Source organism: Dermacentor andersoni, chromosome 3, assembly GCF_023375885.2.
Source record: "Dermacentor andersoni chromosome 3, qqDerAnde1_hic_scaffold, whole genome shotgun sequence".
Lineage (NCBI taxonomy): Eukaryota > Metazoa > Arthropoda > Arachnida > Ixodida > Ixodidae > Dermacentor > Dermacentor andersoni.
In genome coordinates this window covers 71,105,708-71,233,372 of record NC_092816.1, presented here as the reverse complement: position 1 = coordinate 71,233,372, position 127,665 = coordinate 71,105,708, and the positions used below count along the sequence as shown (strand labels likewise).

General features: G+C 46.5%; 4 long non-coding RNA genes across 5 annotated transcripts; 2 read left to right on the top strand and 2 right to left on the bottom strand.

Annotated features, from left to right (window-relative positions):
- Positions 1–52,702: 52,702 nt before the first annotated feature.
- LOC129380604 (uncharacterized) lies at positions 52,703–66,144 on the bottom strand. The gene is made up of 3 exons (XR_008608771.2): positions 66,092–66,144; positions 54,079–54,161; positions 52,703–52,860 (listed from the first exon to the last, which is right to left on the bottom strand). It is a non-coding gene; the product is annotated as an uncharacterized lncRNA (long non-coding RNA).
- On the top strand, positions 55,877–88,155 carry LOC140216728 (uncharacterized). Its single transcript, XR_011893397.1, has 3 exons — positions 55,877–55,958; positions 73,655–74,035; positions 87,602–88,155. It is a non-coding gene; the product is annotated as an uncharacterized lncRNA (long non-coding RNA).
- Positions 71,458–87,011, bottom strand: LOC129380608 (uncharacterized). Of its 2 annotated transcripts, none has more exons than XR_011893396.1 (3): positions 85,887–87,011; positions 84,586–84,669; positions 71,458–72,022 (listed from the first exon to the last, which is right to left on the bottom strand). It is a non-coding gene; the product is annotated as an uncharacterized lncRNA (long non-coding RNA). The 2 variants fall into 2 exon arrangements; XR_008608776.1 differs by lacking the exon at positions 71,458–72,022 and adding an exon at positions 83,864–84,051.
- A 32,587-nt stretch (positions 88,156–120,742) lies between the features above and the next one.
- Positions 120,743–122,131, top strand: LOC126545587 (uncharacterized). Its single transcript, XR_007602396.3, has 2 exons — positions 120,743–121,082; positions 122,005–122,131. It is a non-coding gene; the product is annotated as an uncharacterized lncRNA (long non-coding RNA).
- The last annotated feature ends 5,534 nt before the right edge of the window (positions 122,132–127,665 follow it).

The window sequence follows — 127,665 nt, the reverse complement described above, 5'->3', positions numbered from 1 at the left end:
GACGGACGAGTTTCTTCGTTGAGGAGGCATAGGAATGCCTACGCACTTAGAAGAACCAGAATGCTCACCTTCGTGCATGTGCGGCTGCACGGTGATGAGGAAATAAAAGCTTATTGCGGATATTATGAATTCGAACTGGTCTACGTACGCATGAACATGCTACCTCCCTGTGTGTGCGTTTTGATGCTTTATGCACTCATACAAAACTTCGGTTTGTATAGGTTCCAACTCGTTGGATCTGCTATTATTTTCTTTTTAGTAATGAACTACCTACCTATTGGAAAGAGAGATGACTGAGGCACGCAGCTGCTCAGGAACGCTCCCGTGCGTGATCGAAAGCTCGTGCCAGCCGTGGAAGCCACAACGCTGCCTGACACCGGTGGAGCAGTCAGCGGGTGGAAAGTGGGGCTAATTTCGGTATAGGCAATGAAGCGTCGCCATGACACTGGTAGCGAAAGGAAAATCCAATAACTTTTGCATATGTGGCTCTATCTTTTCAACCTACATAAGAATGAAGTGATGCGTTTATGTGTAGAAACAAAAGACATGCTTCTGGCTATTTTCTTTTTCGACATTTTATATGTTTATTTGGTCGCTTCACTTGTTGCGCCCAGCGGGCGTCGCTCTCGCTCTCATCGATTCGGCTGCAATTCTCTCCGTCTGCTCCTGCAGCTTAACTATGCACGTGCGCGTTTTTTCGTATGCTCTGCAGTTTAAGACTTTCTTTCTGTGCCTCGAGCCTTTCTGTCATCGAGCTTTCCGCTGACCCCCAGGTGCGTCCACATTTTTCTACTAGTTGCCGCTCCGTCACGGACAATTCCGTCAACTACTGCACCAACGTTTTAGAGCATGACAATCGCTTGAAGAACCAACTGGCTTAGTACTGTCGCTCTAGTCGCTCCCTTTGATGCAAATACACCAATCGGTTGCGCATAACTGTCCCCGAAAGGACAAAACATGGAGACTAGAGCATGATTTGCCAGCTCTGAGCATTGCTTATATCCCTCACCGTAGTCCACGAGACCCATGTGCGTTAGCATTTTGGAGTTGACAGTCTTCCGCTCGCTCACCAGGATTTCGTCAAATAGGAGCATGCTATGTCTCTTAAACTCAGTTTTGGAATCTACTTTTGCTTTTAACGCTTAAAAAGAATTGGCATCAGAACTACATTGCATTCCTACCTTGACAAGATACTTTCTGATCGTTTTCACACTAGGCAGAGGCAGAATGTTATTTTCGCACAGAAATCTGTAACCAGATGACGTCCGAATGTGTAGAAGAAGGCACAGCAGCAACCAATCTTGATGGCAACGCATTCCTCGCTTCGACACAGTTTTTGTAGCTTTCTCCCATTCCTTCAGGAGCCTACAGTGCGCCTATGGAAAAAGCATGCATTTGGATCAAGTCGTCCAAGCTTTTCCCGTTCACTTCCTTCTGCTGTTCTTTGCATTTGACTAGGTCAGCTTCGAGTGCTTAGTTTCTTGCCAAAAGTCATTTCCTAGAGCGATAACAGGCAGTATACCGTCTTCGCAAGGCTTCAGCGTGTTTTTGTTTTTTAACGTAGTCAAGGGAAGTCGCACTCGTGTCTGCTGCCTGAGCTTTCCCTTTTGAACCCGTGGTGTGTTGGACAACGTGTGGCACGCGCTGCACTGATTTCCTATTCCACCAACGAGAATAGAACATCTTCTCTGCCTCCAAAGTTCGGTTGCGTCGACGGAGCCGCATTATAATTTGATGCCGGCAAACTTGTCCTGTGTCGGACCACCGCGCCATACAGGTTTCTTGTGGAAAACTTCAAACATTTGCGTAACGTCATTAGAATGTTGGGTACCTGTAGGAACGTTCACTGCCACGCGGCTGACTTCACGCTGTAGGACGCACTCCGTCACGTTTATGCCCTCTTTGCGCACTGTGAGCTCGAGGCTTTTGTTTACAAAAACCGGTGTTGTCGGTGATGACTTTTTTCAGCTCGACAAAGCAGATGCTGATTGCTCCTTCTACGACGTCTTGTCGGCTCCAAGCAGCGCTGTGCATGACGAGTTCTTGTTCTCCTACTAACTTATCTAACAGACACATCTCAGGTGAATTAAATTCCGAAGTCTCGATTCGCGTATGCACGTCAGCGACACCAGAAATACCGGCGCAGAGTCTGTTATCATAGCTTTCAACTCCGCAGATGCCGGTTCTTGTTTCCTCAAAGTTCGAAGCATTGGTACTAGTACTAGCACTACTGACCGTGGACTCACGGCAAACGTAGGATGCGACAGGACACACCACTTCGTTTTTCTCACCGTCGCAAGTAGCATGCGTGTTCGTATCTTCAACAACCTTAGTCTCCGTTTTGACATGCGTCGCACGCATCACGACAGATCCAGTTGGATGTCTCTTTTTTTCGAACAGAAGACATGTAGTTAGGACAGTGCGAAAATATTGACGGCACGGCTTCTGGTAACAGGACAGGCCGCTTAGGTTTGTCTGAAAGGACTTCGTCACCAAGCTCACCGCCATAATACCGCCACCTCTCTATGTCGCTCTCCGAGAAGTACTTCTTGCCATAATAGTAACGAAACGTGAGTTCTCGATCCTTCCTTAGAATTGCACGAGCCCACAATTTCAGTCGTACCGGGTCACTCGGAACTTTGAAGGTAATCAGCCTTTCCCTGCAGGATGCGTAGCCACTGCTGCAATTTGGAACGACACACTTCCGCCCCCTCCTAAAAAAAGCACGGATTGAAAGCGCTAGCCTTTGTTGCAACGTGGAAAGCGCGCGAAAAGTCTGAGAAGCCAGCGCCGCCTGCGCATTGCGGAAGCGTGCGAGAACTCTAATAGAGACGGAAAGCGTGCGAACCAAAACGACAGCTTGGATGTCCAATTTTGGGAGCTTTTCCTCCCAAGGGGACCTACGCATGCGCTCACACCACGTGTGGGCGAGTTAACTTCGGCGACGTCTGCTCCGGGATTACTAGTAGTAGCTCGTTTTAAATGCAGTACGGCATGCAATAAGGGCAGTATCCATTAATAGAGGCATGTAAAATGTCCGCCACTTCTATTTATTACCGTTACAGAATGAAATCTGGGTAAATTTACAATATATGAGACGATATCGCGATTTTGTACGTCGCGTCCATAGAAGAGCCTGTAAACGATGACAACGCGCCTAACACGTCATCTGTCGTGCTGCGGCGAAAACTGCATTTCCTCCTCGACCGACCGTTACCTTATCGCGCCGCCTGAGCGCGCTGCGAGGCCCAGGATATTCCTCTCCTCAAGTACTTCTTTCTCTGTGGATTTCAGATAGATGCGTTGCACATATGTTATAAGAAAATTGGAAGCTGAAGGATGTTGAAGAGAAAATCTGAAAGAGGAAACCAATCTGAAAAAAAAAGAAAAACTTATGCAAGCGGTGTTGGTTTCCGTTGGCGCCTGCAGAGAAAGTCGTGTACTCATCGAGCGCATAGGCAGGCAAGCAAGATGGCGTTTCCCCCTAACACATCAACAAAACCATTGAAATGGAAGCCGCCTCCGTTATTTTTTTCTTTTTCCGATAGGAGTTTGGCTAGCAAGCACCAGGGGAGAAATTGGCACTCGTGAGGCAGTTCACGTTCACCTGGAGGGTATACCAGCTGACCGAGCCACGGAGCATTTTTCAGTGAAGCGTGACCTTGCGCCCGCTTCGCGTCGTCCTTTTTGCAGCCACAGGCACTGCACGTCTGTAGAGGCTTTCTAAAGGACGCCCCGCATTCACTATTTCAACGCGAGAGCGTTGAGGGCTAGTGCCACAAAATATCCGACGACGGTGTGGGACGTCGCTGGCCGAAAAATCATTCCGAACCACAACAACGCAAGCCCTGAGCGGGGCGCAGGTGCGTTACAGAACTAATTGAATTCCTCAAATTAAAATACGTCAAGAAATCCTAAAGTAAGACCAAACCACAACCTACAGACATGATAGCGTCGGAGTATAATTTGAATATACCAGAAAACATAAATCTGTTATGGCGGGGACTCCCGCTAGGGGGCTAAGCAGTGCTGACGCACTTCGCATGGGCTCCTGGATTTTTCGGCAATTTTCCGGACACCTGCTTTTATTCATCGAAACTGTGGCATCGACGGAAGCGGCACGGGAAGAGGTACCGGAGGATATCAAGTTTATGAGCGGTACGTGGAATTCTCGTCATTTTTTGCCGTTTGAAGGTTTCACGCTACGCTAACGTAGCTAACCCTACAAGGCTAAGCGACCAGCCGAACGCGCGTGGCCCGTGACCCGCGGAGCGTATCCCGTGGCTCGTGAGCGCTCGTGAGCCGCCGCTCGCTCTCTTCGAGAGCGACTCGGCGCTGCCGCTGTGTACCAATGACTGACGCATCCGACGCAGCAAGTGCACGAGAACTGAGCCAGAAAAACAACAGCATTGAAATGCAGGTGGAGACGATACAAGAGCAGCAACAACTGGAAGCGGAGTGGACGTATGACGTGAACAGCGGAAAGGCGATAAACATCCAGGAAAAATGGCACACATGGGAGAGGAGAGGCAAGAAGATTCAGGTTCATAAAACACCCACAGCCGAGGAAGCAGACCAACTACGAACGCAGCAAGCCGGAGCAACAACACCTATTGCGGGAAACGTGCCACATTATAGAAAACCGAGACTTCCGCCTTTGCCAGTGGACGACACGAAGATCATCTACAGACCTAAGGCGGGATTACAACTCTCCAAATGGACATTGGTGGCAGTGACACATGCCATCGGCCGAGCTAGCAAGTTGTCCCAGAAAGACTTCTACGACAACATCCGGATTCAAGTGCAACATGCCGAGAATATAATAATCGCAAGTACACCAAACAAAGACATAGCGTACGACATGCTCCTCAAGATAACCAACATCCAGCTTGGAGGGTCCATTTACGAAGTCAAAGCACATGTCAGGACCCCAGAGGGCATCAGCAAAGGCGTAATCTACAACATCCCGCCAGGCACGAGCGAAGAAGAACTACTGCAGGGGCTACGAGTATCCGCAAGATACACGGTTCTCGCAGCACGCATGCTGGGAAGATCGTCAACAGCACTCATCTACTTCGACGGACCGCACATCCCATACAACATCATATATAAATGCTGTGACTACCGCTGCAAACCATACAGGAAATCTGTGCAATACTGCAGAACCTGCGGAGAACTAGGGCACCGGCAAGATATCTGCCCGAAACCCCTTATCAACTTCTGCTACATGTGCGGGATGGAGAATCAACCGGAAGAACATGACTGCCAACCCAGTTGTAAAATCTGTCAACAACCCCATGAGACAGCAGGGAAGGGGTGCCGACATAAACTGAAGCCAAATCCACCACCGCACAAGATCAGACTGCAATGGGAAAACAAGATCCAAGAGCAGCAACGCAGATGGAACTCAAATTCAGACTCAGACTTTCCGGCACTATCCGAATCAAGCAGTACCTCACTACAGAGTCCACGCAGATCCAGAAGTGACTCCAAATCAACAAGTGGTCAAGCAAACGATGGACCCCGGTCAAGATCACGATCTGGATCCCGTACACGCAACCCACAAAAGCGAGTCACGTATGCGGACGCTGCAGGAGGAAACACACGAACACGAGAACCCACGGAAACCGAACGAGACCTGCGAGCACAACTCCAAAATCAGCAAGCCCTCATTGACAAGCTCATACAAAGGTGCAAAGAACAAAACACCGCCAATCAAGCCTCGGAACCTCAAGGAATGCCAAACATCCCACCGCCCCTTACGGATGAAAGAATCAAGGAAATCGTAACAATGGAGGTGCGGAAGCAGATACAGGAGGCCATGGCCACTTTTGCAAAGGAGATAACACAACAGCTCCTGCAACACATCACCGCTCAGCTGGCCCCTATCCATGCTACCCTCCAAGACCTCAGCAACTTCATGTCCTATGCCAAGCAGAGCCACGTAACGAAAGCCACAGTAGAAAAGCTACTCAACAACACCGACACGCCTCGCAAGAAAGCACGTAAAGACCTCCACAATGCAGCCAGACCGGAATCCATGGCCCGGGGCGAAGAGAACGATATCGAACAAGATGGCGAGTAATACCAAGAAGAGATTACCACAACTCCCAATGAAGCTGTGGCAATGGAACTGTCGCTCTATCCGAAGCAAAAGAACAAACCTCCAAGAACTGACCAAACTGGAACAACCAGATATCATCGCTATCCAAGAAACTTATTACACCAATCGGCGCATACAAGGATATGATACACACACCGGATCTCACAGAACAGCCATCCTGACGAAGAAAAATCTCACCACGCAGGATCACACAATTCAGGGAACAACCGTGGAGCACACCCTAGTCGAAGTGCTACCTGAGAAGAAGACACACCAAAGACTATACGTACTATGCTTATATAGCCCACCCAAGGATCCGTTATCCGACTTTGTAAACTTCATCACGCAAGCCAGAAAACTAACTAAAGGACATAAACTCGTAATAATGGGGGATTTTAATGCCCCCCACACAGCATGGGGTTACCAGCACACGACCAAGAAAGGAGCGCGAGTGCACGATTCGGCGCAACAAAATCACCTCACCCTCTGGAATGATCCTAAACTACCGACCCGAATAGGCAACAGTGTGTCCAGGGATACAAATCCCGACCTCACCTTTACAGTAGGAATATCCAAGGCGGAATGGACCCGACTGGAAGAAAATCTCGGCAGCGACCACCACATCCTCCAGCTTGAAATCCTGCACCATAAGAAGCCGAGTAGAACAGGAACGGCAAAGCTGACGGATTGGAAGGCCTTCCGAGAACATGACATGGAAGAAAACATCGAAAACATTGAAGAGTGGCTCACCGAAGTGGTCAAGACGGCGGAGAAGCACACTAAAGTCATCCAACTCACGATGGACACGCCAGCCGTAGATTCTCACCTCCTACATCTTTGGGATGCTAGAAGAGGACTGCTGAGGCGGTGGAAAAAGATGAAACTTAACCGCAAACTGCAGAGACGCATCGCTCACATAACAAAGCAAGCAGAAGAATACGGAGATCAGCTCAGCAGGCAGAATTGGCATAAACTGTGCGACCAACTTCAAGGCACACTCAGCACGAAGAAGACCTGGCATATACTGCGAGCCCTTCTAGCTACCACCAGAACCAAGACCCAGCAAGGACATGACCTCAAGAAAATCATTAACTCCCATCCAGGAACAGACAAACAAATTCTGGAAGAAATCAAGCGTAAGCTTGTCGGAGACAATGCCCCCAAGGTTACCGATCCCCGACCGTACAAAGGCGAACCAAATCTCACCCTCGATAGCCCTTTCACGCTTCCTGAACTCCATGCCGCCCTTGCCAAATTGACCCGTAACACATCGCCAGGAAATGACAAGGTGACCAACAAGATCCTACGAAACCTCCCAGACAAGGCCCTAAATGGACTCCTCGAGTACATGAATAACTGCTGGGAAAAAGGTGTGCTCCCAGCAGAATGGAAGCACGCAAAAGTAATTATGATCCCAAAACACAACAAGCCACTACAAATCAGCAACCTACGGCCAATCTCCCTTACTTCCTGCGCTGGAAAGCTGCTCGAACACATGGTTCACGATCGCCTCACCACATACCTCGAAGACTCAGGACTCATGCCCGACACAATGTTTGGCTTCCGACAGCTCCTCTCAGCACAAGATATACTACTACAGCTCAAGGAAGACCTCTTGGACCACCTAGAACGCCACAAGAAATTCTCCATTTTAACAATAGATGTAAAAGGAGCCTTCGATAATGTGAAGCATGAAGCAATCCTTCAAAACCTCCAAGATACAAACTGCGGAATCCGGACCTACCAATACGTACACGACTTTCTCAAAGATCGCACGGCTACGGTGGGTATAGGCAACATACGAAGCGACAAGTTCGAAATGCCCAACAAAGGAACTCCACAAGGGTCAGTCATTTCACCTTTGCTGTTCAATCTCGCAATGATTAAGCTCCCACAACGACTCGATGGCATCGAAGATTTAAGCCATGCAATATACGCCGACGATATGACGTTATGGACAAAAGCGTCCACAACCGGCCAACAGCAAACTACTCTCCAAGAGGCAATCGATCAGATAGAACAGTACCTCTCAAAATGCGGTCTCCAGTGCGCCCCCGAAAAATCAGAGCTACTTATACTCAAGGCAAGGACCCGGGGAAGACCACCAGCCTACGTCGCTCCAGATCCCAACGTCAGACTCAATGGAATCGATGTCCCTCAAGTTGGCTCCCTCCGCGTCCTTGGCCTCACAATACATAAAGACGGTTCTGGGGCAGCTACACTTCCGAAGCTTCAGAAGACCCTAACACAAGTAACCCATCTCATTCGGCGTATAACCACCCAAAGAAGAGGACTGAAAGAACAAGAAACCGTCCAATTAATCCAAGCACTCCTTATAAGCCGGATCACACATGGCACCCCGTATCTACTCCTCAAGAAAGCTGAAATTGAAAAACTCAACATCATCATCAGAAAAGCAATCAAGAGCGCACTAGGACTCCCCAGTACGACCTCAACCACGGCACTCCTCAAACTTGGCCTCCATAACACCTGGGAAGAAATGAGCGAAGCGCACAGAGCCAGCCAGCTGGAACGCCTTAAGCTGACTCAAACAGGCAGAGCAGTACTTCGCAAGCTCGCATACTGCGAAAGCTTCATAGCAGACTCAGACGCGAAAGCCCGATTGCCGCCACTTCTTCGTGACTCTATCTCAGTCGCTCCAATACCTCGCAACATGCATGCAACATACCACAAAGACAGAAGACAAGCAAGAGTTAGAGCGCTTAGCGAGAAATACTCAAAGAACCCCAACACGAGATATACAGATGCGGCAAAATACCCAGGTAGAAGAGCATACGCAATTACCGTGACCAACAACCAAGGGAAGGAGCCAATCGCTGCCACCATACCGGCCAGAAATCCAGAAACGGCGGAGGAAGTGGCCATCGTCCTCGGCATCGCCACATGCAAAGACACAGCAATCATGTTGAGCGACTCGCAAACGGCATGTAGAAACTTACGAAAAGGCCGAATTTCTGCCACAGCAGTAAAGATTCTCAAAGAAATAACAAGACGCCAAGAACTACCCGACACCTACGTCGCATGGACCCCAGGCCACGAACACCTGACAGGAAACGATGCAGCACATGCTGTCGCCCGAGAGCATACCAGCCGGGATTTCCTGCCGCACGGTCTCCGGAAAGCCACGAGGGTGGAGGACATTCCCATCAACTACGCCGTAATATTGCAACATTACCGACTGGAAAGAAGACAATATCCTCCACCTCATCCAAAATTAAGCAAGGAAGAAGCCACCGCCCTCCGCAGACTACAAACAAATACGTATGTACATGGAATTATCATGCACCGAACGCACCCCACCAAATTCTCATACCTATGCCGGTATTGTGACGTACCAGACACGCTCCCACACATGGTGTTGGTGTGCCCGCACCGCGAGAAAAAAACAGTGAAGATGATGCCTCAGAACCGCTACAAGCGATCGAAGAAACGTGGGAGGCAATGTTAAAGGCACAGAGCCTGGAAGATCAGCAAAGTCTGGTGGACCGGGCCCGGGCTGCAGCATTAGCCAACGGCTTTCTGGACTAAGAGAGCCGCCCACCTAGGGCGAAGAAAGGACACTTTCTCGCTGTTTCTTACAATAAACGTTCATTCCTCCTCCTCCTCTGTTATGGCGGCACTCAAAAACACACCCCTTTTCCGAGCGGCGCGGCGGTCCTATCGGTTCCTTGCAACACCACCAACGCGCTCGCCTCCGCGAAACTGCAAGAAACCTGCGGTTGCCGGGAAGCGTGACAAGCAGTCAGGGATCTTTGAAATCTATCGAGTTGCACTGTTAAAGGTATATTGAATAAAAATATGTCGCCCAAATTTGTCGCTCCAATGACAGCTATCGCACCGAGAGTGACCAAAACAACACTCTTTTTGAGCAAAAATGGGCGGTAAGTAATTATTTTAATGAAAATATTTCTCAAGTTGCCACACCTAGGCGCCCTCTGAAGGCTCCGGAAAAACCGAGTATGGCGTCACACTTACCTGCCACACTGCTCCCCGCCCATGGCGAGCGATCGCAAAGCGTCAGGGTGTCAGTGAAAAGGCAGCGCCTCAAGCCTGACGCTGTGCGGGCTGTTTTCACAAGGAAGCGGAAACAAAAAGACTTCAGACGCGCGTTTGAAGAGAGAAGGCGAATATGCATGGCTCTGCTATCGGAAACACCAGAGACCAGTGCAGCTGGGGGAAGGTCAGTAAAGTGTAGTGCCAAACCGCACACAGGACACACGAGCGCCGGCAACGCGTCCTTACGGCGTCTGCGATTCGCGTGGCCAACACCGTAGTGGACGCCGTGGTTGTCTCCACTCTGTATGGAGCAGCGAACACGGAGGACATCGAGGCACCATAGCAGCCGCAGGAGAAGAACGCCGTTTGGCAGTAATTTATTATTTGTACGACGTTCTGAGGCAGATATTTGGCCAATTCTGCCCGAATATATCGCAATTCGCATTGCCTGCAGCGACGCCGAAAAAAAGAATTGTGCAGATCCCATGCACTGTAGGAATCGGTGTAAGCGAAGCTTTCTGTGCTGTTTGCTTCGATTGACGTTAATTAGCGGTGCTGTTCACGGCGAATGTTTAATTTGTTCAACGTTTTATCCAACACAAGAGTGGTGTTGCTGAAACATTGTTTTCGAGAAGGGTCCGGAAAGACAGCTGACTGTTCGTCAAGGTGTAGTGGGCTTCCCACGTCGCGACGGCGAGCCCTAGGTTCTCCGCCGCTTCGCGGGCCTTCTGGAATGCCCAGACTTGGTCTTGTAGGTCGCTGCTCCTAAGAGCGTCGTCCCACTTGTTCTTGTCCTCTAGATTGGAAGCCTGCGTCGCGCATCCCTACAACATGTGTCCGTAGTTCACATGTCCTCCGCACTGCGCACAAGTGAATGATCCGTTGTAGTCGGGGTCGATTCGGCTGATACGCCAAGGACTGGGCTACGAGTTCGGCTGCAGCAAGCGGAGAGGGACTGACTGCGCCCTGTTAAGTTCCTTGTTTGGAAGCGGGAATTAACTACGTCCTAAATAGAAGTGCTTGGTGAGCTCATTATATGCCTGAAGTTGATCTTTAAACGCCTCAGGAGGAGACGAGGGGGTCTGCAGGGAAGCGTGGCTGGAAAGTCCTCGCGCGTCCCTATGAGCGGATTTGTTAAGGTTCCACTGTCCTCCCACGAAATCGCCCATATGGGCTGGGAACTTAACTATAGAGTGGAGACTGATGGATCTACCTTCGAGTAACTTGGAAACCTTCGCATCTACCATTACCGTAGCAAAGGCGCCAGTGGCTGCCGTAGAATCACTATATATTACCGAGCGCTGTGGATCTAGCAGAGCGATTGCAATGGCCATTTCTTCGGCCACATCCGGATCCTTGGTGTAAACTGAGAGTGCATTGCAGGCTTGTTCGTGGATGTATATTACGGCTACCGAAAAAGCTTCGCGACTGACCACATGGGCTGCGTCTACGAAGACAGCATCCGTAGCGGCCTCGGCAAGAAGAGCTTTCGCGCGGGCGAGCCTTCTCTCTTGGTTAAAGACGGGGTGGACGTTCCAGAGAAAAGGAGAAACCACAATCACGTCTGAGATTTCTTTGCTAAGATGTGTGACGTTATCCTTTTCGCGTTCAGTGAAAATTCCCAGAGTGACCAGGGTGTCCCTGCCCACTCTGGTGCCTGACAACCGGACGACTTGCGCTGTGCGTTGGGCCTCAGCCATTTCAGCAAGAGTATTGTGTACTCCTCGTTTAGAAAAGAACTCGGTAGATGCGTTGAACGGTAGCCCCAGGGCTACCTTGAAGACTCGACGGATGGTGGTATTAGGACGTTTTTCTTCTCTTTTCTTGCAATCGAGCATAGCCGCAACATAAGTAATATGACAAAAGACGAAAGCGTGAATGAGCCTAATGGCGCATTCCTCGCTCATGCCTCTATTTCTATTGACAATGCGTCGAAACATTCAATTCAATTCAATTCTTTATTCAACATCATCATCATGAGGATGTTGGGTGCGTCGACAAAAAGCCAGGAGAGAGGCTTGACAGAGGTCGACGCACCCTACAATGACTTGGTAACAGTATCACAGTGTATCATATAGCATGTGTAAAGCATTCGCAATAGTAAAATGGACACAAATGAAACGGTATTTGAACATTACAGGCAAAACGAAAGCAAGCGCAAAGCACTATGACAAAAGTTTCAGCTGTACATAAATTTACATAAGTTCACAGCGCGTTATTTAACGTCTGTGGAAGAATGTAGCTAAGCATTTGGCGAGCATAATTCGTTTGCCTTTTAGGCACAAACCACGTGAAGTCGGTGCGGGTAGCATACTTAAGTTCCTTGCATTTCAAAATTCCTAGGTCTAACATAAATGTATTATTCTGTCTTATACTTGTTTTATACCACCTTAACAGTAAATTTTCATGCAGTTGGGGAAGGGGGGTGATGCCAAGTGACGCAAAGATCGGTGCGGTATGTTCAAATCTCGAAGCATTAACAATATTTCGAACAATTCTCTTCTGAAGCATGTGCAGCCGTCTGATATTGGTAAATGACGTTGCGCCCCAGACCAAGATACAGTAATTAACGACTGAAGAAAACAGTGCATTGTACAGCATTTGCTTAACACGCTTCGGTAGGAAATATCTCAATCGGGACACGATACCAACAACAACTTGCCCCTGACCATTTCAACGTGCTCGTCCCACAATAAATTTTCGTTAAAGAAAACACCCAGACTTTTGACCACGGGAACTATTTGAATGGATGACGAAGCCATCTTTAAGCAGATCTGCAGAGTAGAAGCAATCTTGTTACGAGGCCTAAATAATACAGCTTTACTTTTTTTTCATGTTTATGATAAGCGAGTTCGATTCAGACCATTCATGAAGTAGGCGCAGACACTCTGTAGCTTGCTGTTCAAGATCTCGTACATGTGCTGCTCGGAAGAACAGAGCGGTATCATCTGCGTAGATCACAAATGTTGGGATCTTACTTAAGCAGACTATGTCGTTGACATAAAGGAGGAAAAGAAGAGGTCCCAGAACACTTCCCTGCGGAGCACCAGAAGAAATATGTTTAACATATGATAGTTCGTTGTTTACTGTTACTTGTTGGACGCGAGAACTGAGGTAGGATCTAATTATGTCAAGACATTTTCCGCGAAAACCGTAGTGTTCGAGTTTGGCGAACATTGTTTGGTGATTGATGCGGTGAAACGCTTTCGAGAAATCGATGAAAATACCAAGAGTGAAAAGCTTTTGCTCAAAGGACTCTAAGATTAGTTCTTTTTGGGTTAGAAGTGCAGTCTCTGTCGAAAAGTTCTTCCTAAAACCATCCTGGCTTGGCCTTAGTATATTAAATTTCCCACAGAAACTAGACATTCGCGTATACAGTACCTTTTCAAAACACTTTGAGAAAATCGGAAGAATAGAAATTGGGCGATAATTTGATAGGTCGTTTTTGTCTCCACCCTTATGAACAACGGTTACTTTAGCAATCTGCATTCGTTTAGGGAACACTGCATGTTCGAGGCAACAATTAAAAATATGTTCTAGGACTGTGCTTATTATATCGGCTACATATTTTAGTGGCTGAATCTTAAGACCATCTATGTCCCGTGAGCTACTGTTGCAGAGGGTCAAGAGGCAAGCTTCGAGTTCGCTGGTGTCTGTTGGCATCAAGAATGCAGTGGAAGGAACTCGTGAGTCAAGGCATTTGACATTCGGGGGGCACTATTGCTATCTGCCAGAGACAAGAAAAAAATCATTAAATTTTTCGGCTAATAATTTTCCATCCAGTGGTTTGTTGTCTAGTAAGACATCAAGCATGGCGCTGGCATGTGCACCTCGATTCAAAATTTCATTTATTGTTTTCTATACAAGGTCACTCCTTTTTAACACGTCTGGATTGAATAACTTTTCCATATACTCTTGTTTTGCTCGGCGAAGAAAAGACGTGACTTTGTTTCGATACTTCTTAAAACGCGCCAGGTCATCCTGTGATCTGCTTTTGATGAAGCGGTTATAAAGATCGTTTTTTTTGTTTTATCGTTTGAAGACATTCGGCGCTTATCCAGGGTGTACGAGTCTTACGAGGTTTTTTAAGCGTCTCAAGTGGAAAACTTTGCTCATAAACAGACTTAAATGTGATAATGAAGACATTATAAGCGTCCTCTGGATCGCTTTCACGGAGCGCAGTACTCCAGTTCACACCTGCATGTGCTGACCGAAGAGAATTCATTGTGTTTTGGTTTATGTGCCGGTATAGTACCGCAGGAAGCATGCGTTGTTGTTGAGGAGTTAAAGATCTACAAACAAAAATATGGGCACATGATCACTAATTTGGACATTAATGACTCCTGAGTGAAGACACTCAACTCGACAGTTACTAAAGGCTGTTTTACATGCTGCGACTGCAACGACGAAAATCGGTGCTGTCGCAATGCGATTTTTAGAGGGCTCATTTCACATGATTGCGATTTCAACAATGCGACTGGTGCGACGCCCAGGGTTGCTTACTGCCAGGTTTCTTAGCACACGCTGCATAATTCTTTTATTGTAATGAATAAAATGTTTAGACTATAATATTATTGACTTCTCTTGATTAGAAGCAAGTAATATGTACGTGTACTAATTTAAATACGTTAGTTAAGATTTGTCTCGGAGTGCGCGACGGCGGTTTCTGTAGTTCAGTGCGACATCGCGCACGTAAACAGCTGTTCGCAGGTGGTTCAGCGGCTCTTTATTCTATGGTTCAGCGCTGTGTGTTGTCCTATCTACCTTCTATGACCGTTTCGTTCTGCCTGCGCTACAACAATCTACAAGATGACCTATCGACAAGTTCATATAGCTACCCTCACCGCATATGCAGTATTCGGAATTCGGCTGCCACGAAGTTGTCGTGTCAGCCCAACAAGATCCTCGCGCTACCCGTGCTCGGCGTCAGCTTCTGGACAAATTATGCGTGTATATTGCCCGTAATTGCGCATATGTGGTACCTGCTCCGAGCCATATTCTTACGCCAAACGCAACAAGAAGCACCAACCCGAACGCCCGCGTGTACCCCTGAACGAAGCCTCAAACGATGTGTGATTACGACGTGGAATGAAAATTGTGTTGTGAAATTCAACCTTAGCGCTAGCCTGGTTCGTCCATCGCCGTGCTTGCGCTGCGAATATATATATGGGGGTCCTCTCTAAATATTTCTAAAGGCGCAAAAGCCGACGCATCAAATGTTTCGAGCAGTTACCGTCACATTTGTAGAAACCTGTACGTTGTAACATAGCATTCTAAAAGACACGCTTCTCGTCCACTTTGTTGTCCCGTGTCTCGCGCCGGTAGTATACTCGGAACTTCTAACAAGAAGACCATATCAATACGCGCTATTCATATTGCAGGATCGTAGGCCCACGGCAGGCGCACTTGCCGTAGAATTTTTCAGCTTTCTGCTCAGCCTCGCACACCTCTCACGGTTAGCCTGTTTTGTGGAAATAAATATTATTATTATATTATTAATGTTATTAGATATTATAGTTTCTTCACTGTAATTTATAGCAATCATCCAGATTTCTTAAGCTAGTCATGCATTTAACCTGTATTATATCAACATTGTTACGACATGCTTATGGGAGTCATTTCAAACTAGATTGCTCAGCAAGAGAAAGTACAAATGCAAGTCTCAATGTTTATTCCAATTTGGTATTCCTAAACAGATTATATTGGCAGAATTTTATGCCTGCTAGCATTTCCTGCAGTTCAATGTTCAGAGCTGGAAAAACTGATTCCTATTCTTGCTGTCGAAAGGCTGCTTCAATGTCGATAGCAAGCTATAATTATTCATTTCGAAAGTGTTAAGCAATAACTATATGTCTAAGCTTATCAATGCGTTTTTGTTCCACGAACACAATTAAGTTTTCTCTCTCCCTCTCATTGACAGCCATGGAATGAAACCGTTCACTTTCATAAGTATCAGGATGCAAACATTCTGGAGTTTGTCCTGAGCATTTGTCTGCATCCTATACTGTGCATGTTTGTATCAAGTTCTGGTGTTACAATCGCAGTGATCTACACATATTGTTATATTGCAACAAGCAAATTTATTTAACTTTGTTTTCAAATGTACTATGTGGCCATGCAGTAACGACTACATTAATAAGCAAAAAAAGAACTGCAGATTCAGCGTAGGTGTTGAAATCTATGCGAAGTAAAGTTTTTGTCAAGTGGTCAATTAAATCTGTTAAAGTAACTGCGATATATACAATTTGTCTTATTTTCAACAATCCAACATGTGATCTTTTGCAAGGTTTGCTTGTGCACCGCATAGGTCACAACCTTAATGTCATGTAATCTTTATGCATTACACTGTTCACAAACCGTACCGAAACGCAAATGGCCGCTAATGTAGATGCACGCTGCGAGACATCAACACAGTGACGTTTGTTGAGCAAGGAATGGTGCGAGGTGTATGCAGATGAATGAATGACGTGCTTATGTACTTATTTATTTACATATCTCGCAGGCTGCAAGGTTGGAGTATTATGCAAGAGGGAATAAAAAAGTTGTTACAAAAGGAAGAAGGGCACAACATTAAGAAAGAAACCAGCAAAAAAAGCAGTACCAATACATTGCACCAACTAGCCCAACGTGTTTTACGGGCACAACATTATACAATACTTAACAAACAATAACAGAAAAAGTTGCTGCCCATGCACCCTGTACAGACGGTAAACCAGCGAAGCAGTAATGTGCGGCTCCGGTGTTTATCACTGGGTTAATTCCAATGGTTTATTCACGTCTTTCTATATTATTGGTTATGTCTATGTTTCTTAATGAGGTTATGCACATGTTTGGCTTGGGTTTATCACATTGTTTGTTTGAAATGCCACACATCGCACTTTGCAAGATCACCATCATGGAAAGTGCAATGAGTGGTTCATTGTGTTAATCCAGCGGGTCCATCAAAGTCTTTCTGAATTATGCTACGCACTTGTGTTTTCTAATGCGTTATACATAATGTTTATGACTCAGTTATGCACTGTAGTTACCAAGTGACACACCGGGGCTGCACATTTCATTTAATTAAATACAGGGACACATTTTTTAACCTATCGGGAAGTCGGAGAGAGACTGCTGCATGCGCGCTCTGCTGCTAGAGAGAAACGGCGTCACTATCGGTCTAGTGAATGGCCCACCACACCTTTGCTGCGAGATAATAATGACATCATGATCTTGTCTTAACCCCGTCCCCCTCTGTGTCCCTTCCCTGCAATAATACGTAGATAAATGTATGTTTGAAATGCATAAGCATTTCTATGTCTACCCAACAAGAAATTTCTCCGTCCATCATGCAAGACGAATGCAATGGCTCACACCCCCTTAAACAATGGCTCACACCCCCACACTAGGGTTTTTGTGATCGGACCACGAGTGTTTTGCCTAGGCATATACAGCTTCATTGTAAAAAGAATGAACACCTTTCTGCTAGAGACCAGGACAATCATGAAGTGTATTAACAAATGAAAGTTTATTGAACATGCCGAGTAAATGCTGGTCGACAAGCAATAAATCAAATTTACCCAAAAAGCAGAAGCAAGATCTGATGTGTGTCCATACAGATCCCAACAAGAAACGCATCCATCTCTGAAAGTGTACAGGGGCCATGCTGACACAAGATTCTCCCAGTGTCTTTGCATCTACAGCTTCCATAATTTCTCTAGGTAGCCGATCTCCACAGAATTCTAGCTTCCTCTACAATGCACTCTCCAAATCTGAGCGTACATGTAGAGGAAGAAGCTAGCATTCTGTGCAGATCGGCTGCCTAGAGAAATTACGGAAGCTGTAGATCTAAAAATGCTGGGTTAATCTTGTCAGCACGGCCTCCGTTAGAAATGGTTGCATTTCCTGTCAGGAAACGCACATGAATTTTTGCCTCTCCTTTTTGTGTATGTTCAGTCTATTGCTTGTCAACGAGCATTTACTCGGTGTGTACATTAAACTTTTGGTAGTTAGATCATCTCGGTTTTCTTGTTCGTCCTATGTGTTCTCTGGTGCCATTTGCAGCCAGGCTATTCATTTTTTTAGACTGCAACAAGTCACTTTAATAGCCCTTATGATGCTTCTGTGTACCTTATAAAATCTTTTATTTGGCCAATGTAGCAAGAATGTATAGTGTGAAGCAGTAAGAACAGGGTACGCTAACTTCTAATTAAAAGATTTATTGTAAAAATGCAGTGATTTATAAAGGTTACCAGAAAGTAGTACAGCAATAAAACCTGATAAAGAGTAGTGCTTGACGAAACCAAACATAAAAGCAGGAAAGGGAGAATATATATATCTATATATATATTGTCACGTGGTCGTGACGGCAAAGAACACAGTAGCAATACTGTGAAAGGCAAAACTAGCTTTTATTGGGCGAACCTGTGCCCACAAAACAGGCTACACTTAAAGCACAACGAGAGCGGCGAACACAGTCGGCGATCGTCGAAAATCTGATCAGCGGGTCAAGCGCGTCGGCTTTTATAGAGCACTCGTCGAATGTTCCAGACTAATCGTTAGGACCCGCGTGCCTTCCACAAAGTTCTACACCATTCGTGTCACGCGATGAAATCAGATAACACAAGGTTCGGCGACAACAGACAGCCGAGTAGAAGTATCGATAACTTTCCAGAAACTTCGGATACATGCAGGCGCGTCCCGCGCTGTGCGACTACATTTGTTAGGGGGCGAAACGTGGTCGCCCGATAAAGATAAGTACACGTGTCAATACATACAAAGTACACGTGTCAATATATGTCAAAGATAAGTACACGTGTCCAGGGAAAACAACATTGTGAATACCAAGTGTGCATGTGGCTACCTTCCAGGGAACTCATTTTTTTCCCAATGGAATGGAACTGGAAGAATGTGCTTGCATAAGAAAGCTGTCAGTCTGTCTATTGGAATAATAACAGTGTTTCTTGAAAGGTGCTGGCATGCAGGATTGGCAATTGTAATGATTTTTTCCTGCACTTGAAATTTTTCTGTATTTTCTTTCTGTAGCATTTTTATTTCTGTTTGGCTGCATCAAGCACCAATTTTTATCTATCATTCAAAGATGTCTTTCTTTTTCTGGGGAAAACACGGGGAAGGTGGGAGATGGAAATTCAAGACGATGAGCAACACGAGAACAAGGTGAAAGTAGGAGCCAACGTTTCCACAAGTGGCCCTTGAAGAAGACAAGTCCACTTGTCGAAACGTTGGCTCCTGCTTTCACCTTGTTCTCGTTTTGCTCATCATCCTTTTTTTTCTGGTAATTTGTATAACTCGCCACATTTTTACAAATGAACCTCAGTTGAAAGTTAGTCCTCATCCATATCTAGTGCCATCCTGTTGATACTGCTTCATGCTATGCACTCTTGCAACATTTGTGTGTGTGTGTGTGTGTGTGTGCGTGCGTGCGTGTGTGTGTGTGTGTGTGTGCGTGTGTGTGTGTGTGCGTGTGTGTGTGTGTGTGCGTGTGTGTGTGTGTGTGTGTGTGTGTGTGTGTGTGTGTGTGTGTGTGTGTGTGTGTGTGTGTGTGTGTGTGTGTGTGTGTGTGTGTGTGTGTGTGTGTGTGTGTGTGTGTGTGTGTGTGTGTGTGTGTGTGTGTGTGTGTGTGTGTGTGTGTGTGTGTGTGTGTGTGTGTGTGTGTGTGTGTGTGCGCGCGCACACGCGTGGATTTGGATGTGAAATCGGGCCCTTGGGCAGAGGTATCATTCTTCTCCTGTGCAGCCTCGTGAATTCATTAACTATATTGCAACAGAAATACGATGGACAAGAACGAAGTGAACACACAGAGCGCTTCGTTCTTGTCTGTTGTCTGAGTTGAGTTGAGTGGAGTTGTTGTAGGCTACTGGTGGGATTAGCCTTGCAGTTGCTGCCGGCAATTGCTCCACCGTAGCGACACTTAAAATAAATAAATCACATAATCAAACATAGACCTCACAATTACAAAAGGTCACTCCTCAGTTCACCATGTGGAGGCCAAATCCGTGTCCTGTAGGTAAATTAAAAGAAGGCGAGAGACCTCCTTCCTACACAACCGGTTGCCGCGCGGGAAAACAATGTCCTGAACAGAACTGTGAGCAACTCCTGTCTTCTTGAGGGACCCGAATAACACCCTCCTTTCCGCGTTATACACAGTACAGCACATTAGGTAATGTTCTATGTCACCGCACACACCACACGTCGAACATAATGGTGATAACGCCCGGCCAGTCTTATACATCCACGCAGGGGTACGAGCAGAGCCCGTGCGAATGCGGAGCAGTAAGGTGGCTTGCTTTCTTTTGAGACCCTTGATCACACATGGCTTGTGAGGTGAGCTCCACAAAGAACTGACGTGGCACAACACCGCTTCTCTGAAGAGTCTGTTGTCCTCTTGAGGCACTCTTCTCAATGGATTCCCGGACAGCGCTCTATGGGCGAGGCTGTCGGCCATCTCGTTGCCTATGATACCTATGTGCGAGGGCACCCATTGGAAACGTATGGAGAAGCCTTTGATATGGAGATTGTGCACCGAGCGTAGGGAGCTAAGACATAAGGCATCAGTAGGGAACCCGTGCTCTAACCTTTGAAGGGCAGATTTTGAATCTGTAAGAATGACAACAGGTTGAGGCGTACAAAACCGTAGTTTCTTTAGAGCTGCCTCAATGGCAACGCTTTCGGCCGTTGTGGAGGACACGACTGCAGTGAAGCGAACAGACCAATCATAGTTAAAAGAGGGAATGTGAAAAGCAGCTGCACTAGATCTTTTGACCTTGTCCACAGAGCCATCAGTAAAGATTTGAAGATGACGTGCATATTCAGTCTCAAGATTTTCCAGTACCAGCGAACGCGTTGCCGCCAGAGGAGAACTCCGCTTAGGGCGTACGTGAGGAATTGTCAATGAACAATCGAGGCTCGCGAATGACCAAGGTGGTTTCAACCTCTTAGTTCGACCTCTAGCGTCAAGACCCAGTCGAATAATGTATCAGCTCCCTTTAATTTCCCCCTCGATATCACAGCTGGAACGACTTGAGGTTCTGCACAGGAAGGGCCTAAGAAGGGCTCTTGGCGTTCCGCAGACTGCTCCCAGCAATGCAGTACTTTATGAATCTCTATCAAGACCTCTTAGCCTAGTCGCTTCACAAAGGTTATTTATGCAAATTGGCCGCCTCAAACAGACGGCAGCCGGCCGAGCCCTTCTACAGCGCCTTCGAAAGAGATCTGAGTCCCGAGCGTACTTGGCACTAAATACTCTTGCCTGTTGTCTATCTGTTGCACTTCCGTTAATAATGAATACACACAAACTCATCTAGTTTTCAGTTATTATGTCGGGCTTATAAGCTCGCTTGTGTCCTGGAATATCTGCATGGCTATGTATCCTGTAATTTAATTTCTGGCCATGTGCTCACAAGTCGCGTGTCAATCTCCTGATTTTCCTGACAATCTTGTGTGATGTGCAAGCCCAGACAGTTTCTGGTGAATCCAAGCAGGGTGTTGTGCAGGGTGTAATCTGCACTACAAGTGCTGCTTTGATTGCTTTCAGTTCAGCTTTTCTAGGTGTAGGATGACCTGGAATGGTACTCACTTATATGGGGTTTAGTTTTATGTAGTGTCATACTACTGTTACACTGCTATTGCCAGATCAGTGTACTATATGTGCCTTATGTTTGCTTGCATCTTCATGATTTGCAACCTCCTCTGTGTGTTTGGCAGTTGCATATAGTATCCTAGCCTAATTGTTTGCCCCCCATATTTCACGGTATGGGCCTGTTGTGTTTCAAGTTCAGGTACTCCTGAGGTTGTGTTTCCATAGGGAGGGCGAGTCGTCTTTGCATCTCATATGCTAGCTGGCATAGTATCTTGGGACGAGGTTCTGAGCTCTTGAGACAAAGAATTTGTGCTGCAGGCTGCAACTCTACTCTGTCTAGGTGCTGGCTTGTTTGCTCTTTCTCATAGAGATCTTCAAGCATGGTAAAGTTGGAAAGACCTGTTATTACTACCCGATGCCTGTATTCGATGAGTTGTCTTCTTTGTGGGCTGCTGGTAATTCATACCGTACCATACCTTGGACACAAGCACAGCATCTGCGATTTTCCATAGTATCCACTCGTCCACCTCCATGATTTCGAGATTATTCTTTCACCAGGTGTGGAAGTTGCGTCCAGGCATTGCATAATTGTTTCACCCACGTGCTGGCTCTGCCGTCATGGTCTTACAATTGCTGAGGATTTCTGGATGTTGACTTGCAGGTATGTTTGTCCAGCTATTGGGAGCACAATGTGCAATCTGGAGTAGTTCTTGATTCTAGTCTTTTTTTCCGACGTCGATGTAAGCCGACTTATCAGAAAGCGAGAGGCCAGACTGGCCAAGAAAGTCTGGAATGTTCTCGAGGGTTTGTTGCATCATTCTTGATTTCTGTATAAGATAGCTTTCCTATAGACTGTAATACACCATAGGCTGTAGTGTTTCTTGTAGTATGCCCGTGTTGTTGGTGTCTGTGGGCCAAATGTACCTCCAACTCTCACCTGGAATTTTCTGTCTTTCAGAAAGTTACTGTTTAAGTGCTCTGCCAGAAATGTTTCTGCTCATCGTTCCTCTTATTAGAGTAGCATGAGGTACTGCTGTTAAAAGGCTCTTCACTCTCTTCATTCTTTCATAAGCGGTATTACACAATGTCCTGCAATAAAGTTTCTGCTGCTTATGGCCCACTCATATCTGCCAGAAGGGACAACCCTTAAAAAGGTTTTCTTTGTGCTATGTGTGCGACGTAGTATGAGCATTCATGCCTTGACATTTATACATCTGTAGAACCAGCTTCCTGACAGAGTACTTGCTATACCTGATCATGCTTATTTGTGCAGTGCTGTTGAACAATACATATTGATGCAATGAATATTTACACGCTCAAATTAGCACGAAAGATGGTTGTTTTACAATTCTGCCATTTGCTTTCTATTGGTGTTAGCTTTTGCATAAGCACGCCCCCCTATGCAATAGTATTTTGAAGTTTAAGGGTTCAATAAAAGGTGATGAACTAAATCTAAGTGCAAGAGCTCTTTTTTTTACCTATGACTCCCATCGAAATGCAACTTCCATGGCTGGCAAATCAACCCCTCACCTTGTGTTAGCAGCAGAATGCTATAGCCACAGTGGCAGGTGAATAAAGTGAGGAACAATATTTTTGTCTATAGATTTTTTTTCTTGCCTGCATGTAAGTAAAATTTGGAATAAGTGTGTCATTGCAAAAAAGCCTAGTTTGTGGTCCTTTATTGAATAAACCACATATTGTGTATAGTTGAAATGCAGAAATTTGTTCTAAAATCCTCGGGTGATATATGTTATTGCAAGTAGCATGGCATTTCATTACTTATAAAGATAGTAATCGCAGCGGATATTGTTATATGGGTTTACACACTAATATATGTGATCACAAACTTATTAGAAACTTACTAAAAACATGTACGGCATGAATGTTTCTGCACACTTGATCAGCTATGAACGTGCAAGAACTGCTTGTACTGGCTGACTTCACTGCACAGTTTTGATTTACTTTTTTTCAGCGTGTCGTTTTATACTGTTTTATCCCCACAAGAACAGGCCGTTTGCCTGCTTTTCGCAATGTTGCACGAGTTCTACATGATTGTGCAGGAGGGTACGTTGTCACTGTGCCACTATAGCAAGCAATTTACTTAATCTACTAGCTCTAGAGTTAATTACCTTTCAAAGCAAGTGTTAATACAGATGCAGTAAGGATACAAAGTCCGCAACATAGTCAATGTTTATTGGTTTCTGTGCAAGAAAAAAAAATTATCCAGAGAAGAGAACTTAACGTGCATGTAATATTTTATTCAAGCCACGGATTTAATGCTATCGTAGCAAATTCATTACGATAGCCTACACTTTTGCTCTGTCAAATTTATTAAGAGGTAAGATAAGCTTTCAAGATGCATCGGGTAATTCACGCTTGAAAACCGACAAGAAAAGGCAACTGAACGGTACCGCGTTCAGCGCAACGTTGAAACTTCGGGTACTTTGCTGTCTTGTCATATGTCCTTGCCGAGTTTGAAATAATTCAAGCTGCTCCGTAAGCGCGATTATTGCATGCTACTCAACAAAAGAAAATTGTGACGACCTCGTCGTCTGCTGGGGATCGAACACCTCCTAGCACTGACAACTCGCAAAGGCGTACGAAGCAAACGTGAAAATGTACTTTAGTTGCTGCGTAACGTGTCAACAAACGTACGTAAATGGGAGAATCAAATATGCGGTACAAGTTTTTATTCTCCCTTCGCGTACGTACCGAATTCGACGATCCACGTCTCCGGGCATTGCACTTGTCGTGCGAGACGCCATTTTCCGAAACAAATCGGCGAAATAGCTCCATTGACAGCTCTCCGCGCAATTTCGACGAAAAATCGCAGCGATCGGTGCGACAGTGCGACTGTGCGACCAACCGGTTGGTCGCAGCCGAAAATCGGGGGGTCGGCACTGCGACTGCGATTTTCATCACAAACGACGGAAATCGCACTTCCGGTGCGACGAAAATCGCATCATGTGAAACAGGCTTAATGAAGACATCTATTGCCGTCGCTGTCTCTAGCCGTGTCGGTTTATTTATGACATTAGTGAATCCATTGCTGTGTAATATGCAGTCGACTTCACATTTACGCGCCGAAGAAGATAAGAAATCAATATTAATATCACCACCCAGAGCTAGATTAAGGTTGTTTTCTGTGATCCACTGCAGATATCCATCAAGAAAGCGACCAAAATTCGAAACGCTACCTCTGGGTGGTCTGTATATAACAGAAAACACATTTCTTTCTCTTTGTATTGACAGAATTTCGTAGTCCTCGTGGGTTATAGTGAAGTCGACAAGAATGTTGCATTTGAAAGTCTTTTCGGTTGCTATCATGACGCCACCACCTCGTTTATCAGTACGATTCTGCACAAATGTATTGTAGCCGGGTAGGTGCATAACATCGCTACTGCTTTGATACAAGTTTCAGTAATCATTATTATGTTGAAACGGAAGCTCAGTGTACAGAAAAATGCTTCTAGCTCATCACCTTTATTGCGCAAGGATTGCGCATTAATATGAAAAAAGGACAGAGCTCTGTTTTTCTGAGTAAACGTAGCACAAAGGTCAGAAGGCGACACGATTGAGCACATGTTAAAGCGCAGTTTGTCAGTTAGTTGTTAGGAAAAAAAAATACTTTGCATCTACGCTACCTTATCTAGGTCTTGTACGCAAGTGATGCGCGCAATCACTGACGACTCAGTTTTCCTAGCCAGAATGTACCCATTTTGCGTCCACTGTTAGATATGGGGCCGTTTCCTGAGGCTTCTTCGAGTTCCCCAGACCACATCAAATCGCGCCACTGCTAAGTGAGGAGCGAAGAAACACGGATGCCATATTCCTGAGAAAGCGAGGGGATAGCCCGGCACTGCTGGAAGTAAAGTGGGTCCCGAACCAAGATGGCTGTAATGCGCCGTGACAACCTGACGGCTGTAATGCGCCGTGACAACCGGACGGCTGTGATGTACCGGGAAGGCCAGGCAGCGTCTCACCCGCCGCCTTTGAAGAGAGCATTGCACCACAGCAAGGCAAGACCGCGGGGAGCCGCCGGGTGTGACACCATCGCACAGGCGCCTTCCATTGGCTGAAAATGGCGTCATATGAGCGGGCTCTCCCATTGGCCGAATATGACGCGCCTTCCAGAGATCGAAGGGCTTAAAAGACGGAGACCGAGAGCATCCCAGAGATACCAGAGCATTCCCGGATTCAACTCTCTCGAACTTCTTGCCGCGGGCCGCAGCGTCCGAGTTGCTGCCGGCCCGTAATGACTGTAGCACTGTTCATTGACGTCTCACTGTAAATAATGTAAAATAAACCCTCCCAAATTTTTTCATCCCGAAGTCCGTCCTCAACTCCTACAACTGGCGCCAGCGGTGGGATTTCCTCCAACTCCTACACCACCCACCCAACTTTCGACCCAACTTCAGGGGTGCGGTTACCATTCATATCAAAGAGCACAGTATGACGCCTACTATCGTGCTCCTAGTGCTTAGGTTTTCGTCCTGGCCTGGAAGGACGGTAAAAGAGCAATTCCGATTTTCTCGACGAGCATTTGAGGCCCGCTGGAGAGAGGCAGAGCTCCGTGACCCTAATAGCCTCGTGCATTCGAGCCTCCAATTCTCCGTCGCTGCCCATCATCGGTATGAATGGTGTGTTCAACCCGATTAACGTCCAACAAACATTTTGGCCAGCTTAACCATGACCAGATTTAATAGGAAGGGAGACAATACCGAGCCCTGTGGAGTGCCCCTGTCACCTAGCACATAAAGTTGTGATTTTAAGTCGCCAATGTGCAAGGAAGTGGTTCTGTCTCTCAGAAAAGATTGAATATAGCGGAAAAAGCGTTCACCATAATTAAGATCCGAAATGGGGGAAGAATTGCCGTGTGGTGTACAGTGTCGAACGCCTCCTCTACATCAAGACCGAGTATGACCCTTGTATAGCGAGTCACCCTTTCTATGAGCCTCTTCCTATTTCTAAGCATAGTATCCTGGGTCGGAACTCCTGGCCTGAATCCGATCATGGTGTACGGTAAAAGTTCATTCTCCTCCGCATGGTTCGAGAGCCGGTTGAGCACAACATGTGCCGAGACTTTACCTAGTCATGACGTCAGAGCGGTCAGTCTGAATTTTGCAAGCCCAAGAAGTTTGCCTGTCTAGGGAATGCGTACCGTACGTGCGTGTTTCCATTCTTTCGGAATAGCGCCCTCTTTCCAGATTCCGCTGATTTTCCTGGTTAGGTAACTGACAGAATTATCTTCGAGGTTGCGCAGAACTCTGTTGGAGATTCCATCAAGGCCAGCGGCAGATCTACCGTTAAGTTCCTGAATCACAAGGCGAATTTCACCCTCCGAGAAATTTCCGTCGAAGGCGTGTTGGGAGACCCCGAGTATTCGACCGAAAGGGGGCTGAACCATCGCGTACTCTTGAGCGGGAGGTACTGACTATCTAGCTCATGCAACAGCTTGTCATCCGCCATTTCTTTTCTCGCCTTGTGAATAATCTTGTATAGTAGCGAATGTTGAGCAGGTTTGGACTTGGAGCCGCTCTCATCCAAGAGATGTTTCAGGAGGCCCCAGCCACAGCCTTTGCGGAGTCTGCCATCCAGGGACAGACACACCTCGTTCCACTGCTGTCTGCAGAGAACTCTACAGTGTTCCTGGATTTTCTTACTAAATATCGCTATTCTCTTCCTAAGTCTCTTGTTCAACAGTTGACCTTTCCACCGTGCTATTATGATAAAAAGCACTTTACCATTTCAAGAAGAGCCTGAGATAGCTAACCATGAAAGTGCTTGGTGCACAATTCAGTTTGATAATACGTCATTGTTAATAAGTGCTATTTACAGACACCCTGGAGCGCCTCAGGAATACCTTTTGAAAGTGCATGATTACCTACAACGCAAAATTAATAACCGTACAAAGCTGTTATTAACTGGGGATATTAATCTAGCTGGGATAGATTGGAATAAGTTAACTATCGGCGACAGAGATGCAAAAAAAAAAAAAAAAACTGTGAGCGCCTGTTTGATATAATGTTTAGTTTTTCTTTATCGCAGATTGTTAAAGAATCTACGCGTGTTCAAGGAAATGCCTGTTCAGTACTTGATCTTGCTTTAGTATCGCAGTCGATAACAGCACATATATGCGTTGAAGAAGGGATTTCAGATCATAAGATGCTGGTTCTAACATTTTTTACTCTGCGTATGAGTGCTGGGTGTTAGGCCGAACCATCTCGAATAGCTTTCAAGGACTATAGCCAAGCTAATGATGAGAGTGTTATTGGCGACTTGGAGGAAACCTTGGATAGTTTCTCAGCTAAATCCTGCGGAGGCACTAATGGCCTTTGGATAAAACTAAAAGAAGCTATCATGCATTGCGAAAATAATTTCATACCTACAAAATTTAAAAGAACTGAGCGGAAAACACCGTGGATCACGCGGAGCATAATTCACCTAAAACGAAAACTAAAAAGTCGTCGAAGAAAAGGGATGAATTCTACGGAGATAAGAGAGCTCACATGCAAATTGAAATTAAAAATAAAACATGCAAAAGACGATTTCTTTTCAAATAAGTTAACAAATTTCATAAGGAATCAACCGCAAAAGCTTTGGCGCTACTTGTCGAAGCCAGAAGGCGTGAGCAGTAAAATAGAAGTGGCAGGTTTGGTCATAGAAGACATGCGCGTTGTAGCAAATAAATTTAATACCTATTTCCAATCCGTTTTCACGCGCTGGCCAACCTCGAGTGCGCCCGTGGCAGTCGCTGAAGCCCGGATGGGCGGAGTTGGGATAACAGAGTCGTGCATTTTAAACTTACTTTTGCAAATAGACACAAGGAAGGCGCCGGGCCCCGATAATCTATCAAATGTATTTTTGAAACGATACGAGGAGCAGCTTTCTCCCTTTTTGCAGATTATATTTTCCGAATCGCTGAGTACAGCCTCTCTTCACAAGGAATGGCTAGGTGCCAAAGTAATCCCCATTAATAAAGAAGGCAACAAATTAAACGTGGGAACATGTAGACCAATATCACTAACAAGTTACTGCTGTAAATTAATGGAACACATAGTAAATAAAGCGTCATGACACACTTAGAAGAAAATAACATATTATATCCTAAGCAACACGGCTTTAGAAACGGCTTGTCAACTATAACAGAATTATTAGAGATGACACATGACTTCGCATAAATAATTAACTTCAAATTCCAAGCTGATGCTATTTTTATTGATTTTTCGAAGGCTTATGATCGCGTCGTGCACTGTAAACTAATCGAGAAAAATAAAGCCTCCACCAGACGAGAAGCGCACATGCGGCCCCCTGGAGCGGGAGTGACTCCTGCGTCTGCTTGATCCTCGTTGTCTTGATGACGCACGTTGCCGGGAGCGGGAGCGGCTGCGCGACCGGGTGCGCTCCCTGGATGTGGTGCGACCGCTCGCCACCTGCGGCTCCTCCTCAGCCACCTGTGTCTTCGTGCGCTCTTCTCTCGCGCGCTCCTGACGTCTCACGCGTACCACGTGTGGAATTAAGTACCGCCTTTGGCCCACCTAGTCAGCTGTTTTATGCAAGCCACCGCACAACTTGCATTTCGGCTCGCACACATGCGATTCATTCGGGTTACATTCCGTAGTTCCAGGCGCCGGGCAGACGTCCGCTCGATGACCAATCCTGCCACAGGCGTAGCATACATCAACTTGTTTTCGGTATAGAAAACAGCCCACCAAGGTAAGTCTGTATCTCACTAAGTTCGGTACACGAAGTCCGTCGAAGACGACGATAACTGATCCAGAATCCTTGATTCTCTTGACGCCGAGCGCTAGTGAGTTGTGGTCATTCAAAATGTTTCTCTCAATGGCTGCCGGCCCATTGGCAATGTCTACAATTCAAACAACCCCCTCGCACATAACGCTAGGAGCAGTTTCATAGGCATTGACCTCATAGGCTTTACCAGCCATGGTAATAGATTCGACGTGCACATATCCTCCTGCGTTTTCTCTGATGGGGGGTGCTGGCCACCAAAATGTTGTTAAAGACGTTTGGACAAATCAAATCATCCATCGTTTGCTACGACCTGCCGCCTCGGTGATTGCTTCGCCCACTAAAGTGGGACCAATTTTCTCCAAATTCAAGCCACCTCTGGGGCGCAGGACAATTTCGATATGCTCTTGGGCCTTGGGAGGCATGCGCGAAGCCTTTTTACTACCCGATTCATAATGTTAGAAAATGGGCAACGTGCGCTCACCTGCCCCGCGCCAGCGTGGCCTCCTTGCTTAGAGGCTGGGTTGTAAGGGGGAGACCCGGCGAGTCTTTTTCGCTCTTGTGCCGGAGACCGTCTTCAAGCCCACTTCCTCGTCGAAATCTTCTACTTGCATAGTAGCCGCCGCCATAGTAGCCGTCGAAGGGCGTTTGGAGCCACCGGCGAAACAGTCGTCGCGGAGCAGCCGACAACGTGTCGCGCAGACAAAAACAGGGAAATGTCGGCGAAAAGTCCACCCGCCGACAAAAGTTTGGTATCCACAAAAGCGTGAAGCGTCATAACTTCCCACGTCCATTGAGATCAAAATCATAGCCATACGAGAAGACTGTCCAGCCGAAAACATTAAAGAAGTGGAAGCGGGGGCCGAGCGTTCCACGGCCCAAAACTTCTTCCACACAAGAGTGTTGAGTTGATGTTAAACGTTGCCTTGCGGGCACCACTGCTGTTTGTCTGCGTAGTACACAAAACACAACGGAAGAGGTGTTTTCTTGAGGCGTTGATGTGCGCCATATTTCATAACCTCTAAGAGGGTTGAGCATTGTCGTTTCTTCACATAGCACATCGCATCATGGCAGAAGCATTGAACTTGAATCGGATTACTGGGCTGGGGACGTGCCAAAACCACAATGGAAATATGAGGCAGGCCGTAGTGGCACCCTCCGGATTAATTTTGGCACCATGGTGTTCTTTAACGTGTCTCTAAATCAAAGTGCATAAGCATTTTTTTTATTTCAGCCCCGTCTCAGATGGGGCTGCCTCGGTCAAATCCGCAACCTCGAGCAATGCCATAGCCACAAAGCTATCGCGGCGTGCACAGAAGGGTTGAATTGACGTGCGACTGCTTCAGTTGCGTCGCCGAGAACCTCCGGTGCGCTTTAATTATTGCGGCTCTGCTTCTGCACGCCCTGTGTTTTCAGAAATAGCAGAAACGCACCGTACCGTACCTTGAGCTTAAGTTTATCGAGCGTTTCCTTGCCTTCTGACGTCACCTTTTCCCTATAACCCCCCCTCCCACCTCCTTTGTATTTGAATGGGAACTGTGAGCGAAGAGTGGCAAGGCTGTTATTCACTTGCTTCGCGACTGCGTCGGTTCTACGCATTCTCCTCTGCCTCCTCTCTGCCTCCTCTCTTCCTTTCTCTCTAGCTTCCCTCCGGACTTGCACGTTGGTAGAAAGGTAAGCGTTGCAGGGAGTCACGGATAATTACAGCTGTCAAGAGGCTTATGTGGCGACTCTCCGGGAGCTCCAGAGGGCATTGTGCACATTTGACGCGGTGCGGTCCAAACGAGCTTCTCGCGTTTGTTTTCTTCTCTGACACGCTCTTTTCATGTACATACACGTTCTGAATCACCCCCCGACACGATGTGCCGGACAGCAGCAAACACAGGAGCAGCAGCAGTGCGAAAGGCGAAGGAAAAGGCAAAGAAAGCTTCGCTTTAAAAAGAGATATCGCCTACATGATACTGGTGGTGCCATCTCGTTCCCACCGAAAGAAGGTGCGCCGTGCTGCGATGAAACAACGGGGGAGCGGGCGCAGAAGGAATGTGCTGAGCTGAGGTATATGTTACCTCTGGCCAGTAATGTTCCTTGTCGCTGCTAGTTCTGCAAGCTCTGCCTAAAAACTTCATTCCTCTGTGTTTAGATTGATCAACTTCTTGGTGAAAGTACGGAGGAACCAGGACACGCACTTCCAGTACTAGTTGCTACCTCTGATGGACTTCGAATAGCGCGCGTAATGCGAAGGTTGTGGGATCGTTCCCCACTTCAGCAAGTTGTTTTTTCATCCACTTTCATTTCCATTAATTTATCGTTTCTTTATTTCATTTATTAAGTACAAGTAATTTACCCTATGTTGCCCTTGGTGTCAGTGTTTGTTGCCTTCTTATGATATGACCAATAAAAATCGGGCACCTCGGTTAACCCCCTTTTTTCTCGTTCACCTCTGATGGAGTGTCACCGAAACGCCGTTCATTCCGATCGTTTAGTAGGCCGCTAAACCAAGTTGGAGTCATAATCTCCACTCATGCCATAACTCTCACTAGAACTTAGCATTGTGCACGTAGCAACGCGAGGAGAATAAAACAGCGCGCAGCCGGTCAGTTCGCGCCGTCACTGCTCAAGGAAGACGTGACGTCAGATCCGCCGGCTTGTTGTCAGGAACGCGTTGCATGTGACCCGGTGGCCGCTCACGGAGCGTCAAAAATGAAGCCATCAGCTCAAAAATAACACGAATAATGACTATATAGGAGAGCAGTCGTGTCTTAGGAATGCAATTGTGTGTGCTTTCACAATATTGTATTTTTATTCTGTATCTCTTTAAAGGCGAAGCTTGAGCGTACTCAAAATTTTTACCGGTGTTTACTGGCGTTGCGTTTCTCGGCGTCGTCTCATGAACGCCGCCGGAGAGACCGTCCAGCCATGCAAGCGGCACGTGTCCCAGCGCTGATTGGTCCGCACTCATAGATCCGCTTCCGGCGGCGGCGGCGTGATCTTGTGTGTCTTGAGGGTCAAGGTGTTGCTTGAGCGCGCCACTTTCAGCGTCTATGCCGAGTGATGCCGGGTAACGAAACGCCAGAAAACTCTGGGAGAACGCTTGCGCCATCGATATCGAGGCCGAACGATGGAGGTTTCGCCGCGACCGCGCCTAGAGAGTCGCTATAATTACTTTCGCAGTAGAATTCTGAATAACCTTTGAACATCGGCGTTGCGTATTTGTCATCTCTTTCCGGCGACGTGCGAGGACCTCTTCCTAACACCTTTTGTTATCGCGGTTCAGCGTTTGTGGACTCAATCCTGTGCACGCAAATGTCTTAACCCTCTTAAATTATGGGGTTTTATGGGTCAAAACCACGATCTCATTATGATGCACGCCATAGTGGCGAAGTTCGGAAATTCGGACCACCTGTGATTACGTAACGCGCACCTAAATATAAGTACACTGGTGTTTTCGTATTTCGCCGCCGTCGAAATGTGGCCGCCGGGGCCGGGGTTCGATCCCCCGACCTCGTGCTTAGCAGTCCGACACCATAGCTACTAAGCAACTGCGGCGGGTTTTTTCTTTGACCTAGAGCTGTCACCGCATTTTACAGAAACCCATACAATAATAACGGTAATGTTTATTTCTGGAAGGAAAATTGTGCTACATTGAGGTAGAAAATTTCAAAATATAATGGAGACACCTAAGGCGGCTTACGTGTGGAAATGCAAAAGCATTATAATCGCTTACTTGAAATGTTTCCGATTGATGTTTTCAACATGCATTATAGTTCTTTATGCTGAATCGGCATGTCTGTTTGCCTATACGTTGGTCACACACAGGCTGGAAATATTCGGAACATTTTGCTGCGGAATGATGAATATTGTTTTATGTCTAGAGGTAGGTCTCCCTTGATTATGTCGCCTTCTTTTGTGTTCCGTTGAATCGTCTTCTGAGGCGTGCTTCCGTGAGCGGCCACGTTTTACAGCTGCCGCTGAGGTAGACGCTTCGGAGTGTACCGCAGTAGAGACAGCATCGACGAAATCCGAAAGGCAAGCGACGCGTGCGAGGCAGCAACGTGACGTGTTCAATGAAGCATGCACTAGGCACATCTCATTCTATACGCGTAGTGCGCGCCGAAGGACGCGCCACTGGTGGCAGCCTTGCGCAGAACACGCGGGAGAGGGGCCAGGCGCGCGCCGTGGTTTGTTGTGTCGTTGATAATGATTCTCTATCTTATTCACGTTTTCAGAGCAAAATAGGCAACACCCTTCGCATGTGTGGGGTGGCCAAAGCTTCAAGGAATGTCGAAGGAGAATTGTTGCACGGTGGGGGGCTCAAATACCGGCGAAAACATGCCGGCGATATGGTTCTAATCATTCCCCGCAAAGCCTCATCAGCGGGAGCAGCGGGAGCAAAAATGGAATGTCGCTTCGGCGGGAAATTTCTTGTTTTCATCCTTGCCTTTGTCTCGTCGGTGTTTTTTTCCACTCGATCATAGTTAGACGCGTGAGCGACGAAGTTCGTCTGCAGTGCAGCATGCGGCTTAAAGGCATTTCGCTAAAGTTCGGAATGCCATTTGCCGCTTATATTGTTTTCCGCTTCTTTACCACGCTGCGCTAGCTAGGCAGCACGACTGCACGTGTGCATTGTGTTGTATGTTAAAGCTACTGAAGTTTGCAAGAACTGAAATTGTTGGTTTAATGTGAATAGGTATGTCTGTTTGCCTATACGTTGGCCACACACAGGCTGGAAATATTCGGAACATTTTGCTGCGGAATGATGAATATTGTTTTATGTCTACAGGTAGGTCTCCCTTGATTATGTCGCCTTCTTTTGTGTTCCGTTGAATCGTCTTCTGAGGCGTGCTTCCGTGAGCGGCCACGTTTTACAGCTGCTGCTGAGGTAGACGCTCCGGAGTGTACCGCAGTAGAGACAGCACCGACGAAATCCGAAGGGCAAGCGACGCGTGCGAGGCAGCAACGTGACGTGTTCAATGACGCATGCACTGGGCACATCTCATGATTTGGCGTCGCGAGCGCATCGCAGGAAAAAGAGCACCGATGAAATCCGAAGAGTAAATGACACGTGTGAGGCAGTGACGGAGGCAGTGACGTGACGTGTGCAATGACGCACGCACTAGGCACAACTCTATTCAACCCTGGCCATGGGGCCACTGTGGCCTCAGGGAAGCGTGCTCCTCTCGCATCCCCGGAGGCAAGAATTCGTTTCCCACCCAGGCCGGAATGCACCAAACTTTCCTTTCCGTTCCATTAGTGGAGTTTCTTTACAGAAACCTGCCTGAGAAATTTGACTTGAATCCGAGGATTTTTCGACGTTCTTTTACTCTTCGCGCCGTCGGAAATTTGGTACCATCTTTCGGTCACGCCACCGACGACAACGCCGGAATTTCGCGTAATGAGGCATATAGCGCTTTCGCATTAGTTAGATTGCTCATCGGGGAGGAGCTTGTATTGATTTCACGGCCCGGCTTTTTTACAGATACCTTAACGCTTTGGTGAACGTACAACGAAAATACGTGTAAACTGACAATGAAATAGGAAAGAGCGAAGCCGGTGTCTCGCTTTCTCCACTCGAAAGGACCCTGTTGACCTTTAGTGCGACCCGGACTGCTGCATGACAAGGCAAACATCTATGCGTGCACTTTTTGTGCAGCACATTTTTAAGTATTCAAAATGGAGACCGAAGGAAGGGACGGAAAAATATATTATTATCAGATTTCATCTGAAATCAGGCAAGAATGGTGCGGAAATTCACCTAATGTAGCAAAAGGCCTAAGAAACGGTGTCCTCAATTGAAAAAAAAAACAAACTGTGTTCAAGTGGGTCCAACGTTATTCGGAAGGCCGTGAAGACCCAGAGGTCATGAAGACCGTCCACCAGCTTTGAGTATGAAACATAAATCGTGTGGACGGGTTCTGTAGCGCTCAGTGACTGCCGAAAAAGAGTTATAAAGAACGTAGAAGCATATGGTTAGGAAACGTTGTCGCTTCACTGGATTTTAAGAGAAAATTTGAAAATGAAAAAGGTTTTCGCAGCGACGGCGTCTAGACTGTTCACTCGTGAGCAAAAGTTGCAACAAGATTGCAGCATAGCTAAGAAAGCTTTGGACGACAGCGATGAATTCAATGCAAAAGGCCGTCACCGGTAATGAAACTTGGATGTACGAACAGTCCCTCGGCGAAATGTATTTTCCGCGCGTTTCTCGCTCGCGCAAGCTCTCGCCTGCTTTCTAAATGCGTCTCGGTAAGGCCAAATCAAAACGCGCCAAGCGACTCAACGCATGGTATGGACTCGGCAATGCTATCATGCTGATAACGCGCGTACCATTCGTTACTGGAAAGTACCGGGCTCGCAGCGTTAAAGGAAGGAAACGGATCAAGGCAGATGACGATTATCGTTGTGTGGCAGAAGGGGCACTTACAGTGTACCGGCGCGCAAGCTGCCGCGGCGACGGCAGCTTGACTGTTGCATACGAAGCAGGGAGGGACGTAACTACACTCTCGTACGTGAAAGAAGAACCCGCCTAGCAAATGTCTTGTGTTGTGACACGCACGTATAATGACGTCTCCTGAAGAGCAGCGCGCATACGAGCCGCGGCGAATTTCTCCTCTCTCTGGCCGGCTCTTTGTAGGTGCACGAAGTAGCGGCGCAAGGCAAGTCGCAGGCCGTCGAAACGTAATAATTAGGTAAGGCTCATGTGAATGTCACCACGTAAATAATTTTTACCTACGTAGCAATGGTTAATCGTTCTAGTTGTCGTTTACAGCTTCGCTGTCCTACCACATTTACAACATGGATAGGAGTCCATTTGTTATGTCTAGATAAAGTGCTCTCTGCAGAACTAAACTTGTGTGTGTGCTGAACGTTTTTTCAATGCAGACTCCGATAAGGCAATATTGCCACCGGCGCGTGCTTGGACTCGCATGTACCAATGAAATTTTTTTAACTTCTGTCCTCGCAAGACAAAAACGAAGAAAAAACGAAGCACTTCTGTTTCTGTCCCCACTTTCTCTCTCTTTGGCATGTTAGAGAACGTGGTGGAGAGTATTGAAACGCGGTTTTCAGCCAGGCGAGGGGGCGTCCGACGCGTGCGCATGCAAGAAGGGCCCAGGTGAAAGGCGCAGCAGCGCCACCTGTGCGTTTCTGGGAAAACTGCTTCACCGCGGAGCCTTCCCATGGTTCACTAGCCCTAATCTAGTGCACTATAGCTGAAGCGCGCGTTCCTCACAGGCCTCATGTTCACAGCGATCTCGGATGTTTGCATAGTGCGCGTAGTGCCGGTAGCTTCGTATGCGCTGTGCTTTCGACGTTTCGTACACGTTGAAGCGACAGATGCACGGAAGCCAATTGGCTCGCGGCTCATGCCGCGATTGCTAACTACAGCGTTTTCACAGACAGTTTCCGCTGTCATTGAGCGATGTGTGTTCATATTTACCGGTGCGCGCGTGACACCGGGCTGTTTAATTTAGTTCAAACACGTTGACGGGCTAGCTGGTTTGAATCCATGATAGAATGCGTAAGCGCGACTGAAAAAGGACGTAGAAACAAGCAGACACACAAAGACAGCGCTGTCTCCGTGTGTCTGTTTCTTTCTAGATTCTCGTTATGTCACGCTTACGCCTTCTATACTTGTTAATTTAGTTAGTAAGCGAATGTTTAGAAGTTTATACGGCCGATAAAACTACTATCCTTACTTGGTACAGCTATCTACTTATTTGCTATTGCAATCGGTGCTTCGGCTTTCCGGCGGAATTGATAATTCTTTATTTTATACACTAATTTTGTACATTCATGACGTGGCACCCATCCTCCCCATTGGCTCCTCCCAGTCGACGAGAACCGTAGTTCCAGGCTTGTGTGGCTCGGCTAGAAGAATACGGCGTTCCAAACGGTCGCGCTTTGATGTCCTCCACTAAAGAGCATCAATCGGCCTCTGGCCGAGGTGCTGCCCAGGCTGAAGGAAGCAGTAATGACTATCGTATCGTCGTGCCTGGTCTCCCAACTGCTAAGCTCGTCACCGACTCCGTTTTCCTGCATGCTGACCTAGCCGGACGCCCTTACCGTCTTTAGAGATGCTCTTCCGGAAGATTTGAGAGAAATAAATTCTGTCGGACAATTCAAGATGTCCCTTGTCTGGATGATGACTTGCAAATCCATGACTGTGAAGGCCAGATTGGTCGCCTGCAGTGAATTTCTGGTTAAGTTTAAGCGATGCGTTGTGATTGATCCGATGCCGGTAGAAGTAAAGATGAAGGTGCTGTGGCTTCATGAACATTCAGAGGATGCTTACAAACGCGAGGCACTCCAGACTTTCGGAAAGGTGCTGTCAGTACCTAAGTAAAGCTGGAAGGTATCAAATATGGAAGAAATGCGAACTCTTAATCGAGATGTTGTTGTGTCACTTGCTGGTGGAGTCAGTGTCGCTGATACCCCACCCCTAGAGACAGTCTGCGGCATCTACTCATTCCTGGAAGGCCACCACTGTGGCTTTGTTGCCATAAAGTTGGTCAGATTCGCCGTCACTGTCGTACCTCAAGGTGCGACGATTACCGACGCTTTGGGCACACGGATGCAGACTTTGTATGCTGACAAGCTGACAACGTATGCTGACAACCTGCGGCATCGCGTACGACCTTCCCATGACGCAATGCTGGAGCACGTCATCGATGTTGCTGATGTCCTACCAGCTGACACAAGCGAAGAACTGCCACTGGACGGCGCAAAGGTTAGCGGGACAGTATCAACTGAGGAGATCACAACGGCGCAGTCGGGGTCGGAGGAAGAGGCGGCAAAGGAGGGTGAGAAGATAGAGGTCGTTGTGGCAGTTAGCAGCGAGCATGTCAAAGAAGACATTCCAGTTGCGAAAACCACCACTTCTCCGCTACCGAACCGATGCCTTACCTTATGACTGACACTCTCTCCAACAACAGTTTGCTGAAGCGTTGTGCCTCGACAACTTCAATGTAGAGTGAGGAGGAAAGCACGCAAAGTGCTTCCAGGCAATGCGTTGCCGACTATCACCCAAACGGAAGGAGAGGCACCGATGGTCAAGATCTGGGAGGCGTGGTGTTGGTCGAGAAGAGGAATTTCCTTCGCCCTCCATACCCGGTCCTATGGGGCAATGACAAGAAACGGTGTGCAGTCAACACAGCGCTCTCGCAGCAACTATCTTTAGCAACAATTATTGTACGAGTGTTGTACGACTTACAGACAAGCTGCAGATGAATCGGGCAGAGCGCCCACGCATCAAGGAGAGACACGTTGTGTGCCCACGCACATCACGCGCGCAAGCACCTGTGAGGGAGTGCAGCATACATCCCCATTATCTTAGGCCCTCAGCCAAGCGTAGTGGCGTTATTGAGCTAATTGAATTCCTCAAAATAAATTGCATCAGAAAATTCGTAAGGTGTATTTACACACAAGCTGCACACTTGATATCTTCCGATTTTACTTTGAATATACGAGAATAACGGCGGCGTCACGTGACGGTATTGTTTGGTGACGTAATATGATGGCGTCATCACGTCGAACGTGACGTAACGCGATGACGTGTTAGTGAGGTGATGATGTCACCTGACAAAGCCATGTGATGCCTCTTAGAGAAGCAGCACACTGCGCGCTTCCCGCTTCTTTGCACAGTCTCCGGGATCGGCCCATATTTTTGCGTGAGCACCAAACCCGCCGATACGAAAAGATCCGAACAACTAGAGGATAACAGTATCACTGTAAAATTCTGCGCACGAGTAGTTGTTGGTACTTCAGCCAGTAATATTTCTGCGCATGAAGTGATGCTTTAAAGGTCCCACTTTATCAGGCCATAAACAAAAAAATTGTCGACAGCTGCGACAGAAGACAGATTGTAGCAGCGGTCGATGACATTTGTTAAAGAATTTAGTCTCACCTTCAAACACAGCTGCGTTCGTGCATTGCTCTTCGGGGTTGCTGAAGTTTCTGCAGCAAGCTTAATGACGTGGAATGCAAATGCTTCGTTTGTTTCTCGAGTGAAATGCCACGTTCGACGATACTACGGCTCCATGAAATACCGGTAAGTCTTCTTGGAATCCTAAAGCTGAATGTGGAAGTCGAATTCAGCGTTACATATTTTAGAAGACATATTCAGGGACACATGCGTGCACCGTATACGCCTCGTGCACCGCCTATAGAGGCGCCACTGAAAGCCACCTAGCGGACGCTTCCAACAGTACACGTGGGAGCAGTAGCAGACGACAACCCTTTGCAGCAAGGATGGCTGAAGTTCGCGGCTGCGATTTCTCCTTTGTTCGGGAGCCAGGCTGCTTCTTCTGCGGTGACAGCTGTAGGGGAGATGCTTACCTCTGCGCGAGCGGGTATGAACACGATGTTACCGGTGTTGGGGACAGCATGGTCCACATACGTGCAAGGTGTGTCCCGCAGACAAACGCCATGAACCCCATTTACATGACGTGGAGCTCATGTTCACTAGCCGATAAATTTTGTTCAGTGATGCGATCTCTCGATGTTTTTTTTTTATTCTAGCCTTACCGCAATGCTGCTTTTGTACCTGAATAAAATAATAAGCACCCGTCATTAGTGCAGACTTATATCAAACAAATCCGCGCGGTGCAATCTCTGCATATGCCGTTGTAATTTTTCTGCCGATGAATACATGTGACATCGCCGAATAAGTGCAGTCGAAGTCGCCTCAAGAAAAGTAATTGCCAATTTATTGATGGAAACGCGTACACTAGCGAACGAAGTCATCAAACACACGGGTTAATACAAGCGCGTGTTAGTGCTGTACCGCCGATGCAATTCTGCTGCTACGCCGATGAACTACCGTTCACGCTGCAGTTTGTGCAATTTTAAATTCCCCAAGGAAGCTGCTTGGAAACGTACAGAGCTAAAGACTGACTAACATTTCAATACTTTTTTATATTACTTGAGAGAGGTGCCACATGATATATATAAAGGCAGAGCAGCGCCAGTCAAAGTAGATGAGCGCTGGCGGCAAAGCCCGGTTTAGTCGTCTGCAACGTAAGTATAAGAAAGAATTCAGTTGAGTACAATACTCACATGCAAGAAGGGACTACGTTGTGAAACAAACAAATCACTCGGCGTGTCAAGTTTGCTCAGGCAGCATCGAGGTGTGATGACTTCCCAAACGGGACGTGAACTTTTCAGCGAGAAATGGAACAAAAATACCATATGCAGCAGCTATTAGCAATTCTCGCCCTGAACTACCTATTTTCTAAACACATTTCCAAAAACGCAAACAATATATAAGATGCCCTCGGGCGAAAAGAATAAAGCTGTTAAAGAAGCACTTCCTTGGTATCATTCTGATAAGACATAGCGTGATTGATACCCTTTACAAACAAGGCAGGGTGAAAACTTCGCAGCACAAAAGAATCGACAAGAGTTATGCATGGAGCAACTAGCAACAGTTAAACATGTGCAAAGCCACGCATAAAATAGATGTAAAAACATGAAGTGCGAGACAGCTGGTGCGAGGATTTACCGCGTCACATGAAACCAACAATTTCAGTTCTTGCAAACTTCAGTAGCTTTAACATACAATGCAATGCGCTCGTGCAGTCGTGCTGCCTAGCTAGCGCAACGCGGTAATGAAGCGGAAAACAATATAAGCGGCAAACAGCATTCCGAACTTTAGCGAAATGCCTTTAAACCTCATGCTGCACTGCAGACGAACTTCGTTGCTAACGCGTCTAACTATGATCGAGTGGAAAAAACACCGACGAGACAAAGGAAAGGATGAGAACAAGAAATTTCCCTTCGAAGCGACGATCCATTTTTGCTACTGTTGCTCCGGCTGATGAGGCTTTGCCGGGAATGATTAGAACCGTATCGCCGGCACGTTTTCACCGGTATTTGAGCCCCCCACCCTGCAACAATTCTTCTTCGACATTCCCTGTAGCTTTGGCCACCCCACACGTGCAAATGGTGCTGCCTATCTTGCTCTGAAAACGTGAATAAGACAGAGAAACACGATCAACGACACAACAAACTACGGCGTGCGCCAGGCTCCTCTCCCGCGTGTTCTGCGCAAGGCCGCCACCAGTGGCGCGTCCGTCGGCTTCCACGGCGCGTATACCCAAACCTCGTTGCGGTAGACATCTCAGGAGCTAATCTGTACGTTGCCCCTTACTACACTCGCATTTTACGGTCAGTTATACTTGAGGTTTCTTTTCTTTGCTTCTTTGTAGTTCTTGTGTTCAATGTAGCAGTAGCGCTTCCGCTTGTGTCTGATGTATATGTTATCATAAGTAATTATAATAATAAATAGTCGTTTATTGGTATCTTTAGGGGTCCTACCTAACAATATGGGCCTTTCAAAGCCAACTAGCGTGACTTGCGTGACTACGCCTAGCATCAAACCGCGACAGGAAAAAAAAAGCACTTCAGGTGTTAGAGAACTTTGAACTTTTAGGGCATGTCTGAAATCGACAAATACGCAAAACAATATCATCCGGATTTACGATATCTGCCGAGTATTGTTGAAGCTGCACATTGAATGTACAATGAAAACCTCTTCTGGAAGCTCATTTCCCATTCTGCGTACGTACACACATCTTCTGGCCGCAGTAAAGAGGAGTACTAGGCAGCGAGGTAGCTTATCTAGTGATACAAGAGCTACATAATTATCTGTAAAATTACCATTCCAAAAATTGCGTGTTACGACTGTTTCCGAAAACAACGCTTTAACAGTGTGAAGTCATCGGAACTGGATCCAGCTGATACTGTTAGCAATAGTAGCATTTTACTCACTGCACTTCGACAAAATAATGGGATTACTTATGTTTGGGAACTTCACGACCTTTCAGGGGCTATCTGTATGTCTACATAGTCGTTTTCCCACCAAATTGGGTCACCGTGTAGTCAATTGACAGCCCTGAGTACAGTATTTGGAGGCAGTACAGAGGAAGTAAGGTTCAAAACCAACCGTCCGACAAACTTGGGTCACTGTGTATGTGCAACCGGAATGACAAGGCATCATTGAATGACGCTCAGGAATGACAAAGACATCATTAAAAAAAATCTTCTTATAAACAAGAAGATGTTTTATAAAATTTACGCACTCTGCAGGGATGGTGCAGTTGAGTGGCACCCACAAGGGTGACAGTCCTTGCAAAGCAAGAACACGGTTGTCTTAAATGAATTTCTCATTTTATGCTTGTGAAACGATAAGGAATGGTTTAGATACGAACGCAGTAGAACACAGACATTATCGTTTTGTAAAACTGTAGTTTTCGTGTAGCAAGTATGCTTAGGGTCGTACGCGTAATTACCGGGGAGGGGAGGCAGGAGGAGCACTTGCCGACTCACTCTCGGAATTGGAGCAAAAGTATGCCATTTGCCCCCTCCCCTACATTTGAAAGCCGGGAATATGGCGCCTGGATTCTCGACCAAGGTCACTCGAGTCTACGGCAAGCCGCTTGAAGCCCTGATAACTACTGCTTTCTGGCCTCTCCACCAGCTGCAATAGGGGTTTCGGCGACATCGGTTCTTCAGGACACTTATCAACCGCTATGCGTATAACACACATGGTCTACTCGATTCGAGCTGGCAAATTTCACCCCCTCCCCGAGCCTGCAGTTGTATTTCAAGACTTGATGTAGGCACTCATTCGGGCTACTTGGTCTGTCGCATGCTAGAAACCTCTATAGTGCAATTGATGTTCCCTGTAGTCTCAGGACTGCTTTAATTTATTTGGCCATGAATGGTTTTCTCGTGGTGAAACTAGAGGCAGCACGAAGGGTTCGCTTCTCGTTGCGACTGTTCTTCATCACGCCAGCGCTTTGACCGCGAGTGCTCGTGGTCATCGAATGAGATGTGTTTATACTTTTGCCTGTGCGTGCGTGACACCATGCTTGTCATAGACGTCTATGCCCGTGAAGGGCGGGGGGAGTCATGCTTCTCCCCCCTCCTACATTCAGAAGCGAGAAGGGAACAGAAGGTAATTTGCGCCCCCCCCCCCCCCTTCCCGTCCCTGCACACAGACTTCTGTGAAAGCGGACAAACGGGCAATGTCGGCTGCACACCGACAAATCGAACAAACCAATAGCTGACCCCAAGCTTTCGCTCAGAATCGCGGCTTCATAGGTATGATTCCTTTATTACGTACACCCTTCTTGGAGAAGTAGAATTGTCTTCCGGTCGTCGCCGCCACGTGCTGTAGCAGATGGCGCTCAGCCGACCGAACTAAGCAGTTAGGGGTTGCCGTACTTTGCGGTGCGAAAAGCCTGCGGGGTGCCTTGCAAGCCAGCGTTGCTGAGAAAGCTGTGGCTAGGTTGTCCAAAACAAGTTTAATCCACAATTCCTTGCGTCACCCCGTGTTTGTTGGGGCCGTCTCACCTAACTGTCTTTGAACACACAAAATCGGATTTGGTTCAGTTATTTTGCCGGCATTATACCAGTGGTTGCATTTTAGCGATCTTATCGCTAGATTTAGTTAACTTTTTTGCCTGTTTATGGCAAAGCTTTCTATGAAGAATAGGCGATATTTTAACGACTTATACGTTAGAAAGGTTGACTGAAAAATGACCTTCTAGAACGCATTTCAACAATAAAAAGGTACGTGTAAGTGACCGGAACTCGCTGTACGATGCGTAGCCTCTGTGACCGCGATGAACAAACGGTTGACTTCACATTGGTATCCTTCACATTGTGATTTTGCTTCACAGCAGCGTGGTTTCATAGCCATCATAGTGCTCGCAAAGTTTAAATTTCTTTATTATTACGAAAAACCCAATTTGAATGCGTTTAAACGCTGCGGGTTCAGTGGTGTCACTAGATCTATTAAATTAGTAGGCGTACGAAAGCGTCTCAGTGAGCTAATTTACCAAAACCAAATGGAATAAATTTTGTCTTCATATTTAGAGCACAGCAGATGGATAAAGCACATCGACGGCGTGAAAAAGGCTTAAATATAGAAATGGCTGAGCACTTTCACGTGGGTCTTAAGAAATCGCGCCCGTTTCTCACGGCTTTCGGACCAATCAGTGCTTAACGGCGGCTTTCTGCTGGGTCACGGGCGAAAATGTGGTATTTGACCTCTACAAAGCTCGGGTGAAGGTCGTCGCCATATTGACAACATGTGGCCACGTGCGTTCCGCAGAATATAGTTCTGCTATACAACGAACGTCGAGAAGCAGAAAACATTTATGGTTAATATGTAGAATCATCATCATCATCATCATCAGCCTAGTTACGCCCACTAAAGGGCAAAGGCCTCTCCCATACTTCTCCAACTACCCCGGTCATGTACTAATTGTGGCCATGTTGTCCCTGCAAACGTCTTAATGTCATCCGCCCACCTAACTTTCTGCCGCCCCCTGCTACGCTTCCCTTCCCTTGGAATCCAGTCCGTAACTCTTAGTGACCATCGGTTATCTTCCCTACTCATTACATGTCCGGCCCATGCCCATTTCTTTTTCTTGATTTCAACTAAGATGTCGTTCACCCGCGTTTGTTGCCTCACCCAATCTGCTCTTTTCTTATCCCTTAACGTTACACCCATCATTCTTCTTTCCATAGCTCGTTGCGTCGTCCTCAATTTCAGAAGAACCCTTTTCGTAAGCCTCCAGGTTTCTGCCCCATATGTGAGTACTGGTAACACACAGCTGTTGTACACTTTCCTTTTGAGGGATAGTGGCAACCTGCTGTTCATGATTTGAGAATGCCTGCCAAACGCACCCCAACCCATTCTTATTCTTCTGGTTATTTCAGTCTCATGATCCGGATCCGTGGTCACTACCTGCCCTAAGTAGATGTATTCCCTTACCACTTCCAGTGCTTCGCTACCTATCGTAAACTGCTGTTCTCTTCCGAGACTGTTAAAAAATACTTTAGTTTTCTGCAGATTAATTTTCAGACCCACCCTTCTGCTTTGCCTCTCCAGGTCAGTGAGCATGCATTGCAATTGGTCTCCTGAGTTACTAAGCAAGGCAATATCATCAGCGAATCGCAAGTTGCTAAGGTATTCTCCATCAACTTTTATCCCCAATTCTTCCCACTCCAGGCCTCTGAATACCTCCTGTAAACATTCTGTGAATAGCATTGGAGATATCGTATCTCCCTGTCTGACGCCTTTCTTTATAGGGATTTTGTTGCTTTCTTTGTGGAGGACTACGGTGGCTGTGGAGCCGCTATAGATATCTTCCAGTATTTTTACATATGGCTCATCTACACCCTGATTCCGTAATGCCTCCATGACTGCTGAGGTTTCGACTGAATCAAACGCTTTCTCGTAATCAATGAAAGCTATATATAAGGGTTGGTTATATTCTGCACATTTCTCTATCACTTGATTGATAGTGTGAATATGGTCTATTGTTGAGTAGCCTTTACGGAATCCTGCCTGGTCCTTTGGTTGACAGAAGTCTAAGGTGTTCCTGATTCTATTTGCGATTACCTTAGTAAATACTTTGTAGGCAACGGACAGTAAGCTGATCGGTCTATAATTTTTCAAGTCTTTGGCGTCCCCTTTCTTATGGATTAGGATTATGTTAGCGTTCTTCCAAGATTCCGGTACGCTCGAGGTTATGAGGCATTGCGTATACAGGGTGGCCAGTTTCTCTAGAACAATCTGACCACCATCCTTCAACAAATCTGCTGTTACCTGATCCTCCCCAGCTGCCTTCCCCCTTTGCATAGCTCCTAAGGCTTTCTTTACTTCTTCTGGCGTTACCTGTGGGATTTCGAATTCCTCTAGGCTATTCTCTCTTCCACTATCGTCGTGGGTGCCACTGGTACTGTATAAATCTCTATAGAACTCCTCAGCCACTTGAACTATCTCATCCATATTAGTAACGATATTGCCGGCTTTGTCTCTTAACGCACACATCTGATTCTTGCCTATTCCTAGTTTCTTCTTCACTGTTTTTAGGCTTCCTCCGTTCCTGAGAGCCTGTTCAATTCTATCCATATTATAGCTCCTGATGTCCGCTGTCTTACGCTTGTTGATTAACTTAGAAAGTTCTGCCAGTTCTATTCTAGCTGTAGGATTAGAGGCTTTCATACATTGGCGTTTCTTGATCAGATCTTTCGTCTCCTGCGATAGCTTACTGGTTTCCTGTCTAACGGCGTTACCACCGACTTCTATTGCGCACTCCTTAATGATGCCCATGAGATTGTCGTTCATTGCTTCAACACTAAGGTCCTCTTCCTGAGTTAAAGCCGAATACCTGTTCTGTAGTTTGATCCGGAATTCCTCTAGTTTCCCTCTTACCGCTAACTCATTGATTGGCTTCTTGTGTACCAGTTTCTTTCGTTCCCTCCTCAAGTCTAGGCTAATTCGAGTTCTTACCATCCTGTGGTCACTGCAGCGTACCTTGCCGAGCACGTCTACATCTTGAATGATGCCAGGGTTCGCGCAGAGTATGAAGTCGATTTCATTTCTAGTCTCGCAATTCGGGCTCCTCCACGTCCACTTTCGACTAACCGGCTTGCGGAAAAAGGTATTCATTATCCGCATATTATTCTGTTCTGCAAACTCTACTAATAATTCTCCTCTGCTATTCCTAGAGCCTATGCCATATTCCCCCACTGACTTGTCTCCAGCCTGCTTCTTGCCTACCCTGGCATTGAAGTCGCCCATCAGTATAGTGTATTTTGTTTTGACTTTACCCATCGCCGATTCTACGTCTTCATAAAAGCTTTCGACTTCCTGGTCATCATGACTAGATGTAGGAGCGTAGACCTGTACAACCTTCATTTTGTACCTCTTATTAAGTTTCACAACAAGACATGCCACCCTCTCGTTAATGCTATAGAATTCCTGTATGTTACCAGCTATTTCCTTATTAATCAGGAATCCGACTCCTAGTTCTCGTCTCTCCGCTAAGCCCCGGTAACACAGTACATGCCCGCTTTTTAGCACTGTATATGCTTCTTTTGTCCTCCTAACCTCACTGAGCCCTTTTACATCCCATTTACTACCCTCTAATTCCTCCAATAACACTGCTAGACTCGCCTCACTAGATAGCGTTCTAACGTTAAACGTTGGCAGGTTCAGATTCCAATGGCGGCCTGTCCGGAGCCAGGTATTCTTAGCACCCTCTGCAGCGTCACAGATCTGACCGCCGCCGTGGTCAGTTGCTTCGCGGCTGCTGGGGACTGAGGGCCGGGGTTCGATTGTTGTATTCATATAGGAGGTTGTGGCCAAGTACTGCACCAGGGTGGCCAATCCTGCTCTGGTGAGAGAGTGCGTTACCGGTTCTAGTCACCGGGATCAGGCCGCACTCCAGGCCTGTTTGTGCAATTTTCTCAACACACGGTTTTTTTTTTGTATTTTCCGGTGGAGAATTGCGCGGCACCGGGATTTGAATCACGGTCCTCTTGCACTGGAGACGGATACTCTACCGTCCCCGTAGGAGTTAAATTAAAAATTAATTTATGGGGTTTTACGTGACAAAACCACTTTCTGATTATGCACGCCGTAGTGGAGGACTCCGAAAATTTCGACCACCTGGGGTTCTTTAACGTGCACCTAATTCTAAGTACACGGGTGTTTTCGCATTTCGCCCCCATCGAAATGCGGCCGCCGTGGTCGGGGTCCGATCCCGCGACCTCGTGCTCAGCAGTCTAACACCATAACCACTGAGCAACCACGGCGGGTCCCGCAGGAGTTGTACGCCTCATTTAACCTACAGTGGTGTCCTATTTGATCAGTCAAGGTGGACCAATCTGAGCTCGGTTATACCGCATGGATGGCACTCGGCTAGAGAACCTGGTATTTATGACCTGCACATGTGAGGCCATACATATTTGAAGATACATATGTTGTCCGCGATAGTCGGTTGGAAGGCATACTTTCTAGGAAAAATGGCCGCTCGAGGAGAAGAGCGAACTCGAGCGGCTTTAGAGGCTAGGAAAACTGCCTTAAAATATTTAGACTTGAGGGAAAGCTTCGTTAACAAACTATAACACGGCAATCAGCACTCGAATACGACGAGAGAAATTACTGAGACGTGGAAAATTCCCTTGAAAAAAATCTGGTTTGCGAGACAAATGCTTGTATGTATTGAACCTCTTAAAAGATGAGGGGGGAAATATGCGCTCACCGAGAGGGCATCGTCAGCACGAGACCACCACAAGGCACCTTACAGAGATGTGGAGGGCTTCGCGGCCGGAACGAAGCCTCCCCTCTCCGCCGGCCAAGAGCGGAAAACGCGCTTTCCGATCGCTCAAGGTTGCGCGGACAAAGCATAACTCTAGCGTCTAGGAAAAGCTTAACCAGGTGCGATGGCGGCACACATAGCGTGGGAAGCTAGCCGCCAGAATAACTATACCAAGGACTGCTGCTGACGAGGGCGAAATACCTTCGTGTAATTATAATAACCCTAATAGGACTACTTTCAAAAGAAAAAAAAAAGGAAACGGCCCAGAGGGCTATACTACGAGAGCTATGACTGATAGATTTCTATATATATATATTCATCTCATCTATGGGATCGCATGCGCGCGCTGTTGCTTTGTCTCTGCGTGTAGTAGTCAAGAGAGCCAGTTTAAGGGCGGAGAAGAAGAAAGGAAAGGAAAGCAAAAAACTGCAGCGCCGTGGTTTTAAAGCGCACCCGTGGTAGAGAAACGGAGTGCGATATAAGCGTGCGTAGCCATGATACGCACACGACAAACTGCCTTAAAATATTTAGACTTGAGGGAAAGCTTCGGTAACAAACGATAGCACAGCAATCAGCACTCGAATATAATTATAACCCTAATACTAATTGTAAATATTCATCTCATCTATGGGATCTAATACGCGCGCTGTTGCTTTGTTCTGTGTGTAGTAGTTAAGAGAGCCAGTTTAAGGGCGGAGAAGAAGGAAGGAAAGGAAAGTCTCTGAAGCAAAATTACAGCGCCGTGGTTTTAAAGCGCACCCGTGGTAGAGAAACGGAAGGCGATATAAGCGTGCGTGGCCATGATACGCACACGACAAACTGCCTTAAAATATTTAGACTTGAGGGAAAGCTTCGTTAGCAAACGATAGCACGGCAATCAGCACTCGAATATAATTATAACCCCAATAATAATTGTAAATATTCATCTCATCTATGGGATCTAATGCGCGCGCTGTTGCTTTGTCTCTGCGTGTAGTAGTTGAGAGAGCCAGTTTAAGGGCGGAGAAGTGGGAAGGAGAGGAAAGTCTCTGAAGCAAACTTGCAGCGCCGTGGTTTTAAAGCGCAACCGTGGTAGAGAAACGGAAGGCGATATAAGCGTGCGTGGCCATGATACGCACACGACAAACTGCCTTAAAATATTTAGACTTGAGGGAAAGCTTCGTAAACAAACTATAACACGGCAATCAGCACTCGAATACGACGAGAGAAATTACACTAGCAGAAATTACTCAGACGTGGAAAATTCCCTTGAAAAAAATCTGGTTTGCGAGACAAATGCTTGTATGTATTGAACCTCTTAAAAGATGAGGGGGGAAATATGCGCTCACCGAGAGGGCATCGTCAGCACGAGACCACCACAAGGCACCTTACAGAGATGTCTATAAGTGTATTTTAATGCTAGGAAAGCTATGTTGCTTGTGTTCTTTTGAATCGTGCTGCATTTGTAACTTTCCAATATGAAGGTAATGAAAAAGTTAAGCTGTCATGATCCGTTATGTAAACATAGAGGAAGCAGTTCGCATATCGACATTTTCGATTACAAATCGAACACGAACAGAAAAGTATTGAATATTGGATCGAATATCAAATAGACAAACGGACACGCTCATATTTACAGCAGGAATGCTTATATCAGTATATTTAGGAGCACGCTTCTACTAAATAGACAGTCAGCTATTTATTTATTTATTTACTTATTTATTTATTTATTTCAAACTACCTTACAGGCCCCAAAGGGAGCATTGAGTAAGGGGGGCACGTTGAACAAATCATAACCTAACACAGCCTAATTTTCGTTTTGACACCTACTCCATATTAACGTGATATTTCTCATTTTAGAATGAATATGGGACGCGCGACAGTAAAACTCAAATATCAGAGAAGTTCACATGAAAATGGAAGCTAGAAATTATAAACACTTGTCGAACAAGGAATGTCGGCTGCAGTGAACGTTTCTAAAAAAAAAAAAAATCTTCGTGAGGGGGGCTACTGCCCTCATGAGGAGAAACGTCCTTTCAGAGCGTTCGCTTCAGTGATATTTCCTGCTTCGCCCGTTATTCATCACAATAGAAAATTGCCTTTGCCACGTCACACTTCTGTTCAGTGGAATAGAAAAAAAAGTGAAGTAACAGAAAAATATAAACAGAAGACAGAACTTTTTCTGTGCCTTAAAATGAATAATTGTTTAACACATACATTTTCTGTGAAATACAACTGAAGATATTATTAAAATAACAGAAACATTTTTAACACAAAACAGAACTTTCCCTGTAATAAAAACAAGATCAGTGTCTTTAAACACAAAATTCCTCCTAATGTTAAACAGAAAGAACTTGTTAAATACCAGAAAAAGGAAAAATGGACATGAGAGCCCTGCAGAATCTTTCTGGCAAGGCAGCTGCCAGAAAAATTCTGTTTCTTTAAGGAAAGCTTTCTTACACTATTGTGTGTGGGTGTCATCGCACACGTGACAGAGCTTCTAGTGGGGAGGAGATGACGCCAGGTTATGGGTGTATGAAACGAATGCATAAAATAAAAAGCAATAACTAATGAGGGCAAAATGAGAAGTCCACCCAATCGTAGCAATTGCTACAGAGAAAAATCAGATGGGTTCTCAAAAGAAAAACCTCACAGTTGAAGAAACATTAGTCTTGGTTCGGGACCCGAACCCGGGACCAGCTTCTCTGCGGGGCAGCAGCCTTAACATATGAGCTAACCGGACGTCCAGCAGATGGCAGGGTGAAGTCGAACTTATCGACACCTCGAAGCAAAGGCAAGAGTTTGATGAAATAGTTCTGCGGATATATATGTTACCTTGCGTTTGCTGCCCGCTCAGGCCACAGCATGCACTACGGTGCCGATGCACGTAAGGGCTCAGGAACGCTGATGTGCGTGATCGAATGCTCGTGCCAGCAGTGAAATCTACAACGCTAACCTAGCACCGGTAGGGTAGTGTTAAAGCGATGGCTTTAACGGCCCCGTTGCGAACAAAATCCGGCGTTGACCGTGCATTGACCGTGAGCGAAAATTTTCTACCTACCACAGCAAGGCCCTCGAGGCGATTCTACCAATGACAGAGCGGTGCGCGGTCGGTGTTTGGTTTCTTGGAGTACCACGAGATGGTGCTTGCCTCCGCGCATCCTAAGGTCCATAGACAAAAAAAAATATGCAACGTAGCGACACTTGTTCTTTGCTCCATCGCCCTCACTCTCGCACTTCCTCTCTTTTCTACTTCATTCCAATGTGTGGCTGGTGTATTGCTTGCACATGATGTTCTAAGTGGCTAGTGGTGATGTTTAATATTTTGTACAAGGTTCAAAACTAGTGCGAATGTGTCAATGATCTGGCCGGATTTTTGCCTGAGGAAAAGGCGTAGTCGTAATCAAGACATACGATGAAGTTTGAGAGTGTACCACGGAAGCTGGCGTAGAAAGGCACACTGCACTAAAATAATGTACACGAGAAGCTCTTTGCCACCACGACGCTCGGCTGTGCTCCCTCAGGGGTTGCAGAATCATGCTTTATTTCTTTCCTTTACATCACTATCTATCTTGCAGCTCTGGGAGCCTCGGACAATGAGGGAGGAGAATACACCAAAATGAAATAGTCCGCCTTTTGTTGCCTGCTACCGACGCCTGTAGCTTCCTTGGTCCGCAGCGTCCGTCGTTGCTCAACACTGCTGAAATGTGGCGTGCAAGCAGAAATGGGAATACTATCCACCTTACGCAAGCATCTGCGTTCACATACCTCCACAGCTATCACTCTGCTAAACGCCGCGTATGAGGCAAGCATTTTTTTTTCTTATAGCGAAAAGCAGCCTGCGTAGAAGCCCCGAAACGGCAGTATCTTAGGGAAAGTTTTCCACAAGACTGTACACTCCCATCGAGCCCAGTGGCCGAATTGGCTGCAGGGCACCAAGCCGCCGACATTAATACCTGAGCTACACTTCAGATTTCGGTTTTGGGTTCGCGCGTTTTGAACGCTAGCTGGAACGCATTACGACGGCTGCGCTGATCGGCACGGCATATTTTTTTTTATTCTACTGCTCACCCGCGCGCTGTTCTGGTTGAGAATTGCCTAATTATTAAGTAAAAAGGATTGCCAACGATGTTTCCAAGCCTCCATAGAATATGTGCCACGTGCAATTTTACAAAGGTGCAAGACGCCTTATGAAATGAGGAAATGTTTATTTTACTCTATACAAATGCTCCTACCGGGCTTTTTGTGCATTCATTCAACGTTGTGGCACCAGATAAGCAGCAGTAATTCCCGTACGAAGCTCCACCGGACGACGCCAGCTGAAAAAGTAAATTACAAGCATGTGTAATTTTGGTATTAACACCTTATAGTAGTAATGCGTGTAATGGCGAAACGTGTGAAAGTGGTGAATTGGTGGCATTACAAACAAAAGTGTGTCGCTCTTCCATAGATGGCGTAGAAAATACCCGACTGCATATCATACTATACATAAAATATGACGAAAGCATCCGATTTTCAAGCGTTCGCCCAGTCCCGCAGGTCTTATTTGCTGCACTTTTAGAGCGACTGCACGTTTCCAAAAGAACTTGGCTTGAACCGACGGCATAGTACGCTACGTACACACAGAGGTAGCCACAACGCAGGCTCGCAACCAGACCATGCTAGACGCTCGCAGAATTTCTTCTCGCACTCAACACAAATGCTTGGTTGCAAATCCTGTTTTCAGCAGTTCAGAAGAGAAAATTTTGAGTGAGAAGTCCCTGGGGTTTGAGCTCCTTGGCGTTACCTCTTGCGCGTTCTGCCGGCGCAAGCGACACACTCCCGTGTTATCACTCTTGGCAACCACTCGTCGCGCTTTCGACAAGCGTGAGTACCTAAAGGTATACGTTGTTGCGGGGCCATAAAAACCATCACGAACTTGTCCCACTAAGATTCAGCACACGCCGAACTTTGTCGCTGCGGCCGAGCTGTCTTTCGCTGCGTAATGACAGGCGCGGCAAGCGTACCTCACAAGTATCCCAAAAGTAACAAAATTAATTACAATAATGCTCGGGCTCAAAGAAAGCGTCACAAACTTGTCTCAGTAAGGATCTGTACACGCCAAACAAATATTGTCACCACGGTAGAGCTGCTTTTCCATGCGCCACGGCAGGTGTGGCGATTGCGTCTCAAAAGTATCCCAAAAAGTAACGAAGTCGATTGCAATAATACTTGGGGGTCAGAGAATACGCCACGAACTTGTTACAGTAAGGTACTGTACACGCGAAACTAACTGCATCACACGGCCGAGCTGCTTTTCGCTAACTGCGTCACAACACTAGGCGCGGCATGCGCGCCCATAAAATAACTACCGAAATTAGAATAACATGGAGCTCGCAGAAAGCGGCGCAAATGTTTGCCAGTACGAGTCATTAACTCAAATTAACTGCGCCAGGACGGCTGAGATGTTTCTCGCTAACTTCATCTAAAGTCTACGTTCCGTGCCGTATGCCTAGTTGCTTGAAATGCGTCGCAGAGTGTCAGTCAAGATTTGTCACCTTGGCGTCGTCCAATAGTGCAGTAGTCCCGTGCCGAAGTGCAGAAAGAACGCACGAACACGTGGGGAGCCCAACAAACCAGCCTAAATCCAAGAAAAGAAAGAACATGTAGAAAGGTCGCCGAACAGGCCAACGCTCCCATGCGCAGCCGGCGTCGCTCGCTCCGGTGTCTGACGCATGGCGCGTGCATTTGACGTGCATTGAGACATTCTAGACCTTTAGCAAGATCTTCCATTAATTCGGCGAATTCACACAGTCGACGTTTATTTGTGCCGGCGGAAGGACCTCATTTCTCAGAAATTGAAAGACTGCTTGTATTTCTCAGAAATGGGAAGAGAGCTTCTATTTCTCAGAAATCGAAAATCGCAGCGCTTACAATCAAATTTGTCTTTCGCAACTGGAACTGGTTTTTTAAATGCTGCTGCCGCGAACTTATAGCATCTCCAATTGCAAGGACCCATATCGATTGGCAGAGGGATATACATCGTCTTTTCTGTTTTCTATTTCTGGCTTCTGCCATTCTTTTCTGCACTTTTAATGGTACGCTGGAGGCTAATGGCTTAATATGTTCACCTAGTTCGCGTCGTCTGCTGGGGGTCAAGTCGGTGTTTCCGACACCGCCATCGCGTAGCGTACAACAGCGAAGGACAAAATAATGATGGAGTGAACGATTAGGCTTTTAAAGCATTGCGCATCGTCAACGCATCATCAGCGCTAAGGCAGTGGTGCCACCTGCAGGGTTAAAATCAAACCCCCCTTATACCTCGTGATCATCTGTGTAGGCCTAACGGCGTCAAAACAGAGCTGATTTTAACAGCAATGACGAAACATACCTAATATCCTGCCCTTAGCGTGGGATGAGACTTACTAATGTCGTGGTAATGGGTGACCTTGGTTCTCTCACAGCCACCACAGGGGACGAGGGAGGCGGGAGAAGGGGCGCGCTATCCATTTAGAGTGCTCCGCTCCAGCATATGAACAATCAGACGCCCCAAAGCTCTCGCACGACGCCATAGTAGCGCTAAATATATGAGTTGGTGACGTAGTAGTTCTGCGGAAACCCGCAAGGTGGAGAGAAGTAATGAATAAAGGGAAAATCTTTCGAGGAACCCGTATGGGTTTCCTTTGTAGCAATTGCTACGAACGGGTGGATGTCTGATTTTCCCTTTATTCATTACTTCTCTCCACCTTGTTCACGTAGTAGTTCTCTCCACCTTTTGACGTAGTAGTTCTGCGAAAACCTTGCAGGTTTTCGCAGAACTACTACGTCAAAACACTTGTCATAGCTTCGTGTTGTCGACAAATTTGACTTCCCCTGCCATCTGCTAGCCACCTGGTTAGCTCAGATGGTAGTGCGGCTGCCCCGGAAAGGCGGTGGTCCCGGATTCGAGCCCCGGACCAGGACGAATTTTTCTTCAACTATGAGGCTTTTCTTTCGAGGAACCCGTATGGGTTTCCTTTGTAGCAATTGCTACGAACGGGTGGAAGTCTGATTTTCCTTTTATTCATATCAGTTGGTGTCCACCGACGCAAGCGCCTCGCGACTCTGTTGCACGACAGCATTCGCCTTTTGTATCGGCGCCTTCGCATCGGCGGTGAATATCCGACCACCACCGACGCCCAGTCATCCACCACGAACAGGGACAAAAGAGCCAAGGAAAACTACTCGAAAAAAAATAAAAGAAATAAATAAAAGAAATAAATAAAAGCACCTTTTCAACTTATGAAAAGGTGCTTTAAAGGTCACACTTAGACTCTCATTATAAGTAGTCTTTTAACGCACAAGTGCAACAGAACAAACAGGACGGGGCAGGCGATTGTTTCCTTTGTGCCGCGAGTGAAACGCTACATTCGACGGCCCGACGCTTCCAGAAATTCCGGTAAGCCTTCTTGAAACCATAACGCTGAGTGGTCTGGTCGAATTTAACGCTAGCTATTTTAGAAGCTATATTGAGAGATGCGTGCGTACGCCGTTCGCTCAAAACTCGATAAGGTGAAAGATATGCACGTCGTGCCTTATAGTATGACCTAATCGGCACGTCGCTGCTTACTCTATTCGCATCCCACAGTTAGTTCAACTTAAGGTTTTATTTATTGTTTGATTTTTTGTGGTTCTTGTGTACAATGTAGCTGTAACACTTTCTCTTGTGGGTAATGTTATGTGTTTTCATGAGGTAATATTATTCATAAAGATAATGATATTTATTGCCATATTTATGGTTAATGCATAACCATACGGACCTGCCAACGCCAACGAGGTGTCTTGCGTGACTAGGCCTAGCAGCAACCGCGACAGGAAAAAGCCCTTCAGGTTAAAAGAAATTCATAGTAATATGTATAAACACCGTTTAAAGAACCTTGCACTGTTAGGGACTGCCTGAAATAGATGAATATGAAAAACAATATTATTCAGATTTACAAAATCTGCCCAGCATCTTTTAGGCTGCACATTGAATTTACAATGAAAACCTCTTCTGGAAGCACGTTGTACATTCTGTATACGTAACACATCTTCTAGTCGTAGTAAACCGGGGTACTACGCAGCGAGATAGCTTACACAGTGCTAGAAGAGCTACATAATTGTGCGTAAATTACCACTTCAAAAACTACGTATTACGACTGTTTCCAAAAACAAAGCATTAACAGTGTGAAGTCATCAGCACCGAATCCAGCTCATGCAGCTAGTGGTAGTAATATTGTACTCAATGCACTTCGATATAATTATGTGATTAGCTATTTGTTGGAACATCACGACCATTCAGGAGCTATCTGCCCATCTGCCTAGTCATTTTCCCGCCAAACTGGATCAGTGGATCAATGGTCAGCACTGAGTACAGCATTGGGATGCTGTGCTCAGGGAACAGGGTTCAAAATTGACCGTCGGACCAAATTGGGTACGTGCAACCGGGTATGTGCAGCTCTGCAATGAAAAAGAAATAATAGGAAAAATTATCCGGTGCTGCGCGGAACTATGTGTACTCGGCGCTACATATGTACTGGACAATCTTGTCAGCACATATATTCACACGCTCGAAGCGATGAACTCCAAGATTAGCAAGTTTATTAGCTGCACAAATGGGGCTGTACGCAAGTTGTTCGGATCATTTTGGCGGCAAAAACGGCCACAGGAGGGAGCCAAGACTTTCAAGTTCGCGCCACACTACCCGCGTCAGGTCATCGGATGATGGCGGTCGCTGCATTCCTAGCCTGTCGTCACAAGAGGATGACGCAGCTGCGTACAGCATACGTGCGAAGGGCGTTGCAGTGCGGCGACTCTTGGACTGCTCAAAGCGTTGACACTCTTTTATGACGTCCTGTACTGTTTCACAATTTTTGCACATGACGAGGTTGAAAGCATCGCCCGCCTGCCCTTCAGTGCGCGCCCAGCCTTGCCTGACTCGCCCATATTGCTGTCGGCCTTACGGCACAGAGCCAGCACGTTCTGTATGTAAGAGACGTACGATTCTGCGGACGTTTGGGCACGGGTAGCTAGTTCTTTCTTAGCCGTGCTCTTCCAGCCGGCGGGACCCCCGAACAAGTTCGTCTGCTTCTGTTTGCACGTCCCAGTCGTTAAGCTCTTCCTCGTGGTTGTCATACCAAACCTTCGCCGTGCCTTGTAGGTAGAAGACGAAGTTAGCGAACATAACCTTCGCATCCCGTTTGTTGTGTGCACTCACCGCTCATACGTGGCGATCCAGTCTCCACCGTCGAGGTTGTCGGTGCCGCAAAAAGTTCCTGGGTCCCGCGGGCGAGCCAACACAACCGTCTGGATTGCAGGTGTTCATGTGGGCCGCGCCATTTTGAGTCCTGTTTCGTCCGTGATGTTTTACAGCCCGAGGTGACGACCACTGCGGAGCTGCGTTGTTTCTCTTGTGTACCCCGCACCTCCACCAATTTTTTACGTTGCAGAAGCCACATATAAACATGTATTTACAATATTTACAAGAGAGGCAACGATGCTCAAATAAGATGTCTGTCGAGACCGATTCCACCTCCACACCTCAAATCGTCTTTTTCGGACTGGCGCCGCTCTTGGTCTCGCAGTAACAATATGTTTACCTGTACAACAACTGGGGAGGCCCCCGGGACTGGTTGCTTGTTTCATCTTTGTCCTTAGTTTGTGATGTACGAAAATGTCCTTGAAGTTAGTGTTGCGTCTGTAGGTTACTGTGGGCGTGTCAGGAAATATCTTATTAAGTTTCTGGTTGCTGACGAGAATTGGATAGCATCTTCTGAGGATGTTGTTCACGTTTCGGATTACGTTTGAGAATTTAGTAGTAAGAAAAGGCTTGTTCTTGTGGTCCTAGGTCAGGGTTTGAAGACCTCGGCTTGGTCAAGTTTCGTTACATCGGTGCAGGTGTGTTGAAGGGCAGTGTTCGAGAGGTTAGTGTTTAATAGGGTTTGAATTTGAATCTGAATTTTATTTGCCAAAAAAGGATCAAAAATGATGAAAATACACAAAACACATCTGGATCCTTAGCATCAAGCTAGTTTGGATCAAGGTAGTTTGAATTTTCTGGCAGCTGCCTTGCCAGAAGAATTCTGTAAAGCTCGGTTCTCTAATTTTCCTTTTTCTGTTATTTACCAAGTTCTTTCTGTTTTACATAAAGAGGAATTTTGTGTTTAAAGAAAGTTATATGTTCTGTATTACAGGAAAAGTTTTGTTTTCTGTTTATTAAAAAGTTAATAATTTTTTATTTATATTTTCAGTCTTATTTTACAGAAGATGTATGTTTATAATAATTATCCATTTTGAGGCATAGAAAAGGTTCTGTTTTCTTTTTATATTCTTCTGCTACTTCACATCTTTGTTCTGTTCCACTGTACAGAAGTGCGATGTCTAAAGACAATTTTCTATTGTGATTAATAGCGGGCGAACCAGGAATGTCGCTTCAGCCAACGCTTTGAAAGGGCGTTTCGCTTCGTGATGGCAGCGGCCGTCTTCACGAAGAGAATTCTTTTTTTTTTTTTGTAGAAACGTTGACTGCAGCTGATATTCCTTGTTCGACCACTTTTTATCACTTATAGCCTCCATTTTCATGTGACATTTTCTCATGTTTGAGTTTATGTTTATGTGACGCGCGATCGTAAAGATCGCGCGTCACATAATTAATATAAAATAAAGAAATGTAAATATGCAGCTGTTCTCAAAACGAAAATTAGGCTCTGCTCAAAGCTCAAAATGTTCAACTGCAGCGCAACAAGGCAAAGGCCCCACGTATCCCTCGTGTGTGTCTCCGCTCTTACTTTACTAAGTTTTCTTGAGCTGTTGTTAAACGTGGTCAACACCTTTTCTCTCAGTGGCTGTAAGATTGTCAAGAATTGATGGTGGGGTAATTGCACTCTCCGAACCGGAGGGGATGGGGCGACAACAAACCCACCCCGCGTGCGTTTAGTGAGGGTTCGACTGCTGACCGGCGATAAGGTCCACGCCTGATCGACCGTGAACCAGAGGCATGAGACGGGAGGCGACGTAAAACACACACACTCAATTTAATACAATAAAATCATGTCCGAGACATAATGGGAAAAAAAACATGCAAACTTCCAGTAGTGGGTCCTAGCTCGCGGAAGGCGTGCGGGTCACACAACACACGCCCTGACGCCACTCGCGCGACACTAAGCCCACCACGTGCGAACCATTAACACTCGCGAAATAACAAAAAATCCGCGACACAAATGAAAAATATACGCGACAATAAATACGGCAAACACTACACTAACAGAACATACAAAAATTAACACGCGATGGATAAACAAATGAAAGATTAAACGCGATTAGAAAAGAGAGTCCGGCGGAAAGTTCTGAGAGCGGCCTGGAACACGAGGCTTATCTGGGGCGTGCTTGCCGAGATCCCGATCTGAAGAGCGTCGGGCTGCTGGTACCTCGCTGCCGAAGATCCTGACGGACTTGCACCGTCTGTCGGTCGAACGGCGAAGACTTCGGCCTGGAGGTTTCAGCCTGCCGACCACATCTTCAGCTGTCTCCCGGTGCACGACCCCGCTCCTTCGTCCTCCAAGCTGCTCTGCCGCTCCCCGAGCTGCCTCGTCCCTCCGTCGCGCTCAGGCGACCCACGTGACCAAACAGGTCGTGCGAGCTCGGGACAATGGGGAGCGCTCTCTCCCCATCGCCGTGCAAGCGGCGCTGTAGCTGGCGCGACACTGGCGGCCATCCCGAGAGGGACGCGGGCATGCACTCTGTGACACCACCCCGACGACAAGAATGTTATTCTAATAACATTCAAACTAACACATAGTCATGCACGCGCACCTTAAGGAGACCGCACTCCCCACGCACTCGAAGGTCACGCGCACAATTACGTCGTCGTGTGGGTCACGGCTCGTGAAGTCCTCCGCACAAGGCACTTGTCCGCGCATATCGCCGCCTCGCTCTCAGCCAGTCAGTGCACTCCGCAACACAACTACAATGCCGGATAAAACATGACTGAAAATCAGCTGCTAAAAATTGATATGATACTGTATTGTTCCCCTTGGGTCGTGTGACTGACGCAAACCATGGCAGAGCCGGTACGCGCAGTCTACACGCAACACGTATCACACACACACAAAACATACAAAAATAACAGAGATCGGTGAATTGAAGGGCCGAAAAGTTAATCGCTAATAAATGCAATCAAACAAAAAAAGTTACGTGGCACTATCAACAAATCTAAAATGTCAACATAGTGCCGGCTGCCCTGCTCACTACCCCCTGCTCTTCAAACGGGCTCGCTGGGGTCGCATTCCTGCCGTCCCCGGAGCTTTCCCGACACATAGGTGGGGAGACGCACTAGCCGCTCCACAGCGACATATCACCTCGCGCCCCGGTTGCCTGCTTTTGGCTCGGTGGTTGGGGTACACTGAACCTTGCCCAGTCCTCACCCACGCGCAGCGCCTGGCCAACCGGGTGCCACGAAGTGCGCGGCTTAGCAGCATCTGCCGCAGCGAATATATCGCTCGCGCTCTCTTTCGCGGCGACGAGCAACGCTTCGCGACCGCCAAGCTCCGTCGACGCCTCCGTGACCTCTGCGCCGTTTTGCGCGGCCTCTTCCTCATCCTCTGCAATGTGCCAGCGGTCCGTACCTCGTACCTCCGCGGTGTGCGGTAACCCGCCAGCCTCCGCCGCGCCACACACTTCGCCGCCTCTCTCGGCCTGCGATGGCACAATTTGCCTGCGCGGCGGCTGACGTTTTTCGTGGCCGCCTTCTGACCATCGTTACCCGCCACACCGCCTGATTCTCGAAGTACCGGCCTCTCGTTCGCTTCGAAGGCCCCGGCACCCAAGGGCTGAGGCACGAGGCAGGATTCGGGCTGGGCACAATCCTGAGCAAGGCTCACTCCAGAGGGCTGAGGTTGGTCAGCGGCGGCGGTCGAGCCCGGCAGGCACTCTCTGTTGCGAATGCTCTCGGCACGGCCCTCCCTCGCGCGCAACAGCGCAATTTCCTTCTCTAACTCGAGGACGCGCTGGGAAGACTGTGCCGCATCGCACTCATCCGCCTCGCGTTGTCGCAGCTCGCGCTTTCCTGCGCTCGCGACGATCCGCCTCTTCTTTGGAGCGCATGTCGCGCACAAACTCCCGGAGCGCTGGCCCCTCAAGGCCCATCTGCCTCCCGACGGCCGCGATGCGCTCCAATTCCTCGAGGAGTCCATCAGCCATATCTCGGCCTTCTCCCGCTCTCGGCGATAAGCGTCTGTTACGCCCGCTATGCCTCGTGGTCACGGAAGATCGTGGTCAGCAAGTGCTGTCGCGGACGCCAGTTGTCAAGAATTGCTGGTGGGGTAATTGCACTCTCCGAACCGGAGGGGATGGGGCGACAACAAACCCACCCCGCGTGCGTTTAGTGAGGGTTCGACTGCTGACCGGCGATAAGGTCCACGCCTGATCGACCGTGAACCAGAGGCATGAGACGGGAGGCGACGTAAAACACACACACTCAATTTAATACAATAAAATCATGTCCGAGACATAATGGGAAAAAAAACATGCAAACTTCCAGTAGTGGGTCCTAGCTCGCGGAAGGCGTGCGGGTCACACAACACACGCCCTGACGCCACTCGCGCGACACTAAGCCCACCACGTGCGAACCATTAACACTCGCGAAATAACAAAAAATCCGCGACACAAATGAAAAATATACGCGACAATAAATACGGCAAACACTACACTAACAGAACATACAAAAATTAACACGCGATGGATAAACAAATGAAAGATTAAACGCGATTAGAAAAGAGAGTCCGGCGGAAAGTTCTGATGGTACGTTCACACTGAAGAATCCGGCGTCTACAGCGAATGGAATTCTCCTGCCGCCGAAAATCGCGTAGTTCACACTGCTTGCGGACCGCGCCGCCGGAAAGACATACAGCGCCATCTGCCCCATAAAGTGCTAACCTCTAATCAAGCGCGGGATATCCCGGATGTTCGCGCGGCTCGAAATTGCGCAGTTGTCTCCGCTCGCGTCGAGTTCGTGTGTTTATGTTGCGCGTCTCCACCATTACTTGGAAAGACAATGATGAACCACGAGCAAGAAGAGGCAGTACTGCTCGGCCTGTTGGCAAGCACCTTTCTGGCGATGCATGACGCGCAGAAGCATTCGCCGAAGAGACGGCGGCGACATGACGTGAGACTCGGCCGCCATCTTTGGAAGTTCTGTTTCGCGCTCCCCGATTGGTCAGCGCCGCGCGGCGGCGAGGCAATCCGGCGGCAGCTGCCGCAAAAATCGGTCCGGGAGCGATCGGCGCGGAAGGGGCTATTCCGGCGGATCTCGCCGCCGCCGAACTGGGTTCCGCCGAACTGGGCGCCGCTCCAGACGCCGAATGTCTCAGTGTGAACGGGGCATGAGAGCGGCCTGGAACACGAGGCTTATCTGGGGCGTGCTTGCCGAGATCCCGATCTGAAGAGCGTCGGGCTGCTGGTACCTCGCTGCCGAAGATCCTGACGGACTTGCACCGTCTGTCGGTCGAACGGCGAAGACTTCGGCCTGGAGGTTTCAGCCTGCCGACCACATCTTCAGCTGTCTCCCGGTGCACGACCCCGCTGCTTCGTCCTCCAAGCTGCTCTGCCGCTCCCCGAGCTGCCTCGTCCCTCCGTCGCGCTCAGGCGACCCACGTGACCAAACAGGTCGTGCGAGCTCGGGACAATGGGGAGCGCTCTCTCCCCATCGCCGTGCAAGCGGCGCTGTAGCTGGCGCGACACTGGCGGCCATCCCGAGAGGGACGCGGGCATGCACTCTGTGACAAAGATATAAGTTGCAATTTAGGATATTGTAGAAGAAAATGAATTTTCGTTTTATTTTACATCAAAACATCTCTGGACAGATAAATATGAAAACACGTGTATAAATGGAACTGTTTACGCACACTGGGTTTAGAAAACGAGCAGCATCGCTTTTCCTCCAAATGTTATAACAGCTTAAAAGTCAATTTCCCACGTTATAGATGACCTTCCATGGATCGCACGCGTACGTAGAGAAGGAAAAGGTGGAAAAAGTTCATGAACTTTCAAAGCAAGGCAAGCGAAATAAATAAATACGCACATCTTTCTGTATAATGGACACTACTGGCCCAGTTACGGAACTCCCCCGACCATGTCAGTAAATTTGTTTTGAATTTGTGACGGGATGTTTTCAAGCACAAATTTGCGACACAAAATAGCGTCAAGATGGGTGTGCAGTGTGTATGAGGCATCATGGTAGGTTTGCGTTATGCTACGGTCACCAGATATGGTGAAGTGCACATTGAAGAGGTGTGAGTATCTTGAAAATGTAGATACAATCGAACACTTTTTTGATGTAAAAAGCAATTCTTGTGTAAAGTGAGATATTGGCCTAACCATCGCAACTGAGTCGAAAAATACCAGTGTTCTCACCTGAAAACTGTTTCATTCTAACGCTTGTTTTTTTTTTTCTATGAATGAATTCTGGGGTGTTACGTGCCAAAACCACGATTATGAGGCACGTCATAGTGGAAGACTCCGGATTAATTTTGATCAGCAGGGGATCTTTAACGCGCCCTAATGTACGGGACAGAGGCGTTTTTGCATTTCGGTCTCATGAAGATGCGAGCGCCGCGGCCGGGATTCAATCCCGCGACGTCGTGCTTAGCAGCGCAACACTACAGCCGCTTAGCCACCGCGACGGGTGTATTTTTTTTCTCGATAAACCAAGGAACCAGCTATTTCATGGAGTCATGCGTGGCAAAGAGCACGTGGCTGCACTAACACCGTGGTAAATTATGCTAGAACGAAGAACCAGGGTACAGTTTGTTTCGTACAAAAAGAGAAAAGTGTTTTACTGTACAGCAAGAAAAACTGACAGCTAAATTGGCCACATGAAAACAAGACAGAAACAGCGAACTTATTACTATATTGCAAGAGAATCAGCTTACATATCAAACCATATTGGTGCTGGAAAAAAAAAGAAAACTCAAAGTGGTCTGGGAATTACGTTGATTAAGACTTTTGCATTTAAACTCAATCATGAAGACACCTTATTATTGAGAAAACTTTTGGTGCAAGGCCGTGTTGCTCGCTTGGGTGCTGGACTTTGGCTCTTTGGGTGTCATGCTGCGACTGACATGAAAACAACCGTGGTGCTTTATTATATACATATGGCAGTAGCATGATTGTACAGAACTCAGTGAAGCACAATACATTTTTTGGGGGGAAGAGTGGTCAATAAAGCCCTGCAGTCTGTGCGTATGTGAGTACCGTGTGGGAGGCCACTTCCAAATTATGTTTATTCCAGCCAGACGACTATTTCGTTTCAGGTAACTGGCAGAATATTAGTACGTCGCCAGTCAGCGGCACCGTATACACTTTGAAACAAAAACCACTGACCATTGCACATATTGTACGCGCCCTCCACTCCCCACGCACACAACACGCATGCACACAACACGTACACAACACCAAAACACACACAATGCGTAAGCAGAACACACATGCACATGCACACGCACACACAACGCACGCACAACTCCATGTTGGTGTTCGCTGTTTGTTTCAAAAATGTCAGAGACTATACAGAACATTGCACTGACGAGGCTCATCTTATTATTGGCAATATGCACTAAGCTAGCGGATGTGTGAACCTCCGGTTAAATAGGGTGTCTGTGATTTCCTTTTTTAAGTACAGTCAAGCATGCAAAAGGCGACAGATTCAGAATGACTATTGCTTATTTTTAAAGGAACAAGTGACAATGATGACAAAGAGAGAGAAAGTTCTCAGGTTGGTCGCCACCGCTTCAGCTACAAGTGTAATTACCACGGTATCGCTACCACGGTATATTAACATACCGTATGTGCAATTATGGTTCACAATTTTGTTATAACATGCAGCCAGTTAGACCACGAAATCAAAAACGATTGTGGACATTCTCTCATGACTTCCTCTTATATATCTCTTCTAAACTAATCATACTATTAACTTGAGGGCACATGTGGAAATTACTTCTTGGCCTCAATTTCGGGATCTGTACATATGCTTCAAATAGAATACTTATGAAGTAATTCAGTAAATCGCTTTGACTATCAACCTGAACATTGCAATCTGTCGCTCAAGTAAAGTCCTCTCCTTTATGTAATCCATGTCAATAGGCCGGATTGTGCTATATGGTCCATGCGCTTTTTTATTTTTTGAACTAAAGGAACGTGGCACTTTCGCCAGAAAGGTGGAGCATCGATTCCGATAGAAACATAGTAGACAGCTATACGAAGTAAGGATACTAGTTTTATCGGCAGTATAAACTTGGAAACATTCGCTTACTAACTGAATTAACAAGTATGGTGTCAGCGCGTACAAGCAAACATGAACACATCACACTCGATGAGCGTGGACACCCGCTGGCACAACGCTGTTATCAGCAAGCGCAGCAGCTGCAGCGAGCGAAGTGACCTTCGTGTGATCTAGCGCTTCAACGCAACAACGGCGAGAACACAGCGCGCACAAAAGCACGTGCCGTCTGCAGATCAATTTCAATATACGACGCGTGGCGGCGCGCGCAGAATACGCACTTGTTCGTGGAGTCGAATTCCCTCCCGCGCGGCGTCCGTCAGTTCCCCTTGCGCCTGGTCGCGAAATGCGCAGTCAAACAAATTACACGTCAGCTATTTTCGTAAAAATGTCTGGCAGAATGGCACAATGTAGAAAATCGTCCTGATAATTTAAAGCGGTAGACATATTACGTTAACTGTATAGTATTAGTTAAGTCAAACAATGACACATGTTGGTTTATTACTTTTATTTACTAAATGTATTGCTGCAGTTCAGTTTATGCAAATTTTGACCATTTGTTTCTCATTTTTGCAGTCTACCATTCATACATTTTGTTATTCTTTGTCAGAGTCAGGAAGTGAGGCTAGTAGACAACATGCGAGCAATTCTTCGTGGCTCGGGCACTAGCCCCTTCCACGCTGTGCTTTTAAAATGCACAGAGAGTACATAAAGCCACGCCGTCCAGTGTTCCCGCTAACTATTTTCAAAATGTAGAGACTTAGTAATCAGGCAAAATCATTCCCTACGGCAACGCACTAAAACACTCGAAGCGCAGCTAATGAAGCAACAAAATCAATGCCGGTTACCATGTGCCCTCACATGCAGCGCGTTCATATGTCAGCATCAAAACAAATAAAATATTACACTACAAAAAAAAAAGTCACACTTTGCATTTTGCAGTCACTACTGTAAACGAAACCCTTGATCGTAGCTAGGTGCTGACGGCGCTTAGTGAACTTTGTTGAGAGCTCACGTATGCTTTTATTTTTTTCTCGCAGCCGCAGCAATAACAAGTACATTCCGAGAAGGCAAGAGTAGAGAATAGTGCTTTTGTCAAGCCAACTGGCTAGCCCTAACATGTGCTATAACAAAAAACTAAAGCTATATTTATTACCCAAATTCGACGTTACCTCACAAAGCACCGCGTACGCTGAAATACGTAGTTGCTAAGCTTTGCCACTCTCCGCCTTAATTTTCTTTGCGGGCTACATTCTAGTCCTGTTCTATGTATTAAACACGCGAAAAATATTGTGTAAGACAACACGCCGTGCACCGTTTGCAATGTACTTGAGAAGAAAACCACTCACCTCTTACGATTTTCGAAAACAGAAACGGAGCAGTGCCGACATGGGTTGACTCGAAGAGCAGCCATTTTGATTATGGCATGGGGCATCAAAGCAGTACCGCAAACAGCGCGTCGCGCGTGGTATATGCATAAGGCAGCGTGCTTGAAAAGAAAAAAGAAACTCATATATTATTTTACATTTCTTGTGCAGTTACAATAATTTAAAGCGGTTAGTCTTTAGTTTTGACTCGATTTATAGGCTAGATATCAAGAAAATGCCTGTTTTTTTATTTTAACAGGTTTCTGTCATACAGCATTCACAGACAGACAGACAGACAGACAGACAGACAGACAGACAGACAGACAGACAGACAGACAGACAGACAGACAGACAGACAGACAGACAGACAGACAGACACAGACAGACAGACAGACAGACAGACAGACAGACAGACAGACAGACAGACAGACAGACACCCAGACAGACAGACAGAAAGACAGACAGAAAGACAGACACAGACAGACAGACAGACAGACAGACAGACAGACAGACAGACAGACAGAGAGACAGACAGACAGACAGACAGAAAGACAGACAGACAGACAGACAGACAGACAGACAGACAGAAAGACAGACAGACAGACAGACAGACAGACACAGACAGACAGACAGACAGACAGACAGACAGACAGACAGACAGACAGACAGACAGACAGACAGACAGACAGACATCTATAGCCTGGAAAATTGAGTATTAAGCTGTTCTAAAACCTGGAAGAAATGCGATGCTGCTTGCTTTCTGAAGAACAGTTCTAATATTATACCTGTTTTATATATATCTGTACAGTGATGTTGTGATGTAACATAAAACAAAAATAATTTTCTTTTACAATGTCCTAAATTACAAATTATTTCTTACAGCCACTGAGAGAAAAAGTGTTGGCCATTTTTATCAGCAGCTCATGAAAACTGTATAAAGTAAAAACTGAGACACACACGCGTGATACGTGTGACCTTTGTCCTTTTTCGCTGCAGTTTAACATCTTCACCTTTGAGCACACAGCCTAATTTTAGTTTTGACACCTACTGCATATTAACGTGATATTTCTCATTTTAGAATGAATATGGGACGCGCGATAGTAAAACTCAAATATGAGAGAAGTTCACATGAAAATGGAAGCTAGAGATTATAAACACTTGTCGAACAAGGAATGTCGGCTGCAGTGAACGTTTCTACAAAAAAAAAATATATCTTCGTGAGGGGGGCTACTGCCCTCATGAGGAGAAACGTCCTTTCAAAGCGTTGGCTTCAGTGATATTTCCTGCTTCGCCCGTTATTCATCACTATAGAAAATTGCCTTTGCCACGTCACACTTCTGTTCAGTGGAATAGAAAAAAAGTGAAGTAACAGAAAAATATAAACAGAAGACAGAACTTTTTCTGTGCCTTAAAATGAATAATTGTTTAACACATACATTTTCTGTGAAATACAAGTGAAGATATTATTAAAATAACAGAAACATTTTTAACACAAAACAGAACTTTCCCTGTAATAAAAACCAGATCAGTGTCTTTAAACACAAAATTTCTCTTAATATTAAACAGAAAGAACTTGTTAAATACCAGAAAAAGGAAAAATGGAGAGGAAAGACTTACAGAATCTTTCTGGCAAGGCAGCTGCCAGAAAAATTCTGTTTCTTTAAGGAAAGCTTTCTTACACTATTGTGTGTGGGTGTCATCGCACACGTGACAGAACTTCTAGCGGGGAGGAGATGACGCCAGGTTATGGGTGTATGAAACGAATGCATAAAATAAAAAGCAATAATTAATGAGGGCAAAATGAGAAATCCACCCAATCGTAGCAATTGCTACAGAGAAATATCAGATGGGTTCTCAAAAGAAAAACCTCACAGTTGAAGAAACATTAGTCTTGGTTCGGGACCCGAACCCGGGACCTCCTCCTCTGCGGGGCAGCAGCCTTAACATATGAGCTAACCGGACGTCCAGCAGATGGCAGGGCGAAGTCGAACTTATCGACATCTCGAAGCAAAGGCAAGAGTTTGACGAAATAGTTCTGCGGATATATATGTTACCTTACCTTTGCTGCCCACTCAGGCCACACAATGCACTACGGTGCCGATGCACGTAAGGGCTCAGGAACGCCGATGTGCGTGATCGAATGCTCGTGCCAGCAGTGAAATCTACAACGCTAACCTAGCACCGGTAGGGCAGTGTTAAAGCGATAGCTTTAACGGCCCCGTTGCGAACAAAATCCGGCGTTGACCGTGCGTTGACCGTGAGCAAAATTTTCTACCAACCACAGCACGGCCCTCGAGGCGCTTCTACCAATGACAGAGCAGTGCGCGGTCGGTGTTCGGTTCCTTGGAGTACCACGAGATGGTGCTTGCTTCCACGCATCCTAAGGTCCATAGACAAAAATATATGCAATGTAGCGACACTTGTTCTTTGCTCCATCGCCCTCACTCTCGCACTTCCTCTCTTTTCTACTTCATTCCAATCTGTGGCTGGTGTATTGCTTGCACATGATGTTCTAAGTGGCTAGTGGTGATGTTTAATATGTTGTACAAGGTTCAAAACTAGTGCGAATGTGTCAATGATCTGGCCGGATTTTTGCCTGAGGAAAAGGCGTAGTCGTAGGCAAGACATACGATGAAGTTGGAGAGTGTACCACGACAGCTGGCGTAAAAAGGCACACTGCACTGAAATAATCTACATGAGAAGCTCTTTGCCACCACGACGCTCGGCTGTGCTCCCTCAGGGGTTGCACAATCATGCTTTATTTCTTTCGTTTACATCACTATCTATCTTGCAGCTCTGTGGTAGCTCTGGAAGCCTCGGTCAATGAGGGAGGCGAATACACCAAAATCAAATAGTCCACGTTTTGTTGCCTGCTACCGACGCCTGTAGCTTCCTTGGTCCGCAGCGTCCGTCGTTGCTCAACACTGCAGAAATGTGGCGTGCAAGCAGAAATGCGAATACTATCCACCTTGCGCAAGCATCTGCGTTCACATACCTCCACAGCTATCACTCTGCTAAACGCCGCGTATGAGGCAAGCATTTTCTTTTCTTATAGCGAAATGCAGCCCGCGTAGAAGTCCCGAAACGGCAGTATCTTAGGGAAAGTTTTCCACAAGACTGTACACTCCCATCGAGCCCAGTGGCCGAATTGGCTGCAGGGCACCTAGCCGCCGACATTAATACCTGAGCTACACTTTAGATTTCGGTTTTGGGTTCGCGCGTTTTGAACGCTAGCTGGAAAGCATTACGACGGCTGCGCTGATCGGCACGGCATTTTTTTTATTCTACTGCTCACCCGCGCGCTGTTCTGGTTGAGAATTTCCTAATTATTAAGTAAAAAGGATTACCAACGATCTTCCCAAGCCTCTATAGAATATGTGCCATGTGCAATTTTACAAAGGTGAAAGACGCCTTATGAAATGAGGAAATGTTTATTTTACTCTATACAAATGCTTCTACCGGGCTTTTCGTGCATTCATTCAACGTTGTGGCACCAGATAAGCAGCAGTAGTTCACGTACGAAGCTCCACCGGTCGACGCCAGCTGAAAAAGTAAATTACAAGCATGTGTAATTTTGGTATTAACACATTATAGTAATAATGCGTCTAATGGCGAAACGTGTGAAAGTGGTGAATTGGCAGCATTACAAACAAAAGTGTGTCGCTTTTCCACAGATGGCGCAGAAAATACCCGACTGCATATGATACTATACATAAAATATGACGAAAACATCCGATTTTCAAGCGTTCGCAAATTCCCGCAGGTCTTATTTCCTGCACCTTTAGAGCGAGTGCACGTTTCCAAAACAACTTGGCTTCAACCGACGCCATAGTACGCTACGTATACACAGAGGTGGCCACAACGCAGGCTCTCAACCAGACCATGCTAGACGCTCGCAGAATTTCTTCTCGCACTCAACACAAATGCTTGGTTGCAAATCCTGTTTTCAGCAGTTCAGAAGAGAGAATTTTGAGTGAGAAGTCCCTGGGGTTTGAGCTCCTTGGCGTTACCTCTTGCGCGTTCTGCCGGCGCAAGCGACACACTCCCGTGTTATCACTCTTGGCAACCACTCGTCGCGCTTTCGACAAGCGTGAGTACCTAAAGGTATACGTTGTTGCGGGGCCATGAAAACCATCACGAACTTGTCCCACTAAGATTCAGCACACGCCGAACTTTGTCGCTGCGGCCGAGCTGTCTTTCACTGCGTAATGACAGGCGCGGCAAGCGTACCTCACAAGTTTCCCAAAAAGTAACAAAATAATTACAATAATGCTCGGGCTCAAAGAAAGCGTCACAAACTTGTCTCAGTAAGGATCTGTACACGAAAAACAAATATTGTCACCACGGTAGAGCTGCTTTTCCATGCGCCACGGCAGGTGTGGCGATTGCGTCTCAAAAGTATCCCAAAAAAGTAACGAAATCGATTGCAATAATACTTGGGGGTCAGAGAATGCGCCACGAACTTGTTACAGTAAGGTACTGTACACGCGAAACTAACTGCATCACACGGCCGAGCTGCTTTTCGCTAACTGCGTCACGACACGAGGCGCGGCATGCGCGACCATAAAATAACTACCGAAATTAGAATAACATGAAGCTCGCAGAAAGCGGCGCAAATGTTTGCCAGTACGAGTCATTAACTCAAATTAACTGCGCCAGGACGGCTGAGATGTTTTTCGCTAACTGCATCTAAAGTCTAAGTTCCGTGCCGTAAGCCTAATTGCTTGAAATGCGTCGCAGAGTGTCAGTCAAGATTTCTCACTTTGGCGTCGTCCAATAGTGCAGTAGTGGCGTGCCGAAGTGCAGAAAGAACGCACGAACACGTGGGGAGCCCAACAAACCAGCCTAAATCCAAGAAAAGAAAGAACATGTAGAAAGGTCGCCGAACAGGCCAACGCTCCCATGCGCAGCCGGCGTCGCTCGCTCTGGTGTCTGACGCATGGAGCGTGCATTTGACGTGCATTGACGCATTCTAGACCTTTAGCAAGATCTTCCATTAATTCGGCGAATTTTTGAAGTCGAAGTTTATTTGTGCCGGCGGAAGGACCTCATTTCTCAGAAATTGAAAGACTGCTTGTATTTCTCAGAAATGGAAAGAGAGCTTCTATTTCTCAGAAATCGAAAATCGCAGCGCTTACAATCAAATTTGTCTTTCGCAACTGGAACTGCTCTTTTAAATGCTGCTGCCGCAAACTTATAGCATCTCCAATTGCAAGGACCCATATCGATTGGCAGAGGGATATACATCGTCTTTTCTGTTTTCTATTTCTGGCGTCTGCCATTCTTTTCTAAAACCCACGCACCAAGTCGAGCTTTGAGAAGCATATGCTATGACAGACAAAAGGTGAAAAGGGTGCATTTACAGCAGCAGCACCTGCTATTTTCAGCGCTTCTCCACGTTTGGCGATGAATAGATCAATTACATCATACAGCTGACAAAAAACAACGATGCGGTCGTCTTGGCCGGATCACTCTTAGCAAAAGTGCCTACTTAGGAGCACAGTATGTTACTTCTTTAATTATTTACAAATGAAAATGGTACTGCACTCTTAATGGTACGCTGGACGCTAATGGCTTAATATGTTCACCTAGTCCGCGTCGTCTGCTGGGGGTCAAGTCGGTGTTTCCGACACCGCCATCGCGTAGCGTACAACAGCGAAGGACAAAATAATGATGGAGTGAACGATTAGGCTTTTAAAGCATTGCGCATCGTCAACGCATCATCAGCGCTAAGGCAGTGGTGCCACCTGCAGGGTTAAAATCCAACCCCTCTTATACCTCGTGATCATCTGTGTAGGCCTAACGGCGTCAAAACAGAACTGATTTTAACAGCAATGACGAAACATACCTAATATCCTGCCCTTAGCGTGGGGTGAGACTTACTAATGTCGTGGTAATGGGTGACCTTGGTTCTCTCACAGCCACCACAGGGGAGGAGGGAGGCGGGAGAAGGGGCGGGCTATCCATTTCGAGTGCTCCGCTCCAGCATATGAACAATCAGACGCCCCAAAGCTCTCGCACGACGCCATAGTAGTGCTAAATATATCAGTTGGTGACGTAGTAGTTCTGCGGAAACCCGCAAGGTGGAGAGAAGTAATGAATAAAGGGAAAATCTTTCGAGGAATCCGTATGGGTTTCCTTTGTAGCGATTGCTACGAACGGGTGGATGTCTGATTTTCCCTTTATTCATTACTTCTCTCCACCTTGCAGGTTTTCGCAGAACTACTACGTCAAAACACTTGTCATAGCTTCGTGTAGTCGACAAATTTGACTTCGCCCTGCCATCTGCTAGCCACCTGGTTAGCTCAGATAGTAGTGCGGCTGCCCCGGAAAGGCGGTGGTCCCGGATTCGAGCCCCGGACCAGGACGAATTTTTCTTCAACTATGAGGCTTTTCTTTCGAGGAACCCGTATGGGTTTCCTTTGTAGCAATTGCTACGAATGGGTGGATGTCTGATTTTCCCTTTATTCATATCAGTTGGTGTCCACCGACGCAAGCGCCTCGCGACTCTGTTGCACGACAGTATTCGCCTTTTGTATCGGCGCCTTCGCATCGGCGGTGAATATCCGACCACCACTGACGCCCAGTCATCCACCACGAACAGGGACAAAAGAGCCAAGGAAAACTACTCGAAAAAAAAATAAAAGAAATATGCTGCGCAAACGCAGTGCTTGGCACTTCAGCGTGTATTCTTTCAACATATGAAAAGCGGCTTTAAAGGTCACACTTCGACTCTCATTTTAAGTAGTCTTTTAACGCACAAGTGCAACAGAACAAACAGGACGTGGCAGGCGATTGCTTCCTTTGTGCCACGAGTGAAACGCTACATTCGACGGCCCGACGCTTCCATAAATTCCGGTAAGCCTTCTTGAAACCATAACGCTGAGTGGTCTGGTCGAATTTAACGCTAGCTATTTTAGAAGCTATATTGAGAGATGCGTGCGTACGCCGTTCGCTCAAAACTCGATAAGGTGAAAGATATGCACGTCGTGCCTTATAGTATGACCTAATCGGCACGTCGCTGCTTACTCTATTCGCATCCCACAGTTAGTTCAACTTGAGGTTTCTTTTATTGTTTCATTTTTTGTGGTTCTTGTGTACAATGTAGATGTAACACTTTCTCTTGTGAGTAATGTTATGTGTTTTCATGAGGTAATATTAATCATAAAGATAATGATATTTATTGCCTGGTTTATGCATAACCATACGGGCCTGCCAACGCCAACAAAGTGTCTTGCGTGACTAGGCCTAGCAGCAACCGCGACAGGAAAAAGCACTTCAGGTTAAAAGCAATTCATAGTAATATGTATAAACACCGTTTAAAGAACCTTGCACTGTTAGGGACTGCCTGAAATAGATGAATATGAAAAACAATATTCAGATTTACAAAATCTGCCCAGCATCTTTTAGGCTGCACATTGAATTTACAATGAAAACCTCTTCTGGAAGCACGTTGTACATTCTGTATACGTAACACATCTTCTAGTCGTAGTAAACCGGGGTACTACGCAGCGAGATAGCTTACACAGTGCTAGAAGAGCTACATAATTGTGCGTAAAATTACCACTTCAAAAACTACGTATTACGACTGTTTCCAAAAACAAAGCATTAACAGTGTGAAGTCATCAGCACCGAATCCAGCTCATGCAGCTAGTGGTAGTAATATTGTACTCAATGCACTTCGATATAATTATGTGATTAGCTATTTGTTGGAACATCACGACCATTCAGGAGCTATCTGCCCATCTACCTAGTCATTTTCCCGCCAAACTGGATCAGTGGATCAATGGTCAGCACTGAGATGCTGCATTGGGATGCTGTGCTCAGGGAACATGGTTCAAAATTGACCGTCGGACCAACTTGTGTAATTGGGTACGTGCAACCGGGTATGTGAAGCTCTGCAATGAAAAAGAAATAATAGAAAAAATTATCCGGTGCTACGCGGAACTATATGTACTCGGCGCTACACATGTACTGGACGATCTTGTCAGCACATATATTCACACGCTCGAAGCGATGAACTCCAAGATTAGCAAGTTTATTAGCTGCACAAATGGGGCTGTACGCAAGTTGTTCGGATCATTTTGGCGGCAAAAACGGCCACAGGAGGGAGCCAAGACTTTCAAGTTCGCGCCACACTACCCGCGTCAGGTCATCGGATGATGGCGGTCGCTGCATTCCTAGCCTGTCGTCACAAGAGGATGACGCAGCTGCGTAAAGCATACGTACGAAGGGCGTTGCAGTGCGGCGACTCTTGGACTGCTCAAAGCGTTGACACTCTTTTATGACGTCCTGTACTGTTTCACAATTTTTGCACATGACGAGGTTGAAAGCATCGCCCGCCTGCCCTTCAGTGGGCGCCCAGCCTTGCCTGACTCGCCCATATTGCTGTCGGCCTTACGGCACAGAGCCAGCACGTTCTGTATGTAAGAGACGTACGATTCTGCGGACGTTTGGGCACGGGTAGCTAGTTCTTTCTTAGCCGTGCTCTTCCAGCCGGCGGGACCCCCGAACAAGTTCGTCTGCTTCTGTTTGCACGTCCCAGTTGTTAAGCTCTTCCTCGTGGTTCTCATACCAAACCTTCGCCGTGCCTTGTAGGTAGAAGACGAAGTTAGCGAACATAACCTTCGCATCCCGTTTGTTGTGTGCACTCACCGCTCATACGTGGCGATCCAGTCTCCACCGTCGAGGTTGTCGGTGCCGCAAAAAGTTCCTGGGTCCCGCGGGCGAGCCAACACAACCGTCTGGATTGCAGGTGTTCATGTGGGCCGCGCCATTTTGAGTCCTGTTTCGTCCGTGATGTTTTACAGCCCGAGGTGACGACCACTGCGGAGCTGCGTTGTTTCTCTTGTGTACCCCGCACCTCCACCAATTTGTTACGTTGCAGAAGCCACATATAAACATGTATTTACAATATTTACAAGAGAGGCAACGATGCTCAAATAAGATGTCTGTCGAGAGCGATTCCACCTCCACACCTCAAATCGTCTTTTTCGGTCTGGCGCCGCTCTTGGTTGCGCAGTAACATTATGTTTACATGTACGACAACTGGGGAGGCCCCCGGAACTGGTTGCTTGTTTCATCTTTGTCCTTAGTTTGTGATGTACGAAAATGTCCTTGAAGTTAGTGTTGCGTCTGTAGGTTACTGTGGGCGTGTCAGGAAATATCTTATTAAGTTTCTGGTTGCTGATGAGAATTGGATAGCATCTTCTGAGGATGTTGTTCACGTTTCGGATTACGTTTGAGAATTTAGTAGTAAGAAAAGGCTTGTTCTTGTGGTCCTAGGTCAGGGTTTGAAGACCTCGGCTTGGTCAAGTTTCGTTACATCGGTGTAGGTGTGTTGAAGGGCAGTGTTCGAGAGGTTAGTGTTTAATAGGGTTTGAATTTGAATCTGAATTTTATTTGCCAAAAAAGGATCGAAAATGATGAAAATACACAAAACACATCTGGATCCTTAGCATCAAGCTAGTTTGGATCAAGCTAGTTTGAATTTTCTGGCAGCTGCCTTGCCAGAAGAATTCTGTAAAGCTCGGTTCTCTAATTTTCCTTTTTCTGTTATTTACCAAGTTCTTTCTGTTTTACATAAAGAGGAATTTTGTGTTTAAAGACAGTTATATGTTCTGTATTACAGGAAAAGCTTTGTTTTCTGTTTATTAAAAAGTTAATAATTTTTTATTTATATTTTCAGTCTTATTTTACAGAAGATGTATGTTTATAATAATTATCCATTTTGAGGCATAGAAAAGGTTCTGTTTTCTTTTTATATTCTTCTGCTACTTCACATCTTTTTTCTGTTCCACTGTACAGAAGTGCGATGTCTAAAGACAATTTTTTATCGTGATTAATAGCGGGTGAACCAGGAATGTCGCTTCAGCCAACACTGTGAAAGGGCGTTTCTCTTCGTGATGGCAGCTGCCGTCTTCACGAAGAGAATTCTTTTTTTTTTGTAGTAACGTTGACTGCAGCTGTTATTCCTTGTTCCCTTGTTCGACCACTTTTTATCACTTATAGCCTCTGTCTTCATGTGAAATTTTCTCATGCTTGAGTTTTACTATCGGGCGTCACATAATGAATATAAAATCTAAAAAAAATGTAAATATGCAGCTGTTCTCAAAACGGAAATTAGGCTCTGCTCAAAGCTCAAAATGTTCAACTGCAGCGCAACAAGGCAAAGGCCCCACGTAGCCCTCGTGTGTGTCTCCGCTCTTACTTTACTCAGTTTTCTTGAGCTGTTGTTAAATGTAGTCAACACCTTTTCTCTCAGTGGCTGTAAGATATAAGTTGTAATTTAGGATATTGTAGAATAAAATGAATTTTCGTTTTATTTTACATCAAAACATTTCTGGACAGATAAATATGAAAACAGGTATATAAATGGAACTGTTTACGCGCACTGGGTTTAGAAAACGAGCAGCATCGCTTTTCCTCCAAATGTTATAACAGCTTAAAAGTCAATCTCCCACGTTATAGATGACCTTTCATGGATCGCACGCGTACGTAGAGAAGGAAAAGGTGGAAAAAGTTCATGAACTTTCAAAGCAAGGCAAGCGAAATAAATAAACACGCACATCTTTCTGTATAATGGACACTACTGGCGCAGTTACGGAACTCCCCCGACCATGTCAGTAAATTTGTTTTGAATTTGTGACGGGACGTTTTCAAGCACAAATTTGCGACACAAAATAGCGTCAAGATGGGTGTGCAGTGTGTATGAGGCATCATGGTAGGTTTGCGTTATGCTACGGTCACCAGATATTGTGAAGTGCACATTCAAGAGGTGTGAGTATCTTGAAAATGCAGATACAATCGAACACTTTTTTGATGTAAATAGCAATTCTTGTGTAAAGTGAGATATTGGCCTAACCATCGCAACTGAGTCGAAAAATACCAGTGTTCTCACCTGAAAACTGTTTCATTCTAACGCTTGATTTTTTTTTCTATGAATGAATTCTGGGGTGTTACGTGCCAAAACCACGATTATGAGGCACGTCATAGTGGAAGACTCCGGATTAATTTTGATCAGCAGGGGATCTTTAACGCGCCCTAATGTACGGGACAGAGGCGTTTTTGCATTTCGGTCTCATGAAGATGTGAGCTCCGCGGCCGGGATTCAATCCCGCGACGTCGTGCTTAGCAGCGCAACGCTACATCCGCTTAGCCACTGCGACAGGTGTATTTTTTTCTCGATAAACCAAGGAACCAGCTATTTCATGGAGTCATGCGTGGCAAAGAGCACGTGGCAGCACTAACACCGTGGTAAATTATGCTAGAACGAAGAACCAGGGTACAGTTTGTTTCGTACAAAAAGAGAAAAGTGTTTTACTGTACAGCAAGAAAAACTGACAGCTAAATTGGCCACATGAAAACAAGACAGAAACAGCGAACTTAATTCGAAGTAATTCAGATGCAAGAGAATCAGCTTACATATCAAACCATATTGGTGCTAAAAAAAAAAAAAAAAAACTCAAGGTGGCCTCTGAATTACGTTGATTAAGACTTTTGCATTTAAACTCAATCATGAAGACACCTTATTATTGAGAAAACGTTTGGTGCAAGGCCGTGTTGCTCGCTTGGGTGCTGGACTTTGGCTCTTTGGGTGTCATGCTGCGACTGACATGAAAACAATCGTGGTGCTTTATTATATACATATGGCAGTAGCATGATTGTACAGAACTCAGTGAAGCACAATAAATTTTTTTTGGGAAGAGTGGTCAATAAAGCCCTGCAGTCTGTGCGTATGTGAGTACCGTGTGGGAGGCCACTTCCAAATTATGTTTATTCCAGCCAGACGACTATATCGTTTCAGGGAACTGACAGAATATTAGTACGACGCCAGTCAGTGGCACCGTATACACTTTGAAACAAAAACCACTGACCATTGCACATATTGTACGCGCCCTCCACTCCCCACGCACACAACACGCATGCACACAACACGTACAAAACACCAAAACACACACAACGCGTAAGCAGAACACACATGCACCTGCACACGCACACACAACGCACGCACAACTACATGTTGGTGGTCGCTGTTTGTTTCAAAAATGTGAGAGACTATACAGAACATTGCACTGACGAGGCTCATCTTATTATTGGCAATATGCACTAAGCTAGCGGATGTGTGAACCTCAGGTTAAATAGGGTGTCTGTGGTTTCCTTTTTTAAGTACAGTCAAACATGCAAAAGACGACAGATTCAGAATGACTATTGCTTATTTTTAAAGGAACAAGTGACAATGATGACAAAGAGAGAGAAAGTTCTCAGGTTGGTCGCCACCGCTTCAGCTACAAGTGTAATTACCACGGTATCGCTACCACGGTATATTAACATACCGTATGTGCAAATTTGGTTCACAATTTTGTTATAACATGCAGCCAGTTAGACCACGAAATCAAAAACGATTGTGGACATTCTCTCATGAGTTCCTCTTATATATCTCTTCTAAACTCATGTAATGTCTCAAGGGGAACTGTAAACTAATGTAACTAATGTAAACTCATGTAATGCCCTCATGTAATGTCTCAACAGAGACTTTTGAGGGAAAAAAAAACTAATCATACTATTAACTTGAGGGCACATGTTGAAATTACTTCTTGGCCTCAATTTCGGGATCTGTACATATGCTTCAAATACAATACTTATGAAGTAATTCAGTAAATCGCTTTGACTATCAACCTGGACATTGCAATCTGTCGCTCAAGTAAAGTCCTCTCCTTTATGTAATCCATATCAATAGGCCGGATTGTGCTATATGCTCCATGCGCTTTTTTATTTTTTGAACTAAAGGAACGTGGCACTTTCGCCAGAAAGGTGGAGCATCGATTCCGATAGAAACATAGTAGACAGCTATACGAAGTAAGGATACTAGTTTTATCGGCAGTATAAACTTGGAAACATTCGCTTACTAACTGAATTAACAAGTATGGTGTCAGCGCGTACAAGCAAACATGAACACATCACACTCGATGAACGTGGACACCCGCTGGCACAACGCTGTTATCAGCAAGCGCAGCAGCTGCGGCGAGCGAAGTGACCTTCGTGTGATCTAGCGCTTCAACGCAACAACGGCGAGAACACAGCGCGCACAAAAGCACGTGCCGTCTGCAGATCAATTTCAATATACGACGCGTGGCGGCGCGCGCAGAATACGCACTTGTTCGTGGAGTCGAATTCCCTCCCGCGCGGCTTCCGTCAGTTCCCCTTGCGCCTGGTCGCGAAATGCGCAGTCAAACAAATTACACGTCAGCTATTTTCGTAAAAATGTCTAGCAGAATGGCACAATGTAGAAAATCGTCCTGATAATTTAAAGCGGTAGACATATTACGTTAACTGTATAGTATTAGTTACGTGAAACAATGACACATGTTGCTTTACTACTTTTATTTACTAAATGTATTGCTGCAGTTCAGTTTATGCAAATTTTGACCATTTGTTTCTCATTTTTACGGTCTACCATCCATACATTTTGTTATTCTTTGTCAGAGTCAGGAAGTGAGGCTAGCAGACAACACGCGAGCAATTCTTCGTGGCCACGAGCGTGACGGCAGCATATCTTCGTGGCTCGGGTACTAGCGCCTTCCACGCTGTGCTTTTAAAACGAACAGAGAGTACATAAAGCTACGCCGTCCAGTGTTCCCGCTAACTGTTTTCAAAATGTAGAGACTTAGTGATCAGGCAAAATCATTCCCTACGGCAACGCACTAAAACACTCGAAGCGCAGCTAATGAAGCAACAAAATCAACGCCGGATACCATGTGCCCTCACATGCAGCGCGTTCATATGTCAGCATCAAAACAAATAAAATATTACACAACATAAAAAAAAGTCACACTTTGCATTTTGCAGTCACTACAGTAAACGAAACCCTTGATCGTAGCTAGGTGCTGACGGCGCTTAGTGAACTTTGTTGAGAGCTCACGCATGCTTTTATTTTTTTCTCGCAGCCGCAGCAATAACAAGTACATTCCGAGAAGGCAAGAGTAGAGAATAGTGCTTTTGTCAAGCCAATTGGCTAGCCCTAACGTGTGCTATAACAAAACACTAAAGCTATATTTATTACCCAAATTCGACGTTACCTCACAAAGCACCGCGTACGCTGAAATACGTAGTTGCTAAGCTTTGTCACTCTCCGCCTTAATTTTCTTTGCGGGCTACATTCTAGTCCTGTTCTATGTATTAAACACGCGGAAAATATTCTGTAAAAGAACACGTCGTGCACCGTTTGCTGTGTACTTAAGAAAACCACTCACCTCTTACGATTTTCGAAAACAGAAACGGAGCAGTGCCGACATGGGTTGACTCGAAGAGCAGCCATTTTGATTATGGCATGGGGCATCAAAGCAGTACCGCAAACAGCGCGTCGCGCGTGGTATATGCATAAGGTGGCGTGCTTGAAAAGAAAAAAAAAACTCATATATTATTTAACATTTCTTGTGCAGTTACAATAATTTAAAGCGGTTAGTTTTTAGTTTTGACTCGATTTATAGGCTAGATATCAAGAATAGAAAATGCCTGTTTTTTTATTTTAACAGGTTTCTGTCATACAGCATTCACAGACAGACAGACAGACAGACAGACAGACAGACAGACAGACAGACAGACAGACAGACAGACAGACAGACAGACAGACAGACAGACATGTATAGCCTGGAAAATTGAGTTTTAAGCTGTTCTAAAACCTGGAAGAAATGCGATGCTGCTTGCTTTCTGAACAACAGTTCTAATATTACACCTGTTTTCATATATATATGTACAGTGATGTTTTCATGTAAAATAAAACAAAAATTAATTTTCTTTTACAATGTCCTAAATTACAAATTATTTCTTACAGCCACTGAGAGAAAAAGTGTTGGCCATTTTTATCAGCAGCTCATGAAAACTGTATAAAGTAAAAACTGAGACACACACGCGTGATACGTGTGACCTTTGTCCTTTTTCGCTGCAGTTTAACATCTTCACCTTTGAGCACACAGCCTAATTTTAGTTTTGACACCTACTGCATATTAACGTGATATTTCTCATTTTAGAATGAATATGGGACGCGCGATAGTAAAACTCAAATATGAGAGAAGTTCACATGAAAATGGAAGCTAGAAATTACAAACACTTGTCGAACAAGGAATGTCGGCTGCAGTGAACGTTTCTACAAACAAAAATATATCTTCGTGAGGGGGGCTACTGCCCTCATGAGGAGAAACGTCCTTTCAAAGCGTTGGCTTCAGTGATATTTCCTGCTTCGCCCGTTATTCATCACTATAGAAAATTGCCTTTGCCACGTCACACTTCTGTTCAGTGGAATAGAAAAAAAGTGAAGTAACAGAAAAATATAAACAGAAGACAGAACTTTTTCTGTGCCTTAAAATGAATAATTGTTTAACACATACATTTTCTGTGAAATACAACTGAAGATATTATTAAAAAAACAGAAATATTTTTAACACAAAACAGAACTTTCCCTGTAATAAAAACCAGATCAGTGTCTTTAAACACAAAATTTCTCTTAATGTTAAACAGAAAGAACTTGTTAAATACCAGAAAAAGGAAAAATGGAGAAGAAAGCCTTACAGAATCTCTCTGGCAAGGCAGCTGCCAGAAAAATTCTGTTTCTTTAAGGAAAGCTTTCTTACACTATTGTGTGTGGGTGTCATCGCACACGTGACAGAGCTTCTAGTGGGGAGGAGATGACGCCAGGTTATGGGTGTATGAAACGAATGCATAAAATAAAAAGCAATAATTAATGAGGGCAAAATGAGAAATCCACCCAATCGTAGCAATTGCTACAGAGAAAAATCAGATGGGTTCTCAAAAGAAAAACCTCACACTTGAAGAAACATTAGTCTTGGTTCGGGACCCGAACCCGGGACCACCTTCTCTGCGGGGCAGCAGCCTTAACATATGAGCTAACCGGACGTCCAGCAGATGGCAGGGCGAAGTCGAACTTATCGACATCTCGAAGCAAAGGCAAGAGTTTGACGAAATAGTTCTGCAGATATATATGTTACCTTACGTTTGCTGCCCGCTCAGGCCCCAGCATGCACTACGGTGCCGATGCACGTAAGGGCTCAGGAACGCCGATGTGCGTTATCGAATGCTCGTGCCAGCAGTGAAATCTACAACGCTAACCTAGCACCGGTAGGGCAGTGTTAAAGCGATAGCTTTAACGGCCCCGTTGCGAACAAAATCCGGCGTTGACCGTGTGTTGACCATGAGCAAAATTTTCTACCAACCACAGCACGGCCCTCGAGGCGCTTCTACCAATGACAGAGCAGTGCGCGGTCGGTGTTCGGTTCCTTGGAGTACCACGAGATGGTGCTTGCCTCCGCGCATCCTAAGGTCCATAGACAAAAATATATGCAATGTAGCGACACTTGTTCTTTGCTCCATCGCCCTCACTCCCGCACTTCCTCTCTTTTCTACTTCATTCCAATGTGTGGCTGGTGTATTGGTTGCACATTATGTTCTAAGTGGCTAGTGGTGATGTTTAATATGTTGTACAAGGTTCAAAACTAGTGCGAATGTGTCAATGATCTGGCCGGATTTTTGCCTTAGGAAAAGGCGTAGTCGTAGGCAAGACATACGATGAAGTTTGAGAGTGTACCACGACAGCTGGCGTAAAAAGGCACACTGCACTGAAATAATCTACATGAGAAGCTCTTTGCCACCACGACGCTTGGCTGTGCTCCCTCAGGGGTTGCAGAATCATGCTTTATTTCTTTCCTTTACATCACTATCTATCTTGCAGCTCTGTCGTAGCTCTGGGAGCCTCGGACAATGAGGGAGGCGAATACACCAAAATGAAATAGTCCGCGTTTTGTTGCCTGCTACCGACGCCTGTAGCTTCCTTGGTCCGCAGCGTCCGTCGTTGCTCAACACTGCAGAAATGTGGCGTGCAAGCAGAAATGCGAATACTATCCACCTTGCGCAAGCATCTGCGTTCACATACCTCCACAGCTATCACTCTGCTAAACGCCGCGTATGAGGCAAGCATTTTCTTTTCTTATAGCGAAATGCAGCCCGCGTAGAAGCCCCGAAACGGCAGTATCTTAGGGAAAGTTTTCCACAAGACTGTACACTGCCATCGAGCCCAGTGGCCGAATTGGCTGCAGGGCACCTAGCCGCCGACATTAATACCTGAGCTACACTTTAGAATTCGGTTTTGGGTGCGCGTGTTTTGAACGCTAGCTGGAACGCATTACGACGGCTGCACTGATCGGCACGGCATTCTTTTATTCTACTGCTCACCCGCGCGCTGTTCTGGTTGAGAATTTCCTAATTATTAAGTAAAAAGGATTACCAACGATCTTCCCAAGCCTCTATAGAATATTTGCCACGTGCAATTTTAGAAAGGTGCAAGACGCCTTATGAAATGAGGAAATGTTTATTTTACTCTATACAAATGCTCCTACCGGGCTTTTTGTGCATTCATTCAACGTTGTGGCACCAGATAAGCAGCAGTAGTTCCCGTACAAAGCTCCACCGGACGGCGCCAGCTGAAAAAGTAAATTACAAGCATGTGTAATTTTGGTATTAACACTTTATAGTAATAATGCGTGTAATGGCGAAACGTGCGAAAGTGGTGAATTGGCAGCATTACAAACAATAGTGTGTCGCTTTTCCATAGATGGCGTAGAAAATACCCGACTGCATATCATACTATACATAAAATATGACGAAAACATCCGATTTTCAAGCGTTCGCAAATTCCCGCAGGTCTTATTTCCTGCACCTTTAGAGCGACTGCACGTTTCCAAAACTTGGCTTCAACCGACGCCATAGTACGCTACGTATACACAGAGGTGGCCACAACGCAGGCTCTCAACCAGACCATGCTAGACGATCGCAGAATTTCTTCTCGCACTCAACACAAATGCTTGGTTGCAAATCCTGTTTTCAGCAGTTCAGAAGAGAGAATTTTGAGTGAGAAGTTCCTGGGGTTTGAGCTCGTTGGCGTTACCTCTTGGGCGTTCTGCCGGCGCAAGCGACACACTCCCGTGTTATCACTCTTGGCAACCACTCGTCGCGCTTTCGACAAGCGAGAGTACCTAAAGGTATACGTTGTTGCGGGGCCATAAAAACCATCACGAACTTGTCCCACTAAGATTCAGCACACGCCGAACTTTGTCGCTGCGGCCGAGCTGCCTTTCGCTGCGTAATGACAGGCGCGGCGAGCGTACCTCACAAGTATCCCAAAAAGTAACAAAATTAATTACAATAATGCTCCGGCTCAAAGAAAGCGTCACAAACTTGTCTCAGTAAGGATCTGTACACGCCAAACAAATATTGTCACCACGGTAGAGCTGCTTTTCCATGCGCCACGGCAGGTGTGGCGATTTCGTCTCAAAAGTATCCTAAAAAATTAACGAAATCGATTGCAATAATACTTGGGGGTCAGAGAATGCGCCACGATCTTGTTAGAGTAAGGTACTGTACACGCGAAACTAACTGCATCCCACGGCCGAGCTGCTTTTCGCTAACAGCGTCACAACACGAGGCGCGGCATGCGCGCCCATAATCTAACTACCGAAATTAGAATAATATGGAGCTCGCAGAAAGCGGCGCAAATTTTTGACAGTACGAGTCATTAACTCAAATTAACGGCGCCAGGACGGCTGAGATGTTTTTCGCTAACTGCATCTAAAGTCTACGTTCCGTGCCGTAAGCCTAATTGCTTGAAATGCGTCGCAGAGTGTCAGTCAAGATTTCTCACCTTGGCGTCGTCCAATAGTGCAGTAGTGCCGTGCCGAAGTGCAGAAAGAACGCACGAACACGTGGGGAGCCCAACAAACCAGCCTAAATCCAAGAAAAGAAAGAACATGTAGAAAGGTCGCCGAACAGGCCAACGCTCCCATGCGCAGCCGGCGTCGCTCGCTCCGGTGTCTGACGCATGGCGCGTGCATTTGACGTGCATTGAGACATTCTAGACCTTTAGCAAGATCTTCCAATAATTCGGCGAATTTTCGAAGTCGAAGTTTATTTGTGCCGGCGGAAGGACCTTATCTCTCAGAAATTGAAAGACTGCTTGTATTTCTCAGAAATGGAAAGAGAGCTTCTATTTCTCAGAAATCGAAAATCGCAGCGCTTACAATCAAATTTGTCTTTCGCAACTGGAACTGCTCTTTTAAATGCTGCTGCCGCGAACTCATAGCATCTCCAATTGCAAGGACCCATATCGATTGGCAGAGGGATATACATCGTCTTTTCTGTTTTCTATTTCTGGCTTCTGCCAGTCTCTTCTAAAACCCACGCACCAAGTCGAGCTTTGAGAAGCATATGCTACGACAGACAAAAGGTGAAAAGGGTGCATTTACAGCAGCAGCACCTGCTATTTTCAGCGCTTCTCCACGTTTGGCGATGAATAGATCAATTACATCATACAGCTGACAAAAAACAACGATGCGGTCGTCTTGGCCGGATCACTCTTAGCAAAAGTGCCTACTTAGGAGCACAGTATGTTACTTCTTTAATTATTTACAAATGAAAATGGTACTGCACTTTTAATGGTACGCTGGACGCTAATGGCTTAATATGTTCACCTAGTCCGCGTCATCTGCTGGGGGTCAAGTCGGTGTTTCCGACACCGCCATCGCGTAGCGTACAAGAGCGAAGGACAAAATAATGATGGAGTGAACGATTAGGCTTTTAAAGCATTGCGCATCGTCAACGCATCATCAGCGCTAAGGCAGTGGTGCCACCTACAGCGTTAAAATCAAACCCCTCTTATACCTCGTGATCATCTGTGTAGGCCTAACGGCGTCGAAAGAGAGCTGATTTTAACAGCAATGACGAAACATACCTAATATCCTGCCCTTAGCGTGGGGTGAAACTTACTAATGTCGTGGTAATGGGTGACCTTGGTTCTCTCACAGCCACCACAGGGGAGGAGGGAGGCGGGAGAAGGGGCTGGCTATCCATTTCGAGTGCTCCGCTCCAGCATATGAACAATCAGACGCCCCAAAGCTCTCGCACGACGCCATAGTAGTGCTAAATATATCAGTTGGTGACGTAGTAGTTCTGCGGAAACCCGCAAGGTGGAGAGAAGTAATGAATAAAGGGAAAATCTTTCGAGGAACCCGTATGGGTTTCCTTTGTAGCAATTGCCACGAACGGGTGGATGTCTGATTTTCCCTTTATTCATTACTTCTCTCCACCTTGCAGGTTTTCGCAGAACTACTACGTCAAAACACTTGTCATAGCTTCGTGTAGTCGACAAATTTGACTTCGCCCTGCCATCTGCTAGCCACCTGGTTAGCTCAGATAGTAGTGCGGCTGCCCCGGAAAGGCGGTGGTCCCGGATTCGAGTCCCGGACCAGGACGAATTTTTCTTCAGCTATGAGGCTTTTCTTTCGAGGAACCCGTATGGGTTTCCTTTGTAGCAATTGCTACGAACGGGTGGATGTCTGATTTTCCCTTTATTCATATCAGTTGGTGTCCACCGACGCAAGCGCCTCGCGACTCTGTTGCACGACAGCATTCGCCTTTTGTATCGGCGCCTTCGCATCGGCGGTGAATATCCGACCATCACCGACGCCCAGTCATCCACCCCGAACAGGGACAAAAGAGCGAAGGAAAACTGCTCGAAAAAAAAAAATAAAAGAAATATGCTGCGCAAACGCAGTGCTTGGCACTTCAGCGTGTATTCTTTCAACATATGAAAAGCTGCTTTAAAGGTCACACTTCGACTCTCATTTTAAGTAGTCTTTTAACGCACAAGTGCAACAGAACAAACAGGACAGGGCAGGCGATTGCTTCCTTTGTGCCACGAGTAAAACGCTACATTCGACGGCCCGACGCTTCCAGAAATTCCGGTAAGCCTTCTTGAAACCATAACGCTGAGTGGTCTGGTCGAATTTAACGCTAAATATTTTAGAAGCTATATTGAGAGACGCATGCGTACGCCGTTTACTCAAAACTCGATAAGGTGAAAGACATGCACGTCGTACCTTATAGTATGAGTTAATCGGTACGTTGCTGCTTACTCATTCCCATCCCACACTTAGTTCAACTTAAGGTTTCTTTTATTGTTTGATTTTTTGTGGTTCTTGTGTACAATGTAGCTGTAACACTTTCTCTTGTGAGTAATGTTATGTGTTTTCATGAGGTAATATTAATCATAAAGATAATGATATTTATTGCCTGGTTAATGCATAACCATACGGGCCTGCCAACGCCAACAAGGTGTCTTGCGTGACTAGGCCTAGCAGCAACCGCGACAGGAAAAAGCACTTCAGGTTAAAGGAAATTCGTAGTAATAAGTAGAAACGCCGTTTAAAGAACCTTGCACTGCAATGGACTGCCTGAAATAGAGGAATATGAAAAACAATATTATTCAGATTTACAAAATCTGCCCAGCATCCTTTAGGCTGCACATTGAATTTACCATGAAAACCTCTTTTAGAAGCTCGCTGTACATTCTGTATACGTAACACATCTTCTAGTCGTAGTAAACCGGGGTACTACGCAGGGAGATAGCTTACATAGTGCTAGAAGAGCTACATAATTCTGCGTAAAATTACCAATTCAAAAACTACGTATTACGACTGTTTCCAAAAACAAAGCCTTAACAGTGTGAAGTCCTCAGCACCGAATCCAGCTCATACAGCTAGTGGTAGTAATATTGTACTCAATGCACTTCGATATAGTTGCGTGATTAGCTATTTGTTGGAACATCACGACCATTCAGGAGCGATCTGCTCATCTACCTAGTCCTTTTCCCGCCAAACTGGATCAGTGGATCAATGGTCAGCACTAAGTAGAGCATTGGGATGCTGTGCTCAGGGAACAGGGTTCAAAATTGACCGTCGGACCAACTTGTGTAATTGGGTACGTGCAACCGGGTATGTGCAGCTCTGCAATGAAAAAGAAATAATAAAAAAAATTATCCGCTGCTGCGCGGAACTATATGTACTCGGCGCTACATATTTACTGGACAATCTTGTCAGCACCTGTATTCACACGCTCGAAGCGATGAACTCCAAGATTAGCGAGTTTATTAGCTGCACAAATGGGGCTGTAGGCAAGTTGTTCGGATCATTTTGGCGGAAAAAACGGCCACAGGAGGGAGCCAAGACTTTCAAGTTCGCGCCGCACTACCCGCGTCTGGTCATCGGATGATGGCGGTCGGTGCATTCCTAGCCTGTCGTCACAGGAGGATGACGCAGCTGCGTACAGCATACGTGCGAAGGGCGTTGCAGTGCGGCGACTCTTGGACTGCTCAAAGCGTTGACACTCTTTTATGACGTCCTGTACTGTTACACAATTTTTGCACATGACGAGGTTGAAAGCATCGCCCGCCTGCCCTTCAGTGCGCGCCCAGCCTTGTCTGACTCACCCATAACGCTGTCGGCCTTACGGCACAGAGCCAGCACGTTCTGTATGTAAGAGACGTACGATTCGGCGGACGTTTGGGCACGGGTAGCTAGTTCTTTCTTAGCCGCGCTCTTCCAGCCGGCGGGACCCCCGAACAAGTTCGTCTGCTTCTGTTTGCACGTCCCAGTCGTTAAGCTCTTCCTCGTGATTGTCATACCAAACCTTCGCCGTGCCTTGTAGGTAGAAGACGAAGTTAGCGAACATAATGTTTCATCCCGTTTGTTGTGTGCACTTACCCGCTCATACGTGGCGATCCAGTCTCCACCGTCGAGGTTGTCGGTGCCGCAAAAAGTTCCTGGGTCCCGCGGGCGAGCCAACACAACCGTCTGGATTGCAGGTGTTCATGTTGGCCGCGCCATTTTGAGTCCTGTTTCGTCCGTGAAAACATGTATTTACAATATTTGCAAGAGAGGCAACGATGCTCAAATAAGATGTCTGTCGAGACCGATTCCACCTCCACACGTCAAATTTTCTTTTTCGGACTGGCGCCGCTCTTGGTTGCGCAGTAACAATATGTTTACATGTGCGACAACTGGGGAGGCCCCCGGGACTGGTTGCTTGTTTGATCTTTCTCCTTAATTTGTGATGTACGAAAATGTCCTTGAAGTTAGTGTTGCGTCTGTAGGTTACTGTGGACGTGTCAGGAAATATCTTATAAGTTTCTGGTTGCTGGTGAGAATTGGATAGCATCTTCTGAGGATGTTGTTGACGTTTCGGATTACGTTTGAGAATTTGGTAGTAAGAAAAAGCTTGTTCTTGTGGTCCTAGGTCTGGGTTTGAAGACTTCGGCTTGGTCAAGTTTCGTTACATCGGTGTAGGTGTTCTGAAGGGCAGGGTTCGAGAGGTTACTGTTTTATAGGGTTTGAATTTGAATCTGAATTTTATTTGCCAAAAAGGATCAAAAATGATGAAAATACATGAAACACATCTGAATTCTTAGCATCAAGCTAGTTTGGATCAAGCTAGTTTGAATTTTCTGGCAGCTGCCTTGCCAGAAGAATTCTGTAAAGCTCAGTTCTCTAATTTTCCTTTTTCTGTTATTTAACAAGTTCTTTCTGTTTTACATAAAGAGAAATTTTGTGTTTAAAGACAGTTATATGTTCTGTATTACAGGAAAAGCTTTGTTTTCTGTTTATTAAAAAGTTAATAATCTTTTATTTATATTTTCAGTTTTATTTTACGGAAAATGTATGTTTATGATAATTATCCATATTGAGGCATAGAAAAAGTTCTGCTTTCTTTTTATATTCTTCTGCTACTTCACATCTTTTTTCTGTTCCACTGTACAGAAATGCGATGTCTAAAGACAATTTTTTATCGTGATTAATAGCGGGTGAACCAGGAATGTCGCTTCAGCCAACACTGTGAAAGGGCGTTTCTCTTCGTGATGGCAGCTGCCGTCTTCACGAAGAGAATTCTTTTTTTTTTGTAGTAACGTTGACTGCAGCTGATATTCCTTGTTCCCTTGTTCGACCACTTTTTATCACTTATAGCCTCCATCTTCATGTGAAATTTTCTCATGTGTGAGTTTTACTGTCGGGCGTCACATAATGAATATAAAATCTAAAAAAAATGTAAATATGCAGCTGTTCTCAAAACGGAAATTAGGCTCTGCTCAAAGCTCAAAATGTTCAACTGCAGCGCAACAAGGCAAAGGCCCCACGTAGCCCTCGTGTGTGTCTCCGCTCTTACTTTACTCAGTTTTCTTGAGCTGTTGTTAAATGTAGTCAACACCTTTTCTCTCAGTGGCTGTAAGATATAAGTTGTAATTTAGGATATTGTAGAATAAAATGAATTTTCTTTTTATTTTACATCAAAACATTTCTGGACAGATAAATATGAAAACAGGTATATAAATGGAACTGTTTACGCGCACTGGGTTTAGAAAACGAGCAGCATCGCTTTTCCTCCAAATGTTATAACAGCTTAAAAGTCAATCTCCCACGTTATAGATGACCTTTCATGGATCGCACGCGTACGTAGAGAAGGAAAAGGTGGAAAAAGTTCATGAACTTTCAAAGCAAGGCAAGCGAAATAAATAAATACGCACATCTTTCTGTATAATGGACACTACTGGCGCAGTTACGGAACTCCCCCGACCATGTCAGTAAATTTGTTTTGAATTTGTGACGGGACGTTTTCAAGCACAAATTTGCGACACAAAATAGCGTCAAGATGGGTGTGCAGTGTGTATGAGGCATCATGGTAGGTTTGCGTTATGCTACGGTCACCAGATATTGTGAAGTGCACATTCAAGAGGTGTGAGTATCTTGAAAATGCGGATACAATCGAACACTTTTTTGATGTAAAAAGCAATTCTTGTGTAAAGTGAGATATTGGCCTAACCATCGCAACTGAGTCGAAAAATACCAGTGTTCTCACCTGAAAACTGTTTCATTCTAACGCTTGATTTTTTTTTTCTATGAATGAATTCTGGGGTGTTACGTGCCAAAACCACGATTATGAGGCACGTCATAGTGGAAGACTCCGGATTAATTTTGATCAGCAGGGGATCTTTAACGTGCCCTAATGTATGGGACAGAGGCGTTTTTGCATTTCGGTCTCATGAAGATGCGAGCGCCGCGGCCGAGATTCAATCCCGCGATGTCGTGCTTAGCAGCGCAACACTACAGCCGCTTAACCACCGCGCCGGGTGTATTTTTTTCTCGATAAACCAAGAAACCAGCTATTTCATGGAGTCATGCGTGGCAAAGAGCACGTGGCTGCACTAACACCGTGGTAAATTATGCTAGAACGAAGAACCAGGGTACAGTTTGTTTCGTACAAAAAGAGAAAAGTGTTTTATTGTACAGCAAGAAAAACTGACAGCTAAATTGGCCACATGAAAACAAGACAGAAACAGCGAACTTATTACTATAATGCAAGAGAATCAGCTTACATATCAAACCATATTGGTGCTGGAAAAAAAAAGAAAACTCAAAGTGGTCTGGGAATTACGTTGATTAAGACTTTTGCATTTAAACTCAATCATGAAGACACCTTATTATTGAGAAAACGTTTGGTGCAAGGCCGTGTTGCTCGCTTGGGTGCTGGACTTTGGCTCTTTGAGTGTCATGCTGCGACTGACATGAAAACAACCGTGGTGCTTTATTATATACATATGGCAGTAGCATGATTGTACAGAACTCAGTGAAGCACAATACATTTTTTGGGGGGAAGAGTGGTCAATAAAGCCCTGCAGTCTGTGCGTATGTGAGTACCGTGTGGGAGGCCACTTCCAAATTATGTTTATTCCAGCCAGACGACTATTTCGTTTCAGGTAACTGGCAGAATATTAGTACGTCGCCAGTCAGTGGCACCGTATACACTTTGAAACAAAAACCACTGACCATTGCACATATTGTACGCGCCCTCCACTCCCCACGCACACAACACGCATGCACACAGCACGTACAAAACACCAAAACACACACAATGCGTAAGCAGAACACACATGCACATGCACACGCACACACAACGCACGCACAACTCCATGTTGGTGGTCGCTGTTTGTTTCAAAAATGTGAGAGACTATACAGAACATTGCACTGACAAGGCTCATCTTATTATTGGCAATATGCACTAAGCTAGCGGATGTGTGAACCTCAGGTTTTTAAGTACAGTCAAACATGCAAAAGGCGACAGATTCAGAATGACTATTGCTTATTTTTAAAGGAACAAGTGACAATGATGACAAAGAGAGAGAAAGTTCTCAGGTTAGTCGCCACCGCTTCAGCTACAAGTGTAATTTCCACCGTATCGCTATCTTGGTCATTTTGTTGGTTCGTTTTATGCGTGTCACTTAATCGTGACAATATTAACGTACCGTATGTGCAATTATGGTTCACAATTTTGTTATAACATGCAGCCAGTTAGACCCCGATATCAAAAAGGATTGTGGACATTCTCTCATGACTTCCTCTTATATATCTCTTCTAAACTAATCATACTATTAACTTGAGGGCACATGTTGAAATTACTTCTTGGCCTCAATTTCGGGATCTGTACATATGCTCCAAATAGAATACTTACGAAGTTATTCAGCAAATCGCTTTGACTATCAACCTGAACATTGTAATCTGTCGCTCAAGTAAAGTCCTCTCCTTCATGTAATCCATATCAATAGGCCGGATTCTGCTATATGCTCTATGCGCTTTTTTATTTTTTTAGCTAAAGGAAAGTGACACTTTCGCCAGAAAGGTGGAGCATCGATTGCGATAGAAACATAGTAGACAGCTATACGAAGTAAGGATACTAGTTTTATCGGCAGTATAAACTTGGAAACATTCGCTTACTAACTGAATTAACAAGTATGGTGTCAGCGCGTACAAGCAAACATGAACACATCACACTCGATGAGCGTGGACACCCGCTGGCACAACGCTGTTATGAGCAAGCGCAGCAGCTGCAGCGAGCGAAGTGACCTTCGTGTAATCTACCGCTTCAACACAACCACTGCGAGAACACAGCGCGCACAAAAGCACGAGCCATCTGCAGATCAATTTCAATATACGACGCGTGGTGGCGCGCGCAGAATACGCACTTGTTGGCGGAGTCGAAGTCCCTCCCGCGCGGCTTCCGTCAGTTCCCCTTGCGCCTGGTCGCGAAATGCGCAGTCTCAAACAAATTACACGTCAGCTATTTTCGTAAAAATGTCTAGCAGAATGGCACAATGTAGAAAATCGTCCTGATAATTTAAAGCGGTAGACATATTACGTTAACTGCATAGTATTAGTTACGTCAAACAATGACACATGTTGCTTTATTACTTTTATTTACTAAATGCATTGCTGTAGTTCAGTTTATGCAAATTTTGACCATTTGTTTCTCATTTTTGCAGCCAACCATTCATACATTTTGTTATTCTTTGTCAGAGTCAGGAAGTGAGGCTAGCAGACAACACGCGAGCAATTCTTCGTGGCCACGAGCGTGACACATAATATCTTCGTGGCTCGGGTACTAGCGCCTTCCACGCTGTGCTTTTAAAACGAACAGAGAGTACATAAAGCTACGCCGTCCAGTGTTCCCGCTAACTGTTTTCAAAATGTAGAGACTTAGTAATCAGGCAAAATCATTCCCTACGGCAACGCACTAGAACACTCGAAGCGCAGCTAATGAAGCAACAAAATCAATGCTGGATACCATGTGCCCTCACATGCAGCGCGTTCATAAGTCAGCATCAAAACAAATAAAATATTACACAACAGAAAAAAAAGTCACACTTTGCATTTTGCAGTCACTACAGTAAACGAAACCCTTGATCGTAGCTAGGTGCTGACGGCGCTTAGTGAACTTTGTTGAGAGCTCACGCATGCTTTTATTTTTTTCTCGCAGCCGCAGCAATAACAAGTACATTCCGAGAAGGCAAGAGTAGAGAATAGTACTTTTGTCAAGCCAACTGGCTAGCCCTAACGTGTGCTATAACAAAAAACTAAAGCTATATTTATTACCCAAATTCGACGTTACCTCACAAAGCACCGCGTATGCTGAAATACGTAGTTGCTAAGCTTTGTCACTCTCCGCCTTAATTTTCTTTGCGGGCTACATTCTAGTCCTTTTCTATGTATTAAACACGCGGAAAATATTGTGTAAGACAACACGCCGTGCACCGTTTGCAATGTACTTAAGAAAACCACTCACCTCTTACGATTTTCGAAAACAGAAACGGAGCAGTGCCGACATGGGTTGACTCGAAGAGCAGCCATTTTGATTATGGCATGGGGCATCAAAGCAGTACCGCAAACAGCGCGTCGCGCGTGGTATATGCATAAGGCGGCGTGCTTGAAAAGAAAAAAAACTCATGTATTATTTTACATTTTTTGTGCAGTTACAATAATTTAAAGCGGTTAGTTTTTAGTTTTGACTCGATTTATAGGCTAGATATCAAGAATAGAAAATGCCTGTTTTTTTCTTTTAACAGGTTTCTGTCATACAGCATTCACAGACAGACAGACAGACAGACAGACAGACAGACAGACAGACAGACAGACAGACAGACAGACAGACAGACAGACAGACAGACAGACAGACAGACAGACAGACAGACAGACAGACAGACAGACAGACAGACAGACAGAACTTTATTTACAAGGTCCTGAGAAGCTTTGCCCTAGGGCAGAGCTGCGGGCCGCTCCCACGTGGGGACTGGTAGGCCGAGCCTAACCGCCGCCTCGTGGGCTTTCTGGACAGCCCAAGTTTGACGTGAAAGTTCTGAGCTCTGGATGGTAAAGCTCCAGTCTTCTTCCGTGATGTGATTGGGTCCCTGTGATGAGGGGCATCGCCAGAGCATGTGTGCGAGATTGCTATCAGCCCCACAGTCGGGGCAAGTAGAGCTAAAATTCTCTGGAGTGATCGTATGGAAAAGGACCAGGTTTCGATAGGACTTAGTCTGAAGCATGCGTAAAGTGGACGCCAGAGGTCTAGCCAGTTTGCTATGAGGGGGAGGATAAGTACTCCTACCCAGGTCATAGTGCATAGTGATTTCGCTGAAAGTAGTGAGAGTGTCCCGAAACTCGATGATGATGATGAAAATTTTTATTTATCCCTCTTTAAAGGGGAGGGGGCAATGGAATAAAGGGTGGGAGGAGGAACTACTTGAAGTAGGCCTCCTTTATCTTCTCAGCCCCCTCCAGGATGGCCTCCTGAAGATTAATTGCTTGAGGAAAGGGGGAAAGGGGTGCTTAGGGCACCCCCACATGATGTGGTTTAAGTCTGCTCTGGGAGAGACACAGAATTTACAAGAGGGAGAAAGGTAAATGGCGGGATGAATGCGGTGGAGGATTTAAGGGGACGGAAAGGTGCGAGTCTGCAGCTGTCGCCACAGAACTTCACACCTACGCGGGAATTTGCCCATGAGTGGCGGAAAGGTTAAGCGGTCTAATCGGTAGTGTGTGCAGATGTCGTGGTAAGTAATAAGTCTATCCCGCGCTGTAAACGGCGCCTCCTCCGTGGCGAGGTTCGACGCATCTGATGCCTGAGGCCGGACTGTAAATCCTCGGGCACTGGCATGAGCCGCCTCGTTTCCGGCAAGGCCCGCATGCGCGGGAGTCCAGATTAATGCCACAGTTTGATGGAAAGGATGGGCCAAGAGGAGAGAAAAAGCTGGCTTAGAGACCCAACCCGCTCCGCTCACACTCCGGGGCTCGAGAACCCCGGAGTGTGAGCTCGACCCTGTTCTAGCGCGGTGGGTTAGTGCGCACGCTTGGGAGTGGGCGATGTCATTGAGATTTGGAAAGGAGTCACGTTGGGGGTTGAGATGCGCCGGAAACCACGTGAGGGTGTGCGGAGAGATTATGTTGTTCTTGAGAATCTTGTGAGCCTCCTCAGCGATGGAACCTGAGGAGAAAGCCTTGACCGCCGATCTCGAATCAGTGAAGATTTGTGATCTCCTGGTATGTAGGAGTGCTATAGCAACTGTGAGCTGCTCCGGTCTGGTTGGTGTTGAGCACTTCAGGGAAGCAGCATTCACTATCTGTCCGTTGTGATCAACGAGGGCAATGGCGAAGTTAGACGACTGTCCATATTGGGCTGCTTCGACAAAACATGCCGAGTAGGGATCGGCCTTGATATGCTTGAGGAGGGCAAGGGCTCTTGCCCTGCGTCTGCCTACGTTGTGTTGAAAATGAACATTACGGGGGGAGAGAGAGAGAGAAAACATTTATTCGGACCATCGAAGTGGTTGCTCTTCAGGTCGAGTGGATGGTGTCCTCATTCCAGGACTCCACTGGCCATGGCTGCTCGACGTACTTGCTGGACGAGAGCTTCTTGTCCCGCCAGGGTATCGCCGGTCAGCTTTACCTCCCACCGCTCAAATGACCTGTTAGGCGTCTTTAAGTGTTGAGGTTTGCCCCCGCACACCCCCCGAGATGTGAAAGGGAAAACGGTGCGACTCGTATGTTTTTCCTTTGATCTTCTGAGATTTCATATTTCCGCTCTTCCACGAGAATAGGGTTGATCCCAGGAACCGCTAGGATCTTTCGAGCAGGGGTACAGGATAGATGGGCCAGTTGGGCTGACTCCTGGGCCTCGTTTATCTCGTCCAATGTGTCGCGCACTCCTAGTTTCATAAGAAGGTCCGTGCTCGCCCGTAACGGAATGCCTAGTACTTTTTTTCGTACTTTTTCTGATGAGCATGTTTAATCGTTTCTTGTCGGAGTTATACCAATTGTGCATGGCTGCCACATAAACTATATGACTCATGTGGAAGGCGTGGAACAACCTGAGGAGGTTGTCTTCCTGAAGGCCTCCACGCCTATTCGAGACTATTCGAGTTGATGAGTCTGATCATGTTCTCAGTCTTGGCTGTGAGCTTTCTGAGCGTCGTATTGTTACTGCCATTGGATTCGATGAACATGCCAAGGATCCGAATGGTGTCTACTCTGGGGATGGTACAGCTGCTTTTAGTGTAGAGTTTGATGTTTGTTTCATACAACGGTTTCCAGCCTCTAGGTTTGGGACCTCTCCTGACTTGCCTGTAGAGGAGGAGCTGGGACTTGCTCGGGGAGCATCTAACCCCGTATTTTCCAGATACATCTCTGTTTGATCTACAGCCTCCTGTAAGCCTAATTCGACAGGTCCTTCGCTTCCTCCGGTGCACCAGATTGTGATGTCGTCAGCATAGGGCGTATGATTGATCCCTTCTATATTGGAGAGCTTTTGCGATAGCTTCTTCATGGCAAGGTTAAAAAGCAGTGGTGAGACTACCGCTCCTTGTGACGTGCCTCTGGGGCCCAAACTGAAATTGTTGGACTTGAGGTCACCGATATTGAGCATGGCCTTGCGATCTATGAGTAACGAACTTATGTATCTGTGGAAGGCGCCTTCCAAATTAAGCTCCGAGGTGGAGTTCAGAATGTGAGCATGGGATACATTGTCAAAGGCCTTCTCCAGGTCAAGGCCTAAGATGCCTCTTATATCTCTTGTGGTGTTGTGAATGATTTGACACTTGACGAGCTTCATCACGCCCTGCATTGACAGGGCCGGACGAAAGCCGATCATGTTGTACGGAAGTAATCCTTGTTTCTCGATGTACATGGAAATGCGGTTGTTTATGACATGTTTCGCCGCTTTCACCACGCAGGACGTTAGGGAAATGGGTTTGAGGTTTCAGAGACTCGGGGTCTTCCAGGCTTTGGAATGAGGATGACCAAGGCCATGTTCCAGGACTCCGGGACAACTCCTTGTTCCCATATTTCATTGATCTCCTGTGTCAACCATTCTATATGGAGCCGTAGTCCAGGTTTCTGAGGGCCCGGTTGGGGATGCCATCAGTTTTGGCACGTGAAACCCCATAATTTTTAAAATTCATTTTCAGGAATACTAAATGGCTTGCAGCCATATTGTTTGGCACTAATAACTGAAGTGCAAAAGAGAACGTACATTCAAAATTTTTTTGATATCAGTGGACATCGAAAAATCGCCGGAGTTACCATTTAACATCGCGCGTCGTATTTTCACGAAATGCAGGTATAGACTCTATTTTGATATACCCAGGCTGTCTGTTCCAGTTGAAGCTAGCCTTGTATTTGAAATCGAGCTACAGCAGAGACCTCGTCCTGCTTCTCCACCCCCCCCCCTCTCTCCCACTTTTATTCCATGCTGCCCAGTTACACTGCGAAGAAATGACTACTGATGCTTATATTGGACGGAGATACTTGGCAGAGTGCAGATGTTCTATGTGGCGCCGTATCTTCTCACAGCAACTTTCGTGCAGCTATCACTCACTCTCACCCAGGGTCCCACCAGGAAGTACCAGGCACAATGTGATGGACAAAGCAGGTCGCGAATGACATGAACTGTCATTCAACTGTCAATGTGCAGCAGTGCAGGCAAGTGCAGCGTGCCCGCAGTACCGTTCGGGGCAAACACATACATCTGAACGGGAGCGTTCAGATGTAAGTGTTAATTTCTTGGCACCCGTGATACGAAATAAACATACACTATAAGCGTGAAATGAAACGTGCACAACGCGCGTGGCCCAAGCATAAGTGAAGCTGTACTGCGTGCCGTGCAGTCATCACCATCGACAGGCGAGCACATCCACTTCGGGCGCACCGTGCGATCCCCATATAGGGAGATATTTTCGCTTCTATTCTGGTCCTTGCATTTGAAAGGAAGAAAACACCCGCCGTGGTTGCTCAGTGGCTATGGTGTTGGGCTGCTGAGCCCGAGGTCGCGGGATCGAATCACGGCCGCGGCGGCCGCAATTCGATGGGGGCGAAATGGGCAAACACCTGTGTACTTAGATTTTTGTGCACCGTAAAGAGCCCCAGGTGGTCGAAATTTCCGGAGTCCTCCACTACGGCGTGCCTCTTAATCAGAAAGTGGTCTTGGCACGTTAAACCCCATAACTTAAAGGAAGAAAATAAAGATAAAGGACAATATAAACTAATATATTGCAGTTTGCGGCCAGTACTGTCGCGCAATTCACCGACGCCATAAGTGCTATCGGCGCGAAAAGCGGTGCGCGTTGTGCAGTTTGCACCGTCATCATTGGAGATAGATTCGCTCATGTGGTTTGACGCTTGTGCGCCACATTATTTCTTTCAATCGGTCAACTTGCGCAACGCGGTAGCGCCATAGTAACGCTGTTTGCATCGGCAGTGGCCTGCATGGGCGCGCCGAGCGCATTTGGCCGTTTGACCATAGAGTAACATAGTAAGCGTTAAGAGTGGACACTCCCAAAGGCGCCTGCGGCCGACTTTGGCTCTCAGCGCACCTAGCGGAATCGGCGAAACGCACCAGCCTCCAAGATGGTCACGTACGCCGCTGGATCTCGGAGGCCTTAATTTAAGTTTCATTTCTTGTATTTTTTTGTGTGTGAACCATACCATTGTTTAAATCGAGTGATTTCATGCAGGCGCTTGGGCCGCTGTTTATATGTTGTGACGACGAGCGCGCAAAGGCGTTTCACTGATGTTAGTTTCATTTATTTCATAATGGCTGTTTCAAGGTGTAACTTAGCGCAACAATCATGCCAACTGTTGAGGATGTAGAACTTTATCGCTTATGATATTGTACGTCTAGTAACTCACGACGAAAGGTGTATCGCAAATAAATGTGCTGTGTTTCTTAAATATAAATTAACTTACTGTGCAGTGAAGAATACGAAAATAGCAGACAATAACTTATTGCAGCAAGATTGTAAGAGGCAGATAGATACATGAAAACGGGAAAAAACAGCGAAATGCAAGTAATACGGGTGCCACACGGCGCACTTTTAAACGCGATCAAACCCAATCCGATTTGAATTTCTCGGTCACGATTGGTTCTTTTGCACAAGCTGCGCGATGGAGCCAATAGAAGTCGAGAATTTCAATCCGGATCGGACTTGATCGCCATCGAAAGGGGTCGTGTGACACCGGTATAATGGGGAATAGTCGGAAATTAACGGCCTGATGGCAATAACTTTGCACAAGCAAAACACATAGAAGACGTGTTGCAACTATCCAGATAATGAAAGAAAAAAAACTGCACATACACGGCCAGCAATTATTATTGCGAAGCAATACTACTTTAGGTCGCACTTCAGCCCGTTCCGTGGCGAGGAGGTGGTAGGCACCATTGACCTTTAGCGTGACCTCGCTGCATGACGTCACACCACGTGACCTAAAGCGACGTCACACCAGCTGTGTAAAAACGGGGCCCCATCTCACGCCGTCACGAGGCGAGGCGGTAGCCACCAACAGCGGCCTAACTCCTGCTCCTCTCACTAGGGGCGCTACGGTCGGTGTGACGTCACACCAGCTGTGTAAAAACGGGGCCCCATCTCACGCCGTCGCGAGGCGAGGCGGTAGCCACCAACGGCGGCCTAACTCCCGCCCCTCTCACCAGGGGCGCTACGGACACTATTGCTTCGCAATCACCAGGCTTAACCAAGCTAAGCCACGGCCGTTCTTTTTTCTCAAAATGGGATCGTTCTAGAAGGAAAAAAAATATGACGTGTTTTCTTGTACTTCTGCGAAGGAGGGTGAATTAAGGTAGCAGAATTATGTGAATGGTTGCGTGCCGAAATAAAATAGCTGCAAAAATAATTGAGCACGCACCAACATCCTCATCTCGAATGTGCAAGCCAGTGTGTCCTTCATTAAACAGCTGCAATTAATCACTTTGTGTTGGGGGTCTTCACCTGCTGTCTTCAAAGCCTTGCAATCGTCTTCTGATGCTTGAAGTTTTGCCCTTGAGTATGCATGATGTACTTTGGCTGTACAGTGTATTTTGAGGAAATGGTGGAGATTCCTGCAATACGTAGAATGACAGGCAGAAGGTAAGCAATACTGGAGTCTTCAAAGCTATTGAATGTAGACGCTACGTTCCTTCCTATACGCAATACTGGAACCTGCAAAGCTTTAGAATGGAGATGCTGCGCTCCTTTATGTAATGCCTATTATTTGGTTAAGGAAGCACTGTTATAAATGCTAAGAAAGAAGGAACGTTCTACGGTAAGCGACTCCGTACACAATTAAAACATGCGAACACATATCTTCAGCTCAGTGCAGAGCAGCTAACAACGTTCTAGAGCATATAACCTCCTACAGAGGTTTAGAGAGAGCGCGTTATTGCCATACTGCAAATATTGCACGTGTCCCGCTTTAGAAATAGCTACATTTCTTTTGCAAAAGTAGAACACGATACTTTTTCAGCAGTCGCTGCGCATAACATAAAGCTGTCTGCCCCGAACGGCATGTGTTCATAGACCGCATTTCTTAACGAACCATTTTATTTTATTTTCTAACTTCGTCATTGTATCGAACGTGCGTCGCAGCTTGGACGCTGCCGCGTCGCTGTTATCGCTAGCATCACCGCTCTTTGCTGCGCATAAAGAAAAAGAATACGAATTGAAAGCCAGCGTAGCAAATTGGCAGCAGCTGTTCATGGCTGCAAGGCCGCCGTCACTCGTTCATGCAACTAACAGTGACAAAACGAAATGCGAAGAGAATAAGTCGTTAACAACGCGCAAAAGAACTTGCTGTGGCCTTACCATGAAACGGCGACGAAGCAGACGCTGGCAGAAGAACCCAACAACGATACTCAGGTGCATTTTACAGAAAGAGCCTGACCAGGCTTCGCACATGTTGGGTTGTGCCCAGTGGTCGTGCCGCCTGTCAAGCTGCTAGCCGCAGCCGCAGTCACAGTCACAGCCTCATTTTTCTTGATGTGCTCTGCCACCCAGCGGAATCGGCGAAGCTTCGTAGGTCGGCCGCGAAACGGCTCGAGTATCTGCTGTTGTCGTTTACTGTGTTACTCTATGGTCGTACCGCCTGTCAAGCTGCTACCCGCAGCCACAGCCGCATATTTCTTGATGTGCTCTGCCACCTAGCGGAATCGGCGAAGCTCCATAGTTCGGCCATAGAGTAACATAGTAAACGACAGGAGCAGACCCTCGAGCCGTTTCGCGGCCGAGCAATGGAGCTTGCCGATTACGCCAGGTGGCAGAGCACATCAAGAAAAATGCGCCTTTGGCTGCGGCTGCGACTAGCAGCTTGACAGGCGGCTAGACCGCTGGGCACGACCCAACATGTGCGAAGCCTTGTCAGGCTCATTCTGTAAATTGCCCCTGAGCATCGTTGTTGGGTTCTTCTGCCAGCGTCTGCTTCGTCGCCGTTTCATGGTAAGGCCACAGCAAGTTCTTTTGCGCGTTGTTGACGACTTATTCTCTTCGCATTTCGTTATGTCACTGTTAGTTGCATGAACAAGTGACGGCGGCCTTGAAGCCATGAACAGCTGCTGCCTATTTGCTACGCTGAGTTTCATTTCGCGTTCTTTTTCTTTATGCGCAGCAAAGAGCGGTGATGCTAGCGATAACAGCGACGCGGCAGCGTCCGAGCTGCAAGGCACGTTCGATACAATGACGAAGTTAGAAAATAAAATGGTTCGTTAAGAAATGCGGCTGATGAACACATGTCGTTCGGGGCAGACATCTTTATGTTATGCGCAGCGACTGCTGAAAAAGTATGGCGCGCTAATTTTGCAAAAGAAACGTAGCTATTTCTAAAGCGGGACACGTGCAATAATTGCAGTATGGCAATAACGCGCTCTCTCTCAACCTCTGTAGCAGGTTATGTGCTCTCAAACGTTGTTAGCTGTTCTGCATTGGGCTGAAGATATGTGTTTGCATGTTTTAATTGTGTATGGAGTCGCTTACCGTAGAACGTTGCGTGTTTCTTAGCATTCATAACAGTGCTTCCTTAGCCTAAAAATACGCATTACACGAAGGAGCGCAGCATCTCCATTCTAAAGCTTTGCAGGTTCCAGTATTGCTTATAGGAAGGAACGTAGCGTCTACATTCAATAGCTTTGAAGACTCCAGTATTGCTTACCTTCTGCCTGTCATTCTACGTATTGCAGGAATCTCCACCATTTCCTCAAAATACACTGTACAGCCAAAGTACATCATGCATACTCAAGGGCAAAACTTCAAGCATCAGAAGACGATTGCAAGGCTTTGAAGACAGCAGGTGAAGACCCCCAACACAAAGTGCTTAATTGCAGCTGTTTAATGATGGCTTGCACATCCGAGATGAGGGTGTTGGTGCGTGCTCAATTATTTTGGCAGCCATTTTATTTCGACACGCAACCATTCACATAATTTTGCTACCCTAATTCACCCTCCTTCGCAGAAGTACAAGAAAACACGTCATATTTTTTTTCCTTCTAGAACAATCCCATTCTGAGAAAAATAATTGCTGGCCGTGTATGTGAAGTTTTTTTCTTTCATTATCTAGATAGTTGCAACACGTCTTCTGTGTGTTTTGCTTGTGCAAAGTTATTGCCACCACGCCATTAATTTCCGACTATTCTCCATTATACCGGTGTCACACGACCCCTTTCGATGGCGATCAAGTCCGATCCGGATTGAAATTCTCGACTTCTATTGGCTCCATCGCGCTGCTTGGGCAAAAGAACCAATCGTGACCGAGAAATTCAAATCGGATTGGGCTTGATCGCGTTTAAAAGTGCGCCGTGTGACACCCGTATTACTTGCATTTCGATGTTTCTTCCCGTGTTCATGTATCTATCTGCCGCTTACAATCTTGCTGCAATAAATTGTCGTCTGCTATTTTCGTGTTCTTGACTGTGCAACAAGTTGATTTATATTTAAGGGACATTGAACATTTATTTACGATACGCCTTTTGGCGTGAATTACTAGATGTACAATATCATAAGCGATAAAGTTCTACTTCCTCAACTGTTGGCACGATTGTTGCGCTAAGTCACAGCTTGAAACAGCAAATATGAATTTAAATGAAACTAACATGAAGTGAAACACCTTTGCGCACTCGTCGTCATAACATATAAACAGCGGCACAACCGCCTGCATGAAATCAATCGATTTAAGCAAAGTTATGGGTCACAAAACAAAACAAAAAATGGAACCGAATCTGAATTTACTGCCTCCGAGATTCGGTGGCGTGCGCGACCATCTTGAAGGCTGGTGCATTTCGCCGATTTCGCTAGGTGCGCTGACAGCCAAAGTCGTCCGCAGGCGCTTATGGGAGTGTTCCCTCTTTTCGTTTGCTATGTTACTCTATGGCTCGGCCGCGAAACGGCTCGAGTGTCCACTCTTGTCGTGTACTATGTTACTGAATGTTTTTACTCCGGAACGAGCGCCGTGCGGCCAAATCGGATGTGCACGCCTGTCAATGGTGATTACTGGACGGCGAGCACTAGACTTTCACTTATGCGTGGGCCACGCATTCCGCTGTTCATGTTTAATTTCACGCTGATAGTACTTTCGGCGAGAACGTGTTTGTGTCCATTATTTGCGACCATTAGTCTGTGACCATACTTTCTCTTTTGGGGCGATTGGAACTCCTCGCGTGCTTACTTAGTATTCGGGGCCATCAAAATATAATGTCGCTTACTCGGTGAACGTTCTCGAACTTATGCACGAACATTACAGTCGCATCCTGTTCCTACTACCCCAGCAAAAAGTTAGTGACGTTTCACTTCGTCAACGCGGCTGAAACGAAAGCGTATAGGTGCTAAAGCGCACACGACGCTATCGCCCCTTGGTGCGCCTAGAAGCTTACACTGTCTGTATCGCAGATGGTATTAAAGAGAGGGCTCGAGAGGCTGCGCCATATGCAGCCGCCGTCGGAGTAGAACTCCCCGTTATAAGCATTCGCTTGCTATCTAAATTACCTAGCATATGGTGTAAACGCGCACAGGCAAAAATGAACAGCTCATACTCAATGACCGCGGGCACTCGCTGTCAAAATGCTGGCCTCGGGAGCCGCGACAGCACTAGCAGCGAGCGAAGTGACCTTAGCGCTATCACTTCAACGCAAACTGAGCGGTGAGAACACAGCGCACGCAAATCTACGAGCCGTGGGGCCACCTAGGTTGTGCCTCCAAAGGAGATAGCATTCGAAGTAAAGCCCACGCGACCGCGCGCGGCCTTAGTTCAATGCCTCCCTCCCATCCCCCGGCGCCATGAGCACGATGGAATACGGCGTGCTTCCTCCCATTGGGCGCGCGAGATTGAGTCGTCGTCGTCGTCTCAACGTCGCACGCATTCAGTCGCACACACAGCGTACGACGCGTGAGGACGACGTTATCACGAGACGAACTCGGTACGTGTGCATCGCAAAGGAAACCTGTAGCAATTGCCAGAGGTAGTCGACCCAGCGCGCCTCCACCTTACCTTCCTCCTCCACGTTGCTTCGCCTCGTTTCTTCAACGCTACTTGGCTCCGCGTTGCCTACACATTCCTCTAGGTGGCGTTACGTCGTCACGCGCCCCTGCACGCTCCTCCATACTTCCCCCTTCACGCGATTGTCTTCACCTCCAAGCGCGTTTCTTGTCCGCTTGCTTCGCGGCTTCAGACAGACACCGCCGATGTTGAGAGTGGGCCAATTGAGCTTGCGCGTAAACGCACAGCAACGTGTCCCGGAGGCAACCAAAGGCCGGAAGGCTACAAGATAGACGAATACCAGACAGTTGGCGACAAAGTAGAATGAATTGAATTTATAGAGGTAAGGGGGAGAAAGAATTCAATCGTATAGACCGTTCACTATTACATCGGTAACATACAGGTTAGCAATGCAGGCAATTAAATTAAAGCTGCAAGCATGGGCAGAGAATAATGGCATCTTGGGAGAACTTCAGGATAGCTTCAGAATGGGTAGGCGTTTGAATGATAACTTATTTGTGCTTACTCACTATACTGAAATATCAAGAGCAGAAAGCAGACCGTTATATGTGGTCATTTAGAAATTACAGTAGCCTATGGCAACGTAGACCGCAACATATTGTGGGATATTCTCGAAAGGGAAGGCTTAGGCGACGATTGTCGACAGCTTTTGAGAGATGTTTGCCTAGAAAATACCGTTTGCGTTGAATGGCAAGGTATGAGGAGCGAGGAGAAAGTTGATATGATCAACGAACTGAGGCAGGGTTGCCTTTTATCCCCACTGCTGTTTATGGTGTATATGGTGAGGATGGAAAGGGCGCTCGGAGAAAGTAATATCGGGTTTAATCTCTCTTGCAAACAGACGGGTACAGTTGTATAGCAGCAGCTTCCAGGTTTATTTTACGCGGACGACATTGTGTTGCTAGCTAACAAGCAAAGTGATATGCAACGTCTAGCTGATATCTGTGGACAGGAAGTCGATAAGTTAGGTATGAAATTGAGCATTCGAAAATCAGGTGTTATGGTTTTCAATAAAAACAGCGAACAGAGAGTGACAATACAGGGCCAGGAAATACCTCGCGTAAAAGAATATAAGTACCTTGATATAAATATAATATATTGTGCCCCTAAATAAATTAGGGGCACAATCAGGACTCAATGGCAAGCAAAAGTAAGTGAGACGCCTCGCATTGGGCGCTCATGGGAAGACTACAAACGAAGCTGTGCAGGGTGATATAGGCTGGACAAGTCTTGAAGTGAGGGAAGCTCACAGTAAAATTAATTATGAAGAACGACTGAGGTATATGGAAGACAGCAAATGGGCTGGAATGTGTTCAGGCATTTGTGCACGAATAACATTGATTCACAGTGGAGGAAAAGAACTAGCAAGCGTACCATCAAGCATGTGGCCTGTATTGTGAGCAACACAGGAACAAAGAACGTCAAGCGGAAAGTCAGAGAGGCTGAGATGAGTTCATGGATGGCGGCAATGGAAAAGAAACCTGCCATGAAAAAACGAAATCAGGAAAGAAACAATTTATGATAACTCAAAGGGAAGCTCATTACTTTTCGAAGCGAAATCAGGATGCCTTGGAACACGCATTTATAAAGCGATATATAAGAACGAAGAAGAAGCCTGTGGTTGCTGCGGTAAAGCCAGGGAAACGATGGAGCGTGTTTCATCAGAATGTGAAGATACCTGCCCAGCGGTGGATTAAGGAATCGTTGGCCTCCTTGATGCCCTTGGGTTCAGCGAGAACAAGGGGAAAGTAAACATGTCCACAATAGAGATTAGTAAGAGGCGATTGGAATATTGATGGAAGAAAAGTAGGCAAACGATAAACAACGGAGGCGTACAATAACAAAGTTCACAAAAGCAGTTCAGAAACTGGTTATGGGAATTCATTGTGTTTTCCCCCCTTTTTTAACGTAGGTAGGACATTAGGCAATCAAATAACCAAAGTTTGAAAAGGGACGCTCATAACATACATACATACATACATACATACATACATACATACATACATACATACATACATACATACATACATACGTCCGTCCGTCAGTCCATCCGTCCATCCCTCCATCCATCCCTCCATCCATCCATCCATCCATCGCGGCCTAGGCAAGAGGCCCCGTTTCTACCAGAAAGCCCGCCTCCGTGCATAGCATTGGGGGCCAGCGTTTCCCGGTAAACATTACGGTTGCATAAGATGTAGTTGCCGGGAAGCTTAAGCAGTCGGGGATCTTTGAATGCTATCCCGTTCCACTCTTATAGGCGAAGCTTAAGCGCCCTCCATATTTTTGTCGCTGGCTTTTGAAACGGCTGCCAGCAGGGCGAAGACGGCCATGGCCCGCATTACAAAATGCAAGAAATTCCGTCAGCTACGTGATGAAACGGCACCCGACTACATATCGCATTCCAATGCATTGATCAGGTCGCTGATTCACGTCGTGACTTCCACGAATTACGACATGGCAGCGCCTCAAGAGCATCCATCGACAGATTCCCGCCTCCTGCACATGCGGGAAGCGCGTGGAAGTCTCAAGCGCAGGTGGCAGCGCCAACTTCGCAAGAACAAGCTGCGACGGCGCATAGCGAAGCTCGAACAGGAGGTAGAGGATCACACCTCTACACTGGAACGTCAGCAGTGGCGCCACATCTGCAACAGCTTCAACGGCTAGCTGGGCTGCAAGACAGGGTACCTGCTGTGACACCTTCTGGATTTCCCCCAAGATCAAGTCGGCGGGACACAGGCAGCTGACACACGCAAGCAGCCGACGCACGCAGCTGACGCACGCAGCTAACGCACAGCTGCTTGCGAAGATCACCACGTGTTACATTACCACTTCGAGACAGAGCGACACGCACATGACACACTACGCCAGTGCTGACATTTCGGAAATAGTGGTATGCGCTGCGCTGCACAAGCTGTGCACGACATCAGCTCCGGGCCGCGACGGGGTTACGAACAAGGCGCTGCGTAACTTCGACCAAAGTCGGTGGCATATATAACCGAATACATGAACGAGTGCCGGTGCTCTGGCCGTTTACTTCCTGCGTGGAAACGAGCACGGGTAGCATTCATACCAAAACCGGCCAATGAGCTGAACCTAGGAAATCTTCGCCCCATTTAACTCGCCTCCTGCCCAGGAAAGCTCATGGAGCACGTATTACTCTGCCACTTTCAGAACTTTACAGCGGAACACGATCTTCAGCCATCCACGATGCCCGGTTTTCATGCACACTTGTCTACCAAGGACGTCCTCCTTCAGTTACACCATGACCTCTTGCATCCAGTTAGTGGTTCGTTCACGAAAGCTCTACTGAGTCTGGGCGTCCTTAAGGCTTTTGACAATGTGTTCACGCGACCGTGTTCGAGAGCTTAGCTGACTTACAACCCGTCGAACGAACCTACAACTATATCAGGTCATTCCTCACAGGCAAGACCGTAGAGCTCGGGAACCTGCGCTCGTCTGCCATCTGTCTCGGGGACAGAGGAACGCCGCAAGGCGCAGTGTTGTCACCATTCCTAATCAACCTAGTATTTGCGCACCCTGCCTATGAAACTGAGTGAGGTCCCGGGACTCAGGCACACGCTCTACGCCGATGCCATCACGCTCTCGACGTGTCAAGGGTCGGACAGCACAGTTTAAGAAACGCTGCAACACGCCACCAACATCGTCGTGCAAGCCGTGAGGGCAGCAGGACTAGAATGCTCCCAGCACAAGTCGGAGCGCATCCTGGTCCGGCCACCCGAGTGAAGCAAGAACTAGTCACCCCACCCTCACATCACGATACACGTAAACCAGCAGGCAGTCACTCACGTCGAGCGCGTGCGAGCACTGAGCATGATACTACCGCAGAACCGACGGAACGGCATCACCATCAACCGGCTCCAGACGACGGTGAACCAGACCACGAGACTGCTGCACAGAGTGAGCGCGTGCGTAAACAAGGCATAAAGGAGAAAGACCTGCTCCAACGTATCCAAGGTTTTGTCGTCAGCCGTCTCACCTAGACTTACATACCTTCACTTACATACCTAGACTTGCATACCGTCACAACTACCGCCAGAAGGCAGAAGGAGCTCGCCTCAACTGCATTATATGAGACGCATTCAAGGTAGCCCTTGAACATGCCACATCAGGGGCATGTTCGTCATGAAACCGGTGCCCAAAAACACACTCCTCAGCCACCATAACAGCAGAAGAGTGACGGCCCAGGCCCTACACAAGACGTACGGGATCAACTCCGCCGTGGCATACGTTGACGCAGCCCCCTGCTCTTATCGACCCCAGACTTATGCCGTTAGCGCCGGACCATTGCACCTGTGCGTGTGCTATACCTTGGTGGTGCGGCTTTCCCTCATTTTTATTTAGGTTATTTTTGCAATACGAGGGGCTCAAAAATACGCCGTTAGCGCCGTTTCAAACCCAGAACTGACGGCACAGATAGCTTCGAGCTCGCTAAGCACTGTCACCCCCACCGAAGCAGAAGACGCTGTCATTGCGTTGACCGTGGCCTCAACAGACGGCTGTATAGTTGTGAGCGACTCCAAAACCGCGATAACAAGCTTTGCGCGAGGAGTAGTCACACGCACAACAATAAAGCTTCTACAGTCACTGTACAACAGTGAACGACCACGCTCAATAGAGTTGATATGGGTCCCTGCTCGTGCCAGGATTTCAGGGAACGAAGCGGCCCACCAACATACGCAAGAATTCGTCAACCGAGCGATGGGCCTGCCGCACCCAGAGACCCCAAACAAAGTCTTGCACTCATATCACGAAATAATCCAATACTACCGTCTTGCACGACACACTAGGCCCACCCCACAGAGTAAATTAAACAAGCTTCAGGACAGACGCCCTCATAGCCGAACCCTTACGTACACTCGTACATTTACCCGGACAAAGTAAGCCTGTACTGTCACCTGTGCGGGGAGCTGGCTACGCTCAGTCGCATCCTCTAGGAGCGTGAGGAGGACTTCCCTCCCCCAATCTCCTGGCAGCTCCCTCACCTTCATTGTGGAAGTGCTGCTTATCTCCATCCCGGACGTGCAACTCCGAGCCGTGGAGCGAGCCGAATAGGTCATCAGGCATCGCCTGGCGGCCATCTGGACTTCCTGACGAGCCCATGAATCAGCTCCCCACTCAGACGCTGCGCCTCTGGCCGCAGCGTCTACGATCAGAGGTGGTGGCAGGCGCAGCACGGGGTTCCGAACGCGTTGCTTGAGGAGTTGTCGCTCGAACAACCGGTTGGCATCCGCGTACGGGTAAGACACGGTGGTAAAAGTGAGCGCCTCCGTAAGAGACTGATTTATATGGCCGCAAATGACCCGCTCCCAATGCAGGCGTATTGTTGAATAGATGGCGGGGTGGGTTCTTCGTGAATTTTTCGCTATCAATTATTAGCAAACATGACAGCACGGCAATTTCATGCCTATGCGTATCAGAATTTCTACTCAAAGTATCAGTTTAAAGAGTATGAGGGATGCTTAAGAATTTTTATCCTCAGATTTCTGCGTTGTGGTTGCCCATCGTCATCATAATCACCACCACCACCACCACCCCCACAATAATAATAATAATAATAATAATAATAATAATAATAATAATAATAAGCATAATCATCATTTTCTCATTATTATTATTATTATTATTATTATTATTATTATTATCATAATGATCATCATCAGCCGATTTTACGTCCACTGAAGGACAAACGACTCTCCCTGCAATCTCCAATTACCGCTGTCCTGTGCCAACGCATTCCAACTAGAGCCTTCGAATTTCCTAATTTCATCGCTCCACCTAGTTTTCTGCCGTCCTCGAATGCGCTTCTCTTCTCTTGGCACCCATTCTGCAACCTAATGGTCTAACCGTTATCTAATCTACGCGTTACGTGACCTGCCAAGCTCTATTTCTTTCTCTTAATGTCAATTAGAATATCGGCTATCCCCGTTTGCTCTCTGATCCACACCGCTCTTTTTCTGTCTCTTAACGTTAAGCCTAAGATTCTTCGTTCCTTCTCTCTTTGCGCGGCCCTTAACTTGGTCTCATGCTTCTTTGTGAGTCTGCAAGTTTCTGCCCATAGGTCAGCACCGGTAGAATGCACTGACTGTGCACTTTTCTTCTCAATGATTGTAGTCATCAGCTGACAGTGCCTGCCGTATGCACTCCAACCCATTTTTATTCTTCTGCAAATTTCCTTCTCATGATCAGGGTTCTCTGTGTGTAATTGGCCTAGGTAAGTGTACACCTTCACGGACTCTACAGGCTGAGTTGCGATCCTGAACTTTTGTTCCCTTGTCGGGCTATTGATCAGTATCTTTCTCCTCGGCATATTACACTTAAACTCCACTCTTGCACACTCACTGTTAAGGTCCTCAATCATTTGTTGTAACTTGTCCCGAGTGTTGCTGAGCAGGACAATGTCATCTGCAAACCGAAGGTTGCCGAGATATTCGCCGTTGATCCTCACTCCTAAGCCTTCACAGTTTAATAGCTTGAATTCTTCTTCCAAGCACGCAGTGTATAGTATTGGAGAGATTGTGTCTCCTTGTGTGACTCCTTTCTTTATACGTATCTTCATACTTTTCTTGTAGAGAATTATAGTAGCTGTGGAATCTCTGTAGGTACTTTCCAAGATATTTATGCGACGAGACCAAAGAAATTTAAACGTACGCAGAGTTCGACAAAGTAGACAGCCGGCTAGCGCATCTCATCGAAGCCAAACAGTCGATACTCAATCGCTGGAAGAAACAACGGCTCAACCGCACACTCAGAAAGAAGGTGACGGAGCTCAACCGAGCGATCGAGGAGCACTGCCGCGTGCTCTGCACGCAACAGTAGAACGAGATCTGCAACGCGGCAGACGGGCAGATGCACAAAGGGAAAACATGGAACCTGCTACGGCACCTTCTTGAGGAAACCAAGAAGACCAAGTCGCACCAAAGGGACAGACTCGCCAAGCTCATACATCGGGCGGTCTCGGTAAATGGCGCCGACGAAGTCACCAGGCGCATTAACGACCAATACCTTCCGACTACACCCACCGAACACGCGCCGTACGGTGGCCTACCCAACGCGAAGCTCGATCGTGGCACCAACGCCGAAGAGGTCCGCGCGGCCCTGCGCGACCTCAACAGCCGGTTGGCAGCCGGCCTGGATCTCTTCACGAACAAGGCGCTCAAGAACCTCGACGACGGCTGATTGAGAACCTCGCAACATATTTCAACAAGTGCTGGAGAGCGGGCGAGCTGCCAAAGCAGTGGAAGACAGCCAAGACCATCCTGATCCCCAAGCCGGATAAGCCGCCGGACCCGGACAACCTCCGGCCCGTCTCGCTCACGTCCTGCGTGGGCAAGGTGCTGGACACGTCCTGCTCAACAGGTGGCACGAGAAGGGTTGTACCAGGCCACGGTGATCTGCTTCAGACAGCACCTAAGCACGCAGGACGCGATGCTGCAGCTCAAATACCAAATCATCGACGATGGCGGCAGCGCCCGCGATAAAAAGGGAATCCTAGGGCTGGACCTGTAGAGCGCCTTCGATAAGGTGAAACACTCGGCGATTCGGTCCCAAATCTCCAAGCTCAACTTGGGCGAAGGATCCTACAACTACTTCAAGGACTGCCTCATGGACAGGACCGCTGAGCTACGAGCAGGTGACCTACAGACACAAGAGATGAAGCTGCGGAGGACCATCACACCACAGGGATCGGTCATTTCGCCGATGCTGTTCAACCTGGTAACGATCGGAAAAGCCGAGAAGCTCGCGGACATCGAAGACGTGAGGCACACCATTTACGCGAATGATATGACGCTGTGGGTGATCGGAGGCAATGACGCCCACATCGAGGGCGCACTGCAAGCCGGCGTCGACGCGACAGAAGACCAGCTGGAAGGCACCGGACTGAGATGTTCGCCGAGCATATCGGAGCTGCTCATACTCTCACTTACCAACAACGGCAGAGGCAAGACCAGACAACGCAAATACAAAAAAAAATCAGAATCGTTACCAAATCCGGCAACGTGATCCCCGAGGTCGGCAAAATCAGGATCCTAAGCATGGTCATCGAAAAGCAGAGAAGAAACGGCAAACCATCGCCCGTCTCACGGCAAAGGAGTCACTTCCCGGAAGGCTGGCATGAGAGAGGAGAGCCTAATTAGGCTCGTCCAATCTTTCATCATCAGCCACATCGCGTACGTTGCAGCCTACTACAGATGGCTGCAACACGAACGCAACAAAATCAACGTAATCATCAGAAGAGCAACAGAAAAGGCATTTTATTCAGTTAAGATAAGGCCATTCATAGATGCATTGCGTAATCAAGGAGTACAGGAAGCATACGTGAATATCTTACGAAATATATACGAAGATTCTACAGCCACCTTGCTTATCTACCAGAAGAGTAGAAAGTTGCCTATCGAGAAAGGGGTCAGGCAAGGAGACACGATGTCTCCAATGCTATTCACTTCGTTCCTAGAAGTATTCAAGCTATTAAAACAGGAAGACTTTGAAGTGAGGATCAACGACGTATATCTCAGTAACTACGGCTTGCAGGTGACATTGTCCTGTTGAGCAACATTATGGACGGTTTAAAACAAATTATTCAGCACCTTGTCCGAGAATGAGTAAGAGTAGGGTTGAAGATAAATATGCAGAAGTCGAAGATAATGTTCAATAGCCGGGCAAGGGAACAAGGATTCAGGATTGCCAGTCAGCCTCTCGAGTGTTAACAGGAGCTCGTTTATCTAGGTCAGTTACTCGCAGGGGACCCTGGTCATGAGAAAGAAATTTACAGAAGCAAAAAAAAAAAAAAGATGGTTGATGTGCATACAGCAGCCATTACCAAATCCTTGCTGGAGGCTTAGCACTGTCTCTGAAAGTAAAGGCGTACAATCACTGCATTAAACTGGTGCTAACATGTGGGGCAGAAACTTGTAGGTCAGTAAAGAAGCTCGAGAACAAGTTATAGACTACGCAAAGAGAGATGAAACAAAAAAACAGGGGCCACATTAAGAGACAGGAAGAGAGCGGTGTGGATCAGAGATCAATGGCGATAGCCGATATTCTGGCTGATATTAAAACAATTAAATGGAGCTGGGCAGGCTGTGTAATGCGGAAGGTAAATAACCCGCGGGCAATTATACTTACAGTGCGGGTGCCAAGGGAAGAGAAGCGCAGTCGACGACGGCAAAAAGCTGGGTGGTGTGATGACATTAGAAAATTTGCATGCGCAATTTGGAATCAGCTAGCGCAAGAAAAGGGTTATTGCAGATAGCAAAAAGACATTCCCCTTTGTCCTGCAGCGGACAGAAAAATAGTCTGATGATGATGATGAAATCACTTGCAGCTATGCGCATGCGTCATAAATCACCTGAGTGAACATATAGCGCACAACTGTTATTCAAACATTCCTACGGGTGGGCAGCGCAACCCGCACGAAGGACGAGAGGAAGTACACAATACGAGCGCAGACTAACAACTGGTTTATTTTTCAAACAACGGACTATAATATACAGAAAATGTAAACACGTGTAAAGTGACGATTACAAGGGTGTTAGCCTATCTTGCCATTCAAAAATCAGTTTCTTTATCCTGGAGAGTGATAGAAGTCTGGCTGATGCATGCGCCCGAGGCCTCTACGATCACGCGGTTGACTTGATGCATATTTTTATACAGTATTTCCGTTTTTTGAAACATGGGTTTGCATGCGCAAACTCTACAATGCGCGGCCAGATTAGAACCTGTTATTCAAACACCAATATCGACAGAGGCTGATTAGGTATTCGCAGCAGTAACAGGTGCTGAACTGGTACAGGAGCCGTGCTCTGCAGTAGCCACTGTATAAGCTGATACAAGGCTTTATGATGTCCGTGTGCACACACGCAGTGAACCAAGGTTAGAAGGAAAAACGGACACCAAAGTGCGGGAGTGAGGCAAGCACTACTTCACTTTAAAGGTCGTTCAACTTTCCCAAGTGAAAGCTAAAAAGTGACATGTGAATGAATCAACGTTATTTCAGAGACCAGGCTGCCAATGCCCGGAGGTGACAGGAAATGAGATGAGAACGAGGTCATTTTGAGCTAGAAACCCATTTTACCTTCTAGTTGCGTTCAAGCGAAAACCATCGTATTGTTGAGACAGCGGATGTGGTAGCTAGGGTTTTAGCTGACTGCTTCCGGCTGCTTGCTGTGCTGTTATCTCGGTGCACCTGTCCTCAAGGCACCTGTGCGGCACAGCCTAATGTCAATTCCCGCTGCCATAGCGACGGTTACAGCTGTGACGTGAGCATCCGTAAGAGGGCGCCTGCTAGCTTGACGTCACCAACGAGTACTTGAAAGGACGCTATCCTGAGACGCATCATTTTTGAGGTAGCAATTGTGGCAACTAGATAGAGCCTGTGCTGATTGCTTCCTGGTTACTATCCAGGTTGGTGTCTTTGTGCTCTACACGCGATTTTGTCTGCCTTCTTGCTGTGACTGCTGCCTCCGAGTACGTGTTTCTTTTTTCGTGTGTGCATTTGCTACCTTACAGAAACTGGTTCACATATGGCATCGACTACAAGTATTAAGAGCTGTGCTGAAGTTTTATCAGTACAGGGGTTGGTCTCTAAGATTTCTTATTGCTGTGGATGTACCAACAGGAGTCACAGGGAAGAAAAAGGAGTGTTAGAACGATTTAGTTTACAATGTGAAATGCTTACTTAAAAGAAAGAGGCCCGGACACCGACCAAATTGGTTTAAGAAATATGTTTGCGTTTCGATTCCCCTACTGGACGATTCCCCTTATTCACAATGAAACAAGGGGCAGAGCTTGCGCCATTTTTATGTGCGGCTAAAAACATGATTAAGGCACTTGGAAGGCATGAACCGCAGATTTCCTTCGCTGCGATTAGGATTGTACGGCGTGGTTTGGATGATTAGGGACTCAAGATAAAGACGTGTAGAATGATTTTGTTTATTGGAAACCACGCGACATGTTTCCCAGTTAAACGCTTGTGACGTAGTTGTGCAGTGTTCGGCCAGGGCATTCCACGCAGCATGTCGTTTCTCGACGTCTTTCCTATGCTGTTTGAGTCGTGTTGAAGTTGCCGGTATCCCCGACGTATACATGGCGACAGTCGGCCCACGGAATGACATACGCCACACCTGGGAAGTTTTTCTTTTGCAAAGGGTCTTTCGCATGCACGAGCTCGTGTTTAAGTTTCCGGGAGGGACCATGCGCAGCCTGCACGTCATATGACCATGGAACGCGTGCAAGGGTCTCGCTTATGCTGGGGACGTATGGTATCGAAGCGCGTTTTTTGAAGAGCGCAGGGTGGGTAAGTATTGCGCGAGCGAGCTCAGTACCCACACACCACAGTCGCGCAGTACCCACCCACCGTAGACCCAACAAAAAACGGGCTTCGGAACATCACGCCGACTGAAAAAATGCGTCTCGAGGGCCCATGTAATTGCTATCGTAAAAAAAAAATCTTGCTGTAACGTAATAGTCCTGCGGAAACCTGCAAGGTGGAGAGAAGTTATTATTTAGGGAAAATGAGGCATCCACCCAATCATATCAATTACTACAAAGGAAACCCATACGGGTTCCTCGAAAGAAAAGCCTCGTAGTTGAAGAAAAATTCGTCCTGGTCCGGGACTCGAACCTCGGAGCACCGCATTTCTGGAGCAGCCATTCTACCATCTGAGCTAACCATTTGAGCAGATAGCTGGGCGAAGTTCAAAGTCGGTTCGAGTCCCGGACAAGGACGAATTTTTCTTCGACTACGAGGCTTTTCTGTCGAGGAACCCGTATGGGTTTCCTTTGTAGCAATTGCTACGATTGGGTGGATGTCTCATTTTCTGTTGATTAAAAATCAGACTGGTTTGTCACCAATTACAGCCTTTGTCCTTTCTAACAATGCTTATTTTGCTTTTTTTTTGTGGACCCATTTTGCAGGCCCTTCAGATGCCTCACTGACTCCGTTACGAACGTCCTTTCGTGAGTGCAAGGCAGAAAGCGGTTTCAATCTTGGAAATTGATCTGTCTACAGCTAAGAAATGGTACCAGCGGAACGTATGAAAAGGGGGGAGGCCGAGAAAGGCAGGAGCATCGCAGATTATTTATGGCTTTTGGCTCGAAGCCACTACTGCCAGCTTGTCGTGGCTTCCTTGATGGTGTTTACCCTCATCCACGGCTGCTTCAACGTGACACAACTCACGAAGACAGTGAAGGTACGTTTTAAGCGCGTAAGCGCTTATGTGGCTATCCTGCGCACGTTCTGCCGCACATTTTAGGCGTTTTAGATACAACGCCCATGGTTGAAACAACTTTGGTGTTAGACATCTACACCTCTACAACAAAGCGTTTGGTGGTCAATATGACCTGCAATCTAAGCCGGTTCATTGGTGTTTGTGTTGTCTGCAACGGGAGCAAGGAGTTCACTACGACGTGTTTCCCATTTAGTTGTGCACTGTATGAGTATAGGAATTACGACTGAGGAATTCAGGTTTAAGCGCTTGCCCCCTTTCTCCACTGAGCGTAGAGTTTCATGGCTCATGGGTAGAGGTCATGGGTAGAGTTTCATGGGTTTCATGGTTGTCCTGTGGAAACCAGTTCTGCCTTGTATAACTATAATTGAGTGGTCTTAGGCTACTCTAGGTGGTACCAGGCGCCACGTGCTTCCTGTAGTTGGGGCAGTCAGGAGTCCAAAGTTATGGAACAAGAGCGAGGTTAAACAGGTGGAGCCTGAATTCCACATGTGAAACGCTCCGATTGTTTTCACATATTTCGTAGACAATCACAGGTCTAGCGTGTGGCGTTTGTTATGGAATTGTTATGGAATGGAGTGGTAACTCCCCTACTGCATCATCAGTCTATTTTAAGTATACTGTGGTGCGAACCCGTCTACAGTGATCTCCAAGTATCCGTCATATGCCCGCCGATCCCATACTACAGGATATATGCTTGGCAACTTTCTAATCACCTCACACCTCCTGCGTTTCGTTTATGTTAGGGCTCATTATTTTACTCTAATAGAACGCTGGTTACCTGCTCGAAGTGTTGCGTCACATAAGCAAATGTTTTTTTCTTTATTGAAATGAAACTAGGAGGGATTTAGTAGCTTTTCACTTGTGACTCCTTTTGAGATATAGTATTAATCATAATAATTTAATAAACAATATTACAGATTCGGAACATATTCTGCATTAAAAAATTGAAATATCTTTCAGTAAATGTGATTGTTGGCTTACACCTCTATAAGTCCGTTGAACTTCAAATGCTTCAATTGCGTTCATAATTGCGTAAGCGCCGCATCGGTAATTCTTATTGAAACAGAAATTGAGTTTTCAACGCTGCTCATGTTGAACGAAACTATAACAAATTAAATTTATTAGTAGACATGTGGATGAGGAAAGTAGGCGGTATAGTTTTAATCTGCATCTGTCTTTTGTTCCTGTGTCCGGCTTTCAAGATTCGAACTCTGTGCTTAAACATAGAGCTTCCTACACATATTACAACTGGAAATTTTGGCGCTAGTGTTTACAGTAGCAGTAAACACAAGGGTTCAGCCAATAGAAGAATGGATACATGGATTTGACTAAACATTGTCCTTCTGGCTTCAAAGGGATTGGTCACTTTGCCAATTGATCATTGGCAACACAATAGGGAGTTATAAATGCAAGAAATTGCAATGATTATGCAATAGGACGGGATTTTATTGCCTTCTGCGCTTAGAAAAATCTTATTGCTTCAAAATTAAAAATACATAAAGCGACGTAACTAGAGCCGCAACAATCTGAAGCCACGTGCACGAAGATCAAGCAAGTTAATTTTCTACCAGCATTGTGTGTGCTCCAATTCTGGGCATCATTGGGTTCTTAGCATCAGCTAAGGAAACAGCTGCGATCCCATTCAATGAAACGCATCTGTAACCGTCGGGACGAAGATGGAAAGGCTCCTCTGCAATATGACGCCACCTCGCGGTGACAAAAAGAAGCTTAAGAAAGAGGTCCACGTTTTTTTCTGTATTTTAACCGTTTGCGCGTGCGAGCCTATGAAAAGTCTGTTTCACCCGAAGAGCGAAGCATCGATTGCGATAACAAATTATTAGGCTGCTATACGAAGTAAGGATAGTAGTTTTATCAGCCTTATCAACTCGTAAACATTAAGAGGCAAACGTAAAAACATCTCACTCAACGACCGCGGACACTCGCTGTCAAAACTCTGGAGCGAGGGAGCGGCAGCAAGAGCGTGGGAATTGCCCGTTGTGCTGCCTTTCGCTTCAACGCAAACTAAGCGGCAACAGCAGAGCGCATACGAAGCTATGGGCCATCGGCGCATCTACACTGTAGCCATTCCAGGTCGCTTTCAATATAGTGCCCGCGCGACCGCGTTCAGCCGCGTCTACGCAGCAGCAGTCGCAGCTGTCGTTGACCTGTCCCCATAAAAAAAGATTCAGTAGGAGCTGATACTCGGCGAAAACTGGCAACAGTATGTACGTCACGCTAGTATCGATGCCAGCCGCTAGCTCACGCGAGCATGAAAAAAAAGAGATGGTGCAAAATGAACTTAACAGACGTTTTATTTTTTTTGTTCTTAGCCGCTAAAAGTAAAAAAAAAAGTTTTGCGCATAGGCGAACTTGTACTATGCGACTTATTTTTCTAGCGTTACCTAGCGACCAGCCAATGACGCGCACGACTCGCCAGATGCATGCGCCATGCGGCCGACACGCCACCGAAGTGCGCGAGGGCGGATGCGCATGTGAGCCTTCGCCTGTTCGACGACCCGTCGGTCTGTTTTTTTTTCTATTTGGATGTAGCTCTGGTTGCTTGGACCCTAGGCGTATTCTTGCGTTCCTCCTGCACTTCGACAAGGCACCACAGTGCTTTTGGACTATGGCAAGGTGAGAATGCTTCTTTTTTTTTTTTTTGACAGACTGCACTGCATTTCAAGCAATTTAGGCTTACGGCACAGAGCGTTGTGACGCAGTTTGCCAAAAACGGCTTGGTCGTTGTGACGCAGTTAGTCTCGCGCCTTTTGAATCTTCATGGGATAAGCTTGTAACGTTTCCCTGGCCCCCAACTTATTTCGGTACTATTTGTCACCCTCTTGGGGCAGGTCACCCGCACCCGGCGTTGTGACATAGTTAGCGAAACGAACCTCGGCCGTCGTCACGCACCCACTTTCGTGTTGATTAAATCTTAGGAGGCCAAGTTTGTGACGCTTTTTATGACGCTCCCAGCAACGCATAGCTTCTTTGGGTACTCACGCTTGTCGAAAACACGACGAGTGATTGTCAATAGTGATAACATGGGAGTGGGTTGCCTGCGCCGGCAGTACGTGGAAAAGATAACGCCTAGGAGCTCAAAAACTAGGTTTTTGTAACTTCAAAATTCCGTCTTTTGAGTGACTGAAAACAGGCTTTGCACACACGCATTTGTCTTGAGTGCTAGTAAAAGGAATTCTGCCAGCGTCCAGCATAGTCTAGCTGAGAGCCTTTGTGGCGACCTCAGTGTACGCAGCGTACCATCGTGTCGGCTGAGGCCCAGTTGTGTCGAAAACGTGCAGTCAACCATGCTTGTGCTCTTTAAGTGCAGTAAATAAGGCGCGGTAATGAGGGAATGCTTGGAAATCGGATGTTTTCGTCATATATTATGTACGGTGTTGTTTGGGATGGGTCGGGTAGATTCTACGCCATGTATGTAAAAGTGAATTGCTATTTGCAATGTCGCCCATTCAGCACTTTCACACGTTTCGCCTCTCACGCAATTTCCTTGTAAGTTCTAAATACCGACACCACACATGCTTGTAATTTACTTTTTCAGCTGATGCCATCCAGAGGAGCTTCATACGGAAACTACTGCTGCTTACCTCGTGCCACAACATTGGATGAGCGCACCAAAAGCCTGGAACGAGCATTTATAAAGAGCAAAATAAATATTTACTCATTTCGCAATGCGTCTTGCGTCTACTTTATGAATTTGCATGTGGCACAGACGACATATTCTATGGGGGCTTGTAAAGATCGCTCGCAGTCATATTTATTTCATTGTAAAAAAAAAAAAAAAGATTCCTCACCAGGAGAACGCGCCGTTGAGCAGTACAAGCAAAAACAAATGCCGCACCGATAAGTGCCACCGGCGTAACGCGTTCCAGCTAGGGTTCAAAATGCGCGTGCCCAAAACCACAAGTGTGGTTCAGGTTTCATCGCCAGTCGATTGGTTCGGTATAGCCAACTTGGCCATGAAGGTTTACTCGGCCGCTGGGATCTATGGGACTGTCCACACTTCTCGAATGTCTTTGTTTATGCTGTCTCTTGTAAAGCGTTTAAGCAGCGCGTCTAGCAATTATGTTTCCCCCAATTGTGCTGTCGTAGAATTACTAGCGTTAAATTTACGCACACTTGAAGTGTGAGCGAAACTGTTGGATGTGCACCCCAACTGTCCATATTTTATTGAAGTTCTGAGAGTTGCTTTGCGCATGCGTTGTTCTTGTAGCATGAATTGAACTTGGGCTCGCATTTGTAAGTAAATTATTTTAAATATACGATCTTTTTCTTCGCGAAATTGTTTCATACTGCCATTTTACGAGGCTTACCTCCCTCTAAGATTTCAAGAGGACTTGTTTTGGGGCAAGCTTGCGTGATCTATATCACGTTAGCTTTTGAAGCAGAAGCTTTTGCAGTGCGTGTTTCGTTCTTGTATATGCCTTCATTCGAGGCAGAGTGTTATAAAATTGAAGCCGCGACTTAGTCACTTTTTCTCAACATCAACTCACTTTTTCACCCATCCCTTATGTAAAAGCCTGTGCACAGTGTACTGAGGTATTTTACATTAATAAAAAATAACAAAGAAATAAATTAAGGGCAATGTTAAGTAGTCAACGGAGGAGGCCCATTTCCGTCCAAGAGTTAACTACTACATTAAGCTATTTGCCCTCGGACTCATAAATTGTGAACCCTACTCCCCCCCCCCCTCCCCCTCCCACCCCACAACCTCCATTCAGTCAGGCTGTAGTTCTTTTACTTACCCTGGCTGCTACTTTTCAGAGGGCTTCGCTTCACTTTCCTTGGCATTCGGAGGTCATCAACTCAAGTGAAAAAGAAAAGGAAATATCTGTTAACGTTATTGGTGTTCCCAAGGATGTTCTAACCGATAGCAGGCGGGCAAACATGTCTTCAACAAATCTTTGTCCTCTAGTATCGCCTAACTTAGGTAAGCGGCTGTGCATCTGACTCCTGGTTGTTGGTGCTAAGTGCCACTATCCCCTACAGTTACTAGCTTTAGAATGGCTGGATGAGTACCGATTGGCAAGCAAGTAGCAATTGCCAGGCGATGCCTTATTGTTATACATAAAAAGAAAAGAAGAAATGAAACAAATATCATCTAGTTAGGAGCTCAGTATTTTTCTGACCTGCTTGACACGAAGAAACAAGATGGGTTGTCAATTTTGATGTGTATACATATGCGTATAAAGATGCTGGTGCATGTCGAAGGTACTGGCTAACACTCCGTTTCGACCGATAGAAGACATTGTCAGAAGAAGAAAAGTACCGCGACAAATAAAAAGCATTAAAAGAAGAGTAAAGATGCTTTCGTTTCGTGGCGAAGAATGGACGCACTAAAGGCTCGTTTATAGTCCGACGTTATCAGCGCGCGGGCGAGCGTCGTTCGCGGTCAGTCACGCTACGTCGGTTGCGTTGCGCCAGCCGAGATGCCATACCCTCTATACTTCAACGCGCGCGCCGTAGGCTGCTATCTTCGGAGCATGCGCAGAAGGTTCGCCAAGTCGCGCGCCGTCCGCAAAAGCCGTCAGCGGAGTTGTGTTCGCGCCTTTTTCTTCGCGCGCAATGCATTGTGGGTCGACGCAGTTGGCGGCGCCGGCGCGCGAATGGAGCAGGAGCCAAATATGCGCCGAGCTCGTCGGGGCGCGCTGGCAGCCGCCGGTTACGTCGGCGCTGCAGTGCGTCGGACTATAGAAGGACTTGTTTTCGCCAACGTAACGTAGCGTGCGCGAGCGCGCGCGCGCGCGCGCGTTACGTCGGACTATAAACGGCCCTTAACAATGAGCTCTACTTCTCAATTAAGTGTTACGAAGATAACCGCAGATAAGAAATGTGGGAGAAGCACTGGGAACCCACAGTCTCGAAGAGGTTCGGAACCGTGTGCGGTCTTCATTCAGGTTTCGTTCTTTCTCCGAAAACCGCACTGCAAACGTAGTGTGCATCGCCACATCAGTATAAATGGAATAATCATTATCACGTAAGTATCGGTCAAACGGAAGGCTAAATATATTTAGTGTGAAATACTCCGAACTGCCACAGTTTATTGTGGCAGGTAGAACTCACCGGACGGTTACAAGCTGTGGAGCGGGGCGTTTTCACTACAGATCTCGAGCTCGCCATATCGCATGGGAATCTGAAGGTACTACTTAGTCTATGACATTTCAGTGTAAATGACGTTTTCGTGCATTCTCGTGTTAACTACTACGCTCTTCGCTGCTCGAGTGCTCGCCGGTTTTCTAAGCATACACTAGCGCAACAGAAGGCGGTATGGGGGTATGAAGACAATGGGATGACGATTATGAAATGATGGCGATGGTATAACGAAGACAGCGTGAGGATGATGACTGTGTGACGAGAACCTGATGACGAAGATGGAATGATGACAATGGAACAACACCGACGGCATCATAACGACGATATGACAGCGAATGCAAGACGACGATGCATTGACGACCATGGCCGGACAACGGGACATTAATTGCGATTGCATAATCACAGCTTGATTACGATAAAATGACGTAGAAGAAATGACGTCGATGGAACGACCAAGGTGGTGTGATGACAATGGCCCGATAACCATGGGATGACGACGATGGTGTGACGACGACTGTTTGGTGACGATGACGTGACAACGACGTCATGACGAGAATTGGATGACAAAGCTGGATGACGAGGGTATTTGACGTGGGTAGCGTGATATAGGCTTCAGCATGACAAGAATCGCACGAGAATGACGTTAGATGACGAGACAACGGCGGCGCGACGATGGCGTAATGATGACGGAATGAAGCGAATTGGATGAAGAAACTTATAATGACGAAGGAACTTCCACAACGACATCACGACGATGGTATGGCAATAATGAACAACGATGACTGTATGACGACGGCCGAAGGACGACAATAACGCACCAACAGCTTCATAATCACGATTGAATCACGACGAATGATTACGTTGAAATAACGAAGAAGGCATGACGCTGATGGATCCACGATGTGCTCCCGTCGTGGTTTCGGTGCGGAGATCTATCTATCTGTAGCGTCCGCACGGTGTGCGTATCTGCAGACACTCGTGTCTGTTCAATAACCGCCTGTACTCTCGTAACTGCCCTCGAAACAATCACGTGATTTAGTAGTTTTAGGTCGTCGCATCGAATTACATAATTTACATCCAAACACTATTGATATACCACTTCCATTGTCGGGAATGCACACTCTAGTATACATAATAAAACTGCCTGAACGGGCTAACTTTATTGCTACGTGTGCACAACTTCGTAACGACAGGCTCACCCTGGCAGAAACTCCGTAACCACGCATGAATAAAAATGATGGACGCGATAACGGCTTCTGAAAATTAACAATTGGTTTGTTGATGGGCACTTAATTATTTATGACTAAAGAGGACATTTGAGCCAATGACTAGTACAACAGCTAATGCGGGTTTCAGACCACGCAGGAGTTCAAATCGACGCAACAATACGGGATAGACTACAGGCACCAAATCAATAAATGCTGACCAAGCTCTTTCGAGGTGATTAAGCTGCAGGAGCCTTTACTGAACGCGAAAAGTGGAAGTTTCATGGATTTGGCGGTTACAATCTGTGAAGAATAAAACGGCGTATCCATATCTGCGCGTTCTTAGAGTGATACACCCACACTTACGTTGCACATCTTACACTAACATGTGTCGGAATGAGCCTTTCTTTGATTCCACCATACTGTCACGTGCCTAAGGGTCTACCATAGGTGCTTGGCTGCTTCGAATTTGTGTGTCTAGCTTCATTTTGCAGTCGTCATTTTTACATCGGGTGGTAATTTAACGTACAACAAACCGCCGAGAGTAGCAGTTGCCTGGACACCTGTTCGCTTTCTTGATGCCCATTTATACATACCTAACAATTTTCTCAGCATATATAGTCTATAACTGGCACTTAAAAAGAAAAGAAAATGTACAAAATAACGCTTCGTAACGTGTTTTATTGCACATTACACTTAGGCGTGCTTTCTTATAATACACATACGCCAAGCCAGTGGGACCCCGATGGATGACCGTTACAGGGGCCCTCGATGTAGCGCGCCCCCGTACAGGGTAGTGACTCCTATCGGCCTGCGCCGCGCCGCCGTTTTGCTCCGCGGTAGCCATATTGGGGCGAATCGCTTGCTGCGCCCGTTACTTCCAGCGCTGGTAAAGCAGCATAGTTGGGAAGTTTGCGAAGCTGCGATGTTGTGCGTCAGGTGCTGGGCGATTGAACTGTGTTCAGTCGCAAAAATCCACATGCCAGGGTGTTGTGTACCGCTGTGTGCCGGCCCGACAATGAAAGGCATGCGCCGTTTTCGCTTTCCCCGGAATAAGGAACGGAGAAAAGTATGGGAGGCGTAAATAAAGATTGGAATGCGAATGATAACTCCAAGTTGTGCGAGGTAACCATAACACCTATGCTGCTTCTTATAAGAGTATTGCACCTGTCCGCGTTTAAGTACCAGCATTGTGTGGTTAGAATAATGCCGTCAAGCTTGCTCTTGTTTGTTTGATCATTCTTAAAGCGGTCGGCACGCCGCATTATCAGTTTTTCTGTGACGTGAGATGCGACCAGATTTATCTCGACTTATCCAAGCCGCGCGCGACTGTCGGGTTCCAGAATTTTATTGTTGTCTTTAGCATGTTATCTCGAAGTTTCATTACCGGCTTTAAATTGAGCTCGGCCGAGAGCGGCGGGGATCCCGTTCATCGATGACAGCCGAGCACGTTTGCTGCTATCGCCGCCGCGACTGACGCATCTTTCTTGAAGTGAAAATGGTGTATGTGAATAAGCATTCACGGTTACAACGTATATTTTTGTAAGTCAGCCTTCCTGTAATTCTCCAGCTGTTCCTTTGGCAATCATATGAGCATCGCAGATGGCCAACGCGGACCTAGCTGCACAGTAGTAATTTCCTCTGAGATCTGTGCATGCAAGCATACATAATTTTATTTCTGTGTGCAAGAAGCGCTTAGGTTTGCGAGTAAATGTGCAAGACCTTTATACAACTGAATTTGCAGGTGCAAGAGCATGCCAAACAAGAATATCGGCCGACGCTTCATTGCCCGCCGTATCTACGCTCGCACCAATATGGCGATCACGAGTGCAGTGTCTCCACCCTGCACGGCGGCGCACTACATCGACGTACCCTAATGACCTTCGCTCTCCCGCGCCCTCTAT